Below are 144,179 nucleotides of genomic sequence, written 5' to 3'. Positions count from 1 at the left end.
CACATTTTTGGTGGCATTGTCGGGGAAGTGTATATAGGACTTTATTTTTTATCTATATTTGCATATCATAATAGATTCATTCATTTTATAGTTGCATAAATAATAATAATAATAATAGAAACATCTAGGATGCATGTATAGAGAATGAGATTCTAGAGGTAGATTTGTTAGAGGTCGTAGTTCCATTCCATCATCACCATCCACTCTCGCTAGACTACACAGTGCCACACCATCCACCAACACTCACATTCCATCCATAGCAGGTAGGTATAGACTCCCTGAAGTGCATAGGTTTAAAATTAAACCTAGGGATTCACCAACCTCATCTACAGAAGTTGTAGTTGAAGAACCCACATCCCTAACTGAAAGAATTATATTTCTTTCTTCAATAGGTCAAAAACTCTTATGACAAGAGTTAGAAGTACCTAGTGAGGAGGAAGAAGTAGAAGATGAAATATTTCTAAATCACCATTAGTAGAGGGACTAGAGGGAGAAGAAGTAGATAATCCTATCATTGAACCTTATATTTGTTGAAGAATCTAGGGAAAATGTAATTAATGTGATTCTTCTAGCATGATAACTACTTGTGAGGGATTTTAATTTTTCTTCTTAGCACAATCTTCACTTGTTATTATTAGAGTTTGTCTTCTTATGTTCATCAAATAATTACCAAAAATAAAGAGACAAGAACACAATATATTGGCTTTCTGCCAGGGCCAAAACTGCTCACTCTTGGAGAGGAAACCCCACACAAAATTATTCTGATATAGATTCTAGTTGATGAATACCAAGACCATGACCCTTGACCTATTATGCCACTCCAAGACCAAGACACCAATCCTCTTCTTTGTCACATTTTGAGATCATCATCATTGGTGCACCATCATCGAGGTCTTCATCAACGAGATCTCGATATTGAGATATGTATAGGAGAGCTGCATGTAGATCCACTGATATCATGACTATCTTATCATAATTATACGTTCACCGAGATCATAACCCAGTGTGACTATGTCTCCATCAAGAACGATGCCATGACTGTAATAGGATCATGACTGCACCTTAATGTATGTTGAGATAAAGTGTGTCACTATGAGATCCTTCCATCATAATTGATGGGTCCAGCCCACCCATGTCACACTACCCAAAGTTAATAATGCAAAAATGAATGAAATTAATGATGGCAACTGGATTACATATAATATTGATTCATCCAACGGTTGATTGTAATGATTTTAAAGTGAATTTGGGGTCCGCACTTATGATTGGTACTTGCGCTAACAGTTGATGGACAAGTGTCCACCCCTTGGGATTGTCAACCCCGCCTTGGTATGGGAGACTCAAACCCTAAGTTCGATCATTTGCATGTGCTTTTGCTAGAGTCTTGAGAGCTCTGCATTATGGTTATGTTGCGATTGTCTCTGTGTAAATTTTGTTGTTACTATGCTCTCGCTCAGCTCTTGACCTGGAAAAAATCGTCAACTTCTCCGTCTGGTATGAACCTCTGTTTGAATTTGTTAATTTCGTTCACGTTGCTTTGTCTGCACCTATTCTTGCTGTCAGTTATGAAACTGTAGTTTTCTGGTTAGACTCTGAGATTTCTCTATGGGTAGTGTCAATGTCGATTATTTGCTAAATAGCGCGAATCCTTCTGGTCTTGAATCCTTCTATGCGACTGTTGTTGAGTCTCTGGTTGTATTTCTCGGTTTTGAATAGAATGCAGTTGCATGGTCTCAGCTTTAGCTTCTTCAGCAATGCAAAGGTAAGTTTTCTTGTTCTATGCTATCAGTCTTTTCCTCTTTTCACTCAATTAAACTGATATATTTGCTCCTCCGTGAGCAGGGTGACCTTAAATGACTGCAATGATTGTGACCTGTCTCTGCAAGGTAAACTCGAACCCTGGTTTCATTCTTTCCTCTGGTTTTTACCTACTCTGCCACATAATACTTATGAACCTCGGTTAATGTTTGTCGTTGCAGGTGTAATTTCCTGGAGGGTTTCGGACTTCGGCTCTTCGAGGCTCCGGCTAGACCCGGGTAGGGTCATTCCCTGTTTTTCTTGTCACTGGTATTCTGTTGTCGTAGGCTAGGGTTATTATAATTCTTGTTTCAATGATTTCTGGAGCCATGGACTATATGTAGTCGCAGGCCATTGGCTTGCACGGTTGCTCTAGTGGTTAATCGTTGTAGGATTTGCCTTATGGTTTCTAGGCCCATATGTTATGATACCCTTGAACTTTGTAAGGTGTTATCGTATGGACTGTATAAATGTTTGAACGAGGTTTTGGAACTATATATGCTTGAACAGAGATTTCTCGTGCTTATTTTATGAATGAAACAAGTGGGTTTTTTCTTCGGGCATACCTGTATAATTTACTTGGTTCGTTGTTCATAAATGTTTGTGCCTTGTTTGTATTTTGATGATCGAACTATACAAACTCATCCAAGATTCCTCTACATTTGTATACTTGTTAGGTTCAGGGTTTGTATGCCTTGTTTCTGCAACGCGTTCTCAAGTTATGTCTGCAAATTCATTTAGGTTTGTAGGCCTTCTTGAATCAATGCAATTCAAAACATATGTGTGTGTACATGCTTGTAGAACAAAACAGAGATTAGACTTTTACTGTTTCTGGAAATCAACAGAATGACATATAGATAGACAGTTACTGGATGTTGGAAAAAAAATGTCTGTGTGCTCAGAGATATATCTTATTAGCTTTTTCCACTTACTCTCCAAAAAGTCGAACCCTTACAATTGTGTTCTGTTCTTTTTTAAAATGACTGTATGGAACTGTTTTCTTCCAACTGTTGTTGGTTACACATTTTTAGTTCCAAGAATTGTTATTATCCTACGTTATTGACATGAAAATAAAACTAATTACTTGCAATAATTTACTTAATTAATCCTCTACCTTCCTACATATTGTTCTTTATTAAATTAAACAACATAAACAAAAACAACTACATTGTTCACTCAACAAATTCCTCTTCTGTCCTCTTCAGAGACCAAACATCCTTTCCTTTTGTCTTGACCCGTCAGCTAGATGCTCCTACATCAGGCTCCCGGGGTAAGAAAAAGTCATGGCTCCATTCCATGAGCTCCCCCATAGAATAACCCGCCTTCTGTATATGTGCCGCGTCGAGCCACGAACTATCCTCGATTGGATGGTTCTTCCGCTTGACAAGGTATCGCAGATACTCTTTCCTGCGAGTACTCTTGGCTACCTGTGTGTTGAGAATCTTCTCGATCTCATGGGGTTGAGCCGAAGGCATGTGCCTCATCCAAGAACTGTCTCCAACTTGGGTGTCCCGTTCTGGCCGTATCACACTGTCTTCCTCCAGGTTGGTAGTATATGGGAACAGGTCTGCCACATTGAAAATAGGTGAAATGTCTATATCTGGTGGTAGTTGTATCTCATAAGCATTGGCTGAGAATTTACGCAAAATCTTGCAGGGACCAATCTTCTTGAATTTTAGCTTGTTATACGTGCCCTTAGGAAACCGTTCTTTGCGTAAGTGTGCAAGGACTTCATCACCTACATTGAATTGGACTTCTCGCCGCTTTAGATCTACCTGTTGTTTGTATTTCTAAATGTTGTCCTGCAACTTTGATTTCACCTTTTCATGTAATTCACCCATCGCTTCAGCAAAATCTTCCCCATCAGCACTTCTCTTCTCCAACTTTCCCAAATCCCGCAATTCATGTATTCCGCGAGGATGCATGCCGTACAGGATCTGAAATGGATTGTGTCTGGTGCTGCGGTTCGGTGAATCTTTATAAACGAATTCTACCTGAGCGAGCACATGATCCCATAACCGTGAATTTTCCCTAATCAAGCTTCGTATCAAGTTCCCAAAACTCTTGTTCACAACTTTCATTTTCCTGTCAGTCTGCAGATGATATGCAGAACTGAAGTTCAACTGTGTGTCCAACTTCTTCCACAAGGTGCGCCAAAACTGTCCCGTGAATTTTACGTCCCTGTCAGAAACAATAGATCTGGGTAGGCCTTGTAGTCTAACAATCTCCATGAAAAACAGGTGAGCTATGTGAGTGGCATCACTAGTTTTTCGACAAGGTATGAAATGCATCATTTTTGAAAACCTGTCTACCACCACCATCACTGAGTCATAACCTCGTTGTGTTCTAGGAAGTCCTAAGACAAAGTCAACGCTAACTGAGTCCCATGGTCTACTTGGAATAGGCAGTGGTGTGTAAAGTCCAGTGTTTTGACTATGTCCCTTCACCAGTTGGCAGACTTTACATCTATTCACATACCTTTGTACATCCCTTCGCATTCTTGGCCAGTAATAGAAGTGTCTGAGCTGCTCCAAAGTTTTGTCTATGCCGAAATGTCCGGCTAGACCCCCACTATGCTTCTCCCATATAATATTTTCTCTCATCAAACAATCAGGAATACATAATTGTCCCCCTCTAAATAGTAGCTCCTCTTGCAAGTTGTAGTCCAACCATGGACTTTTGTTCCTCAACACGGGATTTTGACAGGCTTCATAGGCCTCTTTGAAATCTGTGTCGGTCTGGTACAAATCTTTCAAATGCTCGAAACCCAACACCTGTATTGTACTTTCCTGTAAGAGCAAGGCTCTTCTGCTCAATGCATCTGCCACCTTATTGGCCTGCCCACTGATGTGCTTCAACACAAAGGTGAAACTCTGCAAATACTCTACCCATTTGGCATGCTTGTGGTTCAATTTATGTTGTTGCATTACATATTGCAGCGCTGAATTATCAGAAAATAACACAAATTCACTCCCCAATAGGTAGTGTCTCCAATGCTTTAAAGCTTGGACGACAACATAAAATTCCTTGTCATATGAGGAATACTTATACATGCTTTCATTCAATTTCTCGCTGAAAAATGCAACAGGTTTTTCTTCTTGGCTGAGTACAGTGCCAATAGTTGTACCACTTGCATCGCATCGAACCTGAAAAAGCTTATTAAAATCTGGTAACCTTAGAATTGGTCTTTCTGTAATTTTCCGTTTTAGGAGCTGAAAACCGTCCTCTGCTGCCTTGGTCCAACAAAAATGTTGACTGGCCTTTTTAATAGTGTCCAGCATAGGCACGCAGATTTCACTATAGTTTCTTATAAATTTGCTATAAAAACTCGCCAGCCCATGTAAACTACATACCTCGAATAAGCTTTTCGGAGATGGCCAGTTAATGATTGCTGCAATCTTTTCTGGGTCCATCTTTAACTCATTTTCTGCAATTACAAAGCCCAAATAAACCAGTTCTCTTTGTAGGAAAGTACATTTCTTCAAATTTATCAGCAGTTTATTCTGCTGCAATTTCTTCAGAACTCTTCGAACATGTTGAAGGTGCTCCTCTTTAGTCTTGCTAAAAATTAATATGTCATCAAGGTACACTATCATAAACTTGTTGATGAACTCTTTCAATATTTCGTTCATTAACCTCATAAAAGTACTAGGGGCGTTACTCAAACCGAACGGCATGACTAGCCACTCATACAACCCTTCATTAGTCTTGAAGGTTGTCTTCCACTCATCTCCTTCTCTGATCTGGATCTGATGATAGCCACTCTTCATATCAATCTTCATGAAGTATGCTGCCCTACTTAGACAGTCCATCATATCGTCCATCCTTGGCAGGGGAAACCTGTACCTAACGGTGATTTTGTTGATGGCCCGTGAATCCGTGCACATCCGCCATTCTCCTCTTTTCTTGGGAACGATAACTGTTGGTACTGCATAAGGGCTCAAGCTTTCCCTTATCATCCCTTTATCTAGCAACTCCTACACCTGTTTCCTGATCTCTTCATTATCTTTGGGGCTCATCCAATATGCTACCTTATTTGGTAAGCTTGCTCCAGGTATGAAGTCGATATGATGACTGATGCTTCTTTTGGGAGGCAACTTGTCTGGAAAATCATCAACTACAATGTCTTTAAATTCCTGCAGCATCTCTTGAATTTCTGCAGGCAATTCAAACATTTCTGTGTGCAACAGCATTGTCTTTGCCCTCCTCACAATAGCATAATTCACTTCATTTTCCTCGATCTGTTTCACAAACTGTTTTCCACCTACTAACAATGCTTTCATCCCGCTTGCTTTTGCTGTCTCCTCTTCCTTGATGGGTACAAGTGTATGCTTGATTCCATCCTTAACAAACTTGTAGCAGTTTGTTTTTCCATCGTGTACCACTTTCTGATCATACTGCCATGGTCTTCCCAGAAGTATGTGCCACACATCCATTGGCATAATATCACAGATAACTTTGTCTTTGTACCTACCAATGTGAAATTCAACCTCACACTATTCATCAACCAATAGCTGGTGGTCTTTCTGTAGCCACGACACCTTGTAAGGGGTGGGGTGCTTAAGCCAATTCAATCCCAACTTCTCCACCATCTCGGTGGCAACCAAATTATCTGTACTCCCACTGTCAATGATCAATTTATAGCACTTTCTGTGTGATTTTCAAACTGTCCGGAATAGTGATTTTCGTTGGGTCTGTTTAGCTACTTCCTTAGTTGGCTTCAGCAATACTTTGTTTAAAACCAAGGCCTCCCCCGTTTCCGCTACATTTTCTGCTTCTTGGGGTGGTGCCTCAGCTTCCTCAGGCTGTGGAACAAATGTTCCCCTCTGGCCGGCTTACTCTGCTTTAGGGAATTCAAAATATCTCTGCCCCCATTTGGGGCACCTGTAGCACTGGTAATTAGTTCCTCTACCTTGGCCATTCCCTCTTCCTCACTGATATGGCCTGCCACCTCTAGTGTTGTCTCCTTTCTCTGTTGTTCTTGAAGCCTTGGAGCTGCTGCCCTCTTCACTATTACTGGCAGTTCGTCCTCTGCCATAGGACTGTCCTTGTCCTCTACCGGTTCCCCGTCCTCTCCTAGCATTTTTTTCTAGTAATATTTTCTTCAGCCTTTACAGCACTCTGATAGGCTTCTTCTATATTTCTCGGGGAAAGAATACTGATTTCATCCAGTATTTCCAGTCTCAAACCATTTACGTATCTTACTGTCTTCTCCGGAGTGTCATCGGTATAACCAACTCTCAAGTTCACTCGGTAGAATTCTTCTGTATACTCCCTTACTATCATCCCTTTTTGTCTTAAGTTTTGCACTTGTCGATAGAGTGCAACCTAGTAATCCTTAGGCAGAAATCTAACTTTAAGCTTGGCCGCCATCCTTGACCACTTCTTTATCGGTAGCTTGTTCATTCTCCTTCTCTCTGCTTGGACACTATGCCACCACAGGGCTACGTGTCCCTTCAATTTGGTTGCAGCTAACCTAACTCTCCGGTCCTCGTTGATCTCTTCACTTTCAAAACACTTGTCCAACTCTCTTATCCAGTCCAACAGTACTTCTGTGGATAGGCTGCCATCGTAGTTAGGAATCTCTGGTTTGGGCTTGCTATTGGCCAACAGAACTGATCTCATCAACCTCATCTCCGACCCTTCCTCATCTGATCCGTCTGTTGTAACTGCGGCTTCTTCCTCGCTGTCATCTCCTATTTCTGGATCCCTTCTCCTTCCCACCTCCACTGCCTCTAAACGAGCAGTAAGGATCCTTAATTCTTCCCTCAATCCTTCGTCTGCTGCTCTGTGCACACCTCTCCCACGTCCTCATCTTCCAACTTCCATATCCTGACTCTTTCAACTTCCTACTCTGATACCACTTGATGGGTCCAACCCACCCATGTCACACTACCCAAAGTTAATAATGCAAAAATTAATGAAATTAATGATGGCAATTGGATTACATATAATATTGATTCATCTGACGGTTGATTGTGATGATTTTAAAGTGAATTTTGGGTCCACACTTATGATTGGTACTTGCACTAACAGTTGATGGACAAGTGTCCACCCCTTGGGATTGTCAACCCCGCCTTGGTATGGGAGACTCAAACCCTAACTTCGATCATTTGCATGCGCTTTTGCTAGAGTCTTGAGAGCTCTGCGTTATGGTTATGCTGCGGTTGTCTCTGTGTAAATTTTGATGTTACTATGCTCTAGCCCGGCCCTTGACCTGGAAAAATTTGTCAGCTTCTCCGTCTGGTATGAACCTCTGTTTGAATTTGTTAATTTCGTTCACGTTGCTTTGTTTGCACCGATTCTTGCTTTCAGTTATGAAACTGTTGTTTGCTGGTTAGACTCTGAGATTTATCTGTGGGTAGTGTCAATGTCGATTGTTTGTTGGATAGCGTGACTCCTTCTGGTCTTGAATCCTTCATTGCAACTATTGCTGAGTCCCTAGTTGTATTTCTAGGTTTTGAACAGGATGCGGTCGCAAGGTCTCGGCTAGCTTCTTCAGCAATGCAAAGGTAAGTTTTCTTGTTCTATGTTATCAGTCTTTTCCTCTTTTCACTCATTTAAACTGATATCTTTGCTCGTCGTGAGCAGGGTGACCCTAAATGACTGCAATGTCTGTGGCCTGTCTCTGCAAGGTAAACTCGAACCCCGGTTTCGCTCTTTCCTCTGGTTTTTACCTACTCTACCACATAATACTTATGAACCTCAGTTAATGTTTGTCGTTGCAGGTGTAATGTCCTGTAGGGTTTCGGACTTCGGCTCTTCAAGGCTCTGGCTAGACCCGGGTAGGGTCGTTCCCCTTTTTTTTGTCACTGGTATTCTGCTGTCGTAGGCTAGGGTTATTATAATTCTTGTTTCAATGATTTCTGGAGTCGTGGACTATATGTAGTCGCAGGCCATTGGCTTGCACGGTTGCTCTGGTGGTTAATTGCTGTAGGATTTGCCTTAAGGTTTCTAGGCCCACATGCTATGATACCCTTAAACTTTGTAAGGTGTTATCATATGGACTGTATAAATGTTTGAACGAGGTTTTGGAACTATATATGACTGAATAGAGATTTCTCGTGCTTATTTTATAAATGAAAAAGTGGGTTTTTTATTCGGGCATACTTGTATAATTTACTTGGTTCGTTGTTCATAAATGCTTGTGCCTTGTCTATATTTTGATGCTTGAACTATACAAACTCGTTCAGGATTCCTCTGCGTTTGTATACTTGTTAGGTTCAGGGTTTGTATGCCTTGTTTTTGCAATGCGTTCTTCAGTTATGTCTGCAAATTCATTTGGGTTTGTAGGCTTGCTTGAATCAATGCAATTCGAAACACATGTGTGTGTACATGCTTGTAGAACAAAATAGAGATTAGACTTTTACTGTTTCTGGAAATCGACAGAATGACATATAGATAGACAATTACTGGATGTTGGAAAAAAATTGTCTGTGTGCTGAGAGATATATTTTATTAGCTTTTTCCACTTACTCTCCAAAAATTCGAACCCTTACAATTGTGCTCTATTCTTTTTTAAAATGACTATATGGAACTGTTTTCTTCCAACTGCTGTTGGTTACACATTTTTAGTTCCAAGAACTGTTATTATCCTACGTTATTGACATGAAAATAAAACTAATTACTTGCAATAATTTGCCTAATTAATCCTCTACCTTCCTACTTACTGTTCTTTATTAAATTAAACAACATAAACAAAAACAACTACAATTTTCACTCAACAAATTCCTCTTGGAGGGATGATCTAGACACTAGGTTGACTCATATACATTACATATATTCTCAAGAAGAGCTTTTTAAAATTTTCTTTGACTCTTTGACTTTCCTATAGCACTTCAACATGTGCTAGATTTATGTCATGAGCAAGAAACTCATTTTGTAATTTATAAAAATAATAATTCTTTTCTTTTACAAGTACAAAGATCAAAAATACATTTTATGAAGACCGAACCTAGTTACATTTTCTTCAACACTCCCTCTTAACTAGGGAGGTATTCATAATGGTAATTGGTCATTCTCAATCTAAAGAATTTCTCATACGAAGAATCGAATTGGTACCCCATCTGTATCGCATCATAGTAACCAACATTGTTTCCACAGCAAGGCCTTGACTGACAGATCTATATCTCATTAGATCAGAACATAATGTTGGTGAGACCAATGACTATAGACACTTTCATGATTGTCTCTCACGGTACATACCCACTCGAGTGTTCACTAAGTATGACCTTCTAGGACTATTCCTATCTTGGGTTCCCAAGCCTCAAAGAATAACGGTCCTCTTACCTACACTTGTCTTGGATGACCTACACATCCTCAAAAAGCATTAGATTCTAGATGATTACCTAGTCCTCCATTCATTCTTCCAAAGTGAAGACAAGAATGTTGTGTATATCTCTCCCTCTCAACTGGGAAATATATTCCCATTCCTTGAAGGAATGTACCTAAGCTCTCTCTGATCAAGAACTTGCCCAAGCTCCCTTTTAATTGGGAACTTGTCAGAGCTCTCTCTTAGCTAGGGACTCTTCTACACATCAGCAACTTCTTCTTCGTGGGTCCTTCAGCTGCTTAATCAACTTCTCTTTTTGATATCATGAAATCCAGTTGAACTTCTTCCTGTAGGAAAATATCCATCAATCGCTTTCCTCCTTAGTTCATCATGTCATTCCTTTCTTCATGGAAACTGGCCTTCTTCATATTAGGAACCTTCATCATATGACTACTTCTTTCTCATCATGCTTCTTCCATCAACCACATGAATGCTAGTTGTACTTGTAAGTAGCCATGCAATAACTTATCCATATATTATTCGAGAAATCAAAACATATATTAAATAACATCATACCTTACGAGATGGCTCTTCATCATGACATATTTCTGTAGGTATCAACATCCTACATACATGTTGACACATCTCCCAACTATATCCATTGTCAAGGGTCTTCATCTTTTTCCATCACAGTCTTAATGTCCTTTCGGGATATTTCCTAGTTAAGTCTTCTTGGTCTTTTGGATGTTGATCGCCTTTATCGTGGTTACGATCTCTTCCTTCCTCACACATTCCATTCTTAGGAGTTTTCAAATAGAGTTTCTTAATTGAAGTCAACCACCTCATACTTCATATGAAGACATATTATGTTGATTTCATCTAGTGTGACTTATGCCTTCATGCATCCTTTCAGAGGAGGAGATCATGTTTCTCTTGATCATGCTTGTTAAGATAGAAGTATTGATCCTTGTTACCAGAAACCATATGACATGACATTATAATATTAAACATAGGAATACATACCTTATTTTACCTTTAGATCATCTAGGCTTCTTTCAGTAGCTTCCTTTATTGAAGTGTCTTCAATCCCTTGATCTGCTTCTTTTCTTATGTGAACATCATCCATGAATTCCACAAGTTGGCTTTTCTGATGAAACACTTGCTTTCTTTCTAGATTGGTGAACCCTCCGATGAGCATTCCATCAAAGAATCTTGAGGATCTTGTATATCCCCATCTAGAAGATGTTTCCTTTTTTACTTGATGTATTATGAGCCTTATCCTGGATGACTCCTTCCTTTTCTTCAATGTCCACTGAGGTTACCAAGAGCTATATCCTTCATGTTTATTTGCCATGGATTTTGTCCTTCATGATTTGCATGGTTATGTCAGAGCTCTTGTTTCTAATGCTTCCATGATGCCATGATGTATGTTATTATCTTGGTCATATCTATAACACAAGGTTTAGGAGCTTATGATAGGACCCTTTTGTGAGGGATACCATCTTACTCATAGTAGAGATTTGTTACTCCCTCTTTCCTTGGTCCCTTTTCTTCAACTTCCTCCATCTTTCTAGTGATATGAGATTCTTTATATAATCTTTCCATAGCATTGAATCTTAGCCATACTTATTCTATTTTGCTTGAGGACCAAACTTGCATTTCCTTTTTGCACATGTTTGATTTCTTTTGACCTTCAATACTTTTTCCATCAACTTGTTTTTATCTATTTAGCATAGAGACCATCAGTTGTTGAATGAGGTAACTTTATTATCCCATGGATATTTGTTACCTTGATTGTTAGTGCTTTATGAATCAATGATGGTTATCTTCCTTCCTAGATCTTGTAGCTAGTACCTTATGAAGATATCCTACATCCTTTGATACCCTTTACTTTCATGTACATCAGATTTCATGTGACGTTCTTCATTGAACCTTCAAAGAATGAGTTTATCATATACATCTCTTTGATGTCTCCAATATTTCTATACGAAGGGGTATTTCATAAGAATCCCTTTCCACGAATTCAGAGGAGACCTTTTGATATGCTCCCTGATTTCAGCTACTTAGAGTACTATGTCTATCCTCCTCCTTTATGCAAGGAATCTTAATGAACAGACTAATTTATAGATCTCCTTGCAAATATGAAGTCATTTAACCAAATTTGATTATAGAATGAATAGATACTTACTCGACATGTAAAGATGAAATATTCACCTTGATTTATTTGATGATGGTTGAAGAAGATGTATTAGTACTTCTTCTTGGATGACCTTCTTTTGAATGAGAGAATATTTCCTCAATAGAAAAGGTTGCTCCTTTTGATGAGGATGGTTTTTTGCTTCTTCAGATGATCTTCTTCTAGGGCAAGGATATAATCCTTTCTTGAAGATGACCACGCCGTATTTCCTTCAATATGATTTGCCTTCCTTTGTAGTGTAGATCAGGATTGTTGCTTAGGTTTCAACCTGTTCTAAGATGAGGTGATCTTTGATTTTGAGGTCCTTTGAGTTACCTTGCTTTGTAGACATATTGATGAGGGTCTTGGTGGCCTTTTTCATGATTACTATGGAGATACAAGCTCTTGTTTTTGTAGACTATCTCCTTGATTATGTAGACAAAAACCCTTGTTGTAGTAGACTGCTTGTTGTAGACTAATCCTTCAATCTTGACAAAGTCCTTCAACTTGCTTTGATGCCCTTGAAAACTAATCCTTGTATGTATCTTTTTATTTCCCTTCCTTTGACTTCAGGACCTTAGCTCTGAAACCATGTTGAAGAATCTAGGGCAAATTTAGTTAACGTGATTCTTCTAGCATGATAAATACTTATGAGGTAATTTAATTTCTCTTCTTAGCACAGTCTTCACTTGTTCTTATTAGAGTGTGTCTTCTTATATTCATCAAATAGTTACCAAAAATAAAGAGACAAGAACACAATATATTGGCTTTCTTCCAGGGCCAAAACCTCTCCCTCTTGGAGAGGAAAACCTACACAAAATTATTCTTATAGAGATTCCAATTGACGAATACCAAGACCATGACCCTTGACCTATTATGCCACTCCAAGACCAAGACTCCAATCCTCTTATTTGTCATTGTTGAGATCATCATCATTGTTGCACCATCACCGAGGTCTTCATCAATGAGATCTCCATATTGAGATATGTATAGGAGAGTTGCATGTAGATCCACCGATATCATCACTGTCTTATCATAATTGTAACTTCACCGAGATCATAACCTTTATGACTATGTCTCGATCAAGAATGATATCATAACCATAATAGGATCATGACTGCACCCTAATGTATCTCGAGATAAAGTGTGTCACTATGAGATCCTTCCATCATAATTATTTCGAGACTATGTGTGCTATTGTAGGATTCTTGTGATCATCCTTGTCACCAATATTATGACTGCACTGAGATCTTCACCAAGAATTTGATTGTGTTCTCTTTGCACCTAGTTATTACTATGCCAATAATACATTATTGTAATACCCATCTGAAAACCATAGTGATCCCTCTCCATCCGAAGTACTGAACTGTTGCCTTGATCCGAGCTTCCTATACCATTTACCTTGTCTAAGATTTCAAAGATATATGCGAAGATGTCACTGTAATTACCACCGAGATTTCAGAGGTATGTCGAGATCATTGTACCATCTAAAATTATGTACCTCTATCCTCATCTGAAGTTGCAGAGAAGTCTGAGTTTTTTTGGTCTCTCTGTGGTGACTCTAACCATGTATATATAGTTGTTTGTCCATGTATTCAAGATGACAAGAACCAGTGAACCTTGTGTCTCCATATGTGAGCCGACTTGATATCTGTATACATTTTGAGGCCGACATAACTGCTTTATTCATCATTTTTCTTGTTTCCTTCTTCAAGAGGATTGTGCCTATCTTGGAGGGTTGATCTAGACACTAGGTTGACTCATATACATTACATATATGCTCAAGAATAGCTCTTTAAAATTTTATTTGACTCTTTGACTTTCCTATAGCACTTCAACATGTGTTGGACCTATGTATGAGCAAGAAACTCATTTTATAATTTACAAAAATAATATTTCTTTTCTTTTACGAGTACAAAGATCAAAATTACATTTATGAAGACCAAACCTAGTTACATTTTCTTCCACAAATTTACCTCTGAAGAATCTACAATGGCAGGTGAATAAGGATAAGAACATAATGGAAAAGAGAGACCAATAAATGGTGGAGGAAGAGGTAAGATAGGAGAAGGTGGTAGAGGAGGTCGAGGGGGTAGAGGTGGAAGGGGACATTGATACCATTTCCACCACTGCTACCATAAAATACATCTCCCCATGTATACTCCCTAATTTCCATGTTAAGAACTGAGGTTCAAGAAACATTTCTTTTTGAGTTTGAAGTATTTTGCAGATCATATGATTATCTACTCGATACTCAAAAACTAAAATTGTTTCCTGCTACTCTAAAAGATGGATCTCTTAATTGGTTCATGGGTCTAGTAACACTTTCTATTAAGATATGGGATGATATGAAAATAATATTCTTAGAGAAATATAAATATTATTGCATACATCGTGACTTGAACGGTGAAGCTTTTAAGATGACTTAGAAAGAGGATAAAGTCTTGTATATTTGGTGGAAACATTTGTATATAATGTCAAAAGAGATAAATTGCATAATTTAGAATAAGACACATTAAAACAACTCTTGCTTAAAACCATAAGGGATGAATGGATTTATCTTCTCAACCTAATGGGTAAGGGAGGTGTTTCTCAATTTTCATGCAAACACATCTCAAGAGGAAAATCAAAATATGGCAAGAATACAAGAGATCCAATCATGTCAAGGGTAAGAAAATCTGCATATAGTACGGTAAATATAGTAGAATTAGGTAATTTTCTTGATAATTTTAAAATTGATATTCTTGGAAACCTTAGTGAATAACTAGATATGTTAAGGATTCAAAACAAGTAAAAAGTTGAGAATGATGAACAATGTATTTTCTATTCTAGATGTAGGAAAAAACATGAATTACAAGAATGTCCTTTTGATAGTGTTAAAATATGTGTTATATGTGCATAAAATCATGCTACAAAGGAGTGTCCTTCAATACCTGGACTTAAAGTTGTCATTCAAGAAGAAGTTTGGAAAAGTCACATTGAACCACTTTGTTATGTTTCTCCTAAGAGACCTTGGCATACTTGACAAATAGGTATGGAAGAAGATCCTAATGTACAGTATCAATCTTATGCTCCACCAAAAATTAATTGGAATACATCTTTACCATAGAAAAATTGGCCACCTCAACCACAAAATCCATCCTGGTCACAGGGTTGGAAAAGTTCTTATGGTAAGAATCTTCAGTATCCTCAAACTTTCCAAAAACCATATCCTCAATCCCAACCTCAATATTAATCTCCTCCCCAACCACCACAACGTAGTCAACCACAATTTCAACCTCAATTGACTTCAAGTTAACCACTTCCATTACCATCCACTCCATTCCATTATAAATCTAACCAACTACCTGCATAACCACTTCCCAAACTAAATTATAAAACTCTCAAACAACCCATATATAATGTTGAGCGATATAATTTCCAATCATGTATGATAACTCCTTGTTGACGGTGTTGGACCCGCCAACATGTCAGGGGATCTCCCCGGTAAGAAGTCCCAATTAGACCTCAAACCATTTGGTGTAGGAGTCCTAGCAGTGGGGCGTACGGTAATGCCTTAACTCTGTTGGTAGCAAGGGTGTGATAGTTGTAGTGAGGCAAGGAAGGTGCATGAGAGGTTCTAACACACAGGGGTTGAGATGAGCCCCTTGGAAACCTGTGATAGCATGCAGTTAAGAAGGGAACACACGAGCAAAGATGCATCAAAACATGGAAGGCAAGTTAGCTAGAAATCCAAAGTGATGGTTAAACCAAGAGCACATTTCAAAAAGATTCATACATACATACACAGAGAGATATACATGTATGCATAAGTAAACAGATACATATATCATTTAGAGTAAACCAGATAGCATAGAATAAAATACAACATATGCATGAAATGTGTTGGCTCCTATTATATTAAGAAGTGTAACTTCCAGTCATACAATACATCCATGTCCAACCACTAGTTCCGAAAGCAGAACGTTATAGCCACAACCGCTTGCTCCTCCACATAGATGTTCTAGCTCTACGCAGTGGAGAAGCCAAGGCTCGTTACAATATTGTCCAAGCTCTTTCCAAGATAGTCTTATCGGAATCTTGGCTGACCAAAAGCCTCTACAATGAGTTATGAGGTTTTATTTATAGCAAATTGTGGGGTGATCCTTGACATTCCCCTTTGTGACAGTTCATCTACCCTCATGACTCTTCATCTACTCTATGACTTTCACATCCAACTATCGACACTTAAATTACACTCGACATGATGTTACATTACAATGCACATGTACCCATGTGAGACAAAATGGCTTGAGCAAGCTATGCTAGACATCACTCTAACTTAGACAACCATGGAAGCCCAACTCCTCAACATCTTCAGGATGATCAACAGTAACATACTGATGCCAAGATTGGTAGTCCTTGATGGTGTGTGTGTGCTCCAAGGTGACATCTTTCTGGAACTTGACTCTTACCTCCATAGAATCCAAGTACATTGATCGGGATCCTATTTCCAACTCGTCTGTAAGCATGTGCATCATTGTCTTCAATGCGGCTGGACCAGCAACATACTTGTGCATGATGTCAGCACTGATGGGAAAGTTTGGGCTGGTAGCAATGCACATCAACTCGTCGAAGTACGAGTCAAGCTCTAGCTGGACCTGTGCCTTTGTCTTCACCTAGGTGAGAGTCCCAATAGATGGGATCGCATGTGTGTGCACCGTAACATCCATACTCTCGAACACACGTGCATGGAAGCCTATATATTAGTGATGAGTTGCGGGAGATCTTCATAGTTCCGGATCTGACTCCGTATACGTGCCTTAAGCTCGACCACACTGGCCTTCATCATCTTAGGCAAGTGAAGTGAGGCTCCCTTGTATCTCATCGTCCATGCTTGCATGTAATCAACAGCAGCATGCAAGTTCATCGAGATACGTGCTCTTCTAGCACATCGTTGCTACCATCTATTGAGATGGACGACTGCCTTATGCACGGTGCCAAACTTGGAGTACAACACTCACATAACTGTGTCAAGGGACAATAGTTCATCTATTATTTCCTTCTTCAGTTCATCTCGGGCAGACGCTATCACCAACTCTCCTCCTTGCTTGGTTGTCTATATTTCCTTAGCCATTCGCTTATTCTCAGTTATCAAAAAGTGAACACTTGAGCTAGTGGATTTGGCATACACTCTAGTTGCATCAGCCAAGGCTACTGGATGTTTGTGCACATCAGACACGATCACTTGTTCCTCAACTTTTGCAAGAGATGTATGATCATCCAGGGTTGACACTCTATGAGACTCCACAACTCTATGTTGAGACTCGTCGAATGAGATGTTGTGTAACTCTTACTCTGATTGATCTCTGAGGATCTCAATGCCTCCTCAGTCACTTGATACTTTCTCATCATCTGGATGCGGCGAAGCAGGTAAGTTGGTGGTGAGGCATAAGGTTGATGTCCTGTTCCAATTCTTCTCGTTGCTCCATATATGTATCCAAGTGTTGAAGTGATTGTTCTATCTCATGAGTGAAGTCCTTCTCCTATGATGGTTCCCCCTATTTGCTTGATGCCAGTTGTTTTGATGAATCCACTACCTATATGGGCTCTGTTTCATCTATTTTCACATGTTGCGCCCCCTATTGTACCTGTTGTTTCTACGCTTCCCTATTCTATTTGCACATCTCTTGTTCCTTCTGGAATTGATCCTTCATCTCATGCAACTCCTTCTATGCTTCTTCTATTCTTCTATTCTCCCTCTACCTTTGCACGATTCACTTGTCATGCTGTTTCATCTTCGCCCCTATAGCCATAGCTGGTTTCTCTACCAATGGATCTGCTTGGAACTTATATCTTTTCTCTTTCTCCATGCGATCGACAATCTTTCTCTTGCCTTTGTCACGCACTGGTATGCTTGCCTCTTTTGTTACTGTTGTTGATGTTGGTGCTCTCTGGGATGTTGCTTCACGTTGCTTCTCTAACCACTCCACAACGAAGCCGAATGGTTCATTGAGTTTGGAGGAGTCGTAACAGTATCTCCATGGGTCCTCCTCTACCCAATGACATGCCCCGTGGATCTAGTTGAACTGTAATCTCATGCAGTGATCTTTCACAATACAATGTGGGTCATACGGATTGTAACTTTAGAGGTCGAATGGATACTTCTTCATCAGTTCTACTTCGAGATCCACCTGCTTGAAACTCTGGATCTCATATAACCCAATCCGCAAAGGAAGAGCGGGCCAAGGTGCCTTCTTCTTCCAGTGCAATCTAGTTGTCAATCCTATCGAGATGTGATATGCTACATCCTTCATGATGAGTATGTCCAAGGGAAATTTCAATAGAACATGCGGAGGCTTCTCCACCTTGAACATTCATATGAAGATGCCAAAAAATGAGGCATACCAATCAACAATGTCTATCAGTGCCTCCATTGCTTCCTTCGACATGCAGGGTGGATCATGTTCGAATATCATCTTGTAGACTGGGGTGACAAAATGATCAGATAGATGGGTGATTAATCCTCTAAATCTGCATTCGAACAACAACTTACAATATGTGTTCATAGCAGTCTCTGTCGGTGACCATGCCCACTCCAAGCCTGGGAACTCCTATCGAGCACAGATTGCATCTAAGATGTAGGCAGACATGTAGATCTCTGCTTGCATACCTCTAGGTGACTGTCGAGCCTTCGTTACCTGTTCCTTCATCTAATGAGCCAACATGTCGGACCAGTTACATGGTTTACCCTCTCTAGCCATTTGGTCCAACGCGATCACCCAACTCTGTGGGAAGGTTTCCGTGCTTTCTTAGCCACATAGTCGACATGAAAATATGACCAAGTATTGATATGCCTTCCGCGGTATCTTTGTCTTATAGATCTGGTTGGATGTCATCTTGAATCTAGCCGGATTCTTTACCAAGTTCTTTAAAATGTCTCTGGAGTTGGCATTGTTGTTGCGTAAGCTGAAAGGAGTCTCCATGATAGTCACAGCCTTCATCATCTGATACATCTCATCATAATATTGTGCCTAGAAGGTGGCAAGCTTCGTCTTGCTGACACTACTAAGAGTCGTCATCTCGGGATCAGTGTGCAAGACGATCTAGTGTATCATGTATGCACATGGGAATGTGGGGTATCTGCATGCAATCCAGTACAATCTGGACTTGTGAATGTTCACATACACCTGATGGTCTTCGAGGTCTTCTGCAAAAGTGCTTGCAAATGCTTTATTGGCCTCTTTCCATTTCAACTTGATGTCCTTGCCTAGAAATAGCTTGGTATCTTCATAGATCGATAGGCATGCGGACACCTGCTCAACTGCTGGTCCACTTGTACTTTCATCAGTGTCCTTTGATCCTTCTCTCTTGGATGCCATTGATTCTGTATTTCTAATAGGCATATGAATACCTGAAAGATCGGGAGACAAAGCAACATGCATGGCAAGAAATCTGTCAGCGAAAACCAAAGCAAATTTGGGGAATGACTTAACGCATACCTGGGGAATGATAGGCAAAGATTGTGCAATTTTCTCTGGGAGGTTGAGTGACTAGCTGTCAGAATTGTGCAAAAGGCAGTCTGGGTTATCAGGGAGGCAAGACTGGTTGCTAGATTTGCGCAATGCACAATCCAGGATGACTGTTGACTGTTAGGATTGTGTAATGTGCAATTCTGACTTGCAATGACTACAGGCTCAGGGGCTGCATTGTGAAATTTTCTGGGCGAGCAGTCATTTTCCCTCAGAAATGTGCAAAACATTCCTGTAGGATATTTTCTGGTCATAAATGCGCATTTCTAGAGAGGAAGACAAATCCTTCCTTCTCCAGATTGCACAATGTTGTCTGGGTGAGGCAGAGTTCGGGCCAAGGCTGCCCAGACCCACCGATGGGTAACTGAAAACAAAATATGAAAGTGAATGCATGGAGACATTAAGTGAAAGAAGAAGTGATTGATCAAGCATGAAAACATTGAATGGAAGGTTCAGTAAAAAGATCAACATGCATGTGGGTGAAGTGAGTTGTCGAATCGGTGACTGTTCGTGCAAAACAGTTTCATGCATGCGACAGAAGTGAGATAGCAACGAAAACTAAAACGGCGCTAGTACAAGCTAGTATACATGTAAATGACTGTAAATGTTCAAATAAATCAAGCAAACAGCACTCACACAAGCGAAAACACAAAAAGCGACAGAAATGATGAAAAATACAAGTTGAGACCACTTACCCATGAATAGTTGAGATGAATGTGTCAAAGAGTCCTGGATGTGATATGGGATGTCAAAGATCCAAGATCAATGTGAAAGAATGAGCTCTAATGCGTCTAATAAATAATTTTGAGCTCATGATGCGCATGCCACAAATCTAGGACAAAGCGACACTTGGAGGAAAGTTTCTAGAATGAACTTTGCAAGTAATCTCCAGCTGCTAAAAATATCTCCCTGAATCATGGGATGCTTTTTGCATGTTTCCTTTTTCTATTCCAAGAAAAAGCAAGTCATGCATGCAAGTCAAGTTTCCTTGGTCCTGGGTGGAACTCGTCAACCCAACTGCTCATACATGAGGCTGGTCAACTGCTGGGAGAAAATGTGCATTTCTGGAGGGGATCTGGGTTGGCTGCCCAGGAGATTTGCACAATTTCTTGGCAGGGTAGCTGACTGCTACCCAGGATTGTGCAATTCTTGGGCTGAGCAGGCTTGCTGGGAAGGATTGCGCAGTTTTCTGGGTGAAGCCTGACTGGTAGGATTGTGCAATTCTGGAGCCCAGTAGGCTGCCAGACAGAATTGCGCAATTTCTGGAGGGAAGGTTGGTTTCCCTCCAAAATTGTGTAATTTCTTGGGGGAGTTTCTCAGCCTGGAGCTGGACCAAGTCTGGGTGATCAGCCTGTGAGGGGAATGCATCAAGCTTTGACTGACAAGATGTCTTTGTGTAAGAAAAACACTAAAGCTTGTGTACTTGACGAAGCAAGACAACTTGTTGTGAAAGGTTGGTAGGGAGGCTCCAAAACGAAGCTAAGGCAAAATTTTGGAGGGTGGTTGTCGCTGCTACAACACTTGGTGACACATTGGTAGAATTCCAGCTCTATGAATGGACCTTGTTCGTGAAAAGCAAGTCTAACACCTCCAGAAGTATTGTTCAATTATCAGTTCGTCTTGGTTTCACACTAGCTTGATTGTAAGATGTAGCATTTGCCAAGCTCTTCGTCGATTGACACACATTACAGGTCAAGGAAACACAGTTGTTTCGATTGGGGTTGAGAGGTATATTGGTGCACAAGCAGTATAGTCGTCAAAGTCTTAGTTTCATCTCTGGTGTTTCTCCACTGCCAGCAGACCTGGACAGTACCCCAACGGAGTCACATAGGAACACAAGCATGGCATTAATGCTAGTGAGCCTGGTCAGTACCCCCGCGGAGTTACTTGCATCACCTCTCTACGTAGGAAGCCTTTCTCTTCTTTCACCTTATTCATTTTTCATTTTTCATTTTTTCACTTTTCATTTTTTTCATTTTATTTTTTTCATAAATGTGCATAACACTTATTCATTTTAGAGGTAGAAGAGGGATCCCGACTTATTGAGATCAGAAGAGGTTGTTCCAGCAGAGAAGTAGTTTATTATGCCTCTAACATGCATGTTAAGGTTTTCCCCCTCACCCTACTCTACTTGACTGAGCTGACAAGGGTTAACCCGAAAACAACCAACTGGAGTAGGTGACACTAGTTAGCGCGCAAGCGTTGTGTTTTCACCAAGGTTCACTTCGAACAGTACGTATTTTCCTTCGACATATCATGGACTAAAAGTAACAAGATCTTCATAGACAAGATGACAGATAACCAAGTAGTGATAGCTGCATAAGGCCTCTTGTACTTTACCTAGCTTGTTTCAAGAGTCATACATGGTTTCATGTGAAACTAACCTACGAACAAAACAAGCAAACTAACAAACAACAAAGCAAAGCAGAAGCAGAAGCAAAAGCAAAAGCAAAGTGAGTAAGAAAACAAGAAATCAAGCAAACAAACAAACCAAGAAAGTAAGAAAACAAGCGTGCAAGCAAACAAACTGAAAGAAAACACTACTCCTACTCCTAAACTAATGGTGCATGGGCCTAATCACGTGAAGCGATATTTCCAATGCAAAGGTTCATGTTGGGGTTCTCTCATATCACTTGGCCCTTGAGTCAAGTCACAAAGGGAGTAGTGAAAGAAAAATTCTTTTGGTCTAAACCTCAACAAAAGGAATTCGCAGAGTTGAAACATTGCCTCTGCTTTGCACCAGTGCTCACATTACCAGACTTTAAATAACCATTTGAGATCAAGACAAATGCCTCTAACTATGCTATTGGGGCAATCCTTACTTAACATGGGAATCGAGTGGCATATCACAGTGAGACACTTTCAGACACAGTCCAAAGGTTACCCACTTATGACAAAGATATGTATTCCATTGTGCAAGCCTTCCAACAATGGAAGCATTACATTTTGGGGAAGGAAACGATCATTCGCACAGACCACCGACCCCTACAATTCATACAGATGCAAGGGAAGTTGCAGAATGGTCACCATGAGAAGTGGTCCACATGCCTGCAACAATTCCATTTGAATATCAAGTATAAGAAGGGCAACACCAATAATGTCGCAGTCTGCCTTAGGCGACCACTAATCATGGCGTTAACAACCGTGCTCAACTCTTATGGGCACAAGACTTCTGATTAGCCACTTCTCTACAAAAGCGACCGAAAATTTGACCACACATACGATATGCACTTGGAGGGTCAACAAGTTCCAGATTTTCACCTCCAAGATGCTCTATTATGCCACCTAGGACACCTTTGTGTTCCTTTAAGCGAGTGTGCTAAGATAATGTGGGAAACGCACTATAGTCGGGCGATTGGGCATTTTGGGGTCAAGAAAATGGTGGCAGTACTACAGAAGCATTTCTATTGGCTGAATCCTTGACAAGATGTCGAGAAGTACATTAGGTCCTACAATGCCTGCGCCATTGCCAAACTGACCATCAAGAAGCAGGGCCTCTATAATCTGCTTCCTACCCCTAGTTAACCTTGGGAATCCATCTACATGGATTACATGTTGGGCCTTCCTTCTACTAAGCATGACAATGACTGTGTTTTTGTGGTCGTCAACAGATTCTCGAAGATGGCCATTACGGCGACCTGTAAGAAGAATATCACAGCAGAAGCCACTGCTAAAATCTTCTTTGAATGAGTGTAGGTACACTTTGGGATCCCATATTCTATCATCTCATATTGGGACAACAGGTTCCTTAGCACATTTTGGTCCAGTCTCTGGTCGATGCTGGACACCAAGCTCACTAAGTCCACAGATTTCCATCCCCAAACTGATGGCCAGGCAGAGGTCATCAACAGGATGATCGTACACATTCTACACATGTAAAACTCAAAGTATCCATGCACATGGGATGAGAGCCTCCCCTATGTCCAACACAGCTATAACCGGGATCTCCACAACTCGACTGGCCATAACCCTTTTCAGGTGGGCTTGGGATTCCAACCACTATGTCCCATTGATGTGGCCATACCATTTGCAACGACTCAAGAAGATTCGGCTCATGTCCAGTCCGAAGCCGACAAGACAAATAACTTCATTGAGAAAATTCAACACATCCGCCAACAGGTCCATGACATATTGGACAAAGCCAATGCTAAGTACAAGTAGTGACATGACCAACATCGGGTGCCACACAAATTCCAGGTGGGAGACAAAGTTTGGCTACATTTGCAGAAGGATCGCCTCGCTGGGCCCCACCTCAAGATTCACCCACTTTGATATGGGCCATACACCATCCCCAAGGTTGTGGGATATAATTCTTTTGAGCTCATCATTCCCTCATTCCTTGGCCTACACCCAGTGTTCAATGTAGATCACCTTTGACCATACTTTCCACCATTACTAGACACATCCGACATTGCAGAACAACTCACACCAATAGAGTTAAATCCAAATTGCATGGAACAAGCTGCAACTAATCGGATCATGGAAACGTATATCAAGAAAAATTGCCAACAGAAGATCCAACTGTATCGAGCTGTCAAAGTCGTCCTACTCCTGCATGAAGGAAAATGGCTCACCAGGGACCAAGTTCAGCAGAAGTTTCCTCATCTCATGGAGGAACTCAACGCAATGGAAACCATTGCTTCCTAATGGGGGAGGACTAATCTAGGTGGATATTGGTGGCCACTCGCCTATTCCATTTGGACCCTCACCATTATTCTTGCAGTTTTTCAGTTTCCTTAATTGTAGCACAATTTACCATTTTTGACAGTTTTTTCGGGTCTTGAACTTTTGGAGCCGTTTTGAGGTCCTAAACGACATTTTTTTGTCAAAATGCCTCCGACGATTTCTATGGAAATCACGTTAGTGACTGTAGTCCTCGGAGAGATCTTTCCAACGTCAAATAGAGATAATATGACCAAGTTACGACCCCAGGAAGTTGGCTGCCCAACTAACCCCAATGGGGCCCATAAAATCTTGGTGTTACATATTCTTGGGTTAGGGTTTTGGTTGTTTAGGTTTTTATCTTATTGTTTAATAATAAAAGGCCCTTGAGCCTCATTGTAACTCAATTCAAAGGCATGTAGTTGCCACATCTCTTCTCAAAGATAAGCTACCATCACCCGAGCTAGTCTTATTTCCATTCCGTTTGTAAGCATATTTCAATATTTGATGTTAATGAAATGAAGTGTTATTTCTACTACATCTCTGTATTTATGGTTTTATCTATTATTTGTTGTGTTCTAAAAGCCAAATTTCTCATACAACGAGGGGTTATCTCGGGTTGAATTTTTCAATAAGAGGTTGAGTTACAAGTCTTCTTATCAACTATAATTTCCTAGGTATTTCTTTGTGGGTTTGACCTGTATATTTTGAGTTAATAAATTTTTTAGAAGGGTTTTATAGATGATTTTTTGTTGTTGTACCTATCATTGATTTTTCACTTATTTCTATTCCAAATTTTCTTGTTAATTATCAACACATTTAGTTTTCAATAGTTCTAAGATTTATTTGGTAAAATATTTTTTTGGGTATTGTGAAATTGCCAGGTGAAATTAAATTAGGGTTTAAAAGAGTTTAAATTAACGTGGTATTAGAGCTTTAAAATTATGATAAGGGAGAGATCACAAATTTGACGTTAAAATATTTTTTGAACAATAGATTTAAAATTATTTATTTTTGTGGCTAAATTGATTTGTTTAGTATGGCATCATTAGGTTTAAGGCATGAATACAGGTTGGAGGGGGCTGATAATTTCATTCCATGGAAGGAATGGATTTCCATTATTCTAAAGGTGAATTCCTTGTGGGAATTTACAAGCACACATATCTAGGTTCATACAAACCTTGTAGAAGCAATCGATAATGAGATGAAGAGTGTGAAAGTAAGGGAAATTATTTTGGATGGTGTGAAGGATCATGTGATCCATCACATGATACGGAAGGATATTACAAACAATATGTGGACGACCTTGACCAATACATACCAGACCAGTACTAATGAGAACCAGAAGATGGTGTTACGAGAGAAGCTCAACAACATTTGAATGAACATTATTGAGACTATGACCTCATATCTCACCAGGATTCAACATTCTCATGATGCATTATCAACTGTGGGAGAAGATGTGGTTGATTTGAAGCTTGTAAAAGTAGCTCTAATGGGGTGTGTTAAGCAATGGACCATCTTTGTGGAGGGTATCCTTGTGAGGCAACAACTTCTAGATTGGAATAGGTTGTGGGACAACATTACTTGAAAGGAGATTTAGGAAAGTTCTACCATTGGTGGGAAATGTAGGGGAGGATATGAGGTGGATCTTACTCTTCTTTGGGAAGAGAAGAAGGGAAAGGGAAAGGCCAAGAGGAACTAGGGTGGAGGTGGATCTTCACATGGAAAGGAGGATGACCTAAGAAAAGTCAAGTGTTTTGCATGTCACAAGTTCAATCACTATGCTAAACAATGTCCAAACAAGAATAAGGGAAAAGAGAAAACTTTTATAGCAGTAACAATGTAGATTGATGGACTTTTCAAGAAGTTTGATAAGGATTTTTCATTGGTATCTTGTACTTGTGGAACCATATCTTGTGGTGTGTGGATTGTGGACAATGGAGCTTCTTGTAATTTGATGATATCTCAAAACCTCTTTACCAAATTCTCCAAGAAGCATCAAGATCTCCATGTAGAGTTTGAAGATCATGTGAGATATGTAGTCGAGGGTGTTGAAATTATATGGTTATGATTGGACTTATGGAGTCCTATGGAGGTTTAGGAGGTGTTATATGTAACAGGGTTGGATAAGAACTCGCTCCACATTTCATCCATGGTGGAAAGGGGATTTGAGGTCAACTTCACGGGATATGAAGTTTTTGTGAGGCCAAAAAGCGCATATACCAACGTGAGGCATATGATAAGGGTCAAGGAGAGTAACCTATCTATATTGAGAGGACAAAATGTGAAGGCCTTGGTGCATGATAGTGAAATCTAGAGTGAGCTTTGGCACAAGAAGATAAGACATCTACACTACAAGGCTTTATGACTGTTGCAAGCGATGGTCATTGGTTTTTTGGAGATTAGTGTGGAGCAGGAGGGTGTGTGTGCAGGATGTAAGCTTGGAAAGCATGCCAATACAACATTTCATAATAGGAAGACTAGGTCTAAGGGAGTGTTGGTATTGGTGCAATCAGATGTATGTGGTCCTATATTTAGGAGAATTGATCATGCAGTTCAACTACTTTGTGACCTTCATAGATAACTATTTCATGATGACTTGGATTTACTTTATGAAGATGAAGGATGAGGTCTTCAATTGATTCCAAGAGTTCAAATCTCTTGTGGAGAACTAGACTAGGAAGAAGATCAAGGTGTTGATATCAAATAATGGGCGATGAGTATACCTCCAATGAGTTCAAGGGTTCTTGTAGGGAGGTAAGAATCAAGAGAGAACTCAAAGTTCCTTACAACCCTCAATAGAATGGGCTTACAGAAAGGAAGAACATGACCATAGTTGGATTAGGGACGGTAATGATCCATGATAAGGACTTGGCTATGTTCTTCTGGACAGAGGCATGCAATACATCTATTTACTTGTAGAACATGAGTCCTCACAGGGAAATGGAGGACAAAAATATTGAGGAGGCTTTTACAAGAGTGAGACATATCAAGTGAGCCACCTTCATATATTTGGTAGTCCAATTTTTCTCCATATTTCTTCAAAGAATAGGACTAAATTAGAGCCCTCTTCTAAGAGAGGGATATTTGTGGGCTACAATGAGGGTTCAAATGCCTACAATTTCTACATTGCAGTTCAGAGGAAAGTCATCATCAACAAGGATGGCATATTTGAGGAGCGTAGAACCTTTAGGAGGTTGCATGATATTTAGGAGGGACACAACCTTTAGTTTAGGAGGAGGAGCAAGATGTTCCTTGAAAATTTACTACGAGGAGGTCGAGACGGTCCAAGTAGAAATTGAGAGATGTAGAGGAGCATGTGCATGCTCCTAACATGATGTTTAGATAAAGTATACCACTAGAAATATTTTCAAGCTATATGGACTTGATGAGAAACATTAGTGATTCCAAGCCTTCTAATTTTGAGGAGGCAACAATTCAGCGGGCTTGGAGGGATTCCTTGGTGGAGTACAGTTCCATCATGAGAAATGATGTGTGGATCGATAGTGCCAATGATGGAGGTAAAGTTTTTGGTCACTTATTGATGGATATATAAGATCATGCATGCAACAGATGACGACATTGAGAAGTACAAAGCAAGGTTTGTGGCGAGAGGGTTCTTCTAGAGGAAGGGAGTGGATTATGAGGAAACCTTTGTACCTATTACCAAATATGCATATTTTAGGGTAATCATATCTATTTCCTTAGAGATGGGGTGGAGGATACATTATATGGATGTGAAGATCTCCTTCTTCAATGGGGTGATTGAGGAGGAGGTGCATGTTGAGTAGTGTTAAGTATTTGAGGTGCATGGGAGGGATTCCCATGTATGTATATTGAAGAAGGTTCTTTATGTGATGAAGCAAGCTCCATGTGCATGTTACTCTAGGATTGATGGGTACCTTATTGGTTTAGGCTTCACCAAGAGTGGGACAGACTTAAACTTGTACTATGTACTTGTTAAGGAAAAGTGTCTTATCTTGGTGTTGTATGTGGATGACTTATTCTTGATAGGATTAGAGAGGTTCATTGGGATGTGCAAGGAGGACCTTGTTTTTTATTTTTAGATGAAGGACAATGGGTTTATACTACTTTTTGGGATTTGAGGTGTGGAAACAACTAGGAGAGATCTTACTTGTGCAGGGAAAGTATGCAATTGAGATCTAGAGGAGATTTAGGATGAAGGATTGCAGACCTATTTCTACACCTATGATTACCAACTAGATGAATATTGATGCTTCCAAGAGTGAGTTGGTGGATCCCACTTTGTACATGCAACTTATTGGGTCCTTCATGTATCTGGTCAACATGAGGCAAAATATTTTATTTGTAGTGAACCCACTCCACCATTTTATGGTGGAGTCAAGGTAGGTTCATTAGGTCATAGCGAAGCATGTGTTAATATTTCTTTGTGGCACAATAGACTTTGGGCTGTAGTGCGTTAGAGTTGGTGGAGTACAACTATAGGGGTACACAAATTTTGATTAGGCAGCGAGTGAAATGGGGTATATTGAAGATTATGTAATTTCAATTGATCCATAGTATGTTTTCTCATGATATTAATGGCTGCTCCTAAGTTAATGAAAGTGTTTGGTATTTTAGTACCATTGATGTGAATTTTTTCAATAGGGTTACCTGGGTCTAAATAATTTAAACTATTGGTTTCCCCATAAGAATATTTGCATTTTTTCCTACCAAATGAATCTTTTTAATGTATTTTATTTTCCTTCTTGGTTTCTTAATGCACAATTCCTTTATTGTTTTTGCAAAGATAGGTATTTCCTTTATAGCTTGAAGTAATGGAATTTTGATGCAAACATTTTTCAATTCATCTAGCATATTACACTCAGGTAAAATTATTTTCCTTTCTATGCCCTTATCAATTTGAGGTATTTCAAGAAAAGGATGATTTTGCAAGGAAACAAAAGGATGTTCAACTAGAGGAATTGTAGGAGTTGACTATATTTGGCTCTCATCTAATTGTGTATGAATATATTCCTTTGGAAGATTCTTTTCTTGATCAAGAGATTCCTCTTTTTTAGTAATTTTGTCCTCCTAATTATATTCTTGAATGATAACTGGTGGTGTTTTCATTTAAAAAATTTGACCAGATCTAAGTTGGACATCATTTATACCTAGAGGAGTGTTGTAGCAGCTACAACCACCCACCAAAATTTTGCCTTAGCTTCATTTTGGAGCCTCCCTACTAACCTTTCACAACACCTTGTCTTGCTTCATCAAGTACACAAGCTTCCATGTTTTGCTTGCACAACGACAACCTATCGGTCAAAGCTTGATTCATTCCCCTCACAAGATGATCACCTGAACTTGGTCCAGTTGTAGGCTGAGCAACCCCCCAAGAAATTGTGCAATTCTATCTGGCAGCCTGCTGGGCTCTAGAATTGCGTAATCCTGCTAGTCAGGCTTCACCCAGAAAACCGCACAATCCTTCCCAGCAAGCCTGCTTAGCCCAAGAATTGTGCAATCTTGGGCAAAAATCAGCTGCTCTACTAAGAAATTGTGAAAATCTCTTGGGAAACCAACCTAGCTCTCATCCAGAAATGCGCATTTTCTCCCAACAATTGAGCAGCCTCATGCATGAGCAGTTGGGTTGATGAGTTCCACCCGGGACCAAGGAAACTTGACTTCCATGCATGGCTTGCTTTAACATGCAAAAAGCATCGCATGATTCAGGGAGCTATTTTTAACAGTTGGAGGTTACATGCAAAGTTTGTTCTAGAAACTTTCCTCCAAGTGTCGCTTTTTCCTAGATTAGTGGCATGGGCATCATGAGCTCAAACTTATTTATTCAATGCATCAGAGCTCATTCTTTCACATCGATCTTGGAGCTATGACATCCCACATCACATCTAGGACTGTTCGACACATCCGGCTCAGCTATTCACGGGTAAGTGGTCTCAACTTGTCTTTTTCAACATTATTGTCGCTTTTTGTGTTTCCGCTCATGTAAGTGCTGTTTTCTTGATTTATTTGAACGCTTGTTGTCGTTTGCATGTATACTAGCTTGTACTAGCACCGTTTTAGTTTTCTTTGCTATCTAACTGTTGTCGCATGCATGAAACTATTTTACACGAACGATCGTTGACTCGACGACTCGCTTCACCCACATGCATGTTGATATTTTTACTGAATCTTCTGTTCAATGTTTGCATGATCGATCAATCACTTCTAATTTCAATCAGCGTCGCCATGCATTCACTTTTAGATTTTCTTTCAGTTGCCTGTCAATGGGTCTGGGCAGCCTTGGCCTAGACTCTACCTCACCCAAACAACATTGCGCAATTTGGAGAAGGAAGGCTCTATCTTCCTCTCTAGAAATGCACATTTCTACCCAGACATTGTCCTCCAAGACTGTTTTGCACATTTATGAGGGACAGTGATTGCTGGCCCATAAAATTGTGCAATACAGCCCTTGATCCTGCAGTTATTGCCAACCAAAATTGTGCATTGTGCAATCCTAGTAGTCATCAGTCAGCCTGCACTGCGTAAATTCAGTAGCCAGTCATGCCTCCCAAATAGTCCATACTTCCTTTTGCATAGTTTTGGTAGCCAGTCACTCAGCCTCCTAGAGAAAATTGTGCAATCTTTGCCTATCATTCCCCAGGTATGTGTTAAGTCATTCCCCGAATTTGCTTTGGTTTTCGCTGACAAATTTCTTGCCATGCACATTGCTTTGTCTCCAGATATTTTAGGTATTCATCTGCCTCTTAGAAGTATAGAATCAATGGCCTCCAAGAGAGCAGGATCAAAGGACACTAACAGAATTACAACTGGAGCAGCAGTTGAGAAGGTGTTCACATGTCTACCGATCTATGAAGATACCAAGTTGTTTCTAGACAAGGACATCAAGTTGAAATGGCAAGAGGTCAATGAGGAATTTGCAGACACTTTTGTAGAATACCTCGAAGACCATCAGGTGTATGTGAACATTCACAAGTCCAACTTGTACCAAATTTCATGCAGATACCTCGCGTTCCCATGCGCATACATGATACATTGGATTGTCTCGCACATTGATCCCAAGACAATGAATCTGAGCAGTGTCAGCGGGACGAAGCTTGCCAGCTTCTGGGAAAGGATTATGATGATATGTATTAGATGACGAAGCTCGTGTATATCATGGAGACTCCTTTAAGCTTACCCAGTAGCAGTGCCAACTCCAGAGACATTTTGAAGAACTGGGTAAAGGAGCCGGCTAGATTCAGGATGACACCCAACCAGATTTATAAGACAAAGATACTGCGGAATGTGTATCAATACTTGGTCATATTTCCATGTCGACTATGTGGCCAAGAAATCATAGAAACCTTCCCGCAGAATTGGGTGATCACGCTGGACCAACTGGCCAGAGAGGGTAAACCATGTAACTAGTTCGACATGTTGGCTCATCAACGAAGGAACAGGTAACGAAGGCTCAACAATCACCTGGAGGTATGGAAGTAGAGATCTACATGTCTGCCTACATATTAGATGCAATATGTGCCCTACAGGAGTTCTCAAGATTGGAGTGGGCATGGTCACCGATGGAGACTGCTGTGAACACATATTGTAAGTTGTTGTCCGAATGCAGCTTCAGAGGAGTAATCACCCGGCTGTATGATCATTTTGTCACCCCAGTATACAAGATGATATTCGAATAGGATCCACCTTACATTTCAAAGGAAGAAATGGAGGCACTGATAGACATTTCTGATTGGTATTCCTCACCATCCGACACCTTCATATGAATGTTCAGCACGGAGAAGCCTCTGCATGTTCTACCGAAGTTTGCATTGGACATACTCATCATGCAGGAAGTAGCATATCACATCTCGGCATGATTAACAACTAGACTGCACTGGAAGAAGAAGGCACCTTGGCCCGCTCTTCCGTTGCGGATTGGGTTATATGAGATCTGGAGTTTCAATCAGGCAGATGTCGAAGCAGAACTGATGAAGAAGTATCCATTTGAACTTTGAAGTTACAATCCATACGACCCACATTGCATTGTGAAATATCACTGCACGGGAGTATAGTTCAACTAGGTCCATGGGGCATGTCATTGGGCGGAGGAGGACCCATGGAGATACTGTTACAACTCCTCTAGACTCAATGAACTAGTTGGATTCACTGTGGAGTGGTTAGTGAAGCAACGTGAAGTAGCATCCCAGATAGCACCAGCATCAGCAGCAGTAATAACAGAGGCAAGCATACAAGTGAGTGACAAGGGCAAGAGAAAGATTGTCGATCGTATGGAGGAAGAGGAAAGCTACAAGTTTTGAGCAGATCAATTGGTAGAGAAAGAAACTATGGCTATAGAGGCGAAGAGGAAACAACGAGACAAGCAAATCACACAAAGGCAGAGGGAGAAGAGAAGAATGGAGGAAGCATTGAAGGAGCAACTATGGAAGGAACAAGTACTACGCAAACAGGAGAGGGAAGCGTAGCAACAACAGGTACTGTTAGAGTCGGTCTTTACATCCCTCCGTCAGAGATCATTTCTCTTATTGCATTTCATTTTTTAGGTGTCTCATACAGTTCATTCATCTGCATTCCATTAGGGGGCATGCCATAATCTAACGGAAGGGCCTTTTCACTCATTTCCCTCAGGTCATGTATCTGTTGGTCCGTGTTTATACATCAAAATCAATTTTAAAGTCATTCACAGTCCTATTTGGTCTCTTGGTTAGCAAAAGGGCCATTTTAGTCATTAGGTCTAGGGTTTTATTAGGGTTTTGTCAATAAATGCTTTAGAGGGTCCAATAATCACCAGCATGCCATGAAGATGTTTAATCGTCAATAAATTTTGTTAATAAGTGTTCGAAATGTGTTTTTCCTCAAAACAGAGGAAAAAAGTAAAACAGAGTATTTAGCCTTTATTGTACAAAAATCATGTAAAGTTTGTTTTCTTCATTGCAAATTCCTTCATCTGCACCCTAGTTTCTTTCCTTAGCCTAAGAAGCTCCAACATCTGCAAAATCAAGCAAAGTTCAGGTTATTAAGTCATCATAAAGTGAAAAAGCAGTGAAAAAGTCCAAAAATAGAGGTTGAAATAAAAGTTATTGGCAAAACATTATAAAAGTGGGTTTCATGAGCCAAGATTTCAAAAGATCTTGGTCTATAAGCTATTCCCTCATGTCATAAGCTCATTTGCAAAGGAGAAACAAGATTGAGCAAATTTGGTGAGCAAGTGAGAATATTGGGCAAAAAATCGGTGCAAGTTGTAGGCGCGGCACACTGGTGGGGTGCGGCGCACTGGGCGCGACCATTCAATGCATTTTTACACAGGCGTGGCGCATTGGGCGAGCTGCGCGGTGCACATAGCAAAAGGCCCAAAACTGCTCACAATTCACTCCAAATTGCCAATAACTTGCACGGATTCGCCAGGTAGGGCCTCCATCTTGGTGTTTCATCCAATGTTGTGATAGACTATGGTGGTTTATGGATGATAATGATCAAAACAAAAACATCAAACCCTACCTCCTAAATTACCTCAAGGAAACTTGCTGTTAGGGTTTCAAAATCATTGTTTTGTCACCAAAGTCACTCCTCCATCCCTTTCTCCCTTGTTTTCATCATTCCTTAAGTTTCCTTACCCCCTAGGTTCATTAATTCCTTCTCCCAAATTATTTTTCCCAAATTCTCAAATCCAAAACCTCAAACCCTAACCCTTCACAAAAATTCCTAATCCCATACATAACACCCCCAAACCCTCACATATTTCCCTAACAAAATCTATCCCAATAGCCCCTAATCCCTCACTGTTTTCCTCTCTCCTAACAGTCCCTTGTTTCATTGTTTTCCCCTTGGCGGCAGAGGTTAAGCACATCACTAAAGAGCAATCCAACACAATTTTCATACATCGGCAATTAGTTTTCTCCAAGGCATTTTGTATACCAGCAGTCATGTCATTCGGTCATTCATCTGATTATGGAGTGGAGACCCAAAGTGACTCACCCATGGAGGAACATGCACCCCGGAGGCCTCATAGAGGTGGCAGACATATCAGAGAAGAACCAACCACCCTTACTGAATTGCAGGCCTGTCCCCTTGCCATGTTTTGTTTCCAGCATCAGTCATGTTATGAGTTTTGTGAGAAGGTTGCTAATGTTCAATTTCATCATGAGTTGGCTCGTCTGTTTGTACTGCATTTACATGGTGATTAGGCCACTTTAGCCGGTGTCACTTTCACACTAACACCAGATTCCATTTCATTAGCAACCGGCATACCAAATATTGGAGAACCATGGAACAAGAGGCAGAAGATTGACCGTCAGCATTATGAGCCATATATTAAACCCAGTTTCTTGAGGCAGCTCAAGAGAGTGTTTCCATTCCGATATCTTAAAGATGAATATGCTCCACTAATGAAATTAATCATGAAGTATTTCAGTTGTGAAGGTCGGTTCTCTCGTTTATATGCTTATCACATCAAGTTGCTCATGCATTTCACCCGGGTACGGATGATGAACATTCCTTATTTCATATGCCGAAATATAGAAAGGATGACCACCCTTGTGCAGCACAAGACCCCTCAGCAGCAAATTAACAGTGTTTATCATTTTTCTCTCATCAAGATTGTGGTGGTTCATCAGCTTGGATTACAGGGCATCGCTTGGGATGATTTTATCTCCCGTGACTTTTTCAGGGCTTCACAGGGATCTTCAGAGGCTGGATATGTGACAGGAGGACCTTCTTATCAGCATGAAGGTCATGAGACACATACTGCTACTATGCCAGTATTCATTACTTATCAGAAGGGCGCTAGACAGTTATTTGCAGCAGCAAAGCGAGTGTTATCTCCACCTAGTGTGGAAGGGGCCTCGCTTCTGACATCAGCACCACAGGTACAGGACAAAGGCAAGAGGCCAATGCAGGATGAGGGGCCTTCAGATGAATGAGAGACCGACTTCATTCTCATTCAGGATGACGATACATATATGGGCCCGCAAAGTGCCAACCTTAGAGATATCATCCAGGAGCAGCAGACAGAGATCAAAGCCTTGTCCCTCAACTTGGAGAGGGCTAAGTAGAATATAAAATACTTGGAGCAAAGGAATAAGTAGCTTGAAGATCAACATGTGATTATGGAATTTCAAAACATCAGGGAGAATCGTCAAGCTGCCCAAAGGAGGAGGATTCAATTCACTTCATTGGAGCAAGAGATTAATGATGATCGGGAGTCTTGGCTTGAAAGAGTCAACATCCACTTAGAGAGACTACTGTACAAGGCCAATAGGGACAAAGCATTGTTGAGACACATGGCTTTCCACTACATGGCACGGAACAAGGTTTGCAAGGCACGAATAAGGAATCTAAAGGCAAAATTAAGGAAGGCAATAAGGAAGCAAAAGAGGCAAAAGGAGCATGATCGTCTTCAAATATTGGCCGAAGCCTCTTTAGCCCAGCATGACACTTGATAGAGAAGGTACATCCCAAATTTCAAGAAATTTGGAGCAATTTTTGGCATTTTGAAAATTTTTGCACTAAAAACAGGTTTTGCCTCCCTATGCGCCGCGCCACGTGGCACTCACTTTTTCTAGAGGGATCCAAATCTAAAAAACTTTACATTTTTGGAGTTGGCATGAAACATTATGGTTTCTTGTGTATGACCAAGAAATTTGGGCAGGTTTTGAGCCCTCAAGAAGCCAAAAACAATCAAAAAATGACCTCACTGCCCCTATTTTGACACACAGGAAGCAGTCTTGGGAGATTGAAGTTCTGGAGGGGCAAATGACATCTAAATCCAAAAATTCCACTTGGGTTGGAAAGTAGACAGGCATGGCTTTCCAAAAAGCTATCTTGGGCTTAGTTTTGACTTCGATAAGGGCCTCAAATTCAGCTCCAAAGTGGCCCGACGCATAGAGGATTTTTGCCTATTTTTCACTGTACAGCTCATAAATTCGCCCAGTTTTGACCAGTTTTTATTTTTGATGTTACTCTTGATCTTTCATGATGTAATTTGATAACCATGATGTAATATTGGCACATTTTTACTTGTTCTAGAGGATTCATTCACTAAAAAGTGAAAATTAAATGAATGAATCAGTTTCCTAGCATATAGGGGCAAGTTGTTTGATTGCCTAGATTTCAGTTCCTTGTTTAGAATTGGTTCAAACAGCTCCTAGAATGATGAGCTCGACCCCTAGAGGCATGGGAAGGAGTTAGGATTGTCTATATCATGTAATTTCTCAGTCATTTTCAGGTTTGGACACTTGGGATTGTTTGTCACTCCATTGTACATTTGATTTCTGCATTTTTGGCAAAGGAAAGACTAGGGTTTTGCAGCACTTGTTGGGATCCTTGTGGCTCTGTGTTTTGATGGTGTGTTTCTTCATGTAATTGTAAGTTCATTGATGTTTTATGTATGCCATTTCCCTTCTCTTTGCTTCTGAATTAAACAAGTTAAGTGACAAAGGTAGAATCCATGAGTTTGTTGTGCTCTGCTTGTAGTTTTGTTTAATTCTCAATGTTTTCTTCAGTTTGAGGAGGATTCTTGATACCCTCACGCCCTCTTCAGCTCCTCAATGGTCATTTCCATCCATTCATTTAATCTAAAGCATCAAAACTACTGCCTACCTTGCCCCAACCGGAACTCTGCAAGAATCTGGCCTCATCCCCAGACCCAAAATTTCCCTTTCCCTTTTTTCCAAAAAAACCCCCAAAAACTCAAATTAAATCCTTGCACTTCATACCTAGCCTAAGATTAGTTGTTAAATCAGTCATCTCAAGCCCCGTTTGATTATATTTTGCTGAGATTGACCCGGAGAGAGCCCTCTCCTGTCCTCGTAGGGCTAGCTACGAGGCTAAGTGTGGTTTGATGTGGACCTAGAATCTTACCTTTTCAGCTTGAGGTAAATCTAGGCTCTAAAAGGTACAACAGGGGGAACAAAATGTGCAAACAGATGAAACAACACCCGGACAGGTACTAGATGCATTATAATAGCTCACATCAAGCAAATAGGGTGAACCATCGCATGAGCAGGAATTCGCTCATGAGATAGAACAAGAACTTCAAAAGTTGGATATGGATATGGATCAATGAGAATTGGAATAGGAAATTGACCTTATGCCTCACCATGAAGAGGTCAACTTACCTACTTCACCACATCCAAATGATGAGAAAGTCTCAAGTGACCAAGGAGGCACTGAGATCCTCAAAGATTAGCTAGAAGAAGAGTTGCACAACATCTCATTCGGCGAGTCTCAACATCGAGTTGTGCAATCTTGTAGAGTGTCGACCCCATATGATCATACATCTCCTACGCAAGTTTGGGAATGATTGATCGTGCCTGACGTGCACAAACATCCAACAGCCTTGGCCGATGCAACTAGAGTGTATGCCGAAGCTAATAGCTCAAGTGTTCACTTTCTGATAGCTAAGAATGAGCGAATGGCTAAGGAAATACAAACGACCAAGAAAGGAGGAGAGTTGGTGATAGCGTCTGCCCGAGTTGAACTGAAGAAGGGAATACTAGATGAAGTATTGTTCCTTGACAAAGTTATGCGAGCGTTTTACTCCAAGTTTGGCACCATGCATAAGGCAGTTGTCCATCTCAATGGATGGTAGCAACGATGTGCTAGAAGTGCATGTATCTTGATGAACTTGCATGCTGCTTTTGATTACATGCAAGCATGGATGATGAGATACAAGGGAGCCCCACTTCACTTGCCTAAGATGATGAAGGCCAGTGTAGTCGAGCTGAAGGCACGTAGCTAGAGTCAGATATGAAACTATGAATAGCTCCCACATCTCATCACTAATATACAGGCTTCCCATGCACGTGTGTTCAAGAGTATGGATGTTGTGGTGTGCGCACATGCGATCCCATCTATTGGGACTCTCACCCAGGCGAAGACAAAGGCATAGGTCCAACTAGAGCTTGACTCGTACTTTGACAAGTTGATGCGCATTGCTACCAACCCAGACTTGCCCATCAATGCAAACATAATGCACAAGTATGTTGCTGGTCCAGCCGCATTGAAGACAATGATCCACATGCTTACAAAAAAGTTGGACAGAGGAGCCCGAGCAATGTACCCGATGCTATGGAGGCAAGAGTCAGGTTCTAGAAAGATGTCACCTTGGAGCACACGGACACCATCAAGGACTACCGATCTTGGCATCAGTATGTTACTGTTGATCATCGTGAGGATGTTGAGGAGTTGGACTTCCATGGTTGTCTAAGTTAGAGTGATGTCTAGCATGGCTTGCTCAAGCCATTTTGTCTCACATGGGTACATGTGCATTGCAATGTAATGTCATGTCAAGTGTATGTCAAGTGTCAATAGTTAGATGTAACAGTCATAGAGTATATGAAGAGTCATGAAGGTAGATGAACTGTCACAAAGGGGAATGTCAAGGGTCACCCCACCCTTTGCTATAAATAGAACTTCATAACTCATTATAGAGGCTTTTGGTCATCTAAGCTTCTAATAAGACTATCTTAGTGAGAGCTTGGATAGTATTGTAATGAGAATTGGCTTCTCCATTGCGCAGAGCTAGTACATATATTTGGAGGAGCAGGCGGTTGTGGCTGTAACATTCCACTTTTGGAACTAGTGGTTGGACATGTATGTATTGTATGACTGGAACTTACACTTCTTAATATAACAAGAGCCAACATGTTTCAGGCATATTTTGTATTGTATTCTATGCTATCTGGTTTACTCTAAATGATATATGTATCTGTTTACTAACGCACATGGAAAATTTTAGGGGCTAATTTTCCATGATTTTTCCACAAAAAAGATTTACCAATTTCCAATTTTTATAAAGAAGATTCACCCAAATTTTAGAATATAAAATTATTTTACCTTAAAAATCGCCAACATTATATAGAGACTATATATAAAATCATTAAAATATTTGAATATTTTTACAAATATATCAATAAACTTCAAGAAAATTTTCCATAAAATTTTCCTTGCTTACACATACATGTATAGCTATCTTTGTATGTATGTACGAATCTTTTTGATGTTTAAACCTTTGTATTATGCTTTTGCAGGATAGACTAGGATAGCTAAGACTAGATCAGAGTAGTTAGAAGTAGTATAGATAGGATTTAATACATAGAGGTGAGTTGTTTTATTTTGTTGATATAATTGAAGTCTTCCTCCCAGAAGCAATCTATCATCACATTTAACAGTTTATGGGGTCCCTTAAAACTCGTTGGAACTAGCCATTCCAAACGAAAGCAGGTCTAATTGGGGCTTGCGATCGGGTTAGTTCCCCTTGTAGGCATAGCGAACATTAGCCATGTCAAAAAATTGGTGCTAGAAGGAGGGCCTAAACCATCGTCCCCAGCTTTTCAAAGTTTCATATATAAGGGCCATACATGGATTCAAAAGGATTAATGTATGGATCATAGAGGTCGAAAAGACCACTCCACGCATTTGAAAAGCCTCATTTTGAAGAAACAGAGACCCCTCTAAGTCCTGTTTCCGGGTCACCCAAGGAAGAGAGACTGTGGGAGTATCCTGTCACTCAGGAACAACCAGTCAGAACACTTACTTGGGCTTATGCTTGTTCCCTCTCTCAGCTTCCCATCTTTCACTCTTTACCTCCGACAACTAAGAGAAAGCCAAGGATCTTTACCCTGAGCGAAGATACATCTACAACCACTTCTCTCGAAGATATTGTGCTAGAATCCTTGCAAAGTATTGACACCCCTTGGGAAGAAATTCCTGAGGATTCCCCTTCTAAAGGTAACTCCTCGCTTGATTTTGAGAATCCTAACAGAGAAGCCTCCAACCAAAACTTCCTTGTCCATAATATGGCCAACGTTCCTCCTCCAGGTGGGAATTAGCCTCCACCTCCTCCTCCGGGTGGGAATCAACCCCCACCTCCTCCAAGAGCACTCCCTCCCTGGCTTGCACAGGATGTTGTAGCGATACCTGGGCAGCAGCATCCCTTACCCAAAAATACAAAAAGAGTGTTACCCAATTTCGACCCTGAGCGAGGAGATATGCTGATAACCATATTCACTCTTTCTTCCTAGCCTTGCGCAGGTTGGGGGTTGCCGTTGAATATGTGGTGTGCCACCTATTCTCTTTTACTTTGACTGTTGCGGTCTCCACATGGTATTTCAGCTTGAGAATAGGGTCAATCACCTCTTGGGATGCTTTTCAACAGGCCTTTTTAGAGAAGTTTGGTGATGACAAAACACCTGCGGCCTTAGTTTTAGAATTATCTCGTCTAAAAATGGAAACCAAGGAGAAGGTTAAGGATTTTAACATTCTGATCAACACCTTGTTCAACAGAATCCCAGCCACCGCTAGACCTACTGAGGAAGTGCTCACGAAGTTCTATGTCTCTGCTCTCCCTGTCCCTACAACGATGTGGGTTAAAAGTAGTAATGTGAAAACCTTACAAGGTGCTATAGATGAAGCAGTAAAGGTCAAGAATGAAATGCTCAATCTTACAGTGTGCCACCTTACAATTGGAGAAAATAAAGCCTCTTAGACATCCAAGAAGAATAATGGAAATGATAAAAAAGGGGCTGAAACTAAAGAAAAGGACACCACGGATGTGGAAGGGTTGCATCAGATCATTAAGAAACTAACAAACACAATCATTGATATGAAAAGGAATCATGGAGAGAGTACTAGTGGTAATGGAGGGGACTATAACAACAGAAAGCCCTTCAAGCCTCTCTATCGTAAGAAAATAGAAGGTGGTCTTGGTCAACTTGCATTGCCTGCTCCACCTAATGAGGGGGCTTTAAACATAGAAGAGTTGGCTCTTATTGGATTTCTCTTTAACAAAGAAGAACCTATACTAGAGCTCGATCCAGAACAGGGAGACGAGGAGGAATACCAAGTAGAATAACCCTCGGAAGAGGAAACCCAAATTAATGTGCTTTGGGATTTCCATAGTAATGAGAACAATGACGAGGGAGATAACATCGTAGAAATCAACGCTAATGAAATCTACACGTGAAGTAAAGGGCCGCTCCCAGGTGCAATAAAACCCATAGACTAGACCAAGCAAGATGTTCACCTTGTGAGAACATTTGTTCCTGAAGTTTATGTTGGAAAAGATAGATCTAGTGGTGATTCCAGGAATACCCCAGTTGCAAACCATCCAGAAAAGGATAAGACATCTCCCACTGCAACTAAGGTGCCTCAAGATGGTAAACTCCCACCTAAAAACAACAAAACCAGTATGTTTACACTGCCCTATCCCGTTTATAACATTGGCTACAATATTGTAGATGATCTCAAAAAGTCTAGGGCTAACATCACATATTTCGACTTGTTAAAATTAACGCAGCAAAGAGACTTGTTACTGAAAGATATGAATGAGCGGAACTGCAAAACCCCCGCTACCCCAGTAGCCAAACCAAGAAGCCAGTGGCTAGATCTATTAGTACCTCTAGCACAACCCAAATATCATCAGCTATGGAAGCCACTCTGTTTAAAATGAATCGAAAGCCCCAAGATGTCAGTGCAGCCATGATAGGGAGGAAATCAAAATCTATGACTTCACCTTTCCATATCACATTTGAAATCTTCAACATGAATGTGCACAATTGCTTGGTAGACTCAGGCTCCTCATCCACTGTTATGCCTTACGTTGTTGCTAAGAGACTTTAGGCAATACCCAATATGCTTAACCTTATAGTGCAGAGGCACTCCTGCGAGGGAAGTGAAGAATTCCTCGTACTCCTCCACGACCTTTTCCATCTGTTGTTATCGTGCGGAGGAGCCCTGTCTGGAGGTCGTGACCACTGTCTTCTTCTTTCCCTGAGGGCATATCACCAGGAAAACAAATTTCCCGATTTTGGAAATGAGCTTACTGCATTGTTTTTTAGTAACCAAAGAGATGCTGGTAGGCGGTGCTACCTCTGGTATCCTGTACAACTTATTTGCCAAGGTAACAATAACAACGCAAGGCCTTGACTCATACACAGCATTTCACTTCCACAAGTATGGTTGGCCTAATAATACATCACAAACATCAAGGGGAGAAACGTCACATAATACCTCATCCATGAAGGGCTTGATGTTGTATGGTGGTGAGCACCAGTATTGCAGCAATAATGCTACAACTCCTGGGCTGCCTACTTTACTCTTATCAACCTGGTCGTTCGTAACAAACTTGGAAGCGACGATGTTGTATGCACAAGTACTAGTTCGTACTGCAGGCTGTCACTTGGGCAGCTGGCACAAGATCACTAGGAGTTCAAGCCAACTTCTATGGATTCCAGAAGAAGCTTTATATGTGATGAAAGAAAGGAAATCTTACTCTACAGAGGTTACTCTAATTGCAGAAATGAAAAAGACGAATGTAAAGTAAACCTAGCAAACCCTACTTAACCAACTAATCCTACTTTTTTAGAAAGCATTATGAAAACAATGAAATGAATGCCATTACCTACTCAAGGAAGTAAACAACATCTACCCAAGCTATTACTAGAAGTAAATGAGCAAAAAACATCTTTTTGGATTTTTATGTATTTTTATGTGAAATTGACATGCATGTATTTTATTGTGTGTGAAGGTGGAAGCAAATAGGTGGTGTTGAAGGGCGACTTTGGGGTTTGAGGAGATGTAGGATGGTGTAGATGGGTCCTAGGAGGTCTCAGGTGGCCTTCTAGAGGCTTTTCCCACACTCAGCCTTCAAAAGAAAGCCTACAGGAAAATCTACAGGAGGACACAGGGGATCTACAGGAGGATGCCGAGAGAAGTTTTGAAGGTTTTGAAGGTGTGAGAGTGAGTGGAAAAGGTAGATGAAGGTTGGGATGATGTCTTAGGGCACCTAGGGTCCACCAAGGATCACTAGGAGAGGGAAAGATGATTGGGAGAGAGGAAGAAATCCTATGGGAAAATGCAGAAAGCTAAGGCAGATTTGAGGTGAAATTTGGGTGACTTGTAGGGCGTGGATCAGGGAGAGAATGTGATGGCTGATAGGCTGACCTGCTGTGATAAGAGATCTACTACAAAAGAACTGACATCCAACCAATGAGATCAAGCAAGCAAGGGAGTGAGTACATCTAAAAAACAGAATTTTGCATCAAACTAGTCTAAACTATGATCCATGGAAGTGAATGTTGAGCAATGCTACAAGAAAAGAAAGCATGGAAGAAGAATTATTACAAATACAGAAATGAGCATGGTGGAAGAGATCTAAAGCAAAGCATTAACCTTCTAACAAACTGCAAACACTAGGAATCCTATGGAGAAGGAAAATCTGTTTTTTTGGGGCAACAAGAGGGTCTTTGCCTCAGTTCATGGTCCCAAAGGGAGGAAAAGAGGTCAAGGCACTATTTCTAGCCTTTTGAATCTTCTTTCTATCACTGCTTAACCTGCTATAGAAAACACAAATGGAAACAATCTTCTAAATCACCAAAAACAACCTATTCTTAACTAAGAAAGAAATTCATCTAACAGCAACTAATCCATAAACTGAAACAAAGAATATAAATACAAACAAGAGGAGCTTGGCTGCTTGGATTGGGCCCTAACCCAAGAGCTTCAGCTCTCTGAGGTAACTCAGTGCTAGCTCAAAAAGGATCTCATCTTTATTATCAAAAAATTAATAGGAATACATGAAATTGTCCACAAAAGTAAGCTCGAAGTTGAGCAGAGTTTTACAATAGCAAAAGTACAACAAAAATCTAACAAAAATTCAACCCTAGTGAGGCCCTAGGCCTCTCTACTTATACAATTGAAGCTTCCAACAGCTTCCTTAAAATCAGGGAGGCTTATCCTCCACTTACTCCGCTGCCTCCTAGTGCATCGATTGGGCTGTTTGTACTCCGAGCTACATGAAGGGGAATTCGAAGTGGGGAGTAATAAATTAAGGGGATTCCCTCCTATAAATCCTCTCCTTTGTCCACTTCAAATTATTGCTACCAATTGTCCATTGAATCTTTGACTTTGTCTTCAAAATTCAACAAAAATCTGCATTAAACACATATTAGACCTCATGGCATCATAACTAACTCAACTCATTCTGTAAGCATAAATATAATCAAAAAACATGCAATAAGCTAAGAGAATGGTTGATTTAACTATGTTAGGAGGCAAAATGAGCCCATATAATTACCCATTTATGGGGCTCATCATCACCCCCCTACTGAAGGTGTTGCTCATCCTCTGAGCAACTTAGTCCATCTCCTCATCTTTGATGGCCCTAGTGGCCTCTCTAGCATCCCAAGCTTCTGATATTGTTTCCTCTTCCTTGTCATAGAAGCCTGCTTTTTTGTCTATCTCTTCCCACTGCCTCTACTCTTCTTCTTCGGTTCTCCCTTCTAACATGCCTAACAGCAATGGTGGACTCAATTTGAGGCCAATCCAATTGACCTGTAGCCTTTGCATTGAGTGCTTGTACATTGGAACTCTCCTTAGTGCCTCCTTCATCCTCATTAGGGAATGATATTCCCTGATCTTCAGACTGTGTGGTAAGGTGTTCCATCTCCTCATACATGCATGCACACAGTCATCCCCAAGTAACCTTTCCATGTCCTCAAAATGTGCAATGGCCTGTGCTTGATCACTTATATATCTAGGGGAAATTTGAGGATTATTTGCAATCAGTTGGTGTGTGTTGATGAGAGCCATGGCATCTGATGGCTCAGCTTTGATCATTAGTGGCTCATTCTGCTCTCTGATCATCAACCTTTTTACTTCAGTTGCCCTTAACTCTTCATGGTTCATCCAGGAAGCCATGGCCATGTCCCCTAGCCTAGCATTGGGATCCCACACATTCATGTATGTGAGGGCCATATTATGCAAGTAAAATTTTGCCATTTTTGCCTTATCTTCTGTTGTGCTTTGGTCACACAAGTCCATAAATTGTCTGTAATCTTGAAAAGGCATTGTGCCTCTTTGTGCTAAACTCTTGATTTAAAATTGTAGCCATTGGTCCTTGAGGTATAATCCATAGGATTTTGCTGGTGTTCTACATTGCAGTGCCTCCATGGATAAGCTAGCCATGCATGCCAGCTAGGTCTCTTTCTCCTTTATCTGCCTCCTTAACAATTCATTTTCAGTTTGAAGTTGGTTTCTTGCAATTGCTTCTCTATGTCTGACAGCAATTAACTCTCTACCTATTTCTCTAAGTTTGTTCTCCATATGGCCAACATCCTCAACTCCCTTGGATTTAGCTATTTTCATCCACCTATGTGTTCTTATTCTTTCCTTCTCTAGTTCAAAGAATAGTGGAGTTACAAATGTTTGTGGAATTATCCCTCCTCCTTCAAGAAGATGGTAATAGGAGGCAAGGTTGGGCTGGGGATCAGGTTCTTGTGGCTCTGTAGCTTCCTCCTTCCCCTTTGGCTGCTCTTCCATTGTTTTCTCACGCTATTGGGTCTCCTTAGCCTTGACAGTGTCTCCTGTAGAACTGTCTGTGCCTCCTGTAGGACTTTTTTTGGGTCTTGTACTTACACTTTTTCCTTCCAGGTGGAAGATCTAGGAGTCCCTCTTTCATATGTGATAGGGGTTTTAGAGGGAGATTCTTCCCCTTTGATAGTGGGTGAATCTTCAATTGTAATGGGCATTGTTGAAGATGGTTGGGGTTTCCCTTATTTGATCCTTGTGCTTTTCCTGGCCTTGAAATACATGGAGGCTTGCATTTTTCTCTTTTCTTTTGGCTTAATTGGTGTGCTCAGGGCTATGAGGGTAGCTGCTGCCTCCCTTTCCAGGGTCTTAGGGGACCCTTCTCTTTGTTTTTCCTCTGTTACCTCTTTTTATCCTCCTTATGCCTCCTTTTCTATCTCTATTTGCTTTTTTTCTTCCCTTTCTGTCTCTTCATCCTTCTCTTCTATCTTAGTTTCTTCCTCCTCCTTTTCTTGTCCTGTTGAGTCATCAGTTTCTTCACCTTCTCCCCCTTTCTTCTCTTCTTCCTCACTGTCAGAAGGATTGATATCATAGGTGAGAGCCTTTATGTCATCTTCCGTTGTCATGTTTCTAAAGACTTCCCATGCTATAGGGAGTGTGAATGTATGGAGGGTCTCTTCCACCAAAATTTTGATTAACCCATGGTGAGCTAGCTGATCTGGACTCCCTGCCTTAAACTTAATGCTGGAGTCTATGAGGGACTGCAGGAGGAAATAGGGGATGTTGAGTTTCTGGGGTTTTGGAGTGTCCATGCCATATCTCAGCTCATGAAGGATTCTACAATGGTAGTCATAGACTATGCTATACCTCCCCTCACAGGAAATATATTTGATGATTTGGTAACTAACCTCATCCCAAGGGTAGGGTATGCTTGTCCTTCTATTGCCATTTTTATCTTCTACAGGATGTTCATTGTTTTGGAAGAAGTTTTTCTTGGTAGCCTGTCCAATTGGCTTTTCATCTTTGCTCCAAGGTAATCCAAGAGGAAGGGTAGTAACCCTACTGATAAATTCTGGGGTTATTTCCATGGAAATACCTCTAAAAGTGACAGTGGCATGGTTTCTTGAGTGAGGGACTAAAGAAAGGGCAAATTCCTGAGAAATTTCCTCATCAAACCCTCGGAATTTCTCAAAAAAAGGTCATCCAATTTCCCTTGTGAATATGGCTACTACTTGGGGTGTTTATGGAGCCTCGTTGAATTAGTGGGCTCCTTCCTCATGAATCCTCTTTTCATTGTGCTTATACCCCTTTTGAACACCAAATGTAGAGATGGAGACAAGAATTTTGAAAAAAATAGGAAAACAGAGGGAAACTGTATTTTTTTTTTAAAACAGGCAAAACAATTTATGTAATTCTTCTTCTTCTATGGACTCAATTCCTCCTTAAAATGATATCATTCCTTGTACATATTGATAATCAAGATGGGTATGCATGGAACCTGCCTCCTCAAGCTAGAAATCGAGCAAAAAAACCTGTGTTTTCTTCTTAAAAACAGCTCACTGCCCCTCTTGTAGAACTGCCTATAGGTGCTCCTGTAGACCCTGTAAGTGATCCTATAGACAACGCCGAGAGCAGGAGGATGGGTGAGATCGATGGAAAATGATGGTTTCGAGGCTGTGGGGTGACAAGGAGTTTGCTACAGCTAAGTTTACGAGGAGAGAATGAGGGAAAAGGTGGTGAGAGTGCTCGAGGAGTACTTATTACTTCTTTTAGATATTTCCGGTGATGGGGATGAGCTGGAAAAAATGTACGTTGGCCATATTTGGACCGTTGGTCCCCACCTGCCTTGTCATCATGGTTCCTTCCCGCAATCACCTCTCATTATTGCATCGGAGTTTACATACCCTCCACTACCTGTCCTTGGTATCTTTCTCTGAGTTGACTATGTGCATGTGTGGGTGACATCTTCGGATGAGTGCAGTCAACTAGATGAAGGTGGCCAAGTTAACTGGCCACCTTTTCCTCATTCAACCTCAACCATCTCATTACTCATGCATATCTTTCAATTACACAAATTCAAACAGAGGAGTGGGTTAGTCACTTACCTGTGAGTCGAATGTATGTGTTGTGAGGTATTTTGGCTCCTTCTACTACTGCATGCTTGTGTTTCCCTTGCTGCATGCTCTCTAATTTCTGATGTGTGGTTGTTTGTCTTGTGCAGGTATCCTCTAGTTGGATCTAAGCTTCAGATGTGTCCTTGAATCCTCATGGATGTACTTCTTTTATTGTTGTAGCTTGATTTTAATGGGATCAGCTGCTAAAGGAATTCCTACATGAGCTCCTGTAGCTGCTTCTACCTTTGAAATTTCAGCTTATTTCAGTGTTGGGAGCTATGAGGATGATGCCAGAGATGCAGATGGAGATGGAGAGGTAATAGGTAAGATGCAGGTGAGATTTGAGGTGTTGCTTCCTTTCTTATTTTTGTTTTTTTCTCTTTTTACTAAAAACTGTTTTTCTGTGTTTTTCTGGGACAGCATGAAAAAAATTGATGACGATGTTGTGATGCAGGTGCGGAATGGATGGAAAGGTGGGTTGATAGTTGTAGGAGGGTTTATATGTTCTTCATGAAGCTTCCCATCCCCTCAAACTTCTTTTTGGAACCATTTCTGGCTCTCTATAATTCCTACAAGAACCTCCTGTAGAAAACACAGAGCCTCCTGTAAAACACACGGTAAGAAACGTCAGAAATTATGGAGAAGAGTGTGGAGGAAATGAAATAGGTGTTGGTGTGAATTTCAGGGCCCTGTGGCATCTCCTCTTGCTCTCTGTGGTCCTCCTACAAACTTTCAATGCACATTAAAATTCAGTTTTCTTTTTCTTTTTTCTCTTTTTTCTTTTTTTTGAAAACAACTAGGGTGCCTCAAGGAGGTTTTCACCCTAATTGCCTGCCCTGGGTGCCTCCAAGGGAGGTTTTCACCCAAGGATCTTATTCTCTTTTCCTTTTTCTTTTTTTTCTGTTTGTTTTTTTACATCACTGGGCCGCCTCAGGAGAGGTTTTCAACCCAATGATGGGACTTCAAGCGCCTCATGGAGGTTTTCACTTGAGTCCTTATTTTCTATTTTTTCTTTTCCTTCAGTGAGTGAGTGAAGTGGAGGCTAAGACATGCTCCACTACCATCATTGTCTTGTTTAAATCTTCAATGAGCTCTCGCTTAGAGAGGGGCTTCTTGTAAATTTTCAACCGATGTCCATTAACAAGCATGGGGGTGGCTTCATCATCAATGGTTTTGATCAGGACTGAACCATTGTCATTGCATTTTTCCACAGTGTAGGGTCCCAGCCATCTTCTCCTCAGCTTGCCTTTGAAGTCTTTATACCTTGAATAATATAGCAGTACCCAATCTCCTTCTTGGAATTGCTTCTCCTTGATATTTTTGTCATGCCATATCTTCCTATGAAGCTGAACTACCTCTGTGTGGAGAAGGGTTGCAATCTTTGTTCATCCAATCCATTGAGCTGTAGTAATATTTCCTTCTGTGCATGGTTGAGGTCTAGCTCCAGCTGAGCTGCCATCCTTAGTGTATTGAATTCAAATTCTATTGACAGCAAAGCCTTCTTTCCATAGACTAGTTCATAGGGTGTGAACCCTGTGGTGGTCTTCCATGTTGTGTTGTAGGCCCAGGTGGCCTCAACTAATCTATCCACCCAATATTTTCTGTTGTTTCTCACTACCTTGGTCAGAATTCCTTCCAAAGCTCTGTTAGTGACTTCCACCTACCCATTGCCTTGTGGATGGTCAGGGGTGGAAGACCTGTGCTTGATTTTATGATGTGTGAGTAGGTCTTCAATCAAACTGGAAGTGAAATGACTGCCTTGATCTATGACCAATTCTCTTGGATACCTGAACTTGTAGAATATGTTTTCTCTCAAAAACTCAGCTACTTTTTCCTTTGTTGCTGCTTTGATTTCTTTTTTTCTGCCCACTTTGTCAGGTAATCGGTGCATATGATGATGTATTGCTTCTGTTTTGAAGGAGGGTTGATAGGACCCACAAAGTCCATGCCCCACCTCTCAAATGGCTCAAAGGTCACTTGAGGTTGCATGGGCATCTCATCCTTTCGAGTAGGTTTCCCCATCCTTTGACACCGATCACATTGGTTGGTGTATCTCCTCACATCTTGATGAAGAGTGGGCCAATAGTAGCCTGCTTGCAATATTTTGAAGGTAGTTCTCTTTGTTACAAAATTACCTCCATAAGGCTCGTCATGACAGGTCAGGAGAATGTCAAAGACTTCCTCCTCCCTGACACATCTTCTCAAGATCTGATCTGGACCAAGTTTGAAGAGATTACCACCAATCCAGGTGAAAGGGGTGCTTTTCCTTAATATCTTGCTCTTCTCTTTTGAGGACAGGTGTGGTGGAAACTGTGCTGAAACCAAGTAGTTTGCTATATCAGCAAACCATGGAGAGAGTACTGAAATAGCAAACAGATGTTCATCTGGAATTTGGTCATCCACCATTCCTTCTTCACCTGCAGGCAAATTTACTCTAGACAAAAAGTCAACAACAACATTTTCTTTACCAGGCTTATCAATAATGGTCAGATCAAACTGCTGTAATAGAAGCAATCATCTAATAATGCAAGCATTTACATCTATTTTTTTCATTAAATATCTAATTGCAGCATGATTAATGTGCACGAAGGTTTGATAGCCTATGATATAATGTCTGAATTTGTTTAAAGAATGCACAATAGCTAGGAGTTCCTTCTCGGTCACTGTGTAGTTTAACTCTGCCTTTGACAAATTTTTGCTTATAAAGTATATGGCATAAGGTAAATTTTCATCAATTTGTCCTAAGGCTGCTCCTATTGCTTTGTTCGAGGCATCTATGTGAATGTGAAAGGGTAGGGCCCAGTTTGGGCCTCTGAGAATTGGGGCAGTTACTAATATGCTCTTCAGGGTATCTAGGGCTTCTTGACAGTTTTCGGACCATATGAACTCAACATCTTTGCCTAAAAGGCCAAAAAAAGGAGAGGCTAGCTTACTGAAATCTTTAATGAATCTTCTATAATATCCAGTTAAGCCTAGGAAACTTCTGACATCTCTCACCTTTTGAGGAGGTGGGACCCTTTGGATGATGGCAATCTTGTTGGGGTCCACCTGCAGTCCTTGTTGAGACATTGCATGACTTAACACGGTCCCTTCGGTCATCAAAAATTCACATTTTTCAGGACTGAGGGATAGGTTCATCTCAATACACTTGTCTAGAACTTTTCCTAGGCTAGATAAAACTTCCTGAAAGTTAGAAACATAAGGCGTAAAATCATCCATGTATATTTCCACTACATCATGAACCAGTTCAGAAAATATACTCAATACCGCTCTCTGGAAAGTGGCTAGAGCATTGCACAAACCAAAAGGAAGGACCTGGTATGCAAAGGTACCCCAAGGACAAGTAAAAGTGGTCTTATCTTGGTCTTCCAGGCTTATTTGAATCTAATTGTACCTGCTAAACCCATCTAGGAAGGAGAAAAACTTTTTCCCTGTCAAGCCATCTAACACTTCATCTATGAAAGGCAAAGGAAAATGGTCCTTTTTAGTGGCTTTGTTCAATTCCCGATAGTCGACACAGATTCTCCACTTGCCATTTTTCTTTGGCACTAGCACCAAATGAGAGACCCATTCACTGTCAGAGATGGGGTAGATGAATCCTGCATCAAGTAATTTTTTCAATTCTTCCTTAACAATGTCTTTAAGCGCTGGATTCATCCAACTTTTAGGCTGCGTGACTGGTTTGCAATCTTCCTTAATGTATATATGATGAGTGCATACTGAAGGGTGCACTCCCTTCATCTTCTTATAACTCCAGGCGAAGGCATCTAAATGTTTTCTCAATAAGTTGCATAGCTCCTTCTCCTGGGAAGTGGATAGGGATGGGTTGATTTTCAAGATTCTTTCTGGGCCAAACTCTATACTCTTAACACGGAGAGAGGTTGGCTCAGCCACACAGAGATTAGTTAAGGGGTTGTTTTGGGTTTCTCTCACTATGTCCTCTAATGGTAAGATACTGGGGGGTGGATTCTGAATCAAATTTTCAATCATATCATCCTCATCTTGTGGTTTCCCCCCATGGAAATTTCTAATGCACAAAGTGGTGTAGAATAGACCTCATCATCATCATCCTCCTCCAACCAGAGAGGTAGATCATGTTCTAGCAAGGGTTGGGCAGGAGGGTATAGGATTAACTACTTGGACATATGCTCGTTCTTGATGGTCATGTTCTCAGCTCGACAGCTGATGTAGGCATCAACAGTAGCCAACCAGGGTCTTCCCAAGATGAGAGGATACCCAGTAAGCTTTTCCTTCGGCTGGAAAACTAAGAAAATAGTAGGGTACTCCCAGGAATCAACAGAGACCATCACATCTTCCATAATCCTTTCAGGGGTCACGGTGGAGCGGTCTGCTAGCTGCAGTACTATCATGGTCTTCCTTAAGGAGCCATGGAGGTTAAGTTTGAGCATTGTGTCCTTTGTCATCACATTAATGGTAGCTTGCAAATCAATCAAGGTATGTGGGATCATGGTGCCATTGATGTGGACATTAACTACTCAGCTTCCAGGGTCCAAATATTTTGGACAGATTACCTACCCCAACATCAGGTCAGACAGTTGTCCTATGACATTGATGGTTGGGGCATCTCTCTTGCGCCTTCCTGGATGCCTAAAGCACTTCTCTTTGATCAACCTATTGTAGATAGGCACATCTTTTATGGCTTGGAGAAGTGGTATCTTCACACATAACTATTTCAATTCTCCCAAAAGTTCAGTTTCTTTTGGGGTAGGCTGTGTTGTCCCAAATAGTCTCTCAAGAAAGGGTGGAATTGCTTTAGGTTCACTTTCCTCTTTATCTTCCTCAACCTCCCTAGGTGGAGGCTGGCTATCTGGGAGAACCTTCCCAGATCACAGGTTAATCTCCTGAATCTCCACAGCATAAGTTGGGCATGATGGTTCCCCACTATATACTTGTTGAGCCTGTCTGTTATTCGGGTTCGGGTTTGGCTAGGCAGGCATTTGGGGTTGCCTTAGTGGAGCAAGAGGCAATGGTTGTGGTTGAGAAGGTGGTGGAGGCAAAAGAGCGAGAGGAGAGTTGTAGTGGGGCCTCCACCCCTAATGAGATGCATTCCACTAAGGTTGCGGCTGAACAAAGGATTGAAATCAATGAGCGGTTGGTTGGGCATGATATTGAGATGGGAAGGACCAAGGAGGAGGTGTGGAACAGGAAGGATGAGCAGGAGGGCCCCAAGAAGGTATGGAAGTGACTTGGTTGGGGTTGTAGTATGCCTGAGATGTCCCTTACATCCCCTGCTGGTATGGTCTAGGTCTATGCAGTCTCCTTTGGTTCATGAAATAAAGTGGTTCTGTGGCTCCTTCAACCCCTTGGTATACAGATTTAAGTCCGGGCAAGGAAGGGCACTTATCTGCAGAATGATCTTCTTCATAGACTGAACAAACCTCTATAGAGTTCAATGGACATTCATTCCTACGGTGCCTCCTAGTGCATCTAGGACAAAAGATGGCCAAAGCCCTCTCTGCTTCCTCTTGTTTTCTTTTGATATGCAAGGTATCCATTTGCATGGAAAAAGTCTACAGCATATCACTTTTGAAGTCTTCCAGCATGTTTCCAATTTCACTTTTAATGGATGAATTGGAAGAGGAGGTACTAGCTATGGGTTGACTCCCCCTACCTTTCTTTCTGGCTGCTCCAGAATGGTTTCTAAAAATAGTCTTTATGTCCTCATAAGATAGTTGGTAGATGTCTCCCCAGCCAGCAGATGGAGGGTGTCTAGAAGGTCTTCCGGAATTCCCCTAAGCATGACCAACTTCAGAGATTCAGGGTCAAGTGTACACCTAGCCCTTTTGTAGCTAAGCTGGAACCTCTATTCATAATCTTCCAAGGATTCATCACTTCCCATGGTCATTCAGAAGATTTCTTCTTTCGTATCTTTTGACCTACAATAGTCTTGATACTTGTCATTAAAGGCCTGCTGCATTTGAGCCCAAGTTGTGATGCTATTTCCAGGTAATCCCATGAACCAGCGCAATGTTGCATCCTTGAGAGTAGAAGGGAATAGCTTCAACTTTTGCTCGTCTTCTGCATAGTCATAGGTTCGACAGATGACAACAAACTCAAACAAGAAGGTGTCAAGATCTTCTGTAGTCAAACCATGGAAGTGAGGTAGGGTTGAAGGGCTTATATTCTTCATTTTGGTGTCCCCATTGGTCTTCCTAATGGGAAAGGTACCCTCTATTCTCTCTCCATTCCCCCTAGCATTTATGTTTTCAGCCATTGGCTCAGGAGGGATGTTTTCTTCTTCTTCTTCCCCTATAGGTTCTTCAAATATCTATGGTTGTTCACCTGAAGATTCTTCTTGATCACTACCACCAAAGAAGAGATAAGGTTGGTTGTGTGATGTAGTGGGGTGTTGGGCAAGAATTTTCGTGAATTATCTCTATTCCTACGAGGCATGAAAGGAAATCTTTTTTGTTGGTTTTTGTTTTTTTTCACTTATTGTACCTGCAAAACTGAAATGGATTGAACAACACAAATTGCAACTAACTGAAATGAAATTTGCAGAATTGAAAAGGAAATCAAGGAAATGCAGAGATGGAAAGAAATGACTAGTCTACTCTTGCTGAAATGAAATTTGCAGAATTGAAAAGGAAAGCAAGGAAATGCAGAAGCTGAAAGAAATGACTATTCTACTTTTGCTAAAATAAACTATTTAGCAGAATGTTGCAATAGAAAATAGAAGAAAGCAGTAATCAAAAAATACTCTAACGCTTCCCCGGCAACGGCGCAAAAAAGTGGTGAGCACCAGTATTGCAGCAATAATGCTGCAACTCCTAGGTTGCCTACTTTACTCTTATCAACCCGGTAGTTCGTAACAAACTTGGAAGCGACAGTGTTGTATGCACAAGTACTAGTTCTTACTGCAGGCTGTCACTTGGTCAGCTGGTGCAAGATCACTAGGAGCTCAAGCCAAATTCTATGGATTCTAGAAGAAGCTCTATATGCGATGAAAGAAAGGAAAGCTTACTCTACAGAGGCTACTCTAATTGCAAAAAGGAAAAAGACTAGAATGTAAAGTAAACCTAGTAAACCCTACTTAACCAACTAATCCTACTTTTGCAGAAAGCATTATGAAAACCATGAAATGAATGTCATTACCTACTCAAGGAAGTAAACAACATCTACTCAAGTTATTTCTAGAAGTAAATGAGCAAAAAACATCTTTTTGGATTTTTATGTATTTTTATGTGAAATTGACATGCATGTATTTTATTGTGTGTGAAGGTGGAAGCAAATAGGTGGTGTTGAAGGGAGACTTTGGGGTTTGAGGAGATGTAGGATGGTGTAGATGGGTCCTAGGAGATAACGGGTGGCCTTCTAGAGGCTTTTCCTACATTCAGCCTTCAAAAGAAAGCCTACAGGAAAATCTACAGGAGGATACAGGGGATCTATAGGAGGTCTACAGGAGGATGCCGAGAGCAGTTTTGAAGGTTTTGAAGGTGTGAGAGTGGGTGGAAAAGGTAGATGAAGGTTGGGATGATGTGTTAGGGTGCCTAGGGTCCACCAAGGATCACTAGGAGAGGGAAATGTGATTCGGAGAGAGGAAGAAATCCTATGGGAAAATGCAGAAAACTAAGACAAATTTGAGGTGAACTTTGGGCAACCTATAGGGCGTGGATCAGGGAGAGAATGTGATGGTTGATAGGCTGACCTGCTGTGAGAAGAGATCTGCTGCAACAGAACTGACAGTCAACCAATGAGATCAAGCAAGCAAGGAGTGAGTACATCTAAAAAGCATAATTTTGCATCAAGCTAGTCTAAACTATGATCCATGGAAGTGAACGTTGAGCAATGCTACAAGAGAAGAAAGCATGGAAGAAGACTTATTGCAAATACAGAAATGAGCGTGATGGAAGAGATATAAATCAAAGCATTAACCTTCTAACAAACTGCAAACACTAGGAATCCTATGGAGAAGGAAAATATTTGTTTTTGGGGCAGCAAGAGGGTCTTTGCCTCAGTTCATGGTCCCAAAGGGAGGAAAAGAGACCAAGGCATTGTTGCTAGCCTTTTGAATATTCTTTCTATCACTTCTTAACCTGCTATAGAAAACACAAATGGAAACGACCTTCTAAATCACAAAAAAAAACCTATTCTTAACCAAAAACGAAATTCATCTAACAGCAACTAATCCACAAACTGAAACAAAGAATATAAATACAAACAAGAGGAGCTTGGCTGCTTGGATTGGGCCCTAACCTAAGAGCTTCAGCCCTTTGAGGTAACTCATTGCTAGCTCAAAAATAATCTCATCTTTATTATCAAAACAGTAATAGGATTACATGAAATTGTCCACAAAAGTAAGCTCGAAGTTTAGAAGAGTTTTACAATAGAAAAATTGCAACAAAAATCTGACAAAAATTCGACCCTAGTGAGGCCCTAGGCCTCTCTACTTATACAACTGAAGCTCCCAACAGCTTCCTTAAAATCAGGGAGGCTTGGCTCCCAAAACTCAAGATAAACATAAGTTATCCTCCACTTGCTCAGTTCTAGTGCACTGATTTGGTTGTTTGTGCTCCAAGCTGCATGAAGGGGAATTCGAAGTGGGGAGTAATAAATGAGGGGGATTCCCTCCTATAAATCCTCTCCTTTGTCCACTTAGAATTATTGCTGCCAATTGTCCATTGAATCTTTGACTTTGTCTTCAAAATTCAACAAAAATTTGCATTAAAAACATATTAGACCTCATGGCATCATAACTAACTCAACTCACTCCATAAGCATAAATATATTCAAAAAACATGCAATAAGCTAAGAGAATGGTTGATTTAACTATGTTAGGAGGCAAAATGAGCCCATATAATTACCCATTTATGGGGCTCATCATATGGAAGGCGACATTGTTGGCTCACGCGAAGATCTTGTCCTTGGTGAAACCACCTGATGGTGTACGGTTTTGGGTGTGTTGTGGTCGGTAAGCCCAGCCTCTTCGTGACCTCTGCTACAATGAGGTTATTTTGGCTCCCACTATCGACAATGAACTATAGCGGGGCCTTTACCCACATCTAGGAGTGGAAGAGACGCTCCTCCTCCTCTGGATCTTCAGGTTCCTCCTTCTGGATCTTCATGGTGGCAACGGTGGTGTTGGATTTTGCATCGATAATATGCTCCCCTTTGTCATTCCCCTTGTCGGGTTCTAACTCAGATTCGGAACATGCATCTGATTCTGAAGCCTTCAACTCGGCCACCAGTGACTGCTTGGATCGACATTCACTTGTGTTTTGAGTGGAGCTTTTATGGAACTCACACCACTTTCCCGTTTCCTCCTTCGGCTTCGCAGTGTTTTCCTTTGCTTGTGGCTTTGGCAAGTTGTCCTAGGTCATCCTGCCTTGGCTTTGTCCTTTGTTCTACTTTTTGGGGGCACCTTTCCCTTGCTTTGGATTCACAGATCCAAAGTATCAATTATTCTATTTTAACTTATGCTCGATCTTGATAGTGTATCGGTACACCGTGCTGAGCAAGGAGATGTCCAGGAACTCCATCTTGTCCTAGATGTATCTGTGTAGGTAGTCACGGTACTTGAGTACCAAATGTTTCTCAGAATCCTTGATACCCAACTTCGTGTGAAGGGTATGAAAAACATTGGTAAACTATGGCACATCTTGGTCCCTTCCCTGCCGTAGCGTGGTCCACTTTATGTATTTGTCCTCATAGCTCCCGATAGGGTAGTACTGCTCCTTGATGGAGTCCCGGAACAAATTCCAAGTGGGAGTGGATGAAAACAGTGAGGTCATACTTTCATCCTTCTTCTCATAGTAGGTTCCCCATTAGTCCTTGATGTGGGGGGCATCTTTGAGAAGAGAAAAAGTAATATTCTCCCGGCTGGAAAAATCATGAACAGAAAAATATCCTTGTAGCAGATTTAACCATTTATCTACGGCGTCTGCATCTATTTGGCCCTCAAATATGGGAATGTCAAAATTTACTTGTACATGAAAAGGTGTGGAGCCTCCAGAGTGGTTGATGGATGTGGATGTGCCGCCAGTGAGCAACCGTTGAAGGATCTGGGCAAATTTATCCATCATCATGTTCCACTGTTTCTTGAGGGCCTCGTTGAGAAATATTTTGATAGGATATCCTGCTCCCTCATCTTTCTTTTCTTCCCCCATGGGCGACTGTCGTGGTTTGCGAGGCTGATCTTTCAAAGGTTCAACCAGATAGAGCCCTAACTCCTTATATCCCGACCTTGTTGGGGACATGAAAAGAAAAACAGAGAAAGAGAAAACCTAGCTCTGATACCACTGATCCGGATTTAAACAGGAACGCAATAAATTACAGATATAACCATAAATACAGAGATGCAACAGAAATAACACTTCATTTCATTAATATCAAATATTGAAATATGCTTACAAACAGAATGGAAATAAGACTAGTTCAGGCAATGGTAGCTTATTTCTAAGAAGAGATGTGGCGGCTACATGCCTCTAAACTGAGATACAATGAGGCTTAAGGGCCTTTTTATTATTCAACAATAAGAGAAAACCATTAACAACCAAAACCCTAACCCGAGGAAATGTAACACCAAGAGTTTATGGGCCCCGTTGGGGTTAGTTGGGCAGCGAACTTCCTGGGGTTGGAACTTGGTTATATTATCTCCGTTTGCAAAAGATCTCTTCAAGGACTACAGTTTTTGACATGATTTCCATAGAAATCACCAAAGACATTTTGCCAAAAAAACGTCATTTAGGGCCTCAAAACGGCTCTAGAAGTTCAGGTCCCAAAAAACTGCCAAAAATAGTAAATTGTGCTACAATTAAGGAAAAAAAAAACAAAACAAAACAAAAACAAAAAAAACAAAACAAAACAAAAAACAAAACAAAACAAAAAAAAACAAAAAACAAAACAAAAACAAAAAAAACAAAAACAAAAACAAAACAAAACAAAACAATACAAAAACAAAAAAACAAAACAAAACAAAAACAAAAAACAAAAACAAAAACAAAAAAAAAAACTGCAAGAACAATGGTGAGGGTCCAAGTGGAATAGGCGGGTGGCTACCAATATCCACCTGGATCATATTTCCTCCTAAAATCTCCTCAACATCCTCCTGAATCTCCTTGGTCAAGTTGAGCCTTCTCACTAAGCAAATCACTCGCTCAAGTACTCAAGAATGATTGTGTGTCTTACCCTTTTCCCTTATGCTCAATTTATAATTCCATTAAGGCCTAAATCGATGGTTGAGATTAAATTTTCGAGTTACTATAGACGAATCACTTAAATTATCTTACTTTTCTTATGCCTTCTTTTTCCTAAACATAAGAAACAAGTTATAAATAGCTTGGATGTCTCATAATGCAACCTTCATGTATACATTACATGTGACATGCAACTCTCACGCATACCTTGCATGTCACATGCTTACGCCTAAAGAGGCAAAGAAATATCTTCCTAGCTAGAATGTCTACTGCAACTATAGAATTCAATAACTCAAACCCCCTTTACATGCCTTCTCCTATGTTAAGAAATTGACTGCATAACATAAATAATTACCGAAAGGAATAAATATAAAAATAACCAGCAACAATCATAATCACATAAACACACATGTTTATCCGGGAAAACCCCAAATCTGGGGAAAAACCCAACCTAATAATATCTCATTAGCATTGGCCAAAACCTTGGCCAATCCTACCAATTAAGCTTTCACCACTCACCTCCAGTCCTACATTAAGTCTTTCCAACCTTTTATAAGCTCCATTACATATAATACCACGGGCAGAGAATAATATGGGTGCACAATACCATGTGCCCCAAAACCATCACTGTTTAACCTGGTCAACTTTGACTCTATCCTGAGTCAAGTTTACCTAACATCCTAATTATTTTAGCGAAACAAGAAACCAATTATTTGAAAATAACTCAATACAAAAGTATTTTCTTCACATATTAGTTGTCAGGAATATATTCAAGAGAAGATTGAATATTCAACAAAGAACTACAATATATGATTGATTGATTACAAACAAGAAACATTTATCATGTGAGAAAAAAATAAATGATCCTCCAAATTTATGAAAATATTGTTAAACACACACAGTATTGATGGGCATAAGTAGTATAAACGTAGAAAACTTTCTATTCACAAAGATGTAAATATTAATACATATTCTTATGACCCTTGGTTTTCATCTTCCAAGAGATCATTTGGACTCCAATGACTATTCACATTCATCCACACCAACCCTAACAGATTAGGTGTCCAACATTATTCCCCTTAATCTGAAGGGGTGCATATGATTCCAAGAAGAGGGCTGAAATTAAAAAGTGTATGGTAGCAAATGATTGAATGTGCTCTCTGAAAAGGTGGTTTTTAAGGAAGACTACAAACCAAAAGAGGTGGGAGAACTCTAGGTCTCTATCGGTGGTGGTTTAACGCTGACCACCAACTCTGAAGCTAAAGATGAAATTAAATCCTAGAAAAAATATGAATCTAGCTAGAAGTTGAAGTATTATGCTGATGGAAGTGCTCCCTGATAATGGTTTGAAGATGACAAAAAATTGTGTAGAAAAAATCGAAGTCTTCTACCAATGGTGGTTTAACGAATACCACCAACCAAAACATGCTCATGGAGCATGACTCTGTCCCTAGCTACAAATCTACACCTTGCTATGGCTGACTCTTACTCTAGGCTCCAGTAGTTCACTTTGGTTCAAGTTATGGCTCAAGTTCGCTTGATTTGGCTTCGAATATAGTAATTGGCCATAAATTCCCCCCTATCAAATACAAGGTGAGAAGATGAAGAAATATCAACTACAAGACATTTCAATACTCGAGAATGAACTCTAAAGTATGACTGAAATATCTTCTTGGTTGTTGAAGTCCACTGCCAAGAATTGATCCATCCAAGGTGACTCTTCGTTCTTGTAGGATGCTTGTTTCTAGAATATCTATTTGAATGATGAATATTTTTACCACAACTCTCACATGGGTGAAGATCAAAATATTGATCTTTCACATGGCCAACTTGATCACAAAGTTGGCATCTGCAAATTTGTTATGGTTGTGGAAGAGAAGCATAATGTGGAAGAGGTGAAGATGAACCATCTTGAAAAAACCCAACACTCTAAAACTTCATGGGTTTGGACTAATCTGGAGTATGAAAGGAAATCTCATTCTCATATCCAAGACTAATTCTATTATCTTTGTTGATAAGCTCTTCCCAAGATATGATGATCGACTTGGGAAGTGCATATTGAACCTATGCATCTTGACACAAATCTGATCCTGAAATGGCCTCACTTATCTGATTAATCTCCGATTGTTGATGGAAGTAAACTTCAGACTCAAAAGGGAGATTGTTTTGAATAGGAGCCAATTTAGAATGATGACTCTTTTGCTTTAGTTCATCTCATTGTAGCGAAGATTCGAGCTACAAAAATTCAATCTTGTCTTCTACATTTTGTAAATAGATTTGAATGTCATAGAAAGTGTCCTTGCTGATTTTTACCATCCCATCAATAGTGGAATGTATCAGGGTATTCAATAACTCTAATACATTATTAATTCTAGCCATTTTCCAAACAATTCAAACTAAACCTATGTTTCAAGTCTTCTATTATTCAAATGAAGTAAATGATATCCAAATGACTTAAGTACCAAGTACTAGATGAAAAAGTGTGAAGAAATTTTTCTCATACCGCTTGGCTTCTTCACCTAGCTCGCATATTCATCACCATTGAAATTCCAAAAATAAAACCCAAAAGCATGCTCAAAATCAACCCCATAGTAAATACACTTGCGTATCTCCTCTCACGTACAAAAGTCTTGCTCTAGCTAGTATAGTTGAAGAAGAGATGGTTTGTTAAATTATAATCCAACTGAAAATTAAGAGAGTTCTCTTAATTGTGGCTAGATTTATCCCAATCAGACTAGATATTTTGAACATTAATTTGACCAAGTTTGATTCTCGAAAGCATCCCTGATTTTATTTTTTTTAACCGTTACGTAGAAAATGTTGTTGAAACTTCAAATCAAGAAAAATTCTCAGAATAAATACATGCAAAAACTCTGGCCATCTTTCTGAATAACTCTAAAGTTGAATGACATACAATTCAAAACTAACCATTGTGTACTCAAATTTGGGAACATTGAATCATCCAAACTTGAATCATTTCAAACCTTCAAGGATCACCTTCCATGCATGCCTCAAGGATTTTTTTGTGTACCTTTGCATCATTCATTTACATGTATATCACTCAAATATCCCTATAGGGGTTATGTCCCCTCTTGCTCTTAAATAGACTAAGCAGTATCAAATAAGTCACTCTACGTGAACACCAAGCTATGCATTCTGGAAAGTTTTCTATATTTAAATTACCAAGCACCCTTGGCTACCTTTTGTACGGTTTCTATTTTCGCATTCAACTTATAGTAGTTTACTTGTCTCCACGTAGTAGGTTATAACTCATGAGCATGCAGGTTCGTCGTGCAGAAAACGCTACAAATACCCATGTAAGCATTCTAGACAGTTAATGTGCATGAACAACACAATAACAAGACAAAGAATGGAGGCACAAACTAGTTTATGTGGCTCAGACAAATGTTCTAGTCTCGGATTGTGTCTATGAGTCTAAGGAACACATTTTCCCCAATAACTACAAAATGTTTCTAAGGAAAAGGCCTTGATTAGATTTAATTAGTAATTTCATTAATTTTACTAAGTCTAACTTAGGGAAATGGCTTAATTAATCAGTATTAATTGGAGTAAATCGATTTTCCTCTAGAGAATTCCAGAAAAGGTCATGAGAAGGAGTCAAGATGATCTTTAGCCATCGTTTGTGATTAGATCATGGTCGTTTATTTGTCAATGAGAGATTATAAGAGGAAATTGAAAGGCACTTAGAGAACATATGAATGAGAGGTCGAGACAAAATATCGCAGTGATAGTAAGGATGTAGAGGTAGTGTAGGGGTATCAGCATTTTGAGATTAGCAGTGTTTGGATAAGGATTGTTGGAGGAATTTATCACAGATATTTCCAAAGATATTTGGAGATCTATTTTTCTGCAGAGAGGTCGATTTTCCAGTGGTGAAAATTACTCCTGAAGGGGTGTGAATTACCCTATTTGGCAATGTGCATTTCTCCAAGAGGATAACTTGCAGGGGCAAGGAGGAATTGTAGGAGAGATCGATTTGCATAGGAAGGTCGATTTTGCCAGTTGAGGTTGAAATCTAGAGGGAGCTTGAATTGTTTCCTCGAGAGTGCAAGTTTGCTAGACCTAGGGTTACACATGTGAGCGGATCAAGTGCTAGAGTGAGGCTTGTGAAAAATCGTTGACCCGATTCTCCTATTTTTTAAATTACTTGAAAAAAGTACTTGCAACTTTCTACGGAAAATATTGAAATACATACAGTGCAGCCTACAAAAAATAAAATATTGTGGAAACTAAATACTACACTAGAGAGAAATAAACACACACATATACACTGTTGTTTTTGTAAAAATGTCCCCGGAAGCACCCAATGTGGGCAAACTAGTGTAGCAGCTAAGGTTTTTTTTTTATTGTGCAGTAGTAATCTAAGTACAAAACATTAGATGCCCAAACTCGAAATCTGATACAGAGAAATACTGACAAGGAGATCATGAGAAAAATCCCACACTGTCACTAGTGATCCAAACCTGATCCAAGCTCTGGATTGTTAGCCTAATGTTGCCTCTGTGTAAGCCTACGCAGATCTGCATCACAGTCTCTGGGCTCTATGTCACCTCCTCCTTTGATCTCCTGCTAGCTCGAACTTTGACCCTCTAGCCCTCCGGTCTCACACCCCGGCCTCTGGCTCTGGAATTTGACTTTCCCAGAAAATTCTCAAACTCCCTTTGAAGCTCTGCGTTGCCTCTCTAAACCTCTCTCTATCTTCTCTGCCTTGCTAATCGGAATCTAGATTAAGGGCAAAAATTTGCTCAAAAATAAAAGTGCTCAGAATTTCTCAAAACCTGAGCAAACGCGTTCATCTTAGAAATATTATTCCAACGCAACTCGTTTCACTACAAATGGAGCTTGTATGAGAAAGATATCGCATTCTGATCATTTTATCAAACGGGCAAATTTTGGGTATAGGCTGACTGGGATGTTGATTAGGCATCCGTATAACCTAGTCAGCAAAAAGAATATTCCTTAGAATATTCCCACAGGTGGCTCAATCGCATTTTGACAATTATCGGCATATTATTGGTCAAAGTTTTGGTGGACCAATGAGAGGCTAACACACGGCAAGCCTGGAAGCCGCCACGTGCCCTCTCAAAGGTCGGGTAAAATTATTTGCAGGTCGGCGAAGTCGAACCCGCGACCTCACCCACACAAGCCCCATGCTCCACTGTTATGCCACAACCATTGATCTTAACAATATATGGACACCATTTCTATTTAATGTGATAGCACATGAAGTTTAGAGGTAAGGAGCGAGCCCCCTCCCCATCTGACCAACACAACGAAACCATAAGTCGGTGTTTAGCACTAACCACATGTTTAACACGTTAAATGGATATTAGTGTTAATTAACCCATACTTATCAATTAATTAACTTTGGATCAGCTTGGCGGCAAGTTTGGCAAGTCGACAAATCCGGCATTGCGCCAATTTTGGCAGAGTTAACTAGAGTTTTTCCAGATTTGGTAGAGTTTTCCTAGGGAAAACTAAAGAGACCATAACTTCTTCAATTTCGACCAATTTTGGCTCATAAAGAGTCATTCCTAGATTATTTTGATGCTCTAAACACAATGGAATAGATTTTAAAGGAAGAAAGACACTTATGTACGTGATTTTTCTATGTTGAAGTTTAAGGAAGCCTAGGGCCACCAGGAGAGAAGGTCAAGCCTAGATCAACTGAAGTCCAATTGCAGAGCTCGGATTGTCATTTTTTGGGTTTTTTGGTCTTTTGAATCCAATGGAGCAGGTTGCAAATCCATTGGAGCATTGTAGGTGCATGTAGTCAAATAATTGACCATTAATCCAAAGAGGGCCTAGTCATTAAAGCATGTCCAAGAAGATGTAGCCCAGGAGGGATGAACGCCTTTATCAAATTTGTGTTATGAGTTGTTTTGTTTTAATTCTCTACATTTTACTTGTTGTATATGTGTTTTAAACAGCTAATTAACCTCATAAATTGCTCATAAAAGACACTCAACACTTGACACATAATTCCTCACATTTTGGTTAATTTGAGACGATCCTAAACACATTTTTTAATACTAATGAGGGAGATTGCATAGAATTAACAAGTTTTCCCAACATTCAGATCATGTTGGTATCATAGCACTTGTTAGCTCATTTTAACCCTGAGATGGTTTGCCAAGGTTAGCTAGAAAATTAGCTATTGGTTTTGTATTTGTGCAAGGAGAATTTAACTGTGTGCAAGTTTATGTGTGTAAGCTGAAGAAGGGAGATGCTTCTTTGTTGAGAAACTTTTTGAAGCTTTGTGAAGTGTTTTTATGAATTACAAGTGTGATGGAAGCTTCAATAAGTGATGTTTCTAGTCCATATTCCCTAGCAAGACTCTTTTATTTAGCGATGTTGCAAGAGCTTATCATCATGAGAGATATGGTGCAAGAGATGAATGAAGATAGGAAGGAGAACACTATACTTAAAGAGGAGTTGATGGCCATGAAGGAGGAGAAGCAAGAGCTTCTTGAAAAGATGCATGAGATGGAGATTCAACTCCATGATGCCAAGGAAACCCTAGCCAAGTATGTGCATGAAAATGAGGTATGCAATTCAAGTTTATCTTCAATATCCTCTCAAAATGAATGTTTTGGTTCTTTTTGAAAGACGCACTAGAGGAATAGGGTCCAAATTATTGATGAAGATGGGTTATGAAGGTAAAGAGTTAGGCAAACATGCATAAGGCATATTTAATCCAATTGTTGTTGAGGAAAGGCCTAGGTATTTGGGTTTTGGTTATGGACAACATGATGGAGAATTCTCCAAAGCCAAGGAGGCACATGAAGGCGTTCAAAGAAGGACTTTCATTACATTTTCATTACCTCAAGCTTGTGAAGTTTGTGTTCATGAGGAATGCAAAAGTTTTATACCCACTTTGCAAGACGGTGCTCATAAGCATGCAACTAGTGGAAATAGGAAACAAGAGGATGTTGAAATATCTAAGGTCATTGAAACCATTGTTGGTATTCCGAAGAGAACCACTACCTCATCAAATTCACCTCTTAAAAAAGGCGACAAAGTTGAATGTGCAAGGTATAAATCTTCATTTAATCAAGTTTATTTTTATTGTAATAAATATGGTAAATCTTCACATAAGATTTGGAGAAAATTTACATGTTTATTTTGTGGTTTGAATAACCATACTGTTTCGAGGTGTTGAAAGAGGATAGCCATACATAGGAAACTTTCAAAACAAAAGAGACAAAAATCCAAAGGTCCATTGGATAATGGAAACCATGTTGAAAAGAAGATGCAATTATTTTACACTCGTTTCCATAAGCAGGGTCATCTTTTAGACAAGTGTTGGACTTCGCATCCAACAAATCATCCACGACCTTTGAAGAAGGTGGAGAGAGATTTTGGCAAGAATGGAAAAGAGGATTCCATAATTGATGTGTGTCAGGATGATACACATGGTGAAGTACAGCTAAAAGAAACACCATTGAAATGGTTTGGAAAGAGATGGTTAGATTTCTTAACCAATTAAGGCCTTGCATTTATTTTGATAATTCATGCAAATCTCGCCTTATTGATGCATTTCCTTGTTATTTGGATGCATTTCTTTTCTCCTAAAAGTATGTTGCATATTGCATGAAGCAAGATGTTGGAAAAGTAGAGTTATGTTGACTCACTTAGATGCAACAAAGATGGCAATTTGCAACTACAAATTTGCATGCATGTTGCATTCTTGAACTTTCTTGTTTACGTCAGGAAGGTGTTCGAAAGTGGAGTATGTTGACTCACTTTACTGTAGAAAATTTGGTCATTTTAGCTCTTTAAGTACTCGTACATACCAATGGGATTCTTGTACTTGTGATTGTACTTGTGAGAGAGTTGAGAATTGTTATACATGAATGAGAGTTTGTGTGTGTGAACAGTAGAATTTTTAATAGTTTCATTGTGCTTGAACATGCATGAGTGATTGACTTGTGTTGGTTGATTTCTTTGTTAACATGTATGTTGTCAACTTGATAATGTTGATCATTTTCACATGCATGAGTGTCGGCTTGTGTGGTCGATTGATTGTTACATGTATGTTATATCAACTTAGAATATTTGATTTTGTTTCCAAAGATTAAAGGGAGATGTGACGAATTGTTTCATGAGAATGTGGAATTCTTGTTGTAAATCGTCAAGTTGTTGTACATGCTTTTGCTTGTCTTGAAAGTCAATTGTTTGAAGAAGCATGTTTTGTCGACTTGTGTTTAGTCGATGGTTTATACACCAATATGTAATAGTACAAGGCGATGTTCACATGATGTGACATTTGTTTCTTTGAAGAAGCAAAAGGAAGAGGTCGTCAAGTTATATTCTTGCATGAGTGTTTTTCAAGGTTAATAGTGTTTCTTGTGACAAGATGTCGCAGGATTTTGGAAGGTCCACGCTTGAGCAAGAGGCTCATGATTAGCCTTCATTTTCAAATCATGACATGAGCATCATGTTAAAAATGGAGGATGATGGAATCAAGAAGCGAAAGTGGAAATAAATAAATAAATTAAAAAAAAAAAAAAAAAAAAAAAAAAAAAAAAAAAAAAAAAGTTAATGCCAAAAACATTTGTAGCCATTGTAGACCATTTGATGTGTTGACGCCAAGAAGCGAAAGAGATGGAGAATGCATTCTTCCAAATGTAGAATTTGGAACTGTGGAGGTAAAAGAATGGTCATTTATTTTCTTGTTATTACTGATATTGGAACTCATTGTTGTAGTTCACTCAGATGGGCTTAACTTGGAAAAGTGGTTTCCAAGGAGAATCTTGCATCGAATGCATGTGTTGCAAAGGAGGAACATGATTCTCAGCGGGAAGGCCATCAGTAAGCTTTCCAAGCACCGATGGATCGCTTTGGTACAGCGAGAATTTAATCAACAAGCAACCAGCAAGTGTTGGATTAAGTCAGCAGCTAAGTTGAAGTGCCAAGCCATTTGCAAGGCAAGGCATGTCAATGAACCCAAGTGGTTGTCATGGAGATTTTTTCATGTAGAATAAATTGATAGAACTTGGAAAGGAGAAGAGTGTTCAGCTCTCATCAGATAACTAGCTTTTATGGGTCAAAATTCTATCAATGGGAAGGAGTGATCGGAATCTGGATTAGGGGCAAAAATTTGCTCAAAAATCAAAGTGCTCAGAATCACTCAAAACCTGAATGACTGCATCAGTGTCAGTGATACGATCCCAACACAACTTTTTACAATCAAAACGAAGCTCATATGAGAAATATATTGTGTTCTGATCGTGTTATCAAACAGACAAATTTTGGGTACAGGCTCACTGGGATACTAACTAGGCATTCGTACAGCCTAGTCAGTAAAAAGAATATTCCAAGGAATATTCCCACAGATGGCTCAATTGCATTTTGACAATTGTTGGAATATTATTGGTCAAAGGTATTTTGGTGGACCAATGAGAGGCTGACACGTGGCAAACCCAGAAGCCGCCACGTGCCCTCTCAAAGGTCGGATAAAATTATTTTCATGCTGGCGGAGTTGAACCCGCAACCTCGCTTGCACAATCCCCACGCTCCACCGCTATGCCACAACCATTGGTCTTAACAATCTATGGGTGCCATTTCTATTTAATGTGATAGCACATGGATTTTGGAGGTAAGGAGCCAGCGCCGCAAGCCAGCCCCCTCCCCATATGAGCAACACTGCGAAACCATAAGCCGGTGCTTAGCACTAACCACACGTTTAATGCACTAAATGGAGATTACTGTTAATTAGCCCATACTTATCCATTAATTAATTTCGGATCAACTTGGCAGCGATTTTGGCAGGTCTGACAAATCCGGCATTGCGCCAATTTTGGTGGAGTTAACTGGAGTTTCTCCAGATTTGGTGGAGTTTTCCTAGGGAAAACTGAAGAGACCATAACTTTTTCAATTTCTATCAATTTTGGCTCAGAAAGAGTCATTTCTAGATGACTTTGATGCTCTGAACACAATGGAACAATTTGTATAGGCAAAAAGGTACTTTTGTATGTGATTTTGCTACGTTGAAGTTTAAGGAAGCCTAGGGCCATCAAGAGAGGAGGTCAAGCCTAGATCAGATCAAGTCAATTACAGAGCTTGGATAGTCATTTTTGGGGTTTTAGGGTCTTCTGAATCCAATGGAGTAGGTTGCAAAGCCATTAGAGCACTGTAGGTGCATGTAATCAGAGAATTGACCATTAATCCAAAGAGGGCCTAGCCATTCAAGCAAGTCCAAGGAGATGTAGCCCAGGAGGGGTGAACTCCTTTATCAGCTTTGTGTTATGAATTGTTGTGTTTTACTTCTTTTCATTTTACTTGTTGTATATGTGTTTTAAATAGCTAATTAACCTCATAAATTGCTCATAAAAGACACTCAACACTTGACACATAATTCCTCACATTTTGGTTAATTTTAGATGATCCTAAACACATTTTTTTAACACTGATGAGGGAGCTTGCATAACATTAACAAGTTTTTCCAGCGTTCAGATCACTTTCACTCCCCGGATCTAGAAAACTCTCCTCCGCTCTCCTATCCCTGCCCCTCTCTCACTGCTTCGACTTTACTAAGTCACTTCTGGCAACTCACAGCTGCTACTCACGAAATCGACTTCCCAGCAAAATCGAACTACCCAAGTGTGTTCTCCAAGTGCCTATCTAACTACAATATCTCGTTGGAGCATCAACGACCAAGATTAAAACATAATCAAAGGCTAAGATTAACAGGGATTTGATCCTCATCTTCTTCTAGAAGATTCACACCATATTTAATTAATACCCTTTAATTAACCAGATTTTCTAAGTTTAGATTTAGGGAACCATTTTAAAAGGTTAATTATTTTAATTAAATCATCTCTAGGTGAAATTTTCCCAAACTATTTATGGGTATTGGAAAATGCATGTGTCTTAGGCTCTCTGCAAAATCTCAAGGCTAGAGCGCATCTGATACTACCAAAATCAACATTCTCTCTTAGCGAGAAATGTGCTCTAGTGCTGCAACCCACTGAAGCATCACTTTGTCTCTACACCATCTCTTGTTGCATTGCTGATCTTTGGCTCTACTGCCCACCAACTACTGCGTAACTCTGATATGAGAAGCATCTGTGTTGTTGTCGGCCCTGTTGAACTGTTGCCAACACTGCATCTGCACTGCAACCCATTCCATCTGCTGTTATTGTAACTACAACATCTGCAATGGAAAATCATCCAAAATACTAAACCAACTATGGTCAGTGTGATGCATCCGTCATCTGAGTTTTGACTGCTGCTAGCGTCTGCGTTGTTGCTGACTCTACTCTGTGCCAACTACACTGCTACCAACTTTGTTATGCGTTGCTCAGTCTCAGACCGCTACTAGCTACTGCATCTGTCACTCTGGCACTTGACTGCACCAACTACCACTGGTTCATCCTGCTACTACTAACTATGGGCTCCTGTAGAAAGGTCTTGATCCAAGAGGTGGACTCCTCAAGGATATTTACCATCTTGTAGCTCTCTGGGGCTCCAAATCCATATCGCCCCACCTCACCCCTAGGGGCATCTCGACAATCATGGAAAACTCTAAGTTCCTCCAGTCTGGAGAACAGCCTCTCGATCTCAACGGATGCAGCTTTTCATTCCTGCTTCTTCTCTTTGTCCTTCTTTCTAAGAGGAAACTAAGTGTTGTAGTGGCCCAACTCACCACACCTAAAGCACTTGATCTTTGAAGTGTTCTTCTTTCTTTCGTGTTTCTCCTGCTGCCCCTTTGATGCAAGGACCACATCCTCCTCTTCCTTCACTTGCTTCGTCCCACTGTGGTCGCTGCCACTGATGGTAACATTCACTAGATCACGCCTCATTTCCTCCTGCTGCAGATCAGGCCACACACCTTCCCAATCTGGTAGTTTTTCTCTGCCTAGGATGCTCTGGATGAAAACTAGTCGATCTTCAGAAACGTTATTCAGCGCTAATCGTACAAACTCTAAGGGTTGGGGTGTTGACCCTACTGAAGCCAGTTGGTCCCGAACATCTTGAAGCCTCGTAAGGAAGGTGTTAGGATATTCTGACACAGGAAATAGTTAAGTATAACTTGGTCTAGTGTAGAGTTAGGTAAAGTGTGTTTCTTTAATATGTACTTTTGTAACTTACAATCCGACGATCACGATATGTAGTGATCTGACGGTTCATTCTCTCCTCGGTATTACCGACACTCGATCCGTGGCTTTATACCCGATTGGTCCATGATCTCTACTTAAAGAGAATGGAGGTCATTTGTAGGGTAACTGTTCATGAGAGAAGCTTATTTTCATTCTTTTATTAATAAATTGCCTGAAGTGGCCGCGTTGGCTCAGGTCATGGACTATTTCCCTCTTTGAGTGTTTTAACCACGTCAACAACATTGGTGTATTTATCTGTGATTTGTTTGTGAGCGGTGTCCTTTGGTGTTCTGTCTGAGGAACTTACCCTGTAAATTCCTACATGGTATCAAAACTATTTGAGGGCTGCATCCATTGGTGATCCAAATCTTAAGCCGGTAGAACTGCATCTGATTGTCGTTTCCTAGATCTATTGTTGCTAACTGCTTTCAGGTCAAGAGGATTGCTCTATTGTGTTAGTAACATCTATTCCAATGAGGAACCCCTTTCATTTGATGCGAAAAGGTTTCTGATAGCCCTAGCTATGTCATTTTTAAGATCTAGAGGTATACAGTGTTTATTTGCAATTTTTAGTTATTTTCTCTTTGTTCATTTCGGTTTATTTAGCTCTTTGTTTTTTTATTCCCGGATCTATACCTCTCATTTCTGCGTATGCTCTTTATCCTATGACTCTGTGCAATCTGGGCAAATCAGAAACAGGAAGGAAGGATTTTTCTCATGCGTATGCTCTTTTCCATCGCGCCTTATTATGATTTCGAGAAATCAGAAACATTGAGGAAAATATTTAGTTTCTGGCTAAAGCTTACTTCAAGCCGTAAGGTTTGTTTTTTTTTTGTATGTTCGTGTTGGGTTTTGTGTTTTTGGTTTTGTAGGCAAAAAAAGAGCTTTCTAAGTAATCACGCACCCCAAAGCTTCACTGACTAAAAAAAAAACCTTCCTCTTTTCCAAAAATTACTAACCTTTTAATCTAGCTCACTTGGTCCAAAGCTACTTTATGAGAGTAGAGGTCTTGAGTTCAAGTATTTCTTTTTGTTGAGCTAATTAGATTAAGTTTGGAAAGGAGGCGGATTTTTTTTAAAATATAACATTATCATTCATTTCCATACATTCCCGCACTTCGTCAGCATATTCAACAACTTTTCTTCAAAAATCCATAACTTCTTCATCCAGAAGCCGTTTTTTTTTTTTTTAATCAGCGTAATTTTTCAAAATATTTCCATTGGAACACTTAGTTTCAACATCTATAGCTTCAGTTTCTGTTAAAATGGAAATTACATGCCAAGTTATTCTTGACAGCACCAACCACTTCCAATGGTGGTCCTACATTGTGGATTTACTTAGAAATAGAGATCTTTACAGAATAGCCTCAGGGCAAGAAACCAAACCGAAAGATGAAGATAAGGCAGCCAAATGGGAAAATAGGCAAGATCAAGCACATGGGTTGATAGGGATGTATATTTCTCTAGACCTTAGATTCCATATTGCAGAACTTGATACTCCTAATGAAGCAATGAAACAGATCACTAAAGTTTTTGGAATTAAAAATGAACGTAGAGCCCATCAACTCGAAAATGAGTTGCTTACATTGGTCCCCAATCATTTTTCTTCCATTGAAGATTTTTTGTCCAATTTGAAGACCCTTAGACTTCTCTTGGAAGGTGTTAAGGTTAAGAAATAAGATGGTAACCTTATCTATTCCATTCTTACTAAGTTGGGACCAGCCTACTCTGTGTTTGTTTCCACCTTCCATTCTACAAGAGAAGCCTTCATTTCTCAAGGACAAGACTACAAGTCCCCTTCTTTTGATGCCTTTTGTGATTCTTTAATAGGAGAAGTCGTATCCTAAAAAGAATGGTCCTAAACCAAACAAGGGTCCTAAGCAATTTCAGTCTCAAAATGAAAAATCATTTCAAAAAAATGATAAGGCAAATAAAAACAAAGGGAAGAAGACTGATAGACATTGCCACTTTTGTAATTGAGATGGCCACTTAGAATCCAAATGCTTTAAGAAGATGGAAGCCTTGGAAGCAACAATGAAGAAGCATAACATCCATTTGGAGCACTCTTCAACTTCAACTTCATCTTCAAGAATAACACTTTTTGCATGTGGTTGTCAAGCATCTCGGTCTGGCTATGCACTAAATGTATCTTCTTCTTCTCATTCTCATGAGTGGCTCATTGATTCTGGAGCTTCTTATCACATGGTCAAAAACAAAGCCATGTGTTCTTCTTTAAATGATTGTAACACCAAAAATATATATGTTGGTGATGATAGATCTCTTAGTGTCGTAGGGACTGGAATTGTTCATAAAGACAATGGTCAATTTAATGATGTATTATGTGTTCCAACCTTATCCTACAACCTTCTATCTGTATATCAGATAACTCATTCAGGTGAAGGTAAAATCGTTGAATTTTCACCTCACGATGTTGTAATTAAGAACCTAAGAGATCCTAGACAGATTTTAGCTACTGGCATTGCTGATGATTCTACAAGGTTGTATAAGTTTAACAACTTTGGGTCATCAAATCTTCCCTCGGTATTTGTTGCTCATAATGATGAAGTGAGCAAACTTTGGCATGAGCGATTTGGTCACTTAAACTATCGCTCCCTTCAGAATCTATGTAAATAAAATATGGTGACAGGTCTTCCAATGGTATCTTGCAGAGATGGTGTTTGTTCCGGATGTGTACTCAGAAAACATCATCGGGATAGTTTTGAAAAATGTGCCTCTTGGCACGCCTTAGCCCCTTTACAACTTGTGCATAGTGATTTATGTGGTCCACTTCCAGTTGTTTCATTCTCTGGATACAAGTATTTCTTAACTTTCATTGATGATTTCTCCAGAGGCACTTGGGTATACTTCTTAAAACTCAAGAGTGAAGTAGTTAACATGTTCTTGACCTTTAAGGCCTTTGTTGAAAAAAAATTTGGACATCAAATTCTTAAGCTAAGATCTCATAATGGCGGAGAATATGTTAACAACAAATTCATCAACTTTTGCACTGAGAATGGAATTCAAATGCAACATATTGTTCCATATACTCCACAACAAAATGGTGTATCTGAAAGGAAGAATCGCACCTTAAAGGAAATGGCTAATTGTATGCTTCAATCTAAAGGACTTAGTCTTAATTTTTTGGAAGAAGCAATTAACTGTGCAAATTACATAATAAATCGCACTCCTACTAAGGTTTTAAAGAATATCACTCCATAAGAAGCATGGAGCTCAATTAAACCAGGTGTAAGTCACTTTCGTGTTTTTGGAAGTGAAGCATGGACCCATATTCCGGATGAGAAACATAAAGCTTCAGAACCTAACAGTGAAAAATGTATTTTTGTTGGATATTCTGAAGATGTCAAAGGATATAGACTTATTCCACTTAAGTCCAAAAATGTTACCATTAGAAGAGATGTAAAGTTTTCTGAAAATATCTCGGCCTATGAGCCTAGTTCGGCGGATGTGCCACCTCTCTCTATCTCTTCTAATTTTAAAAATATTTCTTCTTCAAATGATGAAAGCGAGGATGAAAATCCTCCCCCACCTTCTTAAGATCCTCCTTCATCTCCTCAACTTCCAAAATGGGTCCGTGCTACTTGGGATGCAGCAAGCGCTCTTGCCGATGATCCTACAGATCGGCGACATACACGTTCTTAGTTCGATAGAGCCTCTTCTTTACTGGCTCAAGCTTCAGCGAATTATGATCCTGACACCTTTACAAAAGCTTCAGGCTATCCAGATTGGGACGCAGCTATGAATGAAGAATATCGTTCATTATTGGCAAATGATACATGGAATTTTGTTCCTCTACCAAAGAGACGAAAACTTGTTAGATGCAAAGGGGTTTACAGAACCAAGTATGGACCGGATGGAAAATTTGATAAACATAAAGCTCGTCTTGTTGCTAAGGGTTTTCACAAGTTGAAGGCATTGACTATACTGAAACCTTCTCCCCTGTTGCCAAAATGAACTCTATCTGCCTTGTTCTTTCCCTTGCTGCCTCTTTCAAATGGGAAGTCCATCAGATGGATGTTAAATCTGTCTTCTTGCATGGGGACTTGCATGAAGAAATCTATATGGAACAACCTACTGGCTTTATACAAACAAACTCCAGCCTTGTATGTTGGCTTAAGAAATCCCTTTATGGTCTCAAGCAAGCTCCTCAGGCTTGGTATGCCAAAATGGATAGCTTTCTTTTAGAAACTAGATTTTCTAGGTGTCATTCTGACAATACTGTCTACACCAAGAAAGTGGGAAAGTCTCTTATCATTCTTTTTCTTTATGTTGATGATCTTATCCTTACTGGTAGTGATCCAAACCTTATAAACCATGTGAAATCTAGCGTTAAAAAGAAGTTTGAAATGACAGACTTAGGACATTTGCAATATTTTCTTGGTCTTCAAGTCTTGCAATCCAAGGAAGGTATTTCCCTTTCCCAATCCAAGTATGCCTGTGATCTTCTATGCCATTTTCACATGGAAGATTGTAAGCCAGCCCCTTCTCCCTTTCAGTCTGGAGCCAAACTTTCAATCACTTGTACCTCCCTTGAAGTTGATGCTACCTTATACCGTCAACTTGTAGGAAAACTTTTGTATATGACCCATACTCGTCCTGACGTTTCCTTTATTGTTGGCTTTATTGCTCAGTTTATGCAAAACCCTCATGAAAGTCATTGGAAAGCAGCTAAAAGAATACTTCATTATGTTCGAGGTACAGTTCAGTTTGGGATTCATTACAGTGTAGAAGCATCTCCTCTATTGGTTGGTTTCACTGATTTTGATTGGGCTGGTGACCCTAATGATCGGAAGTCTACTGCAGGTTATGTGTTCACTCTTGGTTCAGGACCTATTACATGGGCTTGCAAGAAACAAAGTGCCATTTCTCTTTCTTTAGCAAAAGCAGAGTATCGTGGTGCCATAGAAGCTAGTAAGGAAGCCCTGTGGCTTCGTCAGATCCTGTCAGAGTTTGGCTTTCAGCAGCAGCGTCCGACTACACTTTAGTGTGATAATAAAAGTGCCATTCAACTATGCAAAGATCCAGTCCAACATCAGCGCAGCAAACATATTGAACTGCACATGCACTTCATCAGAAAGCTCTTTCACGACCATGTTCTTGAAGTGCAATATTGTTCAACAGATGATCGAGTTGCAGACATCTTTACAAAGGCTCTCACAGAGGCGAAGTTTACTAAACTTTGATTTATCATTGGAGTTCAGGAAGTTGTCACTGAGGGAGGATAGACTCTAATGCCTCCTTCCTTCTCCTATTGTATCATATTTGTACGTCCTTCAATCCTATCCCAAGTTGTTCTTAAGGGGGGATGTTAGGATATTCCAACACATAGGAAATAGTTAAGTATAACTTGGTCTAGTGTAGAGTTAGGTAAAGTGTGTTTCTTTACTATGTACTTTTGTAACTTACAATCCGACGGTCACGATATGTAGTAATCTGACGTTTCATTCTCTCCTCGGTATTACCGACACTTGATCTGTGGCTTAACACCTGATTGGTCCATGATCTCTATTTAAAGAGCATGGAGGGTCATTTGTAGGGTAACCGTTCATGAGAGAAACTTGTGTAAATTTCATCCTTTTATTAATAAATTGCCTGAAGTGGTCGCGTTGGCTCAGGTCATGGATTGTTTCTCTCTTTGAGGGTTTTGACCACGTTAACAATACTGGTGTATTGATCTGTGATCTATTTGTGAGCGGTGTCCTTTGGTGTTCCGTTTAAGGAACTTACCCTGTAAATTCCTACAGAAGGGGTCTACATGTTCCCCTTTCTGCATCCTTGTGCATCTCAGTTTCTCCTCTAAGACCATCTTCCACTGCTCGAAAGATCCTTCGTACATCATAGCTAATTCTTCCCACATCTGCGGAGCAGTGTCCTTGTCAGCTATATGGGATACCACATGATCTCGAACTCCGTTGAGAATGATCCTCTTAGCTCTCACCATCTCTACCTTGTACTTCTTGAGTGGATCTGCATCAACGGGTACAACTACCACACTATTGACATAAGTTTTGAGATCATGCTCATCTAGAAGGCAAGAGATCCTAGCCTTCTAGATCACATAGTTGGATGCTCCATCCAGCCAATCTTGATCTCTCAACCTAGATGATGCCATCTCTCCTGAAAAAGTCGAACTTCTTCCTCTTCTCCTCTGCGCAACCACTACCCAACAATTCGCACTCCCTTCTAGAGTGAGAAATCCAGCACGCAACTACTACTACTTTGCTAGAAAAATTCGAACTTCTTGGCTAAAAGTTCTATGAGGAATGAATTCCCTAAGTATGTGCTCTCCCCTCCTTCTGATGCTATTCTTCCAGCAATTGTTGCAAAATAATTGTGTCCCAATTAAAGATCTACTCTGCAAGAAAAATACGCTACTCCCTTCTACTTCTGGAAATCGAATTTCTCTGTCGACTCACTCAGAGAAAGCGATCTTTCCTCAAAACTTCGAATTTCTTGGGCCAAGGATTGCATTGCCTCTAGGCTTTTAAACTGTTTCCAAGGTTGAAATTCAAACCTCATTCCTTTCTGCTCTGAGCTCTCTAGATTACGAGATGTGCTCTAATACCATGTGAAAAATCAGTGACCCGATTCCTACTGCAGCAAACTGATGATATTTCTCCTACTTGAACAAATTACTTGCAGTTTTCTACGGAAAATATTGAAATGCATACACTGTAGCCTACAAAAAATAAAATATTGTGGAAACCAAATATTGCACTGGAAAGAAATAAACACACATATACACTATTGTTTTTGGACAAATGTCCCAGGAAAAACCCAATGTGGGAAAACCACTGCAACAGCTAAGGGTTTTATTTATTATGCAGTAGTAATCTGAGTACAAATAGTTAGATGCCCAAACTAGAAATCTAATACAGAGAAAAACTGACAAGGAGATAGTGAGAAAAATCTCACACTGTCACTAGCGATTTGAATCTGATCCTGGCTCTGGATGGTTGGCCTCACGCTGCCTCTGCGCAGCCTCTGCATCAGCCTACGCAGACCTGTGTCACAGTCTCTGGCCTCTGCGTCACCTCCTCCTCTAATCTCCTGTTGGCTAGAACTTCGACCCTCTGGCCCTTCGGTCTCACACCCCGGCTTCTAGCTTTGGAATTCGACTTTCCCAATTGAATCTCGGACTCCCTCTGAAGCTCTGCACTGCCTCTTTGAACCTCTCTCTGTCTTCTCTGCCTTGCACTCCCTGGATCTGGAAAACTCTCCTCTAGTGTACTATCCCTACCCCTCTCTCACTGCTTCGACTTTACTAAGACTCTTCCAGCGACTCACAGCTGCAACTCAGGAAATCGACTTCCCAGCAAAATCGCATTGCCCAAGTGTGTTCTCCAAGTGCCCATCGAACTCCTTATAATCTCTTATTGGAGCACCAACGGCGAAGATTAAAACATAATCAACTACTAAGATTAACTGGGATTTGATCCTCATCTTCTTTTAGAAATTCACGCCAAATTTCATTAATGCCCTTTAATTAACCAGATTTCCTAAGTTTTGACTTAGGTAACCATTTTAAAAAGTTAATTATTTTAATTAAATCATCTCTAGGTGGAATTTGCCCAAACGATTTCTAAGTATTGGAGAATGCATGTGTCTTAGCCTCTACAAAATCTTGAGGCTAGATCACATCCAATGCTACTGAAATCAATAAGGTTGAATTGCTTCTAAGAGGATAAATCGACTCTCAAAAGTGGTTGAAATAATTTTTGGAGGTTTTTTAATTTCCGACAAATGATTTTATAATTTCTCCATCATAGATTTCGTTGAAGAATAATTAAATAACTCATCTGCATAACTAGGTTTACCCACACTGGGTTTTTCCACAGACATTTGTCCAAAAATATTGGTGTCCATTATTTGTGTGTGTGTGAATAGTTTTCTCAGTTCTTGTGATTAATTATTTTTCTATGAAGTAGTAGTTGTGTTTTATTTAGTATTTGCCACAAATAATTTGCAGAAAACAAATAATCAATTGATAGGAGAATAATAACCAACTAACTGCAACAACAATTAAAATTTCACATGGTATCAGAGCAGATCTAAGGGCAGAAGGAAGATATGCATAGACACAGGAAGAGAAAGTTTGATGGTTTTGACCCAATTTATATTTTTTCCAGTTTATTTGGGTTTCACCTTATTTCCATATTTTCATAAATGGTCGCAGCAAGTTTGAGAGGTCAGGACAGATTGAATGGAGCCTCCAACTTTGGTGTTTGGAAATCCATAATGGAATTCGTATTGGATGAGTATGGACTGAAAGGGTATGTGGAGAATGTTATTGTTGTACCGACAGATCCACAAAAATTGGCAACCTACAAGAAGGAGAATGCCAAAACAAAGAGGATTATCCTTGATGGAGTCAAAGACCATATTGTTCTGCATATCTCATAGAAGGATATAGCGAAGCAGATGTGGGACGTAATAGCAAAATTTGTACCAGAATCCCACAAAGAACAGGAAGTTGATTCCCAAGAGAAGCATATGAACATTAGGATGCAGAAAGGTGAATACGTGACTTCCTACCTCACGAAAGTTTGACTTGCCAGAGATGAATTAATTGTAGTTGGTGATAATCCTAGTGATGACAAGCTATGTGAATAGCACTAAATGGTTTTTCAAAGGAATTGAGCATGTTGGTCTAAGTGATTAATGGGCCATATACACTTCCAGGAGGGATCGCCTATGGAGTGATTTCACTCAGGAGGAGGTTAGGCTCAGCCTAGTTAAAGGCAGTAGTAGTAGCAGTGGCAAATTTTAGAAGGTTGAGAGGGAGCAGGAAAAGGGAAGATGAAGAAGGGGTCACTTTCAGGAGTTTAAGACTCTAGTGTGGAATGTGATAGGCAGAAATATTTGGACTCTTCGATCAGATAACAAAGGTGAGTACACCAGCAAAGAATCCTATGAGTTTTGTACCAAGAAAAGAATCAGGAGAGAGTGGACAGTTCCTTACAACCTGCAGCATAATGAGGTTGATGAGAGGAAGATCCGATCTATTTTGGAGGTAGCGAGAGCGATGTTGTATGACCAGGAACTCCCACGTTATTTATGGGCGGAGGTATGCAATACGGCGATTTATTCAAAATAGGGTCCCACATAGAGCGCTTGGAAAGATGACACCTAAGGAGGCATTCATGGGGAAGAAGCCAAATGTCAGTTACTTTAGGATATTTGGTAGCCTAGCATATTGTCACATTCCGTGGGACACACATTCGAAGTTGGATCAGACTGCAGAGCGAGAACTTCATTGGGTACAACGAAACTTCGAAGGCATATAGGATCTTCATCCCAAGGGCCAAGAGGATTACAGTCAGGGGAAATGTCAACTTCATGGAGGACAAGGCATAGAGGAGATCCAGAGAATCGCCAATAGTTAAGGATCATAGTGAGCAACCAGCAAAAGCTCCTAGAGTTGAGCATCAAGATCAGGGGCAGCAGAGCACAAGTACAAGCACAAGCTCAAGTATAGGTGTTCCTATACTTAGTATGGAGCAACAGATCAGGAAGATGCATCAGGAGGACATTGAGGTGGATATTCCTAGCTCCATTGTTACCAAGAAGAACTGCAAGGTTCAGTAGACACTCAAGGATGCTCAGGGGTTTGTGGGGACTCCTAGGACGGGCAAGAGAGAGCAAAGACAACCAGAGAGGTACACTAGCTAAAAGACATTGGCCAGTGAATTGGTAAACAATGATCATTCTAGCTATCAAGAAGCCACATAGCAATAGGTGTGGTGAGATGCAATGGTTGAGTATTCCTCAATCATGAAAAACGATGTGTGGGAAGTTGTACCGAGACCGATAGATAGGGCGTCGATTGGATCACGTTGGATCTATAACATCAAGCACGTTGGAAATGGTAGCACCAAGATATACAAGGTTGGGTTAGTGACCAAGGGGTTCTCTCAGAGGGAGGGAAAAAATTACGAGGATATTTTTTCTCATGTGGCCAAGTACACTTCTACACAAGTTGTGATCTCATTAGCAACACAGATGGGATGGAAAATCCATTAGATGGATGTCAAGACGGCACTCTTCAATGGTGAACTAGAGGAGCAGGTGTACATTGAACAGCGGGAGGATTTGTGGCACACAACAGAGAGACCCATGTGTGTAGGTTGAAGAGAGCATTATACAGGCTCAAGCAGGCTCCCAGGGCTTGATATGAGTGTATCAACAGATACTTGCAAGGCATGGGCTTCGTGAAGAGTGAGGCAGATGCATACCTTTACTACTTGATGGTTGGGAGGTTGTACTCATTCTTTTCTTATATGTAGACGACTTGTTCTTGATGGGTTCACTAGGGCTCATAAAGGAGTGCTAGAGGGATCTTGCCGTTGAGTTCAAGATGAAGGATTTGGGGCTCATGCACTATTTTCTAAGCATGGAAGTATGACAGATATATGGCAAGATTTTCCTTGGACAATGGAAATATTGCATCGATATCCTGAGGAGATTCAGAATGGAGGATTACAGAGCCATTTCCAAACCCATGATCATTAATTGGAGGAAGACAGATACATCTAGAGAGAAGGATGTGGACCCCACATTGTACAAACAGTTGATAGGCTCTCTCATGTATTTAGTCAAAACACTAGGCCAGATATATCCTATGCAGTAAACTCTCTCAGTTAGTTCATGGTAGAGACGAAGTGTGTTCATTGGACAACAGTTAAACATGTTTGGATATTTGCGCGACACTATCGAGTATGGGATCAAATATGCTCAGGTGATGGTGTCAGGTTGGTTGGCTATATTGGTGCAGACTAGGCACATAACATAGCGGATCAAAAAAGAACTTTAGGGTGTTGCTTTAGCATGGGATCAGGAGTTGTCTCTTGGTACAACAAGCAGAAGTTTGTGGCATTGAGTTCTGCAAAGGAAGAGTACATAGTAGTGAGCATGGCTGCATGCAAGGCTATTTAGCTTTGTGAGCTGCTAGTATCCTTGTTTGGTCAGAGGATTGAGACGACGGTGATACACTGTGACAATCAAAGTTGCATCAGGTTGTCAGAGAATCTAGTGTTTTACGACAAGTCCAAGCATATAGACATCAGATACCACTTCATCAGGGATCGTCTGCAGCACGGGATTGTTCAACTATAGTATATACCCACAAATGAGCAAGTAGCAAATATACTAACTAAGGCTTTGGGGAAGGCATGATTCATCTTCTTCAAAGACAAGTTAGGTGTTATGCAAAACACCTACCTCACTAAGGAGAGTTAGTTTATGTAGCTCGCACAGGTGTTTGTCTCAAACTGTGTCTATGAGGCTAAGGAACACATTTTCTCTAATACCCAAAAAAGGTTTTTAAGGAAAAGGCCTTGATTATAATTAATTAGCTAGTTTATTAATTTTCTTATGTTTAACTTAGGGAAATGGCTTAATTAATTAGTGTTAATTGCGTAAATCGATTTTCCTCTAGAGACTTCTAGAAAAGTTATGAGTCAAGATTATCTTAGCCATCAATTATGATTATATCATGGTCGTTGATTCATCAACGAGAAATTATAAAAGGAAATTGATGGGCACTTGGAGAACAGATCAACGAGAAATCGAGACACAATATTGAAGTGATAGCAAGGGTGCAGAGGCAACACAGGGGCATTAGCTGTGTTTGGAGACAAGATTGCCAAAGGAATTTATCACGAAGATTTCCAGAGATATCTTGAGATTGATTTTTCTACAAAGAAGTTGATTTTACAGTGGTGCAAATTGCTCCTGAGAGGGTAGCGAATTACGCTAGTTGGCAGTGTGAATTTTTGTAGGAGGTCGAGTTGCAGGAACAAGGAGGAATCACAAGAGAGATTGATTTGTGTAGGAAAGTCGATTTTGCCAGTTAAAGTTGAAATCCAGAGGGAGAACGAATTGTTTTGTCGGGAGTGAGTTTGCCAGAGCCAGGGCCACACACGTGAGCGGGTCGAGTACTAGAGGGAGGTTGAATTGCTTCTAGGATGATAAATCAACATGGAGAAGTGGTTGAATTAATTTTCCAGAGATTTGCTAACTTATGGCAAGCAATTTTTTGTAATTTTTCCATCACAGATTTGGTTGAAGAATAATTAAATAACTCATTTGCAGAACTAGTTTTCCCCACACTACGGTTTTTCCAATTACATTTGTCCAAAAATATTGGTGTCCATTATTTGTGTGTGCATAATTTTCTCAGTTCTTGTAGTTAATTATTTTTCTATAAAGTCGCAGTTGTGTTTTATTTAGTGTTTACCACAAATAATTTGCAAAAAACAAATATTCAATTAAGAGGAGAATAACAACCAACACATTGCAACAATAATTAAATTTCACACAAATGGTAATGAAGAACAATGTTCCAAATGGAGGAGCATGTCGCCTCTCGAAAGGCCCACCGCAATTGTCCCAAGGCCATGGTCGTCTGCAAGGAGTGCAATTGCGTCTACCTTAGATGCGATGTCTACCACTTTGTTGACTGCAATTTTCGCACCCGCTTTGAATCTCCTCGACTGTGGGTCCAACCGCTGTTGTCAAGAGTTACTAGAGTGCACGAATGCAGAGCAAAGAAATGGGTGAAAAGGTGAATGTTATGATTGTTAGATCCGCAAGAATAATCTTTGCGTGGAGTTACAATGATTAAGCTTTGGTGTGATAGGAGAAGTTAAGCCCATAATCAAATAACCACGTGTGGCCAACCAATTACTCGATGAGGAGCAAAGGCTTTGCGATATTACAGATAATTGAGCAGAGAAATAGTAACACTAACAATGTTAGTAAAAATAGTAGGAGGTTTATTTTATTTTATTTTATTTTTTGGAGTAGGTGCAGAAGAAAATAGACCAAAACAGGGACTAGCCGTGCAGGAAGGAAAACACCAAGACAGAAAATGTTTGAATTTGCAAACCTATGTATGAAGAGAACGCCCTTTTTCGCTATTTCGGGACTGTAAGCAGAGAATTCAGTAGGAATTTAGCTTATAAGAGATTCAGAAGTGCAGGGTTAATGGCAGCACTGACATGCACAAAAAAGCCACAAAACTAGTGGCTCAAACTTAAGCGGGGCAGAAATATGCCTACTATGATACTATGTTAAACACATGCAATATTGATAGGCAAATTTGCAATACTTTCTATTTGCAAAGATGTACATATTAATATATAGTCCTATGACCCTTGGTTTTCATCTTGCAAGAGGTCATTTGGACTCCAATGACTGTACACATTCATCCACAGTAACCCTAACGAATTAGGTGCCAAACATTTAAGTCAAGAACATACAATAAAATCATGACTAAACCTACAAAAAATTTCTTCAATGTTGCATAATTTTATCTCTCACAACGAGAAAATAGATACAAGTAGGATGGACACAAGAGACCCTTAAAGATGAAAAAAACACATACCAAAGATACACTAGTTTTTATTACCCTAACACGGAGTTCCACCTTAAAGATGAAAAAAACACACATACTAGATACACTAGTTTTTATCACCCCAACACGGAGTTCCACCACAAAAGCACTGTAAAATGGAAATGTGCTTTAACAACTCATAACATAGATATCTCTTGCACTTAAACGTTGATTACTCCACAAAATAAAGCACCCGAGTTCTGAAGCTTTAAAGCTCAGCCAGAACGTTCGACCCACACCTACTTGATTCCAACATATAGTGAAAATAACTTATTATCAAGACCCTAACCACATCACACTTAAAACAACTCATTAAACCTTTAAAACATCAATTTATTACCTCGAGTACTTCAATTAAATCAACAATAAAATGAGATGTTACATATAATTGATAGGAAACTCGAGTGATACCACTCTTCTCGCACAATATTCTAACAATGATAAAACGCAGTCACGCGTCTTGAGAAGACTCATACTGCATGTCAACAGCATGTGATGCCTTCAGGATATTCATGTCATATGTTAACAGCGTGTTACTTGTTCCATTTTACAAACAGCATTTCTTGGTGCTCTAAAAGATTTTATACTGGGTTGTGGGTACACGTGAAAAATGAACAGCTCAAATCACTGGCAAAGCCACGGATAAGTACTGTACAAATGCATAATCAAGTGCATACGCATTTTACAATTTGCAACTTCAGAGAGAAGTCAAAGGCAGTCACACGTCTTGAGAAGACTCATAATGCATGTCGACAGCATGTGATGCCTTCAGGATATTCATGTCATATGTTAACAGCGTGTTACTTGTTCCATTTTACAAACAGCATTTCTTGGTGCTCTAAAAGATTTTATACTGGGTTGTGGGTACACGTGAAAAATGAACAGCTCAAATCACTAGCAAAGCCAAGGATAAGTAATATACAAATGCATAATCAAGTGCATACGCATTTTACAATTTGCAACTTCAGAGAGAAGTCAAAAGCATCTCCTGCCCAGGAAATATGTTTCATAATAGTGTCCATAAGCAAACAAAATTTTTAAAATGCCCATCCAATGCTATTGGACCATTGAATTTTGTAATCATTTGTTTATATTGTTTGGTATGCGGAGACCATAGATCTTAGTGGCATCGTTTTGTGATTTATTAATTTGATGGGCACATTTTTGTTGATTAATCTGCTAGGTCAGCATTTTGTTGAGTTACCTTGTGAATAGTCCTATGCTTAATTGCTGTTTCAGACATTAAAAACAAATATTATCCACCAAAAAATTGATATACTCTTGCATTTTGATATAAAGCTTGATTAATTAATATTTACTGAAATATTCTCCAAATTATGAATCCATCTAAACAAACAGTTCAAAATGTCCCAAAGCAGTGCTCTACACAGTGAAGTGAACAAGCATTGCACATTTATTACAGATGATTTTGTACAGTTACAATACTTTCAGGTAACCGTAAACTTCAAACTATTCATTCAAGCGAAATTTAAAGGGTTGCTGTACATTGTTTCAAGCTTCAACTGCTTTTCTTGAGTGGCAAATTGATTGATACATCTTTTAAGCAGTATTTTTCAAATGTCATTATATGACATTATAATACCTTTAAGGCATTTCACTGCTGCATTACAGACTAAATAACTGGCTTTCCGTGGTCCACAACTATCCTGATCTTCAGAGTTCCAAACACTTTTTAAAATTTATAAAATTGTATTGAATATTTACAAAGTTACAGGTAATGCTTTTCTCATAATGCTTTTCCCAAACTCTGGAAAAGATCATGCAAAGCATTGTATAGAGGTGTCGCTGCCCTTGGCCTTTCAACTGAACCAAAGAGAATGTCAGTGGGTGTAAGATATGGATCACCATAGAACCGCATATTCGTATCTGTTCGTGCAGTAACTATGTTTCCCTCAAGTGATACTCCAAGAAAGGCACCTGCAGTAAGTGAAAGAGTCTATTATTCCTTTAGAAGCATTCAATTGTGCCCAAAATGGTCCTAACAGCTATCCACTTTTCCCAGCAAACTATCATAGGGTAATGTTATTCCACTGACACTAATGCATAGAATGCAATAACAGAAACTTACCTTCATCACTATCAAATTGCTACGCAATCTAAGAGAATTATTTTGCTCCAAAAGAATGGTAGTTAAAATATGAAAAAAGCACAAGATTAAAAACACATGGAAAAGTTTGTATATGCAAACAATACAAATATAGTTCTATTAATCAATTTAAGTTCCATACAAGAGAATTGTTTGGAACAGCTTCTACATTCCTGGTAAGGGACAGATATCCTCTTTATAATATTGTCAGCAATCATAAACATTTTATTTTTTTATCAGACCCTTGGTTTCTCAACTTGTGCACTATACAACTAGCATAGACCCATCTAAATGCAGGTCTGGTATGCACCTCAAGGTCGTCAAGTAAAGGGTTGCAAATTTTGAAATTGCATATATGATACATAGTCCACTTGTGCAAAACTTGTGATGCCAAGAATTGCATCCTTGAGTTTCACAACCTTGATATGCACATCACATGTAAGCTTAAATGATGGATTTGTGCTATTATCCATATTCAAGAAATAAACTGCATCATCTGGATTTAATGAACCACTGCACACACGGACAGTCCCACACACACAGGAACATTTGATGGACCACACTTCTGCCCCCAACAAGATGGGAGAATGCACCTTGTTTCTCTCAGTGAAACAAACAAACTTAAAAATTGAGCATTAGATTATCTGTAGCTGTTAAAGTTTTGAGCACTACGTCTCAAAAAAATTATGCTAATTGAATGCAAGTTGACGAGATACAGTGGCGATAACAAGGATATAGGAGTTCTTACAGACGGGAGAAATTTCTCCTTTGAGGTACAACTACATATTTAAAGAGAAGATGAATAATGCATCCCATCTGTCATAATTTCGAATTTTATCCTTTCATATTCATTTCACGGAAAACGTCCAAAACCATAGTTTTAATGAATTTTGAATTCCCGGTTTCGGTAGTCATATATGAATAGAAGAGAACACATTTTTGGCTGAAGCAAATTCTATGAAACATATTGCATACAACTGTATAACCACAGGGCACAATAGGTGGATCGACTAAGGGTCAGGGTGAGTTACTATTTACAGAGCCTAGTTTGCAGCACTCATAAGAAACTAGATCAGCTTTTGTCTTCCATTCAGAGATCTTAAATATCCTAGTTTCGTCTTGTTTGTGCATTAGCTCACTCTATTCAATATGCTTTCCTTGTCATTCCATGTATTTATGGTCATGCTTATCAGCTTTAATCACATGTCCTTTTCAAGTTTTTCTCTTTGTATCTTGATTGCTGCATGGCATGCAGCATCATGCCAAGAAGAAAAACTCTCAGAAGCTAAAACATCTGGCCTACAAGCATCTCTTTGCCAAACTGTTACATAGACATAAATCCAACTGCACAGAGCATATAGTAGAAGATGTCTATTCAGATGACCCTTCCGAACAATATTATGTTAGTCTGTTTCTTAAACATCATTTAACACCAATATTTGCTGAGAATCCCAAACACTAGAAAAAGGATGATAAGATTGAACAATTGATTAAGAAACTGTTCCAAACAAGAAGCGCCCTGATTTATGTTGGAGGAGGTTTCTACAGATGCACTGGAAAAAAAAACATTTTGTCAGCCAGTTACAATTTGCACATATGTACCTTTGCTACTGCTGTATGTGTAGCAAGCAGTGGTTCCTTCATCTCCAACTCGAAGATCTGCCTCCACCGCTCTTCCCAATGGCCCAGCTGCAACACTTAAACCACCCCCTAACGAGAAATGCACACGACTACTAAAAGCTTTGACTGCTTCAAAATTGCGAAGCACAATAACAAAATCTGTAAGCTCTCCACCAATCTGTGCATAACAGACATAAAAACCAATTCAACCATCCCTTGAAAATATAAGATTCCTTGATGCCAAAAATAGTTTACTTATTACAAAGACATGCTACACGAATAGAAGATCTTACCTGTGCACCCCATCCTAAACCAAATGATGTTATTGCAGATGGTGCTGACCAGGAACCATTTTCTCTTCTGGCAATAACTATACCAGTCCCTAATTTGTAAGTGATGCCCACACCAGCTTTTGCAACAGTGAAGATGGCTAATCCACTAGCTCCTCGTAAAACAGAAACAGGTATAGACCTTTCTGGCTTCAACCTTGCAATCTGTATCAATTTGCAATAGTTCAGAGAATATCAGAGGCAATAAGCCAGTGGCAAACTAAGGAAAATTATCTAATGGAATTTCGAATGAATTTACATATCAGTTAAGCATTATTAGCTTGTAATTAAAAAGCGATCTCCCTATAGGACGAGTTTGGTCATGAATATGCACCTGATAATAACTTCTCAAAACAATGCTGGTCTTGTAAATTTCTTGCTCCATTGACAAGCCCAAAGGCGTATTCAGCCATCCTCTCATACAAGTCCAGTCCATCACATCATGTTTTGCTACCTGAGCTGCATTGCTTACCTGCCTTATCAAAAGTCTCTGCAACGGTTCCAACCTCTCATAACACCTATCACAAACCCTTTGTGGGTCTCTCTCTCTGAATTTTACAGGTAAAAGACATTTTCCCCTTGAACATGCTCTGCAAAATATTCCCCCACAAAAACGACAGTGGTGCCTCCCACAAACAAGGGGCTTGAAGGGTGCCCCACATTGCATGCAACAGGAAGCGGCACTATCTGGAACCCAGTGAGGTGGCTCTGTTTCAAAAATTGTTGGAACAGACAGATTATCATTCCCTTCCAAATGCGGGAGAGGTGGTGCACTTGGTAAGTCAGGTCCCGTATACAAAGTGGCTGCCTCATTTTGAATGAATTCTTCAGATGAAAGCTCGGAACTGACCTGATGTTGTTCTTCTGGATCAGGATGTGATATATTTCCCCCTGTTATGATTGTATATAGGCCACTTAGAACATTCCTCAAATTTATTTCTGGAGGGGGATGCTCTGGCAAGGTTGCTCCAGTATCTCTATTTGCATCAGAGTACCCCTCTTGAGATGTGTAGTCAAAAGAAGATAAGCATTCCTTTTTTCCTCTCTGAGTAAGTGACACCCGTACCCAGGGATCTGCCTCTTCTGGCAATGCAAGATCTCTTAAAGCCTCATATCTGTTTTGCCCCTCGATGGAAGTTTTATGCTGTCCATTGGTCTCAATGAATGTGTTTGCTTCAGAACCCACATATCTACCTACAGGCGAAGTTGTCTGCATCCTTTCAAGTGTATCTTTCAAATCAAAGTTCAATCTAAGGTTTAACTTAGAATTGAATGGAGTTCGGCAAAGAGGACACAAAGGCGTAGCCAAGTGTGTCTGCAACTGATTTCACAAAAAACTTGATGAGCATAGAAAACAGAACAAGCATTATCAGTTTTGCATCGACATCAGATTATTATTCCAATTCCAACATTCAAAATTTGAAAATTAGGTTTTCAAAATATATTGGCAAATGAACAGAATCATGCAGCAAAGAAATTAGACATAATATTGCAATTTCATGATGAATATCAAGAAATGAACTTGAAATATTTAAGACAGTGGCCAAAATAGAAGTTCAAACCTCCTGCAAGCACTTGAGGCAACCATTATGACCACAAGCTAAAGAGGCAGGGCCACCATAGGTACCAAGGTTCTCCATACACACCGGACATGTGGGCAAATTTATTTTGTCTGCCATGTGTTGTAAAGGATAATCTTTCATTTTGCTGTAAAAAGTTCTAAAGACACTCCCAGCTACAATTGTGATTTAATGAATCAAAAATTCAGTAAAGCCAAGATAACCTGCAATATGTCAATCACAATTATAATCAAAATAGAATAAATGTTGATGCATAATTAACAACTTATACTCTTCATCTTGGCCAAAAGAAAAGAATGAATTCAAAAACCAACAGCAAAAAGAACACCAAAGGTTTTGATGACAATCAAACAGATACAACCTGCATGTCTGTGGATAATGAGAATGCCTTAATTGTAAATGCTCCAAGAGAACCTTTTGTTGATTTTTCTACAAGGATGCGCAATAGAAAAATTATTTTCTGACCTGATAATTACTTCTAGTCTTCTAATGATCTTCAATTAATTTATCTTGTGCCACAGATATCATTAAGCAATTATACACAAAAAATCTCAACAGTAATGCAGCAAAACAGTAGAAACAATATGTTGATTTTTAATGTACCTTGGACAAGTGGTTTCCCATGGGTTAGTCTCTACCTAGGGAAAAGTGTCCAAAATAATTATTTTTCTAAGTGTGACTTTATAAAGTGAAAGTGACTTTATAAGTAGTAAAGTCAATGTTAAATTATAAAGTGAAAAGTGACTTTAGACATAAAGTACAATGTGGGTACTTTATTTAATGGGTGAGTTAAAAAATAGAAAGCGAGAATTAAATGCACATTTGTTCTCATCCCTTGATCTAAATGAATATGAGCCATTAGATCTTAGGTTTGCCCAAAAGTCATTTAGGGAAACAAAAGGGGGAAAAGAAAAGAAAGACTGCATTCATTCTTCATGAGCAGATTGGAGAAAGGAGGTTGAGAGTAGGAGAAAAGTTCTGAAGGAGACATTTGTTGCAGCAAGCTGAAAGAGTGATCTCTGGGCAAAGCTGGGCACGGAAATCAAGGCATAGAAGATAGCATAAAGTATAGTACGAACAGCGTTTAATGCTGTGAGCTGCACGCCATTCAAGAGAAGTTTTTGAACAAAAAAATGAAGTCCGTACAATGGTACGAAAATCCATACAGTCCGTATGGAATCCATACAGTCTATATCCGTATAGTACATATTTTCAACTTCACGTGGACATGGAAATCAAGGCAAAGTGGGCACGGTTGTCAAGGAGTTTTGGGCTGAAGAGATAAGTTGTATTTTGTTGTTTTGTTTTGTCTGTAAATGTATTTTTCTTGAACTTGAAAGATAAATAAATTAGAAGAGCTCTCTAACAAGTTTTCCTCGGAAAAGATTGAAGGGGTTTTGCCTGAGTCTAAGTTGACCAAAAATCTGTGTGTATTTTTATGTGTGTTGCTGGTCTGTTTATGTCCATATTTATTTTCAGCATGTGTTGACAGTCCCATGTGTTGTAATCTGAAAATTTCATTTCCAAAATTCTATATGTTGAATGTATGTTCATGGGAAAGGGCATTTAATTGAATGGGAGTGATGAGGTGAAACTAAAACCAGGTTGGGATTGCAGGAAACTTTTTAGTCATCAAATTTCAACACAATAAAGATCATAAAGAGAGCCATGCACAATAGAGACAACAAATTTTCCTTGGAAAACCCAAACTTGGGAGAAAAATAAAACCTAACAACTCTTCTTCTAGGAGAAATTCTCTTCAGCAATTTTTACAAATCAAATTGTCTGGAAATATGTGCCAAAAACCAAGTCCAAACTTTGGTCACTTCATCCTTTTAATGCTCCTATGTGTGGCTAATACAGTAGATATAATCATGAGTGAGTGATCAAATGAAATGTCACATTATGTGTATTTATACAAGTCGACTGGGTGCATTTACCCCAAGGGACACACCCTTTCATGGTGGACCCGACTTGTTCCTTTTGAGCCTACATGAAACCCAAAAATAAAATTTATTTTATTTTAATTTCCATAATTTTTCTAGGCCGACTTAGGTGGCCTCTTGGCATACGGGAATACCTCCTGATGCCACAAAAAATCAATACCCTCTTAGAGGGGGAGGTATTTTCCTTGGCTACAACAGATTTCCCTTTAGCTGAAATTTCTCCTTAAGAAAAGTTCATGAGCTTGTCATGTTGATGCATGTCTATAGATAGCTCCACCTTGGAGTGGGCAATGTAACTCTCTCGTAAGTATCCAGGGATTTTGACCAAAGTCCTTTATGGCTCCTTAGGCAAATGTATTAATCTCCTCTAGTCATGACCTAGCCAAGTCCTTCTAGCATCCAAGTTCTTCTAGCTTCTTAGGAGAGAATTTTCCTTTGGACCATTTACCTTTCTGGTCAAAGTCCTTTATGACCTATTCAAGTCTTTCTGGCTTCAAAGATGAATTACATATATCTCCTTCGATCGACGTAGCCAAGTCCTTCTAGCTTCTAAGGAGAAGATTCGCCAAATCCTATAATTTACCTGGGACATTCACCTTTGGTCGACCTAGCCAAGTCTTTCTAGCTTTAGAGGTGAATGTATCCTATAATTGCCCATGTAATTGCCTTGGGCCATTCACCTTTCTGGTCAAAGTCATTTATGACCCAACCAAAGTCCTTTATGGCTTCAAGAGATGGCCTGCACAATCCTGCAAAAGCCTCATCATTTCCTTCCAATGAGGGAGACATTTAGCATCATACGAAGCTTGTCTTTGAAATATGTCCACAATCTGCTCATCTGTGGATATATACTAGAGCTCTCTTGTTCCTCCCTGTATCAGGTCTTGGATGAACTAGCCTGGCCATGTTCTTCTGGCTTCTTAAGCAAGTCTTCCTGTGGTAGTCCTGATTACTTCCTCCATCACAGAAGCAAATCCTCCTACCATTGTTTCTCCCTTTGTCACTTGAGCAAGTCCTTTTGCCATTGTTGCTCCCTCTTATTGGGAGAACCCTCTTGTCACAAGCCTTCATTTGTTCTTCCTGATGTTTCCATCAACTGCCACAATCATTGCCTTGGCAGCCTTCATGATGTACCTGCAAACCTTATTCAGGAGGCGATGGAAGAAACAACTATAACCAAGCAAAAAATACAAAGACAAGAGGCTCACCAAGGAAAAATAACAATAATCAAGGGAGAAAGATATGAAGTACTTATCTCTTGATTAAGGAAGAAATTGCAAAGGGTTGTAGGAAATTGTCCACTCCTTGAACCTTGCCTCCTTGCGGAAATCAATGAATTCCATCTACAATCTCATCAAGCTTAGATTCCTTCGTCTTCTTTTGAGGTGGATACTCATCCTTGTCCTCATCATTGAGTTATTCCAGGATTTTATCCCAAAAACTTCAATACGGGTTGTAACCTTCAAGTGTTCTCAAGGGTTTACAAACCCTAAGTCTTCCAACACAAGCATAAAGGCTCTAAAACGAATACATCAACAAAGACTCAACTCCCTCTGGCTTTATAATAGCTTCCTTCTGAAACCTGTCTTCCATTCTAGGCTTGTTCCTTCAGCCCACGATCTTTACTACCACTTGCTATCTTTGCCAAAGATATGTCATTCAATAGTGATATTCCAAGGCATAATTATGAGAACAAAGGTATAACCAACATTACAAATATTAACCACGGGTTTGTTGTCAAGAGGTTTTAGACTTATGCCATTCCACAAGAAAATGAGAACATGCCACTAGAAAGTTGTAAAACCAATGCCCAATCAACAGTGCTCAAAATGAAAGAAAGATACCAACATTCTAGGCACCAGTATTACATGAATACGGCAATCGGTGTTGAAAATGTAGTAAGGTTTTCCAGCTTGTGCCTTAGCCAGTGAAGACCTTGAATTATCCTCATGAGTTAGACTTAATTAGGATGAGTTATTTCCATTTTACTAGAATAATCATCAAGTTAGCATGCGTAGAGTTGGAGCTTCAATTAAATAGGAGTCTTCATCAGTTTGACTACAGAATGAGATGGCAGTGACAGTTCAGTTAGAGCGAGTTAGTCTCCAGTGTTGACTGGAGATAGAACGAGTTTAGAACTCCAGTGTTGATTGGAGAAAGGACAAGAACAATTGTTAGTTAACTCGTCAATCAGAACTCAGGTTCTAAATATGAACTGGGTCTCCTTGCATGTTCGAATTGGGCCTATAAAGAGGAGGACAGAGGCTCAAAGAAATAATTGTTTTCTGCACAATGGTTTGTGTGACAAGACAAAGCTCACAAATTGTGAGAGAGCCTTGATTGTGGAAAGTCCAAGAATTGTTTCCTAAAAAAAGGAAGAAGAATTGTGCTAGGATTTAGGAGTTGGTTGTGTGCAGAGAAGAGGAGTTGGGTCCTAAGAAATAGGGTTGCTAAGTGCATAAGGAAATAAGGATTTCCCTATAAAATAGGAGTCCCCCTGCGCTAAAGAATAGGGGCTCATGTGCACTAGGAAATAGGAACCTAGTGCACAAGGATTGAGAAGCCTCTAGTGCGCAAAGATCAAGCAAAAGAGAGCGAGTTTTGCAAAGCAAGTCAAGGAGGCTATAGAGGAACAATTGTGTCCTCAATGACTGAGATCAAGCAAAATCTAGGCCAGCCAAGTGTTGGCATTATGATGTATGTGTTGTACTTGATGGCAACCCACTTGTAGCAGAATAACTCACTTGTATATGATAACTAGATGAATCTACAGAAGAGATATCAAATGTGACAGAAGTGTTTACAGATGTGATGAAATGCAGGGCAGCTTCAAGGAATCAGTTCAGAAGGCAACTCACTCAAATGAAAGATCACAATATAGCAGGTAAACAGCAAGAATGACAGATCAGTCTTCACATAATGAAGAAAGAGAGGTATATGCAGGTTCACCATTGACCAAGCTGTGTATACACGCAGGGTCACTATATACAAATCGCGTATACGTACACACGCACTTTCTCATAAGGAAAAGCGCGTATACCTTGGAAAACTAAATTTTTGGTCCGAAGTATTTGGTCCATGGTATTTTGATCCATAGTATTGGTCCAAGGTATCTGGTCCGAGGTATTGACCCTAGGTATTTGGTCCAAGGTATTGGTCCTAAGTGGTTTTGGTCCATGGTATTGAGAAAGGCCTAAAACTATAAAAGGAGGAGAAGATCATTAGGCCAAAGCGTGCAAGTATCGAATATCTAATGAAGTGTGAGATCTAATATGCAGGTTATTGGCTTATGGTGTTGTGCTTGATCTGAATCAAGGATGAACCTTAGCGTTTGATGAAGGATAAGATCTAATGACGTATCAGGATCTTAAGGCTTGAAGTGAATTATCTTTATGTGGTTTGATCATGGATCTGAATAACTGGCGCATGTTGTAGTCTGTAAATATGATGATCTGGGTATGACTACAGTCGGGAATAGTTGTAATGTTTAAATCATCATTTATAGATCTATACGCAGGTTCACTTTAGAAAAGGAGCGTATACACGTTGGTTCTGCATATCAAAGCAGCGTATACATCATAAATTTGATTTTCAAATCTGTACGCTGGTTCGCTTTGAGGAAAGCGTGTATGCACGCAAGTTTGACACATGGAAGTAATGTATACCTTATAAAATATGTTTTAGTTGCTTCTGTTTGTTGTTGCAGTGTTCTGGGTTCTGGCTTGGGTTCTGGTTACTGTATTCTGGTGACAGCATTCTGAACGATCAGACTGACGGGTTGCCAAAGTGATTGATTGATTCGGTTGTGGTTGGTTCAAAAGGAGATTGGTTGATGCAGATATATTTGATGATTGAATGATGTTGTTGATGGACCCAGTCTGAAAATTTATGAAACGTGGTCCCTGGAAGAAAAGAAAAGGTTGTAGCCTTCTGTAGGCTGGCACCTACGTACTAGTAAACATATCAGCTAGTACAAGAGCTAGGGGGTTGTAGCTCCCTTCCAGTAGAAGCTGGAGAACGAGAGAAGGTTGTAGCCTTCTGCAAGTAGAAGCCTGCGTATTGGTATAAGACTGCACCAGCACAAAAATTGTAAACAAAATTTTTCTTATTATTAAAAGAAGACAGAGACGACAGTGGCAGGTGGTTTTCACCTACATTGGTTTCCACCTTATATTTTGGTGTTCATGTGTGTTGCTTATGTGTGATGCTTTATTCTGCTTTTACCGCACTGTCTAATGAATTCCTGATATACTGGTTAAAGTTCAATACATGATAATCTGGGTAAATCAAAAGATCTCTGCATATACATTGGTTGCATTAAGTACAGTTGTGTATACACGCTAGTTCACTAAGCTTAAGTAGCGTATACAAATCAGTTTTGAAAATTAAATTATTGATCTGATAACACTGATTCACCCCCCCTCTCAGTATTATTTCCAACACCAAGATCAATTGTATCAACTGAGATTTGTGTGAGAAGCAGAACTCTTGACATATTGCTTTGTAATAGATCCAAGTGCTCATGAACAAACAATAAAATAGCCACATCAAGTAAGCAGGTTTTCCCTATTGAGTTTCCTTAGAAAAATAAGTGAGTCAATTTTTGCATGTGTTTTTATCTTTGTGTTTTATTTCGCTACTTATAAGTTGTTAAGAAGCTCTGTATCTTGGTGAAAGTTAACTAGATTTCGGTTGACAGTTATTCATCTAAGTAGTTGCAGAGTTTCATGGAAATTTAACAATTGTTGAGATCTTCAATGTCTCACCATTCTAAAGCATCAATTAGGTTTGCGTTCATATCCTTAGAACCACCATGGAGAACAGAGAATAACCCAAAACCTGTGACAAAGATTCTTCATTGTTTCACAATAAACTCTTTACAGGCCACAGACTTGTTAACACAAATTTCTATAGACTTCTTTTTTCCACAGACTTCAACCAGTCTTGGCCATATGTTTGTGTGTAGACTATCTGTCTTCAAGTTCTGCCATTCCACCAGAACTGTAGTCTGCTTCTGTTTAATCGTGGTCGAACTTTCAACGAGACTGGACTTCACCTTTGACATTCAACCACTGCCTCTACTACCTATAGTCATCCTCTACTATGTCTAATCTGATTTTTCATATATAGTCGCTCATATCATAACTTTGCCAAGATTTTGTTGTCAACACGGACTACACCATTTAAAGCCATGACGTATTTCGACGTTATATCTCTTCATCTGCAAATTTGAAAATGGGAAGTAAGAGAAATGTTAAAGAAAACCAATGCAACAACTTCCATAACGCCATATAAAAAAGTTATCGAGGGCACAGTGCACACAACCACTATAATGTTGTATCTAGAACTTTGCTACTTACTGGAACCCTCGTTTCATTTTTCTGTGCACAATGGCAATGGCGAGGGGCAGACGCAAGAATGCACGTAAATTGGCAGAGCGTAGTCATGGCATCTTGTTCATGCATGCTAATCCATCAAACATGTTATACAAAGTTAAACCACACTACGAATAATCAAAACAACCTGTCGAAATGTGTGTGGAACGAAAAACATTCTGCCAAAACTTGGACAACACACACAAGGTTTAACATTGAGTGCCACACCACTCGGTCAGGATGAGCTAAATAAATACGATCTTAATAGTGTTGTTGAATGCCACAGTTCGAGTGCTCATTTCACCATTTCAACATAGGTGGATACCAGTTATCGTTGGGGCACCTTAATTTTCCAATACATTATTCCCATTTGCTACAAAGAATCCTTATGAGACTCGATCCAAAAATGGATCCACATCAATGAACCAATCATTTGATCTCAAAGGAGAACCATATTATTACAACAGTCTGAAACAACGAAATCAGATCCTTCGATCTTCCAATGAATTCCTCAGCTACATCTACGATCAATGCTGGCCTTTCCACAGACCTGAGGGTACTCAGCCCTCTCGTTCACAATTTTGAGGTCCCCAGGCCTCTATGGTTGCCTATGGTCCTCTACGGCCACTCGCAGTCCTGTCTTTCCTTGGTTGTGGGTTACTTCCTGTGGCTGTGGCCACCCTTTTATCCCCTTGACCTGACCTGTTTCAATTTTGTTTAAGCCTGTGAGTAGTCTCTCCCTATTTGCAGCCTAAACAAGGCACAGTCCAACCCTCTTCTAGGGCTTGGCCTTCTCCAACAAATACACAGACCACCCTCACAGAAATTCAGCCTTCAAACGGACTCTTAGATAGCTTCTTGAGAGAACCCCTAACTCGACCTGTCTTAGGGTTTTTCTTGCACAAGTGAGTCCATCCACGTTGTCTTCAGCGGCTACTCTTTTCAACAAGGTTTTGATACCATGTTGATTTTTCTACAAGGATGCACGATAGAAACTTTATTTTTTGATCTGATAATTACTTCTAATGAATTTCAATTAATTTATCGTGTGCCACATATATCATTAAGCAATTATACACATAAAATCTCAACAGTAATGCAACAAAACAATAAAGATCAAAAAGAGAACCACGCATAATAGAGACAACAAATTTTCCATGGGAAACCCAAACTTGGGACTGTTACCCCCCAAAAGTGGGTGACCCATTCATCTCTTCCATCCAACAGCCAACAGCCCCGAGAACCACCTTGTAGCCGATGTGATGTGCCATTCATATCTCTGCCACTTGCATTAGTCATATGTCTCATCGCCCATTTGTTAGGATCACATGTTGGAAGGTGGGATTCTAATAAAAAGGTACTTTATTCATTTTGCATTCGGGTGTTTATGCTTGTTTGTACTTTGGGCATTTGGCATGAATTATGGGGTGACTTAGAAGAAAGAGGGGTCTTCGCCATAGTCTTGTTCACTCACCTTAAATTGGAGGTTAATTTTACATCCTAGTCCAACGGGACCGCTTCTAATGGCATATTGCTTTGGGAAGGGGCACTACTTCGGAATCCATGATTTTGAGAGAGTGTGCTCCATCTATCCCTTTTCCATACTTATCACTCCCCTCCATACATTACAATCCCTTATTCCACATCCCTTCTCCAAGTCCACTTGACCATGAGTCCACGGGGATTTAGCACACCCCCTCCCCTATGACCACAAGCAAGAAACAAAAGAAAGAAAATTATAAAATGCAAAAGAATGGTCGAGACATTAAAATTAGCACGTGGGAAAAAGTCGAGCATGAGCTCTACCCCTTATCATTATGGCCATCACCCGGTTCCTAGAGCCAATGTTACCCTCTCGCATCATTGAAAATGAACCTTGCATGTCCCAACCCCTAGTGGACGATGAATTGTCCCACCATTAAGGGGGGTAACCATTGTTATAAATCATTCAAAGCATGCTCTCATTTCCTGGAGCTTCGAGCAGTAGTATAAAGAAAAAGCAAAAGGTAATAAGAGGGGTGGAAAAACAAAGGTCAGGGTAACTCATGGACCCATGATTGCTCCCTCACATTTATAAGCCCAAAATATGGATCTCCTCATCATTGCTACCCCTTTGACCATGGCATTTGGCCTTGAGACCCCTCTTTCCCATTTGTTCCATCATTATTCACATGACGCCTATCAATTGAAGGGAGGATTGAGGACATGTCACTTCCCTTTTGGGGTTGGAAATGCCTATCCACTCCTACTTAGGGAGGTAACACCATTGTGTGACCAAGGCCCCAATTTTGGAAGAGGAACCTTGTATGAAGTGTCACATTGCCCATTACTTGCAAGCTTGGTTCACTTAGATGCAAAATGATTAAATATACTTGATGATATAAGTTGCAAAATTGGATATTGTGTGTGATTGCCAGGTGGTTTTGATGCAGGAAAATCCACCTCTTCTAGCAAATTCACCTTCTCTAGATCACACAACAAATCACTTCATCATCAAGCTCTTAATTTTTTCTGCAAAAGTATTTTATATAAAAATTCTACTTCACTTACAGTGAATTCTAGAGCATGCACAAATTAAAATTCTTCCATTCATACAAAGACAATTTGTGAGCACCACAAATATATGAAACTCTATTTCATTAAATCAAATATGTACACACATACACTCAAAAAACTCTCATTTCTCTCCATTCACTCTCTATGGCATGATTCTACATACGTTTGGCCATTAGTTCTCATTCAGAATTATAATGATTAAATAAAAAGTTACAAGAAAATTAGATTTTACTAAATCCATAAACCACTCCCTGATTTATTCCCTAAAGCTCTCGTGATTTATTCCAAAAATCTCTCATGTTTTTTAAGACAACTCTTCTTTTGCCTTGTGAAAAAAATCTCTCTTATCCATAGCTTTTCTAAAACTATTCTATCATAAATAAAAGAAACTAAGAATATTTACAATTAAGGAATTAGAATTCCTTTACAATATTGAAGTCTCTTTTGGAGCTTTGCTTCAAAAAGCTTGATGGCTTGGAAGCTTGAATGCTCCTGCATCAATCTCCCAAGGTAGAAAAAATTCATGACCTTTTGACTCAGTTACCGGAGAATCCACAGTATGAACATTTTTATGCCAACGTTTCAAATCCCAATATTGTATCAATATTTAAAGTTATTTGATTTATAAGCCCTGATGATGGATCCCAGTTGGGATTTGAAATGTTGGCATAAATATGTTCATACAGTAGATTCTCCGGTAACTGAGTCAAAAGATACAAGCCACAGATCTCTTAAATCCAAATTCATGACCTTTTAGTCATGTGTCATTAATCCTTGATTCCTCTTGGATCCCAAACATTGTATTGTAATCGATCACCTCCTTCTTCATGTTGCTTCTCTGTTTTTTTTGTCGTTGTCGTCTCCAATCTTCCAGGTTTCCAAACTTTATGTTGTAGGTGTCCACCCTCTTTGCTGATGTACTCTTGTACATTCATTTTCCGTTTGGTTGACTACACTTCTTACATTAGTGTGCAATTTCTCAAGCACTTTCATCATCAGTATTCTTATCCTGTCAATTTCAACGTCCAGTTTATCTCCTAGCTGGTACATGTTGCTCTCTGTTAGCCGAACTTTGTTGTTGTTTCTCCTAACTGGTTGTTGTTGCATGTATTCTTTTTTAATATCTGCAAAATTCTTACTCTTCCCTTCACTTGATGCCTTAAGCACTCCTATGCCAACAACTTTCATGCAGTATTCTCCATTAATCCTTGGATTAATTAACCATTCTTCCAACATCCTTAGCTCTTCTTCAAAATTTGTCAGCATTAAGTCTGAATGTTGCTCTTCCTCTTTATGCTTCCTTTGACTATCTCCATGAGCCAAATCTTCTTTTTCCTCTGCAACATGTTTCTTTAACTGTCTATCAACAATCTCTTTGTTCATTAATTTATGGTTTTCATCATGGTTTTCTTCATGAGAGAATGCTACCTCATCCTCTATCAAAATGAAATTATGAGTTTGTCTTCCTTCTATGCCTTGAGAAGACATTTATTTTTCTTCCTTCACCTTCATGACAATTCTAGGTGACTGTCCATCACCATCCACAAAATAACCTGCAACCATACACAAAATATCAGTTTCAAAAATATTTGGATTTTCAGCCTCTTTTATCTCCTCTATCAACACATCCACATGTTGATCTGAACTATCCAAGTAGTTCATGAGACTTGTAGAAAGCCCCTCATCTTCATTCTCACCAAGCAATGGTCCTTGCTCTGGTTCACAAATGTACACTTTCTCTTTCTCACTTTCTCCAAGCATCCTTAACCAATCTCTGATCAGATGCCTCATCCATCTTCTTTGATTTCGTGCATGCAACTTCTTAACTGGCCATTTAACTTTCTTCTTAAAAATCCATCCGCATTTCTGGTCTTCAGTCTCTTGTTGTAGAAACTCCATAAGTACATCCAACTGTACTTTAATCTCAGTGAGTTCTCTATTAAATTCTTCATTACTCGTTTTCTTCTTGATTTCTTTTGCCTTGAAATCTTCTTTCCTTCTGCTATGGCTTCCACCTAAACCTTTGTCATGACCCTCTATGGTCATCCTTCTCTCTATCTTTGTGAGCTTCTCCATGCTCAACAGTGAACTGCAACCAAGCCTCTCCTCTATAGCAAGTCTCCTCTTCTTGCTACTCAATACCTCATCAATCTTTCTTCACTAGCTTGACCTTTTGGTTTTTTCTCTGGTTCTCTCCTTAGAACCTTCTCTTGGCAATTCTACCCACACTCACTGTGGAACTACCTTCTTACAACTTCTACCCAACTGCTACTTGTTGGAAGTCGTCCTTCTTCTGGTTGCAATCCTCAATTCCAAAGAGTGGACCTAGCTCTGATACCACTTGATGCAAGAAAATTCACCTCTTCCTGCAAATTCACCTTCTCTAGATCACACAACAAATCACTTTGTCATCAAGCTCTTAATTTTTTCTGCAAAAGTATTTCATATAAAAATTCTACTTCACTTATAGTGAATTCTAGAGCATGCACAAATTAAAATTCATCCATTCATACAAAGACAATTCGTGAGCACCACAAATCTATGAAACTCTATTTCATTAAATCAAATATGTACATACACATACACTCAGAAAACTCTCATTTCTCTCCATTCACTCTCTATGGCCTTATTCTACATAAGTTTGGCCATTAGTTCTCATTCAGGCTTATAATGATTAAATAAAAAGTTACAAGAAAATTAGATTTTACTAAATCCATAAATCACTCCTTGATTTATTCCCTAAAGCTCTCATGATTTATTCACTAAAGCTCTCATGATTTATTCCATAAATCTCTCATGCTTTTCAAGGCAACTCTGCTTTTTCCTTATGAAAAAAATCTCTCTTATCCATAGCTTTTCTAAAACTATTCTATAATAATTAAAAGAAACTAAGAATATTTATAATTAAGGAATTAGAATTCCTTTATAATATTGAAGTCTCTTTTGGTGCTTTTCTTCAAAAAGCTTGATGGCTTGGAAGCTCGAATGCTCCTGCATCAGGTTTCATCATGGGCTTGACAACTTAATTGGGGCCCAAGTCCACCAAAGGATCATATTGACACCCATAGGTGCTACATTGAGAGACATGGGTTCCTGGAAATTCATAGAGCACCATTTGCATTCATGGGCACCTTCAGCACCCCAAAGCTTTTGCATTTTGCCAACTTAGCAGTGATCACATGGTTTGGCAGTTCATCCAGTGCCCAAATGAGGTTTGTTTCACCTTTGGAGACATGAGAGGGCCTGCACCATCTTCAGTGCCCTCAACGTTGGAGTAAAGACAGATATTTAGCCACATGGATGTTGAGTTTTGTAGCATCAGACAGGTGTTTTAGTTTCAACTTTGGTCAGAGAGGCTTAGAAACATAAGAGCTAACCCAAAAAAAAATTCAAGAGAAAACACCTAGAAATGACTCAATTAAGTTAATTAATCAGTAATTAAATTTTTCCTAAGTCTAAATTAGGGAAAATGATTAAATAACAGGAATTAATTGAGAAAGGTGAGATTTTTGTAGAAACTCACATGGATTGACTCCGAGAGGATCTTAGTCATTGATGAGGATTTAATCATTGTCGTTGGTGAGTCAATGAGAGATTATAAGAGGAGGTCGATGGGATTGGAGCAAAACACACAAGAGGTTGAGTTCCTTGGTAGAAATCGAGTTTCCCAGTAGCAGTGATTCAGCAGAGAGAAGTTCGAGCCAAAGAAGAGGATGCAGTGACAGTGAGGGCAAAAGACAGTGAGTCCGAAGGAAGTTTTCCAATTCCAGAGAGGCAGTGAGAGGAGGTCGAGTTGACTCTCGAGGAGGCTACGCAAGGGCTAGCGCAGAGCCTCATAGAAGCAATTCAATTTGGCTAAGAGGCAAGTCATTTCAGGTGCCAGAGGCTAGGAAGATTTCCAGAAGGTCTGGCCAGTGACTTCCAGCAGCAGCTATAGGAAAAACGACTAACTCAGAGATAGTTCCGGAAGAGTGTGAGTTTGGCCTGCGCAATGACTATGCAGAAGGTTGACGCATGGGTTTTCTAAAGTAGATTTCTATGGCCAGTTTGGGCCAGGATTGCCTGTGGAGGGTAAAATTCCCTCGGTAATTTTGTCAGTATTTCTCTCAGAGAGGAGCGCTAGTTTGGCATCCATTTTATTGTACTCGGAATTTCACTACTACATAATAATAAAACCCTTAGTTGTTGCACCGATTTTCCCGCATTGGGTTTTTCCAGGGACATTTGTCCAAAGACAACTGTCATATTTTTTGTGTGTGCTCTATATTTCTCAATTTCCAACATTTTATTTTCTGCAACATTTTTATGGTGAAAAATACAGTTGTGATCTTATTCATTATTTGTCGTAGCAAATAAACTGCACTTAATTTTTAATCAGTTGGAAGAATAATTTCCAATTGCTACAATAGATTGAAAATTTTCACAATGGAGACCCATGAGACCTAGTTTGTGCCCCAAACCATATTTGGGGGTCCACAGGATGATTTGCGCCAAGACAGAGGGGCCAACCCCTCCATCATGATTTTAGAGGCCCTCTACATCACACATGGCACCATTTGGCCTCAGCACCTTTCCTCTAGAGGCCTACGCATGCGTGACGTCAACATTTCATTCCTCCTTTAGGAGATTTATCATTTATTTGCATTGGTTACTAGGTCGGCCTGTGACCTAGGGGTGTTTCTTGCCCATCACTTTATGATTTTAGGGGCTTGTATGCTAAATAGATCATGTTAGACCACATATATATTAGACAAATCTCATTTGAATCTCTCATCATCACGCACTTGTGATTTTGACCTCCTTAAAGAGACTCGCACTTGTTCTTTTCTTGGATGATTAGATGCATTTTGATATTTGGAGCTGAATTGTGGACATCTTTTGGAGCTATTCTTGGCATAATAGTTGGAATTTCTTACTAAATTGTCTTGTAAGTGTGTGCTTTATTGTTGAAGATCTTTCTTTTCATGTCTAATGTATGGAATGAGTAGTTCTAAATTCTAATCTATGCTAAAATTTTGCCCTAAATTTTAATAAGTATATATTGAATGCTAGTTAGAAGAAAATTGAATGCATTATTCATACATGACATTGCAAGATTCATCCTAGTGATGAAATTCTTTGTAGCTCTTCCCATAAACTCCATTATTCCTTGAGTGGGTAAATGCTTGAAATTTGGGCTAGGGCATCAAATTTCAACCAACTGAAAAGCAAGATTAACTTATCGTGGACATCCATGACTCCATATACCCAAGGGACAAGGCACTAGTCCAAGTCTTTGGTGATCAATCTAAAATCTTATCCATTTTCTCTCTCTCTTTAAATTTCGATCCTTTCAAGGATAGAGGAGAAACTAGGGCTTGGTGCGAATTTCTAGGAGAGTGTTTTTGGAGGTTTGAGAGCCTAAACATCAAGTTGACTTGATTTTCCACAAAATCTCTCAATTTGGTGGGCATCCACTCAAATTTCATCCATAAATTCTCTTGCCCTAGGTGTTTGCCCTAAGAGGGAAACCCTAGCCTTCATTCTCTCAACTTAAGGACTTTCTTGAGGGTTTTATAAACCTTGGAATAAATTGTTTTCTTTGTGAGAAACCCTTTCCTTGAGAATGCCTATTATCATCGAAAACCTCAAAACCATAGGTCTTGAGCCTTGTTTTCTAGGGCTTTTCTTTGAAGCCTTGAACCATTATTGTGCCTCTCTCTTGAATGAGCTCTAGTAGAGTCACTTTCTACCTTACCATTAGCATATCTACTTTAAGTGATTCCTCTCTTACCGGGACTCCTCCCATCGGTGAAAATTCGTAAAGAGCGGAGGGTTTTGGCTACAGTGACATTGGGCCTCTACCCCATTGTTGTCCATTATCTAGTTTATACCTTGTAGGGTTTCCCTCTCGAAGACCTACTAGATTTTGCAGCAACATGGAGAAAACTCAAAAACTCTTCTTCTAGGAGAAATTTTCTTTAGGAAGGTTTACAAATCAAATTGTCTAGAAATTTGTGCCAAAAACCAAGTCCAAACTTCAGTCACTTCATCCTTTTACTGCTCCCATGTGTGGCTAATACAAAAGAGATATGATCATGAGTGAGTCATCAAATAAAAATTCACATCATGTGTATATATACAAGTCGAATGGGTGCATTTACCCCAAGGGACACACCCTTTCATGGTGAGGTCGACATGTCCCTTTTGAGCCTACATGAAACCCAAAAAAAAATATTATTTTATTTTAATTTCCATAATTTTTCTAGGCCAACTTAGGTGGCCTCTTGGCATATGGGAATACCTCCCAATGCCACAAAAAATCAACACCTTTTGGCTAAGTTGCACGAAACGGGGAAACGGAAACAAGTTTCCGAAACGGGAAGCGAAACGAAACGCGACCTCCCCAAATTTTGGAAACGGGGAAACACGAATATATATATATATATATATATATATATTAAAAATATTTAAAAATTATTATTATATATATGTGCAATCATAAAGCATTAATGATACATTTACATTATATGATTATAATTTATTACATTTAAACATTAAAATTAAATTTACATCACATTTACTCATGAGTCATGAATGATCACATAATGAAAATAAAAATATAGGAAAATCCAAAATCAGCCTTTATTTATATTAGTATATGAGGCTGCAAGTACAATAAAGACTATAAGGCTGCAAGAACTATAGAGACAAGTCACAAAAGACTAATCCTCATCATAACAATCCTCATCAAAAATAGAAGCATCACAATGCTCAACAGTGGATGGTAGTGCTGAAGAAGATGATGCACCAATTCCACTTCCAGATTCGGCCTCAATATTCAGGGCAGCAAGAGAGAGATCCAAATCAGGATTTTCTGCATCCACATCCCATTCTTTAGGAGGACCACTGTTGTATTCTGGACCCCTACGAGATGCAAGGCGAAGGTTGGAGTGCACATAAACAAGATCCTCTGCTTTCTGTGAGCCCAACCTATTGCGCTTCACAGAATGAATAAAACCATAAGTGCTCCAATTCCTTTCTGCTGATGAAGAGCTTGCCACTTGTGAAAGAATACGAATGGCAAGGTTTTGCAAATGTACACCATTTGCTCCATGACAAATCCACCACCTAACTGGATTCATGGTGCTTCTCTCCTCCAAAGCTGATATATCTGCATAATCATCTATTCCTGCAGCAAAACTGGCAAATTCCTCCTTTACCTCCCTATGTAGATGAGAAGGAAACATTCTCATAAGGGCTTTTTTCACCCCAGTAGCCACCTCTCTATCCTTATGGGGTGCCTTCCTCTTCCCATTGCTTTTAGCAATAAGCTCCTCATCATAAAATTTGGGGTTCAAAGCATGTGCTAAAGTGTGCAATGGTGTATTGAAATTGTTCCACCTATGAACAATGATTTTCTTGATCAAACCAGCAAAATGATCATCAACAAACAAAAGTTGTGGAGACTCCTGCGAAATGATTTCCATAGTTTTCTCAACCATGGAATCCATGCCATCATATACCTCTCCCAAGAAAGGTTGGTCAGTGTCAGCACTCCGGAGAAGCTCAAATGCAGGGGTTGTGAACTTTAGCAAGAAATCTACCTTGCTCCACCAATCCTCATCAAGGCACAATCTACGCACCATAGATCCCCGCTCTGAATCTGCTTGTCTCCACTCAATCCAAAGTTGACTCACCACCATAGAAACTAATGCATGCTTAACCTCAACAAGGCGGCGCAACATCACGAAGTTTGAGGCATATCTTGTCTCAGCAACTTTTAACAACTCCAATTTGGAGTACTCTTGAAATATGGCCTGAGACTGGTGGTGGTTGGTGATGAATTTGATAATCTCCCTTGCTTCCCCTGTGAGTTCCTTTATCCAGGAAACTTTGTTGTCGATCTCCTCTAAGATCAGATTCAGATTATGGACAATGCATGGTGTCCAAAAGATGTGGTCATACCTCCCCTCAATAATTAAACCTGCAGCTTTGCAAACCGGTGCATTATCCGTGATAACTTGCACCACCTTGTTAGGCCCTATTTGTTCAATAGCTTTTATAATAACATCAGCAATGTACTGTGCATCTTTCACCTCTCCTGAGCAGTCTTCTGCCTTGATAAACATTGCTCCTTTGGGGGAAGTGGCAATGATATTTATCAATGGTCTGCGCCTCATATCTGTCCAACCATCTGAGACTATGGTAACCCCAGAGCTACTCCAGGAAGAACGAATTGGAGCTAAAATGTCCTCCACAAGGTCCTTCTCATTTTTGAGAAGCTGGGTTCTGACTTTCTCATAGTTGGGCCCCTTGTACCCTTGAGGAGCTTTGTTAACTGCCCTTATCATATCTTGCCAGTAAGGAGAGCGAACAACATTGAATGGGATACCACATGCATAAATGCACCTAGCCACTCTGGAATCAGTTTCTTCTCTTGCTTGCACATTCACCAATCTAGCAATTCTGCTATCCTGAACTGACGGGGATGCCCCTGGGCCTCTGGTATTTTTGGGTGCTGGTTGTTCATGTTGTTGAGTGTGACCAGCTCTCCTCTTTCTTGCTTCAACTACAATCCTTGGCTCAATGTTAGATGGAGCTTGAGTAAGCTCATCATGCCTTCTCTTAGTACCATCCGCCTCATCTTGCTCTCTTTGATATGCCCTCCTTGCCAACGGATCTGATGTTTTTGTGCAACCTGAAATCCCCTGTCCTCCTCCATGCAATAGATGCGCCTTCACTCTTGGGTAGGAGCCCTTGTACGTATTATTGCAAAGATTGCATCGCCATTCCCATGAGCCACCACCTCCACATCTTTGAAGCTTCGTCACATGCCTCCAAAGAGGATAATATTCAGCCCTTGGGTTGGCCCTAGGGCTTGAACTTGCAGCTGCACTTTGGCTAGAAGCCATTGCTGCAAAAATAAATTAAAAAAACAAATCTGTAAATAAAAAAGTTAAATAATAAAAACGTTTTTCATATTTTGGCTGTATAAACCCTAGAAAAATTGAAGAAATAGTAAGAAAAAACTAAGAAATGAATGTGGCTTACCCAAATTAATTTTGTGGCTGAAACTACCCTAAAATGCCAGAAAAGAGGAGAAATATGGCTGTAGCTGAGCCAAATCTGCTGCAAAAATAAATTTAAAAAACAAATCTATAAATAAAAAACGTTTTTCATATTTTTGGCTGCCTAAACCCTAGAAAAATTGAAGAAATAGTAAGAAGAAACTAAAAAAATGAATGTGGCTTACCCAAATTAATTTTCTGTGGCTGAAACTACCCCGAAATGCCAGAAAAGAGAAGAGAAATATGGCTGTAGCTGAGCCAAATCTGCTGCTACTGAAATCTCCTGCTGAAATCTCTTTCTCTTGCTGCTGAAATCTCTTTCTCCTGCTGCTGAAATCTACTTTGCTCACTGCTCAAAACACCCTAGCTGAAACAACTGCCAGTCTCCAAGAGAAACGACTTGCTGAATAGTGTGATGAGAGAATGAGACAAACTGCTCTTTTATAACTTTAGAATAGGCTTCTAGAATTTACCGGAAACCTAAAAAAAATTTAAAAACAAATCAAAAAAAATAAAAAACAACACATTACAACTGGGAAACGTGGCTTGTACGGCCTGGAAACGCGTTTCCGGCCGTACTGCCACGTTTCCGTTTCGGGAAACGTGGCAGTACGGCCGGAAACGCGTTTCCAGGCCGTACCGTACGCGTTTCCCAGTTTCGTTTCCGTTTCCTGCCTGAAACGACCCCTCCCCCCACGTTTCCTGCAACTTGACCTTTTGGTAATAGATCGGCTACAAACTTGAAGACCGCATAGAAGTCAATAATCATATTTAGCATTCCAAAGGATTCCCTAGTCTTTGTATAAATAACCATAGTTTTAAAATCAACCAGTCAAATAGGGTTGGGTAATGAACAAGTATAAAAACCTAGTTGGAGGGTTGGTTAGTGCCAGTTAGGTACCAAAGCCACTGGTGTGGTTCCCAACTAGTACAAACTGGCCCTAACTGGCTGGTTTCAACCCTAACCTACCGATTAGATCTCATAATGTGGGGGGAAGTCTGGGACCACTAGTGGCAATTTTTAGAGGATACCAAGGGTTGTTTCCCTCCCAAACAGCGCCAACCCTCCCCCTCCTAAACCCTAAAACTCAACCTTAACAATGTTGGCAATCAATGGTAATGTTAAATTCTTAAAGTAAAAGTTCACATTCTTTCTTTTATCTCTCCTTTTTAACATTACCATTAATTGTTTCAAGACGTTTGAGAGTGGTTCCAACCTTATCAGACTTCATATGGAAAAAGTAGAATTTCATATCCCACTCAAACTTCAGTAGACTTAACAAATTTCAGGATTTTAGGATTGGTAGGATTGTTACATTTTCATTTAATTTTATCATGTATGAAGCTATGAGATTGGCATTTAATCAAGAGCAGGAAGCCCTTTATGTACACAGTACCTTGATGTTGGTGGTATTGATTTTTGAACTCCTCTGCAATGGCATTAACAAAAATGTATCCTTCACTCAAACCAAAATCATTGGTTAGGAATGTTAAGATCTTTCAATTTCTACCATATTATAAGGTTGAGGAATTTGAGTTTAAAGACTTTTAAGCCAAATGATGCTTATGTAGCTCTTGTTGATGATGCCATTTCTAGTAGTGGTGAATCAATGATGAGTTTGATGAGTCATCATGTTGATCAATGATTTGTAGTAGGCCAATGACCCAATAGCTTGTAGCATTGTTTTTGGACTCTAAAGGCCATTTGATTATGTATATTGTTGTTGATATGTATTGCACTCGGTATATTCACCCTTACATGGTATATATATGAGCAAACTTTGAATAATTTGTCTCTAATGATTTAGAATCATGATTTGAAATCTTAAAAATCTTTTTTTTCATTAAAAATTAATTATTTTATGTATTTTTTTCAAATCCAATCCATTGAATCTAGTTTGATCCAGTTCCAATTCGAAACCACAATAGATAGGTGGGCCAGTTCAAAACTAGGTTCCAGTTTTTAAAACTATGTAAATAACAGATCATCCTATCAATATCAATGACGACTTCATCATTTTGGTAGGTAGGCACCATTAGCGCCTTCATAACAATGTTATTCTTCCATTGTCAAGGTCTTGCTAATCCTAGAGATTCGCTGCCTAGGACTTCATCTTCACATGAAGGAGACCTCCCTGCATTTTCCAACATGCACTCTAAACAATTTGAAATGGCCTTCCATTTTAGCAAATATATTACCCACTTTGCTGTAATTCCATTCTCTACTCAAATTGTATAATTCTAGTGTTCAAGCTAGATATTTGGCAAAGAACTCCATCCATACAAGAATTGACTACTCAAAGCTCCTCCAATATGCTAGGAGTTACATGCACTCTAAACAATTTGAAATGGCCTTTCATTTTAGCAAATATATTACCCACTTTGCTCTAATTCCATTCTCTACTCAAATTGTATAATTCTAGTGTTCAGGCCGGATATTTGGCAGATAACTCCATCCATACAAGAATTGACTACTCAAAGCTCCTCCAATCTGCTAGGAGTTAGCCTTTGCATACGGGCACAAATTCTGTCAACTTCTCAACTATTGAGCTTGCCCCTTAATGCCACTCTATCCTATTTCAACATTGTTAACATCCTACTTTGAATGGCATCTTTTATCTTTGTTCCATTCAATCCCCTGCACAAAGGGAGTCCTGAGATCTGTTGTTGTACGTCCTAGACAGAGCACCTTGCACAAATCTGACACACTAAGCTAAAGAAACTCATGAGGGAGAATTCTTAGAATAGCATTAGAGCACTATATATATTAAGTCTACCTCTGCACCATTATTAGGGAGGTAATTTTGCTGATTATCCATCATTCATTTGCAATCCATCCATGGTGGAGCTGCTCAATTCAACAATGTTTCAAAAAAATGCTATACAGATGGTGTGTCTCTTTCAAACAGGGGGGAAGTGATGGAGTGATGAACAAGCTGAGTGTATCCCTTGAATGTGGGGTGATGGGATTGTCACTGCAAAATATAGCGCCTTAGTGCAAAGCCTTGTTGGACATTGGATAAACCAGCGCTCCCCGAGTGTTTCGCAACACGTGCTTCACTACCTCTTGTGGATCCATTAACTCCAGCAATGCGGTCCATTTACTAACGCCTATGTGTTTTGGTGTAATGGCAATCATGATTCCAACAAGTGGTATCAGAACCAAAAAGTCTTGAGTTTGAATCACACCCAGCTCGCACTGGGTGGGAGATTGTTGGACATTGAATAAACCAATGCTCCTCATGTGTTTCGCGACATGTGCTTAACTACCTCTCATGGATCTGTTAACTCTGGCGATGCATCCGTTTACTAACACCTGCGGGTTTTGGTGTAACGACAATCGTGAGTCCAACAAGCCTCACTAAGCAATTTAGACTGAGAGCAATAATGGGAGAGTTACCATTGTACCTTAGCAACTACGCCCCTACTTTTTGTGGTCAAATACAATCCCCACAAGGGAGGCTTCCCTAGTAGATCCTAGGGCTTAAGTAACCCAAACTATCTTAGGCTAAATACCCCCTAAGGCTTCTACTACAAGATTCAACCAAGGATAGATATACAATGATTAGGGTTTCGGATGATTTAAAGTATAAATTCAAGAGATCAAGTTCAAAGGTCCTTATGGTTAAATCTAGTGGGCTTACTTAACTTAGACCAAAAGAGGCTCAAATATGTACCCAAACATATGCAATAAAGAAAATATACTTTGTTCTTATAAATTAGGGTTTTAATAGAAATTTACAACATGCAAATATTTGATAACAGCAATAAGAAAACAGCCCTAGAATCAAGTGAAAAAATAGGGCTACTCCATGAGTAAAGAAGAGAATCAATTACAACAATTTTCAATGGTTGAAAACACATACAACAACAGAAATCCTAGACATCAACCCTAATTAATTGCTGAAAAAATGCAAGGTAAATGATATTTCAAATTTTCAAATGCATGCATATAAAGTCTAACCCTAGGACAATAAGTTCCAAGGTAAATAAAGCTGAAAAATGCAGATTTAGTTGTAACCTAACCCTAATTTACCATAGAAAACATATAAAATAAAAATTTGGGGTTTTATTTTTTATTTTTTGGATTGGCACTAGAGATAGGACTAGTGCCTATCTCAATCAAGGGGCTAATGGAGTCTAGGTCTATAAATCTATGGAACAAGACCGATGGAAGTAATTTCAAGGAGAGAGATAAAGACAAGTTTGTGTTTCTCGATACCTTAAACCCTAGCGTCCTTCTATCTTCTTTGGAGATTGAAAGGGAGGAAGATACGCTTAGAATCCTTACGAGAAATTTGATGAAAATTTTGTTCAAGAAGATGTTAGAACCATAAAACCTCATTAATACTTGGTGAAAATTTCATTAAACCCTAATTCTTCAACAAGCATAAGATGGAAGAAGATGATTATCATCCAAGAGAGAGAACCATCCAATCAAAATATCTTCCCAAAGACAATTTCGCTCAACTAACGCTCTTGGATAGCAACCAAGAGAGATAAGACTCGCTGGTGCACATTGATCTCCAAGTGTGTGTGATAATGATCCAAAGAAAAATTGACTTCACTCTATTTATATGAGGGAAACCAAGTAGATTTTCTCCTAAATTAAAATAAAAGCCTTAAAAATAATATTAAATGTAATTACAAGTTGGATAGATCACATGCTCACCCCCAAAGATAGCTAACTCAATGATAAAACATAAAAACAAGCCTCATTTAACCCATATGTGCGAGCTAAAATCCCTCCAAGGATGATGTCATCCTCCCAAAGGTGTGTCTCTAATGAAAAGGTGTAATGGATGGCTCAAAAGGTTGCATTTCACCCCAAAGGTCACATCTACATATCAAATGGTGTCATCAATAAAGGCCCCATCATCCAAAATGTTATCCTCAACCAAGCGCACGTGATCAACCAAGCCTCATGAAGGGGACATGGAGCTACGATCTGTCATCATTATACAAAGCAGTGTACCATCCCCTCCATGGGCCCTGGGGTACCCAAGTCCTAGATCTAGAGTGCAACATTTTAGGTTCTGGAGGGAGAAAAGAGTGTCATCAACTACGCTGAAGGCTTCCCAAGGTTAGCAATCCTCAAGAAGTGGTCAACGTCCTAAGTCAAAGTGCCCACTGGAGTCAGCAAGTGGGGTTGGACATCCTCTTTGAAGTGCAGGAGAAGCATCATGCAATCCCTCAAGGGATAGCAGTTGTACCTAGGAGCAAAGGTCTACCATATTCACACAGAATCAAGTGAGATCAACATCATGGGTGCACAAATAATAAGAGTAATAGAGCGGACCATATTTAATGAAAAAGGCATCGAAGTACATCTCACAAGCCACATCTTCAAACGTCTTCCTAGCTTATGATTTGTAAACAATTTAGCATGCTTAGATATGGGAGGGGTTATCACAAGGCCCTATATGTGCTTCAAACCCTAAAGGGAGGAACAGTGCCTAGGCCAACCCATCAATTAGCAAGTGCAAGTAATCAATGACATGACATGGAGTTTACTTCATGGAAGATGCCATTGTCTTGTACCAACTACGAAATTTCAACATCCTTGAGCATTATGATGTGACGATGGAGAAATTGTGGGAACTGAGTTACCCCTTTCCTCAGCGTATTTTTACCACCCCTCTTGTGTGTTTTTTTCATCATTAGTTTTCCTTTTTTGTTTACATATATAGCTTGGGTTACAAGCTTTCATTGCTTCATCAACCCATTAAAAATAAAGTGTTGCATTGCTCATCAAGGTTGGAATACTCAAAATCTCTTTCATTTAGATAGTTCATGCTTTCGCCAGGAACTACATGGGGGGTAGAGCTTAAGCTAGGCTTTTGTCCATGCACTTTCATTTGTCCCCACTAATGTTTTGCATTTTAACATTATGGCTTGAGCTTTTTCTTTTCTTTTTGCTGCATCGACCTCTTAGGAAAAAGTTTTAATGCCCCTACTCGAGAGTGAGAAAACAAGGAACCAGTATTTGTGGCAATAGCAATAAATCAAAAGATGGGTTGTGAATCCTTGGGGGAGATGGAAGGTGTTAAGTATGGATTACCATGAGCATGCAACATCAATCGAAGCCTCATATTTGTGTTCCTCTAGACAGTGAAAAGAGAAAGGCCTCAAGGAAGGTCATACTGGACTAAGGGCAAGTGATAACCACCAAGGTGAAGCATGGGAACAAGTATGCAACCTGTTGAAGTCTAGAAATATCTCTTTTTGCCCACCCTTTTTGCCATCACATTTTACCTTTCTGTTATTTTTCTACAAAAGCCTCAGCATATTAAGATCAAGATCAATACCTATAACGTAATAATCATCCATACTTAAATTCTATGTTTTTAGTGAAATTATGACAAAAGTATCTTGTAATTACCGAATTTTGTATATTCTGCTACTAATATCCATTTCCGCAGCGGAATTCATTGTTAGATAGGTTGCAGTGTTTTAGAAGAAGAAAGAACATTGTCAAAAGATGACATTTGGCTCCCAGATAGATAACCACCAATTGACATTGCTTGGCAAGCTAAGCGAAATCAGAGATCTAGAAGTCAAAGGTTGAGTCAAACTTGGAAGTTGTGTATTGAAGATAAACACAAGAAGCAGATAATCAAGCGAGCGAGGCATTTAAGCAGACAATCAAGCGAGAGAGGTACTTCGTTGTTAAAATACAAAATCTCCTATGACTTGCTTTTTCAATAGCAAGTCATAAAGAAATTGGACTCTTAGATATCGATCTCATAGGTGTCAGATTTACTTACAGATTCTTGGCCTAAAACTCTTCCGAGTTGTTTTTATTATTTGTATAAATAGTAGTAAGCGAGACTAAGAACACAGTAGTATTGGCACTTATTGTTATTAAGTTTATAATCCTTTTGTGGACAAATTGATACTATGTTTTCTTAATACAAGTTCCTGTTATTCTCCAAATGCGTGCGTGAAGAATCGTTGAGTATTAAATTAACCCTGCACTCCAGGAGGGCCCCTTGCGAGCTGTAAGGTTTCGTTTTAGTTTTACATTAACGCTTTTCATTACAGTTATTTCGTTTCAGTCATTTTTACAGAGTACTCATAAACCAAAAATACCAAAAAGAGTTTGTTTATATGCATCGTTACTTAGTTGTTTCAGCATTCAATTTCAGTCTCTCTGAGTTATTTCTTCATTCACACCTAACTTCTGATATGTTGAACAGAGTACATTTTAGAGATGGACGCGCACATTAGTAATCAGTCTTGGGTTTAAAGTTTCACATTTTTGGTTTCATTATCATTTCTTTCTTTTAAAAAACAACTTTATCTTCTTGCAATTTATATTTTGTTATCAGATCTTTCACATTTGTCAATTAGTATAAAGATTTATTTTTAGCAATTAGTGTAGAATGAGTTTAATTCCGCAGCAGTAAGTTATATCATTTTCTTTCATATTTAATCTTCAAGCGTTTTCTTTCATATTAAATCTTTAAGCATTTTTTTTTGATAGACTAGAATTAAGTGTGGATTTCTACAAAATAGATAAGATTTTTATTTTCAAAAAGCTCAGCTTAGATTAGATTCTAAATTGAAAGAACATGTGCGTTGACTCTCTCCAATTTGTATAAAAAGCATTTCATTCACATTTAAAATTAGTTTCATTTTTAGATCACTTAATTTGCAAAATAAATCCTAGCATATATAGTGCACATACACTTCACAAGAACACGAACCCTGGTTGACATTTAATGAAGTAAATTAAAGACAATTAATTTACCAAACATTTTGGTGTTGTTGTCGGGGAAGTGTATATAGGATTCCATTCTTGCATTGTATTTTAGGAGTTTTTAATTTGATAAAATTGAAAATGATCAAAAACATTTATGCATAGAGAAAGAGATTCTAGGGGTAGATTTGTAAGTAGAGGTAGAAGTTCAATTCCAACATCACCACTCACTCCACCTAGACCTCGTAGTGCCACACCATCCAACCATACTCACATCCCATCATTGGCAGGTAGACATAGACTTCCTGAGGTGCATAGATCAGAAATCCAATCTAAAGATTCACCAACTTCATCTTCAGAAGTTGTAGTTGACGAACCCACATCCCGAACAGAAGGGGTAATCTTCCTCTCTTCAACAGGAGAACAACTTCTAGGACAAAAACTAGAAGTGCCTAGTGAAGAAGAAGAACCTTACTTTAACATACCATTAGTAGTGTAACCAAAAGAAGAGCTATATAATCCTATTATAGAACCTTATATTAGCTTTGAGGAATCTAAAATGGCAGGGGAAGGAGAAGGAAAAGTGTGTAATGTAGATGATGGTGAATTTAGGATTGGAGGTGGAAGAGGCAAAGGAGGAAACAGAGGAGGGGGTGGAGGTCAAGGTGGTGGTAGAGGTGGTAGGGGAGAACCAGATCCTTATGGATTTCCCATCTTTGATGAAGATACCACCGCTACAATGAAGAACATCTCACCCTCCATTCTCCCTAATTTCCATGGTTTGAGACATGAGAATCCCGAAACATTTCTTTTTGAGTTTGAAGTTCTATGTAGAACTTATGATTATTTACTTGATCCTCAAAAGTTGAAATTGTTTCCAACAACTCTTAAAGATGGAGCACTTAAATGGTTTATGGGATTAGGAACACATACAATTAGAACATGGGATGAAATGAAAAATGTGTTCTTAGAAAAATACAAGGATTATTGTATGCTCCATAACCTTAAAAATGAAGTCTTTAAGATGATGCAAAAAGAGGACGAGAACCTTGAAGATCTAGTTGAAAGATTTGCTTACAACATCAAAAGAGCTAAAATGTATAATTTGGACGATGAAACACTGAAAGCTCTTTTGTTAAAATCCATTAAAGATGAATGGATTGATCTTCTAAATTTAATGGGCAAGGGAGATGTGTCACAACTTTCATTTGCAGAAATCTGTGATTTATGTAAACATATCTCTAGGGGTAAAGCTAGGACAGGCAAAAATCCAAGAGATCCTGTGATGTCTAGAATTAATAAATCTGCAACTGGAATAGTAAGTAGAGTTGAAATAGGCAATCTGCTTGATAATTTTAAAACAGATATCTTAGGGAGTGTTGACCACTACGTGTCAATGACCCATAGCAGTACACTCCCTTTTTTCGCAAAAGGGATAGCGCATGATCAACTTATTCGTGTTGTTCAGCTATCATCATCAACCTAATCATCATGTTATAATGTGAACCCATTCTGCATGTGTGTAATGTAAATAAACTCAGCATATCCTTGTCGTGCATGTAGTTGCCTAGGTAAACCTAATTTTCTGGTGATGATCTACATTCTGAGAGGTTTTTTGTATCACCGATCCATTCACGAGTGGTCGGCAAAGTTTTCCTTCAGCCTTACCCCAAAGCCGGAATGGATTTTGTCACTAAGATCTTAGGCGAGTCCTAATGTTATAGATCGAGTCTATGTAAAAGTGATTTGGGAATAATCCTAACTATTCGGTTAGGCTATTTTATTACAAATAGCTTGGCCTACTAGATTATATTTGTGTCGCAGAAATAGGTAGTCTGTGAGGGTCTTTTACAAATGGTTTTCCCCCTTGAGATGTAAATTGTCTTAAGGGTTGGAAAAAAAAATTATCCCCTCATAGATTAATTAATTAATTTTTTTGACTCAAAATCAATTAAAATCCTAAACCAAAAAAATTTAATTAATTCTAGGTCCTAGGTAAATTTAAATTCTCCAAAGGCAAAATTTATCGGTCCTTTAAAATTCAAATTTTAAAAAGTCTCGGGACTAAGGTAAATTAATTATTTTGTTAAATTTTAAGCCTTTGGTCCCTAGGGTTAAGTCAAAGTGAAAATTTTGACGAAATTAATCCAAAATTTTAATTTTTGAATTTATTAAAATGCATTTAATCGAAAAATTCGCATTTCCTCAAGAATCTAAAATTTCGACAAATGAGATTAAAATAAATTTCAATCCTCATCAACGGTCGAGATTGCTTTGACAAAAATCACTCAAACTAACCGTTGGAGGATTTATCTTTAAATAAGAAGTCGTTTGTCAATCAATTCATCCAATCTCGGGATCATGTATTAAGCTCTCAAGCTCTCTTGTATACTTTTTTGAATTAATGCAAAAGACTTTGGGGTTTCAGCATGTTGTAGTGTTCCTCTTCATGAATTTATGGTAACATTGTTTTAATTTCTGCTTAATATTATGTGAAAACTGTCAATCAATAGCTCTCTTAGAATAATCTGAATACAGGTATCTTATTCAGTTTATTAGATCTAGGGTAACATTTTTAATTTTGATTGAAGCAACAGGGATCTCTATTTCTTCAGAATTTTATTGTTGTTCTATTTCTCTACTTGATTTGATGGTTGATCTAGTGTTTGCAGAAGATCGCTAGGTTCTCATTGAGCGTTTGGGGATAGTCTTCGGTTGGACTAGCCAACTCTCAACACATATTTTCTTAAGAGCCTACTTCATATAAGCCTCAGGATTTATCTAACGATAATCTTTTTTCTGCAGGGTGTTTTTGGGCTAGTACCTCTCTAAAATTTCAAAATCTTTTAAATTTTGATATATCTAGCTATTAAGAGCCTTAGATTATCAAATTTGAGAGCAGAGTTGGACTCATATTTCTTAGATCTGATAGATCTGTAAATTATTTGTATAGATATGTTATTTACTTGTGTAGATCTGAAATTTTGTAACATAATTTTGAATTTTAACACTTGAGTTTTTGGGATTTTCTCTATTTTTGTACATATTGGGTATTGGGTTTTTCTCTTTTCACTTGTGCAGAATAGATCTGAGAAATCGGCCAAGAAAATCTTCAGATCTGAGCTAGATCTAGACCCTGGAGGACAAGATCTAGGCTCAAAGATTGTTTGCAGGCATAGATCTGAAATGTTATCCAAAGGGATCTTCAAATCTGAGCCAGATCTAGACCCTGGAGAGCAAGATCTGGACTCAAAAATTTGTTTGCAAGGCCAGCCATTAAAGATTTTGCAATAAATCTAAAGATCTGAAGCAAAATAATTTTTTCAGAACAAGGATTTTAAGTTTTGGAGCTCCTAAGCCCAGATCTGCCTTCTCCTAGCCCATCGTTAGTTCTATTGGCCCTGTGCTAGCTCCCATTGGCCCTAGATTACCCTTGCTCCATTTCTAATTTGAATATTTAATTTTCTTAAGCTAATCATTGGTGGGTTTTTGCAGAAAATTTGGTAAAAAATTGTGTTTCAGGTATTGAAATTTTTTTTGGCAACTTGGGCAAGTGATCTTCAAGGCCTAGGGCCTAAGGGTTTGATCTCTAAACCATTTTTTTCCTCATTGTTTGCTACAGTAGTCATATATCTTTCTAACAGTGGTGAAAAACACATCTAAGTGGTTTGAAATTAACTAAAAAATTTGCTAAATACATTAATAAGTCATTTATGTTTGATGTGTATCAACAATTTGGCCTAGATCTACATTTTGGGTGACTGTTATTTCTGAATAATTCTGTTTCTGAAGTCTGAAATATGACAATAGCAAAATTTCATGTAGGTTAGCCTAAAATCAGTTCCTAAGTTGTCTAATACATTAAAGAATTAATTTCTTGAGTTGGGCATTCATCATTAGGCTTATTTCATGTTTTAATTACTGGCTGTAATAAGTATATCAAATCTGATATAATTTTGGAAATCACATCATAACAGGCTGAAAATTTTTTATAATTCATGTGGGCAAGTTTGGAAACTTTTCGGTAAATTTTTGGCATAAAGATATCATTGATAGCTTACTATTTTCATTGTCATATTGCTGCTGTCATAAAAATTTTCTTAGTGCTGTCCTAAAAACTAACTTTTGAAAATCAAGTACTCTGTCATGGAATTGTGATAAAATGCATATCTTTTGTTTCATAGACTGAGTATTTTTTGAGCATCTATTGACAATGATTGCAAAAAAGTTTTTGTTGTCTTTAATTGTATCAAAAAGATTTGAAATAAGCTTGTGCTTTAATTGTAATATTTTCAGAGGTTTATTTTCAAGTCTTCATCCAATAAAGCGAGCAATTTATTTTGGTGATTAAGGGCTTTTGCGACACAAGTGTTTTTAATCCTCGGGTCTAACTTCTTCTCATCATCTGGTGCATTTGCATATAAGTTAGTTTTGCATAAATAAAATTTACTTCCAAGCATAAGGTTGGTCAATAAAGAAATAGGTATCCATCTATCTTTGCTTGAGAAGTCTGCTTTTAATAGTACTTAAAACGGTGACCTTGCAGTTGTTAGAGCCACAGCTCTCTGCAGCGCCGGAGGCATCGGGTATGTTAGATTTTTAAGAGGGGTATCGTTAATCACACCTTAATGTGCTTCACCTTATCTTCTTTCTGCCAATTACTACGAAATCAGGCTCAATATAGAAAGGATCGAAGGGTTAAAACTTAGATAGACATTTAACTAAAATTAACCAAAATTCTTGCATCTCATATTAGCTTTAGGATCTACACTTCATATAAGATAGTCATTCATCCAAGCAGCAGTTGCAAAATTTCCTAGCAAGATAATTGACTCCATAAGGCACTGGCATCAATTGCTTAAAATCTAATCAAATCTTGTAAATCTTGCTAAATCTAAATCAAGTACTTGGTCGCTTCACTATGTCTCCCGAACTAGCTGGTTTCCAACTAGTTCTCCTTCATTCCATTTTCATAGGGTCTACCCCCTTTAGCCTGTTGTAGGGAGACAGCTTAAACGGAGAGATTGGGGATCAAGGTGACAGCCCCCGATCAGAGCCGTTGTCGCAATGCCTAGACATTTTGTGCGACAACAGGGAGTTTTAGTGAACAGCTAGATACCCTTAAGAAACAAAACAAGCACAAAGCTGAAAATGTTGCATTATCTATTTTTTGTCCCAAGTGTAGAAAGAAACATGCCCTAAGAGAATGTCCCCTTGATAGTATAGAAATTTGTGTCATATGTGCCAAAAATCATAATACAAAGGAATGTCCTTCAATACCTGGTCTTAAAGTTGTTTTCCAAGGAGAAGCTGAGACAAGTCAAGTTGAATCTCTTTGTTTTATTGCTAAAATACCATGGCAAAATCAACAATTGAATATGACTCAAGGTTTCAATACTCAATCATATGCACAACCACAAAATAATTGGACTGCACCCATGCCATGGAAACCTTGGCCCCCACAATCTCAAAATCCATCTTGGGCTCAAGGTTGGCAAAATCCTTATGGCAAATATCCTCAATTTCCTCAGTTCCAGCAACCATATCCTTCTTTTCCACCACAATTTTATCCTCCTCAACCAACTCAATTTCAAAATTCAAATCAACAACTTTCATTACCATTTCCTCAAAAACCCAATCAACTACCTGCCCAACCACTTTTGAATCCAAACAATAAAAATCAACAAGCTATTTATAATGTCAAAGGACAAAATTTTCAAGCTTGTATGATTACCCCATTAGGTCTAAATGATGTTCAACTTAGATTTGGTAGGGTTTTACCAAAGAAGTCACCAACAACTGTCATCCAAAAATCTAAAAAGAATGAAGTTCCTGAGAAAGATGCAAATCTTGATCAAGAAAACATTCCTCTAAAGGAAGATGTTCCTATATTATCAAAGGATGAACAAATAAAGCAAGCTCCTACAGTTCCTCTAGTAGAACAACCTTTTGTTTCTTTGCAAGATCCACCTTTTCCTTAAAGACTCAAGATTGATAAAGGAATAAAAAGGCAAATTGTTTTACCAGATTATGATATACTTGATGAACTTAAGAATATTTGCATTAAAATTCCTTTGTTGCGGGCTATAAAGGAGATACCAATATTTGCAAAAACTATCAAGGAGTTATGTATTAGAAAACCATGAAGAAAAAAGAAAATATGTCAAAAAGATCCAATTGATAGGAAAAATTGCTGACATCATGATGGGAAAAACTATTATTCAAAAATATCTAGATCCAGGTAGTCCCATTGTGAAAATTCATATCAATGGTATTGAGATTCCAAATACTTTGATTGATCTAGGAGCAACCATTAATATGATGAGCAAACAAACAATGGAACAACTGAAGCTTCTTAATCATCAATATACCCCTACATTATTACAATTAACAGATCGATTTGTTATCAAACTGGATGGAGTATTAGAAGATGTGTCCGTTTCTCTAGATTCTTGGGAATATCCTGTATATTTTATGATTTTGACTCCCAAGAATAATTTAGGAGGCCATCCATTGATCCTTATAAGACGTTGGCTAGCTACATTCTTGGGAATATCCTGTATATTTTATGATTTTGACTCCCAAGAATAATTTAGGAGGCCATCAATTGATCCTTGGAAAACCTTGGCTAGCTACAGTTGATGCATTCATAAGTTGTAGATCTGGTGATATGTATATCTTTGATAAAAATTCCACTAAGAAGTTTACCTTGTATCCTCCTGTAAAAACAATTACCGAATAGAAAGTGAGATTTGTTTAGATGATGATAATGAAGACTTTGATGATTTGCAGCTAGTTTATACTTTTTCACATTTAGATGAAGAAGATCAATTGACAAATTTAATGAATAATAATGATTCTTCTTCATATTGTGAGCAAGATCAAAGTTTTCAAGAACAATGTAATATTGAATGTTTTTGCAGATAAAACATTGAATATTAACAATAATTTGGAAGAATTTCAAAGGAGAAAATTGATTCAGATGCTACAAAAACACTACTCTACTTATGCATGGGAATACACTGACATGAAAAGGATTGATCCTAAAACTTGTATGCATCATATTTATATTGAAGAAAATTCCAAACAAGTTAGACAAACTCAAAGAAGGATGAATTCTAATCTGAGAGAAATTGTTAAGGAGAAATTACAAAAATTGCTTAATGTGAATTTCATTTATCCAATATCAGATAGTCAATGGGTGTCACCTTTAGTGATTGTTCCTAAGAAAAATGGAAAATGGAGAGCGTGCATTGATTACAAAGAATTAAACAAATCTACTTTAAAAGATCATTTTCCACTACTTTTTCTAGATCAAGTATTAGATACCTTGGCAGGGAAAAGTATTTTTCATTCTTAGATGGTTTTAGTGGATATAATCAAATCCAACTAGCACCAGAAGATCAATATAAAACCAATCTTGCGAACATCGGCATCAAGATAAAATCGGCAAGCGTCGAAAAACCAAAAAAACGTAAAAATCGGGGGAATATCGGTAAAAATCGGCAAACAATGGCTAGGCCAGAAAATCGTGATTTCAAGATAAAATCGGGATGTTATCAAGATGTTCGCAACATTGGATAAAACTACTTGTACATGTCCATGAGGAACATATGCCTATAGGGTCCTTCTCTTCGAAGTATGTAATGCACCTGCCACATTTCAAAGAGCAGTTTTAGGTATCTTTTCTGATTTAATTCATGATTGTGTGGAAGTGTACATGGATGATTTTACTGTATATGGTGATACTTTTGAAGAAGCAATGGAAAATTTGGAAAAAGTTATTGTTAGATGTAAAGAGGCAAACCTTTCATTAAGCCATGAGAAATGTTTTATGATGTTCAATGAAGGGATTTTTTTAGGCCACCATATTTCAAGTGATGGAATTAAAGTGGACACATCTAAGGTAGAAGTAATTTCTAAAATTTCAATTCCTGTTTGCCAAAGAGATGTAAGAAGTTTTCTAGGATTTACTGGATATTATATAAGATTCATAGAAAATTTCACAAAAATAGTCTCTCCACTTTTCAAACTTCTTACAAAAGATTGTGAATTTGCTTGGAATCCTGACTGTCAGAAAGCATTTGAGACATTGAAACAAAAGATTACTGAAGCACCAATTTTAAGAGGACCTAATTGGACTCTTCCTTTTCATATTTCTACTGATGCTTCATATACAGCCCTAGGAGCTCTTGGGACAAAAAATTTAACTCCTTATGACATTTACTATACAAGTAAAAATTTGACTCCTGCAGAGTTAAATTACATTGTAACAGAAAATGAGTTTTTAGTTGTTGTTCATGCCATTAATAAATTTTGTCATTACATTACTGGTTATGAGATTTTTATTCATACAGATCATTCTGCCATTAGATATCTAATGGACAAACAAATTACTAATGGTTGAGTTACAAGATGGTTGTTACTACTATAAGAATTCAACGTTATTATTCTTGATAGACGAGGGAAAGAAAACAGAATTGCTGATTTTCTTTTTAGATTGCAAAATAATAATGAAGATGTTCCTATAAAAGATAATTTTCCTGATAAATATCTTTTTACAATATCTACTAAAACACCTTGGTTTGCAGATATTGCTAATTATTTGGCTACAGGAAATTTACCTCCACAACTATCAGCTAGAGAAAAGCAAAAAGTGATCAAAACCAGTGCACCTTATTACTGGATAGATGGGGAATTATACAAAACTGGACCTAATTTGATTATATAAAGATGTGTTCAAGAAGATGAAATACCTGAAATTGTGAAAGCTTGTCATGATGAACCATGTGGAGGACCATTTGATGTTAAACTAATTGCTTACAAAATCCTTCTTTTCGAATATTATTGGCCATCTATTTTTAAAGATGCCAAATAATATGTTAAAAGATGTGATACTTGTCAAAGAATGGGGAAACCCATTCCATCGGATGAGATGTCTCTACAAACTCAGGTACTTATAGAACCCTTTGAAAAATGGACTCTAGATTTTGTTGGACCAATAAATCCTCCATCTAAACAAAAAAGATATATAATTGTTTGCACGGATTATGTTACAAAATGGGTAGAAGTTAAACTTATTTTATTTGCAACTGAAAATGTTGTAGTTACATTTCTTTTTGAAGATATCTTCACTCGTTTTGGTGTTCCAAAAGAAATTGTAACAAATCAAGGTACTCAATTCACATCAAAGTTGGTGCAAAATATCATGGAGCAATACAAAATCAAGCATCGAAAGTCTACTCCATATCATCCACAAGCCAATGGGCAAGTGGAATCTACCAACAAAATTCTTGAAGCAATTCTTACCAAAATTGTGCATTTGCATAGAAAGGATTGGGCAGAAAAGCTTCCAAAAGCATTATGGGCATATCGAACCACATGGAGAAACACAACTGGGCATACTCCTTATGAGCTTGTCTATGGGAAGCAAGTCTTGCTTCCAATTGAATTATAAGTGGAGACATTGAGAACAGCAGTCAAATTGGACCTTGATCTCTCAAAAGCTCATAAACAAAGGTTGGCTCAATTGAATGAGCTCGGTGAAATTCGACAAGATGTTATTCAAAGAACTAGCATAGTTCACCAGCAAATATCTAAGTGGCATGACAAGTTTATCGAAGCTAAAAAGTTCAAGCAAGGTGATTGGGCTCTTCTTTTTTATTCCAAGTTTAATGATTTTCAAGGGAAATTTCAAACTCATTGGCTTGGTCCTTATGAGATTGACACTATTTTTTATACTGGAGCAATCAAGATCAAAACTATTGATAATGAACAAATTACTTTCCTTGTTAATGGTCAAAGATTAAGATTATATCATAAACCACTAACGAGGGAAGAATTTGTCAAATATTTGCAAGAGAAATCTAAATTTAAGTTGGTTAAAGAAGAGGATTTTTCTCCTCACCTTCCAACTTCATTGTAATTTTTTGGGGAAAAAAATTATATATATATATATATATATAAACAATAAAAAATAAAGTACAAATATGAAAACCAACTATGTTGACATATTTATGCAGAAAATCTTAACTGAAAACCAAGATTTCTTGGCAATTTAAATTTTCAAAAACATTTTTTCTTGTCCTTATTTCTTTTATCCTTCTCTTTCTTTTCAGGTGCCAAAAACTACATTTATATTAGTGTTTTATTAGTCATCATCATCAGCACCACCACCACCAATAAGGAAGCCTTCTTCTAATCAATAAAGAAGTCTGAGAATAAGGAGCAGAGATAGAATCCTTATCATTCTGCAGCCAATTCACAGTTTTGCAATCAAAATCAAATTCAACAGCAAGAAAGATATCAAATTCAAAAGCAGGGAGAATATCAAAAGAAAAGGTATGCAAGAATATTTGAGTTGTATTTTCATGTAAAAATTTAGATTTTAATTATGGATGAAACAACAAAAGATTGAAAAATTTTATAAAATGTGTTAATCGTTATGACCTTAACCCTTCATCATTGGACCGCTTGTCACATCAAGGTCCGATTAATAAGATCAAGCATAATATCAGTCCTTTAAAATCAGATCTGGAAAGTTGTGCAAGTACAAAGCAGATGCAATACAAATTCATCCATCAGTATTTTACCCCTATCATCATTTCAACCCCACTCCATATTCATTGTATTCATTCCAAAGTCTTTCATTCTCCTCATTCCCTTCCAGTTCTCAGTTAACAATGGCTCGGATCGGGGGCTGTCACCCTAATCCCCAATCTCACCGTTTAAGTTGTCTCCCAACAGCAAACTAAGGGGGGTGGACCCTACAAAAATGGAATGAAGAAAGACTAGTTGGGAACCAACCAGTGCGGGAGACACAGTTGAGCGACCAAATACTTGTTTAGATCTAGCAAGACTTAAATGATTCGATTTAGACAATTGATACCAATGCCTTGTGGAGTCAACTATCTTGCTAAGAAATTTAGGACCAAGTACAGGATGGACAATTGTTGCTAAGGAAAATGTTATTATGATGAAAAGAGATGCAAGATGTGATTAACAGAGGGATGATTGAGTAGTCTTGAGGTAAGATCGTTTAAGGCTCAAGTACTTAGTATTGATTAACTTTAATACAAGAGTACTTAATGAAATAAAGAGACAATCTTATACAAGACAAAGTGCCAACAAGATATACAAGATAACCAAGATGCAATTGCTCGCTTATAAGATATATGCTTTCAAGAGTGAACTGCCAATATGTCCAAAATGGAACTTTGGACAAAATGTGTGCAACAGTGGGAATGAGGAGGAAAGCCTTATTGCGGCACAGAGGGGTGAGGCCGTGAACTTATAGGAAAAGTTGGGCTAACCTTATCCCTTGGACAGTCAAGCCCTAGTCAACAGAGGATTCTAATTAGTGGAACCAAATTCCCCTCACATGATTGGTCCTTATAGCAGCATAGAGGAGTGAGGCCATGAACTTATAGGAAAAGTTGGGCTAACCTTATCCCTTGGCCATTCAAACCCTAATCAACAGAGGATTCCAATTAGTGGAACCAGATTCCACTCATGTGATTGGTCAGAAGGACAGGGCAAAAAGGTCATAGAGCTTGAAGCCGGAAGATAATTTAAATTAGAGTCGGGGGACTTAGCGGTAAAGGGCATTGGGGTTTTGTCGAGAGACAATGATGGAGATTTCTTCCATCACTCGGATCCGTCAAGCAGGGAAGCTACCGGAGGTGGCCACCCTAGAAGCTCGGAACCCTGGGGAATTGTGCGAATGATTTCTTGAAGGGTTTCAGGTTCGAGGGTTCCCGTCTACTAATTTTAGCTCTTTATAACCCAGACACGTGGCGTCTCATCGTTAGAGTGGAGATGATGTCAGCATGACGTCTTGAAGGGAAGGTGGCAAGTAGTTGGGAGTTTTGGGTAACTACAAGAGCCACATACAGGTGACACTTGGACCTCTCGTAGGTCAACACGTGGTGTGAATGATGTCGACATGATGTCACCCAAGCAATGTTTAGACCCCAAAGGTCAAGAACCCGTAAACACGAATCGCTGAATGTTCCGGGGAATCACAGGCACCACGAAACGTCAGTTGATGGCGTACTGGTTGACAGAGAACCTCTCTATCCGCTGGGGTTGTTAACCTGGAAGTATTATGATGTGGGAGTCGAGGTTGTGGGGCCACAGAGGCATCTGTGGGTAGCACGTGGAGGATTACGTGGCACCCCGGAACACTAGAAGCCCGTAATCATGGCGGAAGCAATATCGGAAGAACCAAGCAATAGGATGGATGAAGGATGGGTGGCAGGACGCACACTAACAAGGCAAGCCATTAGCAAGAGAGCTAGCCATTATCCTAGAGTCATGATATGTCAATCGATGGGTCAAGTTACAGGGGAAACCTCAACTTGAAAGTTCAACATGCTTTGAGGTCCCGGAGACATGACACGTCAACCAAAAAATCGGATTCTGGGCAAGGCCTCAATTAGAGAGTTCGGAAAGATTTGAGGACCCGGAGTAGTGACCTGCCAGCCGGAAGATCGAATTCCAAAGGTGACTCTAAATAGTAATCTCAAAGGGAAATGGGATCCTGAAATCACACCGAATTCGTCAATGAAGGAACAAAAGAAAAAATTACCCCATTCCTCAAATGTGAAACAAAGGGGTTAGGTACGTTACACAAAGGGTATAGTTACAAAGATTACATGCGAAAAACAATGCATTTGGCTACTAATTCTCTAAAATTTATAATATCTATTACAATTTTTACCAATCTTAGATATAAATAGATAGGAGCACTTCCTACTAGGCATGAGGTTAAACTACAACCAAGTTCTAACATCCAGGCTTCATGTATGGGGCTAAAGGCTAGGTGCTTCTAAATATTACACAACCCCTCCACTCAATGATGATCAAATGGGATATTAGGTATTTAGTGGATATTAGTGACTGGCTAAAACCACCTATTGGTCCTGTTGTCGCCTAATCTACACCTTGGGTTACATGGAAGAAATATTCAATCCACTAAGAGTGGCCTTGGAGGCAAGTCTCGAATCGAGTTGTTGTCACTCAATCTCAACTCCTTCGTCTAGGGTAACTCCTAGCGAACCCAAAGGGGATAGTACCTAAAAATAACTAAGGCTAATTAAGCTATATCAAATAAGAAATTATTATAGGAGTTAATTTGGTTACACGAGTACATTAACCAGTAGCATATGATTGACAAGCATATAATCAAATGATAAAAATAAATAACAAGATAGATCAATGCCAAAAGTAAATGCTTGTGTTGTTGAAAGAGACCTCGGTAATGCAATTGTGGACCAATGAAGTATGTTGTCGAAATGTTTTGGAGAATGCTCTTTGTTAATTTTATTAAGTTGATTTCACTTGGAATTATTAGTGAGTGTAAAATGGGGAGGCAAGTATGTGACCCGTGTGACTGCAAAAAGGTAAAACTACTCTAATGTTTCTTTCCTCTTTCACCTCTATCCTTCGAATGGGATTGAGAAGGTTGCTCGAAGATCCAATGGGAAGAAGCTTAGTTTCAATGAGTATTCCCCTGATTTCACAAGTCAATAGTATTGTTCCCAAACTCACGATAAATGGCTAAGAGGTCTTCCCTATTAAACAATTCAACCCACACAAGTCCTCTCTGAATCATGCCAAGGATCAAGCTTTGCTTGTAATGGCCGAGAGCATAATAGGACTTGGAGGGGAAAGATTTCTTACTTTTGTAAAAATGGAAATCTAATATAAAAAATCTAATATAAAACATAAAGAAACGAAATATGTAAATAAACAAAATCTAAGCTAAAAAAATGAATGTTTGTTGTGCATGGGTCCTTTAAGTTAATTTTAACCAAGTTAAGGAAACCACAAAAATAAGACAAGAAACACACAAGACCCCCGTTGGGTAGGGAGAATGGGATGCCTAGGAGACTCTCCTAGCTTCCTCAAAATTACAATGGTTATTATTATGTCAGGCTAAGTCACAAGGTTCCCCGAATTTGAAACTTAAGTTCTGAAATTCTGCGAACCTCAAAAAAAATTGCATGTTCGATAAGGTTCGCCATGAGGTTCGTTGGCTGTATCGTTCGCTTACCAATTTTACATATTTTAATGAGCAAAAATGGGTAATCTTGATCAATCCTCTCAGTTGGTCACATCATAATTCATCTCACCACACAGCTCGATGGCTCACTCCATGAGTTTGTCGCACAACTCGATGGCTCACTCTGCGAGTCTGCCACGTGGTTGAAACATCATTCAGTCCAAACTTGTCTCTTTTGACTAAAATCTTCACTACACAGGTGACAACACTATGCTACAAAGTGAACAAAACCTTCGGTTTGTAGATTAAGCAAGCAGCCAATGCTCTGTTGCTCAGTCACCTAAAAAACAAATCTTTGTTGGTTTATAGATTCAGCAGACAGCCAACGATTCGTTACTTAGTCGCCTAAAAAATAGACAGACTTAGGTTTTAATTTTTACATACGTTTATTAATGTTTTCTTTTGTATTTTAATTTTAAGTTTACATATAAAAGTTAAAAATTAAAATATAGTTCACTATAATTGTTATAGGAAACTTTAGCCCCAAGGGTTAGCTCAGTTGATCGAGTTCCCGTTGCCAAGTACCTCGCCAATTGGGAGGTCACGGGGTCAAATCTCCTCGACGCCCTTGGGGTTAGGCCCTGCTTGTTTGGCCGATGGGTAGATCCCTTTGGGTTGATCTACCTGGATTTTTCTCATGGATGTAGCGGCCACCCAGTGTCCATGAACTACCCTTAAAAAAATTTGTTATAGGAAAATTTAAAATTTAGAAGTATATATATTGAAAAATAATTATATATAAATCTTAAAATATATATATATATATATAACATACAACCTTCAACATAAATTTAAAATATATATATTTGAATTTGAATCGAACTTAATCATTGCCAAACCTGAATTCGAACCTAAACCATGTGACATAGATGCTAAGTATCCCTTGTGAATAAAGGGAAACGATGGTTTTTACCTTTTTTTATAAAGAGGATAGTTATGGGTTTCTTCCAGGTGTTGATTTTATAAGTGCAATAGAGACTAGCGCAATATTTCTGAAAAACTGATGATTATTTTTTATGTTGATATTCCTTTAATTATTCCAATATGTCATTCAGCAATTATACTTCAAAAATTCAACCATACAAGAACAGTGAAATAATAGAGATCACAACACACAAAGAAAAGGCAAGATTTACCTTAGGAAAACCCACAAGGGGAAAAACCCAACAACGTTTTCAATAGAGAAACTCTTATGTTCAACAAGGGGCACACCTAAACCTACTAGTCATCAACTAGGTCACACCCAGTCAAACCGTCCAAGTCAAGCCTCCCAACCTAATCCAACACTTCGCTCTGCCTAATTTGACCCTGAACCCTCCTGCAACTGCCAAAATCCCAGGATTTCGGCCACTAGCAACTGCCCAGAAATTATGGTCCTTGCAACAGAAACTACCTAGAAATATGCAAACTGCAGAGAGAGAGTCTATCCACACGTGTGAGCTTGAAAGAGAGAGAAAGAGATCCAATTTGTCCACTTTTCGTCCTTCTTGATCTTCACTAGGATGCCCAAAAACTGTCTTCTTGAGAGTGTGAATTGGTGGTGAGAAAATGAGCTCAAGCTGCCTTTATATAGTGATTTGTTGGGTGAAATGGGTGTGTCTTTTGTCTGAGCTGACTTGACTTGGAGGGAGGCCAACTTGACAAACTTGGAGCCAAAAATTTCAATTTTAAAAATTCAAATTTCCTTCTTTCAAAAGTCCAAATGGGACTTGACTCAAAATATAATTTTCTTTTGACTATAGAGTTCAAATATGCTTTACAATAATTAATATAAATACAACAAGTGGCCATATATACATTATGAAGACTAACCATAGTTACAAATTCAACACTAGGTTCCTTGGATGGTCCAATTTGATGAAAATTTGGCAGCACCTCCCCTTGTATGTTCGCGGACCTGCAAAAATTCAGGGAACAAAAGTGGTGAAAGATGCCCCAAAACACTTTGGGAACACCCACAATTGTTAGTAGAAAAATGCCAAAAATTTCCAAGTGAAATTTATTTCAAAAAAAAATGAAACTTCTACTCTAAAACAACTAAGAAAAGTGAATGTAGAGCAACCTTTCTTAGCTGATTTTTTGTTGATGCCTAGCCTTTAGTACGCTAGATTTGACAACGAAATTTCAGAAATGTGAACCAAGAATTTTATGAGATTTTTAGAATTTGTGAGCAAGAAGAGAAGAGAGAGATATTTGGGTGGAATCTTCCGGCAAATGGAGACTAGACTTAGTGCTTGGTGGGAATGTAGCTCCTTATATGTTGAAGGACAATGGATACTCCACCCAAGGAGGATCCAATCCTTCAATCTTGAGGCACCTGCAACTCCTTAATATCTTGCCAAGGAAGTAGCTAAAATAGGTGAAATCTTGTATATGAAATTTAGAAAAAACATGACAATCAAACTAGAAGCACATGTAATTTTCAATTCCAAAATACAAGACAACAAGAAGATAAAAAAACAGCAAAGTTTGTTTATCCTCTCCTATGGGCAGCAATGCCCCTATAAAAGCCTATAACAACAAGATTCAAGACATGCATAAAAAGAAACAATATTACCTCACATGAAATTCAAGCAACCACACAAATCAAGTACACCATGTAACCTCCAAAGCCTTTTTAGTCCAAATGATAAGCAATTACAATAGCATTCTCTTGCCCAATTTCTAACCCTTCCAGGCTTCCACCACTAGCTCACAATAGAGGGGGACACTTTGATTTATAGGAAAGAGGGAGGAGCTCCTAAGGGAAATGCATGGATCCCAAGAGGGAATGCGAGCCCAAGAGAGAGTGCGAATTCATGAAAGGAGTGTGAGTCTCCAAGAGGAGTGAACTCGCACTATGCCTTACTCAACTCGGACTATCTTGGCCTCTTAACTCCACCTAACTTGGCTCTTAACTCGGCCTAACTCAATGAGCCCACTCAACCTCCCAACTCGGCCAAACTCATCCTTGAACTCGTGGCTTAACTCATGAGCCTTGGTGAGACTAGAGATAAGTAAAAACTTCTGACTTAACTCCCCTTGAATTGTCTCCAACTCATTATTTAATATTGACTAATTGTGAGTCTCAGCGAGACTGACAACACGTGAAAACATGTTTCCTAAAAAATAGGAAGCTAATAAATTCACCTTTTTGAGTAAATAATTGATTTTCACGAGGAAAAATCAATATTTTTCACCAAAAAGGGGGTATTAAGGTAAAGTGGGTACTCTGGGGATGAAAAATGAGTACCTGCATGCCATATGAAACCTCCTAGTACCACTTTTTATTTGTTACATGAATTTTAATTAAAAATTCTCGTTTTTGTGGGAAATTTTTGACTATTAAAAAATCATACAAAAACCTACTGCAATTCCGTAAGACTTAGATAATGCCTAGCATGGTAATATACATTGACCTTCGACTTAGATAACACCTTTAGGGCCTAGTTATTAAGATGCATTCCAACTTTGGAGGATGAGTGAAAAAATTCAATTAATTATTAATCGCTAAAAAGCCAAAAACAATTAGGTGAACAAAAAACACTCTAGAGCAACTTCCTTAATAACCAGGTCCCAATGGGCTAAGCATTTTACATAAGTTCATCATGCTAGTAACATTTTTACAATTCCCCCATGAGGTACGAAAATTGCATACAGAAAGAAGAGAGAAGAAGAAGGGGCAAAATTGACCTGCAAGACTTCTGGAGTTGAAACTTTAATCAGTGCCTTGTCCAACTTCGATGGTTCTTCTTCCTTTATTTGCTAGGTACATCTGGAAAGTAACAAGTCCTACAGTATGACCTAAAATTACTTTTTATTAGCAAAGAACTCTTCTTCCTTTAACATGAGGAATAGGTCCATAGCCCAAGACCCAGAGGCATCTGGAAGCAGTGGAAGTTTGTCCCCTTATGAACCACTAGCAGGTTATTTCAAGTGGCCAGGTTTTGTTTGCACATTATGATGTTCTTGCATGTCAAGGGCTTGAGATTGTATCAATAGAGGCTAGGCCAATATTTCTAAATATTGTAGGAATTGGAGGAAAAAAATTAGATAGGAGCAAGTGCAACCACCATTATCCAACTTGTTGTGCCCTTCTTTACATTGAATTGCCAACACCATGACCCCCATAGATTCCTCATAGTCTTGTCTTATAGCTATAAGTAATTTATCAAGCACCATACCTCTTCAAAATACATGACACGATGACATGTAGTAAAGGACGGCTCCTATTTATTGTCCTGGTATCACATAATTAGTGAGAGCCTCCCTTACTCATTAAGCATTGTTGATGTAAGCCTCTAATGTGGAAATGAAGATATCATTACTCTTATGAGCTATTAACATTAAGCTAGTGATGTTAAGTTTTAGAATACCATATTAATAATTAATACAAATTGTGTATTAATATACATATTATAAATATTTCTCGATAATATTTATACTTTATTTATCATATACTGATCATAATTTATTGTATTTATTTTATTTAGGATTAATATTACTATTATTCCAGGATCAATATTATTGATTTATGAACACTATTTTTGGTTATGTTTTGTTTTAGGGTGTATTATATTCTTAATGCTATTATATATCATATTGTATTCATGATAGATTCATGAAACTATAAAATATTATAATCACATGAATAGTACGCAAGAATTTTTAGTTGGAAACCCTTCCGAGAAAAAACCATTGAACGCTATTAATATATGAACCAATGAACGCTTTTAATATATGTCTTGAAAATTACATCAACATGAAGCTCCAACTTCCAAGATTCTCCAGCAATGACTGGAAAGAGATCCAACCCCTTGGTTTTATCAACTATGACTAAAGGATGTGCCAACACCTTGATTCTAGAAGGAGGCTTTATCAACTCCAACTGAAAGGATGCACCAACACCCTAGAATTACTAGCTCCAACTGGAAGGATGCTTCAACGCCCTGCAAGCTCCAACTTACCCTAGCACCACTCTGCCACCCTGAAGTGTTCTCAGGCCCTACCCTGAAGGAGACTTCACTCTTCGCCTTATACCACCTAACCACCTTGAAGGAGACTTCATTCTCTGCCTTACACCACCCAACCAAGATGCTTCAACACCCTGCAAGCTCCAACTTGCCCTAGCACCACTCTGCCACCCTGAAGTGTTCTCAGGCCCCACCCTGAAGGAGACTTCACTCTTCGCCTTATACCACGCAACCACCCTGAAGGAGAATTCACTCTCCGCCTTACACCACCCAACCACCCTGAAAATACAAGATAGAAAATGTGGGCTCCCATACCAGGGGCAATGGCCCACTTACAATGATATTCAATTAAATACTTACTACTAACTCTGCCGATATATGCCTAGATATACAATGGAGCTCTTGCTAGACTGTCAAGCTGTTATCAAACTTCAAGACTACTTTTTAGATTTATCAAACACTTCCCTCAGCATTCAATAAAAAACACAAACATGACAATTTGCAAAAACTGTCTCATACCTAATGAAAGGTGTGCCTTTTCTGCCACTGATTGCTTCAAACTTTGCCAAATACTTTGCACTTGGAGACGCCCCTTTATCAGCCCTTAACCTCTGTAAAATTGTACCTTTGAAAACCCTTCAATCTGACTTATATGTAAGTATAAATTTTAGCAGATCCTGTAGAGTCCTTAACTCAGTCTCTTGACAATATGAATTTGTCCCTCTACTTTTGAATTCAACCACAGATAAATACTATTAAAGTCTGACCTTGATTCCTTTCTACTCACAGTGACTTCTACGAATATTAATGCGGCCCTCTTCTCTGATATAGAAAGACTTGAAATTTTTCTCAAAATATGGTACGAATATGACCTCAGCCTTGGTGTTAAATAACATCAGTTCGAGCCTCGGACTTAGCCTTCAAACTGTCACAGATCCAGTGAAAACTTGCCTCAGATGACCCTTTCAAACAGCTCGGATATACCTTTGAAAAGTCTTTGACATCTCCACAGAAACAGACTCAAAAAGATGGCACATTCTGCTTCAGGACAGGCCTTAAAAGGCCGAGATAAACCTTGAAACAAGCTACAGGAAGCCCTTGTAAAAACCTCAAACCAGCCTCAGGATCAGTGCGAGATAAACCTCCCCAGTAGGGCCGAAAGTGCCACAGAACAGTCTCAGTAACAGTGTGAAATGACCTCTGAATGGGCCTCGGGAGGGCCAAAACGCTATACCTCAGAAAGCTGCTGAAATCCTCCAACGAAGGGCCTCAGAACAGGCCTAAAAAAGACACAGAAAGATCCGTAATGAGCCTCAGATTAGTGACCTCTGATCAGCGAAGAATCACCACTGCAAAATATAGAAATTAAGCCCAATATCTCTCTAAGCTTCTCCTCCTGTTATGCATGACTACACAGGCCTCTTGAAATCAAATAGAACAATAGATGAGCATGAAAGAATGATGCCCTTTTGGAGAGCACCGAGTTCTTATTTATACATGAAAGAGGGGTCTTGAAGGGGGGCTGACTAGCCCTTAACCCCAAGGAGCCAACCTTAATTTTTACACAATAATTTTAATTTTTTAAGGCTAACTTGATCTCCAATGGAAAACCTTTTAGGGAGTCGACATGATTCTTCATTTGAGACTGGTTTCATAATGAAAGTCATCACATTTGGAGATCCAATTTGGACTGCTCAAAAAACAATATAAATTATCCAAGATTCTCTTGAAAAATAATCCCAAATTTAACCAACCATCAAGTTGCGTTTAGCATCTCATTTTGGTGCACCTTGACCACACAATGGGGCTCCAAATTTGACAAGACATATCCCCTCAACCGTGAGGATTTATGTGGTGTGCCACCTACATGATGATAAGGACAGTCAGATGATGATGGTCTTGTCACTTGTGAGCAAAAACACTGATCTTCTCATCCATGTGTCTCAACAAATGTGGGGCTTCTTCTGGCTGTTGCTTGGGTTGACATCAATGACAACCAATTTCCAACACCTGCAACGTAGGTATAGATCCATAGATATCACTATGAACCAATGCACAAGGTTAAGAAGCTCATCTATCTTCATCCTTAGGAAAGGACACCTAATGATGTTTCCCCATTACACACCCCTCACAGGAACTACTAGGTGATTAAATCTGTGGAAGGTCCACAACCATGTGTAGTCCACTCATATGTCACCAAGATCCAAATTGGTGTGACACAAGCAATCATGCCATAGCATGTTGGTATATTGGCTACCATAGCAATAAACTCCTTTTTCTTCAAGGAAGCAAAAGTCTTCCCCACTTTGAACATATGACTGAATTCACCACAACATCTTGAGGCAACCACCCTAAATCCATCACTCATGTCCTTTACAACTTAATGATCCAGCTAGAATTCCACCTTTTTGGCATGTGTAATACGGTAAATAGAAAGAATATTTGATCCAACACCTAAGCGTGAAGAACATCTCCTAACTTACATACTAAACCACAACCTGCAACCTATATGGCTGAATTGCCACCAATAACCACTTTATCTCCACAATGGTTCTATCAACAATTAGAAAGATGTTAATCTTTGGTCACGTATCAGGTAGCTCCAAAATCAGCAATCCACTACTGCTGAGAAGAAGAGGACCAAAATGTGAGTGTCCTGCCAAATATGCGCTATGAGGAGATCCAACATTCTCATCAAAAAGGTCTTTAGTGCTTACTATAAATCTTGTAAGATCTTTAATTTTCTAAATACAAGCAGGGCAAGAATTGAAGGGGCAGCCCACCTTATGACTTTATTCTTCTTGCAGGATTTTAAATATTCTCCTTGACCCCAATCGGATACTCAAATTTAAGCAGGGTTAGCCTTGGATGGGCATGGTCTAATGGCCATAGTTCAACCATCTCCTAAAAGTAACTAATGTTGAATGAGATCAGAGAAAAACTGCACAAGGGTAGGAGGTAGAGGATCCTTGACAAAGAAAAGAATGTGATAGAATATAAGAACAAAAAATTTGAATGTTGGAGAGATATTTTTCGGAACAACACTTACAAGTTCCAAATCTGATCTTCCTTTTCCTCTTGCTTGAATAATGCCATCCTTCAACTTTTTAGACCTTGCAATATACTGCTAAACCATGTCAAAGTCACCCATCATGAAATTGTCGAGTTTAGTTTCAAGTTGGTGAACCTAAGTAGTGTTCATTGTTCAAAAGAAAGTTTTGATGGTATCCCAAATTTCCTTCTCAACTTTGTTATCCTTGGGATGATGAATGAGATTAGGCTCAATAAAAAGTGACCAACCCAAGAGCTCCATCCTTCTTCAAACACACAGTGGCTTAAAAGATCGACCCTGCTGACGAATTTATAATCATCGCAGTTCATCAGTTTACAACTTCACTCGTTTTGGTCGCTGTGGCCCAAGGCCGTCTGCTAAATAAATTATTTAGTATAGTGAAGCTCAGGGCTCAAACACATCTTCATACTTATTAGGCATGGACGTTCTCACAGTGAAGCAATTAGAAGAGGTTTGTAGACAACTAATTGTAATTAACACTGCAGGTGAAAAAGGTGTTTTTCCTGGAGTTGTTTTAGTTCGATTTTTTGGAGTTTCTGGAGCGGGAATCTGGTGGAAAAAATTGAGGTGAAATCTTGATTTGTGTTATTTAAGCCAGTTTTTTGACTGTATGGATTCAGCACCCTGAAAAACCCTGGGTCACTTTTATTGTGCAGGTGTTAATCAACAAGCTTGTGATTTCAATGAATTCCTGCTGGATTTTAGAGAAATTAGACAGGAAAAATCCACCAAAAAAGCTTCCAAAAAGTCGCAATAAAGACAACTCGGTTTTCCATTCTTTTGGGAATAAAAAATGTGATTTTTTTCCTTGGGAAAAGAATTTAATGTAATTGGGAATTGCAATAATTAGTCATTTTCAATACCGGTAGAGTCAATCCCAGCCTCTGGGACGGAAGCGGAAATGGGACCTTCATCATTTATTCCAAAACTGGGAACAGAAGTGGGGTTCAGGAGCCCCTGTATCTATTTATTCCCCACTTCTCATGTTCATCATTTCAACACAAACAGGTATATTATAGGATATGTATGCCCTGCTCATCTTAGGAGGGAATAAATTATTGTGTGGTATATTATAGGATATGTATGCCCTGCTCATCTTAGGAGGGAATAAATTATTGTGTTGTGAATATCTGATAACATTCCTATTTTATCTCAAAATCCGATTTTTTAGCCTAGCCGATGTTTATCAATTTTTACCAAAGGTATCTTGATTTTGCCGATGTTTGCGGATTTTTACCGATATTTTCCAGATTTTTACGATTTTTTGGTTTTTCAGACCCTTGCTGATTTTATCCCAATGCAAGGGCTCATGGCCCCACTTCTGTTCTCTGGTTTGGAATAAATAAACGATGAAGGTCCCATTTCCATCATGGGCCTCACTTCTGTTCCCAGGTTTGGAATGAACGATTAAGGTCCCATTTCCACTTCCGTCCCAGAGCTTGGGATTGACTCTACCAGTATTGAAAATGGCTAATTATGGCAATTCCCAATTACACTTAATTATTTTCCCAAGCAAAAAATCACATTTTTTTTAGGAGGGAATGAATCCGAGAGGTCGTTCCTCTAGCCATTTCTTTCCCACTTCTCCTGCTGATGGTTTCCAAAAAATGTACTCAATCCATCAGGGCACAGGAAATAAATATCTCCTGTTCACCATTTCAGCACAGGCAGATATGTTACATGATATGTATGCCCTGTTCCTCTTAAGAGGGAATGAATCCGAGAAGTCGTCGACACCCTTTCGTAAGTAACTCCCATACTCCTCTAAGCCAAGTTATCAAATACTTGCCTTGGCTTAGGATGTCAAGCACAAACAGCTTAAGGATTTTCAATCGCCGTCGTTTGTCCTTTTATTATTTCGGTCATGGCAGTCCCGGTGACCCAGGGGAGCAACTGTTAGTCATGCGTTCCAAAGGGAATAGAAAGAACATTAAAATAGGCAAACCATGCCTAAAATTAGGGATGTGCACAAAAGAGTGAAGCCATGAAAGAATCCAAAGGGAAACGCAACACAGCAGAGAGAAACCGTTGCAAATGCCCTGGCCCTAAACAGATACCCAAATGCTCAAAGTCATTGGAACAAAGAAGACAAATTCAAAACATAACATGAAATCATATCCCACGGACCATACAACGAATACCAGCCAAAATAAGCAGCAGGTATACAAAATTCAGCTGCGGGCCAAATTGGTACCCTTTGAAATCTCCCCTCTAATAAACCCCGTTATAAAAATCATTGATTGATATTGATCCTTCAGATAATTCAAACCCATAAAGTCGGCCCCAAATTCAGCGAAACATACATAATAAAAATGCACATACATATCGAAATTCATTTGAAATTTGGATACGGACCTGTATGAATTGAGGCAGAGGATAGAAACCGCGAGAAAATCTCTGAAGAATGAGCCTGGCATGAATGGTTTCCTCGAATGTCATCCCCTATAGTTTGCTTCGATGCTTGAGATACCGTGTTTGTGTTCAACCGACCAACCTAACTTTCTTCTCGTGTAGCGTCTGGATCAATTTTCCACCAAACATTTGTTTCTGTGAACAATGAAACCCGTAAAATTATCATCATCATTTGGTTTATATCTTTTAATTTCTAATGTATACGTTAACCTTAACGAGAGATCAAAAGTGACCAGTGGAATTGGTAAGCAGATCAGGACGCGCATTGTGTGGGATTCCGAGTCCCTAACAAACTAAGCTGTCAACAATGGGCAAAACAGCTGCTTATTTCGTCCACATTTTTTCTTAATTTACTCTCTACCATTTTTGAAGTTAAGAAACGTTAATATGGTGTTTAATCATTTTGAAACAACGGAAGTTTTATTTTGATAAAAATGGGATAGAAATTCTAAATATGAGTACAGTTTTAATATAAGCCAACTCTCGTGAAATGATAAATATGAGAAGAGTTTTAATACGATCAACTCTCGTGATGTACCTGGATTATTGTTCAAATTTTAAATATATTTAATGTTTTGAAAAGTTCATTTAAATTTAAATTTTTTATATTATTAAAATTATATAATCAAATAAAATGTATTATATAATTAGATGATTTTAAAGTAAATTTATTTTAATTGTAGATATATTAGGCATTAAAAGAGATTAAATTCTTAGAGATGTAACATTTTTTGAGTTTGGTTTACCAGAGACTAAAATTTCAGTCTTTAAAAATGGGTTTATAAATGAATATGATTTTTCTAAATATGTAATAAATCCAAAATCAAGATGAATCTAATTCAATTCTCATGATATGATAATAATGATATGTGTGTTTTTCATCCCAACTTCATATTAAAAATAGAGGGAATTACACATTTTCCTAATAACCATACCATTAAAATATTTTGATTGCACAATTTTTTTTGTTTGTATATATCTATATATATATATATATATATATTCATTTAAAAGGAATATTGAAATATTTTATCTATGATGTATATTATTTTTTTCTTTTTTTTTTATTGTGATTAATATCTTTATAGATATCATGTATCAAATTTATGTTAAGAACAACTATATTAATATCTCCCTTGTTGTGAATAGCACATCATTAAAATAATTTAATGATAATAAATTTCTATATATACAAACCAAAAAAAAACAAAAAAAATTGATAATGAAATATTTTAGTTAACATGAACATTGAAATATTTTATTTATAATCACATTAAAATATTTTATTTGTTATTAATATTTTTTCTAAATGCTATGTGTCAATTACATGTTGAGTAGTGAAAGAATTACACATATTTCTCATTTTGAAGTGTAAAAAGTGTCTCTCTATCCAATAACAATTTTTTTGACACCAATGAGTAGCTTTGATATTAATTATGTGCTTGTCCCAAGGGGTGGCTCAATTGGTAATCTGAGACATGTGAAATCATTGAAACTCGAGAGGCCCTGGTTCAAATCCCCCTGTTGCGACCTGGACTACAAGGAGGGGGACATATAGTAGCCCCCAAAGGCTTACTGGCAGTTACATGTCAAGCAGGTTGTTGGGTTCCTCTAGGTCACCAAAAAAAAAATGTATATGTTTGCTCCCGGACGCAACAAAATACCCGAGAAATATTTACATTGAATACCAAGCTGCAAGTTCTTCATAAGAGAACAAAAGAGAGGTTCCAACATTTTGATCTAAGAAACTATCATTGACATACATTCTATCAATTGGACGACAATTATATGTTCTGCAAAATTAACCAAACAAAAAAACAACTTTACAATAATACATCATGATTCAATAAGGGCATTAATAGACATCTTATACTACTAGCTTTCATAAGTGTTGCTTGCATTTCATCCTCTTCTTTATTCACCTGAGCTTTGACTCTTTGTAAGTCCTCAACTAGAAAAAGGATTATGTTGGACCGTAAATGAAGTTTTCTATGGAGGTCCATATTCTCGGTTTGATTTTCAATTAGGAGGTGCAGACAATTGCTACAGGCATTGGCGCTTCCAGAAGTGGCTGAAGTGAACATTATGTACTCCTTAAGAGATGGACTAGAGGGAGGGAGACTAAGAACCAAAGGGACAGAGCTCCAGATAGAACCTGAGTTGACACTAAAGGATCAAGAAGGAGCAAAGGGGTCAGTAAATACAAGAACTCCCAGGGTTGAAGGCAGGGTGGTAGGAGGACTCGGGTACTCAAGGTTAAGGAAACACCGCAGATGGGAGGAGAGCAAGGACGAGATCCCCCAGAAAGAGCAAAGATGGACAACACAAAAGCAGCTCTAGGAATTACTTCAATGCTGGTAGAGAGATACCTTCGAAGAGTCAACGAGCCAAGAGATGCCTGGAGACTCTTTCTAGAATGATTCCATAGGGCAGAGTCTTTATTTTCTAGAGTTAGAGGAATTGGAAGAGCACAAACCAACCGAGGGGCCTCGAGGTCTTCAATGAGAACTATATCACAGCCTTGAAGGACCCCTTAATTGTAAGGAACTAAGAATTCACATCTTCGTGATGTGTCAAAGATGAGGAATTTAGAATTCCACACCGAGCTAGAGACTAAGAATTCATTATTCCATTCCACATAGAAGAGAAACATGGTTTCATAATCAAGTTGGGGCAATGACAAAGCTCCAATTTGGAAATTGTTGTGTAAGGATCCAATTATGACAACAGGCAGGAAATTACTTCCACTTTTTGGATAAACACTAAGGCAGGGACCTTTGTGAACATGAAAGACCACTCTACACTAAGAAGAATTAGCTTGATAATCATACAAACCCTAGGAACCTAAAGCCTAAATGCTCATCCCTGGTTTGCCTTCCATGACTTTAATCATAG

At 39.0% G+C, this 144,179-nt stretch overlaps 1 protein-coding gene across 3 annotated transcripts; it reads right to left on the bottom strand.

The window, feature by feature from the left end:
- Positions 1 to 85,793: 85,793 nt before the first annotated feature.
- Positions 85,794 to 141,576, bottom strand: LOC149175313 (uncharacterized). Of its 3 annotated transcripts, none has more exons than XM_089419599.1 (7): positions 141,228 to 141,576; positions 136,319 to 137,079; positions 90,136 to 90,356; positions 88,908 to 89,894; positions 88,538 to 88,738; positions 88,227 to 88,422; positions 85,794 to 86,455 (listed from the first exon to the last, which is right to left on the bottom strand). In XM_089419599.1, the coding sequence occupies exons 3-7, from the start codon at positions 90,274 to 90,276 to the stop codon at positions 86,265 to 86,267; spliced, it is 1,716 nt and encodes a 571-aa protein (XP_089275725.1). In that variant the 5' UTR covers positions 90,277 to 90,356; positions 136,319 to 137,079; positions 141,228 to 141,576; the 3' UTR covers positions 85,794 to 86,264. The 3 variants fall into 3 exon arrangements, with proteins under 3 accessions (XP_089275725.1, XP_089275724.1, XP_089275723.1); XM_089419598.1 differs by lacking the exon at positions 136,319 to 137,079 and adding an exon at positions 90,515 to 90,582; XM_089419597.1 differs by lacking the exon at positions 136,319 to 137,079.
- Positions 141,577 to 144,179: the final 2,603 nt, after the last annotated feature.

The sequence above is a fragment of the Pinus tabuliformis genome, chromosome 4_1 (genome assembly GCF_031772625.1).
Source record: "Pinus tabuliformis cultivar Carrire ecotype Pingquan chromosome 4_1, CPIR1, whole genome shotgun sequence".
In the NCBI taxonomy this organism is placed as follows: domain Eukaryota; kingdom Viridiplantae; phylum Streptophyta; class Pinopsida; order Pinales; family Pinaceae; genus Pinus; species Pinus tabuliformis.
This window is presented reverse-complemented; position numbering and strand designations above follow the sequence as displayed.

Coding starts and splice junctions, on each gene's coding strand:
- LOC149175313 (XM_089419599.1), bottom strand. CDS start 90,276: ATGAAAGATTATCCTTTACAACACATGGCAGACAAAATAAATTTGCCC. Junction 89,895..90,135: donor GCCTCAAGTGCTTGCAGGAG/GTTTGAACTTCT, acceptor TTGTGAAATCAG/TTGCAGACACACTTGGCTAC. Junction 88,739..88,907: donor TTTTGAGAAGTTATTATCAG/GTGCATATTCAT, acceptor AAATTGATACAG/ATTGCAAGGTTGAAGCCAGA.